The sequence below is a fragment of the Xenopus tropicalis genome, chromosome 6 (genome assembly GCF_000004195.4).
Source record: "Xenopus tropicalis strain Nigerian chromosome 6, UCB_Xtro_10.0, whole genome shotgun sequence".
Classification (NCBI taxonomy): domain Eukaryota; kingdom Metazoa; phylum Chordata; class Amphibia; order Anura; family Pipidae; genus Xenopus; species Xenopus tropicalis.
Window position 1 is genome coordinate 37,579,948 of NC_030682.2, and position 144,179 is coordinate 37,724,126.

Sequence of the window (144,179 nt, forward strand, 5' to 3'; positions counted from 1 at the left end):
ATTTTAGATGAAAAAGGAATATGTTTTTCAAGACAAGTTCAAAGGAAGCAAAAATCTTACAATAAGACACTAAAAGCAGCTCAAAAAGATTCTCAATAGTAATAATAACAGCTAATAAATAGCACTTCCAAAAGCTTTACAGAAACATTCACTATTCCTTTGATTAACAATGTGCTTTAAACTTAACAAAGCAAGAAAATATGAGCCATAAAAATGAGTGTTACCAAAATATGTGTTTTACTTTAATTCGTTGCCAATTAAAACTCAGATGTCACCATTATTTGTTGCAAAACTTCTTAGTAGCAGATATATTACATACATATTGAAGCCATAACATAATGAGGATAGGGTAAATACATTTTATGCTATTTATTTTTTATTTATGCTTTATTTCAGTAAACAGATAATTGAAATATATAAGCCACATGTATAGGAAATCTTCATTGATGCTATTTGCAGCATTTTTACATACTTATAGGGTTATGTAATAAAAAACACTTAGTTTGCCCAGGGGCAGTAACCTATAGCAACTAATCAACAGGAAGCATTTACTGGTCACTTGTTTAAAAGCAAACATCCTATTGGTTGCTACTGGTAACTGCCTGAGAAAACCTAGTGCCTTTTATTACATATGGGGGTAAGGCTACTAAAAGTTGTCTGAGAAGCAAAGGACACCAAAGGAAAGTGTGGTACAATTATTGGATGTGCAGTCACAATGAAAACTGTCTGATGCACTAGGGTAACTTCTGTAACTGTGTAATACACTGGGCACTGTACAGTACACTAAGAGCAATGGCGCTTAATCTCTTCCAGCACAGGCAACAAAATAAATCAGCAAACAAAAATGTAAAGCTGTACCATCTTCAATTGCTTGTAAGGGTTCTGGGAAACTAATAGTGCACCGGTGCATGTGATTAACTAGAAATCTAGATTAGAGCACAAGTCACATGGCTGTGGCAGCCTGGGAAATGAAGAATATGTCTAGCCCCATGTGAAATTTCAAAATTAAATATGAAAAAATATGTTTCTGATTTTAAAAAACAGATTTCAATGCAGGATTCTGCTGGAGAAGCTCTATTAACTGATGCATTTAGAAATAAACATGTTTTCCGATGACAGTATTCCTTTAAAGGACAAGAAAAGGTTAATATAAATTAAAAGTAAGTCTAAAGGCATTCTTTTTAAGTACTTACTGCATATCTAAATTCCCAGATCCCTACTTGCTTCTCTGAGATATGGTGCTGGCAGCCTACAGCAGTGTGAAGCCTACAGTGACATCACTGAAATCTCTCTCCCCTTCCTGTAGCCTTCAGTAGCAATGAACATGTGTGTAACTTGATCCTGTTCTGAGCTACACATGCCCACCAGCCAATCAGAAGCGGATCTGCCGGGGGGGGGGGGGGGGGAGGGAATGAAACACATGTGCAGTATGAAGCAAGGAGGGAAAGGAAGGGAGAATACCTTTTTAAAGATGGCTGCCTGTTCAAGAAAACAGATAGAAAATGTGAAGTTAGTGTGACTGAGTAAATATTTGATTAGGTGAGCCAACCGTGTGGTGTTTTTACTAAACAAAAGGAGGACTATTGGGCAGTATGCTTTTTAAATTTTGACTTTCATTCTCCTTTAAGCAATTTCTACTTTATCCATCAACTCACCAGTTAATTCATTCAACATTTTCATCAAGCACATCTATCAGTGTTCTTTAATTTAAAGGGGCAGTACACCCCTTGCTAAACATTTCAATGTCTATAGTTACATAGTTACATAGGGTTGAAAAAAGACCAGTGTCCATCAAGTTCAATCCATCCAAGTAAACCCAGCACACCCACCAATCTATACACTCACATACATAAACTATAAATACAACCACTAATACTAACTGTAGATATTAGTATCACAATAGCCTTGGATATTCTGATTGATCAAGAACTCATCCAGGCCCCTCTTAAAGGCATTAACAGAATCTGCCATTACCACATCACTAGGAAGGGCATTCCACAACCTCACTGCCCTCTATGTTTTAATCATGAAAAATCTATGTTTTCTGTTTCTTGAGCTAAACAAGGTAAAGAGGGGAACTAAAGCTACTCCATGTTTGTACATTGTGAGGTAGATATTAGATTACCAGCAATGATGAGCTACTTTCAATGCAGAATGGACCTACGCTTGTCTGAATACTAGGAATCTAATTGTCTATGTAGGGACCCATAGGGTTAAGCTCCCTATGGCTTTACTTCCCTACTTTTCCTTATCTGTACTGTTATAGGGCAGACCCCCTATACTCAGGTTACAGTTTCTTAAGCTATCCCTTATAGGTTTAGCCCATTTGACCACTCCCCTTGGCTGACTATATAGTGTCTTGCACAAGGAAGCGTTTTCCTCTTTGGCTGCTGATCTGCTACCTGAAGCAGAGCTCCATCGAGCCTGGGTACAGATCCGGCCCAGTAAGCCACTATCCATCCAAATTAAGTCGGGGACAGGGCCCCGTGAATGAGGAAAAGACAGTATAGCAGCATATTTCATAGCACCCTCTAGAAGTGGTGAGTTCAGACAGAATTATACAGAAAGAGCAGCCATTTGCTCCATCCAGGATAATAGCAAAGGAGTAGTCTTCCTAACAGGCATTACTGGCCTTAGATTAGGGACACAGAAGTGCTAGGGAATAGGTTAGCAAATATGCCTTGCCCTAACCTCCAAAAGAGCATGGGACTATGCCGGTGAGCTTTCCTACCTATCACTCTGTTGGTGTTCTACCTGCCCAACCTCTTGATGAGAAGGGATACACAGGGGAGCATCATATTTCTGCTATTTATCCGAATTACCTCAATTGTATAACTGCATACTGTGTACCATCTATTAAGTGAGTATTGATAACCCTGATTACCTTTGTCTTGGACAAATAAAGTATTACCCAGTTTCATTCATAAGAATCCTCTGGCGTCCATTTCTAACCATTGCACCACACTACTTCAGCTAGTTGTAGTTCAACAACCCCTCAGCTCCATTATATACCTCCCACGTAGCGGAGGCCCACTCCTGTGCATTAAGGTCGCATGTAACACATGCTCTACAGCACGCTACTAGCCTGGGTTGGCCATATTATAGCCAAATAGGTGTTACATCTACATTGCAGGGACCTTGCATAGTACATCTTGCAAATAACATTAGTCATCTAAGAAAAATTCAGTCAGGTGGTTTTGTTGTATTTATATTATTAAACTACTGGACAATATTTTAGAACAGCAATTCAGTTTCAGGTGGGTAGGAACTCCAGCTCATTAATATCCTTCTTAAGGACTGGAGCCCAAAACTGCACTAGCTTACTGTGAGGCCTTACCAGGTACCTATAAAGTGGCAAAATTATGTTTTCATCCCTTGAGAAAATGCCCTTGTTATCTTGTTATCTACAAAAATCCCTAGATCCTTCTCCATTAAGGATACCCCCAACACACTACCATTTAGTGTATAACTTGCCTTTATATTATTTCTACCAAAGAGCATAACTTTGCACTTGTCAATATTGAACCTCATTTTCCAGTTTGCTGCCCAGTTTTCCAATTTTATCAAATCGCTCTCAAAAGCGGCAGCATCCTGCATAGAACTTATAGTTTTTCACAATTTAGTACCATCAGCAAAAATAAAAAACAGTACTCTCTATGCCCACCTCCAGGTCATTAATAAACAAGTTAAAAAGCAAAGGACCAAGGACTGACACCTGCGGTACTCCACTAACCACACTGGCCCAATTAGAAAATGTTCCATTTACCACCACTCTTTGTACTCTATCCTTCAGGCAATTCTCTATCCAAGTACAAATATTATGTTCTAGGCCAATATATTTTGTGCCAACTATTATGTGACAAAACTGCAACAAATCTAAAAGAACAAAAAGTGCCATCTAAAAGCTGTGAAGATCATGTACATGTCAGTGGCTGGTGTTCTTTTTACAACTGGAAGATCTTTGCTTTATGGTTTCATAAGTTTTTGAAGCTGTCATTTGTGCGACTTTTTTTCGTTCGGGAACTAAAGGCACAATCCAGTGTTCCTGGCTCTAATCTATAGAAAATGTACTGCTGCAACTACCATAATAGTGATTTCGCCACATTATGTTCATACCAAAATGGTCATATTGAATTGCATCTATAGTAAACTATGCATATTCGTAGCTTACTCTAGGGGTATAAAGCCACCCCTGTATGATTCATTGCACATTATATTATTAAATTAATTGTTTCTTTTGTATATTACATGGTTTTTAAATTTGGATGCATGAAATGTTCAAGAATATATATTAACCAAAAATAGTGAAATTTGGTTTTCAGAGAGCAATAACACACACAGCACTGTATAAGCAAAACAGCAGATGTACTCTCTGTTGAGGAAAAATGAATAAGCTCTTTAATTGGCTTAATTTCCTAAAGCATTAAATGGTTTAGACTTCCAGGAACAATACTTTACTGTTACCAAGCAGACAGAAATTCTGAGTATTAGATTACTATTCCTGCATTTTAAATGATAGTTATTGTAAACCCTATCCACAAAATTCCTCAATACACTGTTAAATGTATTACAACAGAAATAAAAGTTCTTAGGAAACAAAAACATTTTATATTTTATTCTATAGCTTTTCTTTCTTTTAAAGGGCCCTTAACAGAGAAACCAGGGAGGTTAGGGTGAGGCAGACTAATCCAAGTGGAAAGCCATTTCACTGTGCAGTAAACTCAGTACAAATCTTTCTTTATTGAATGAGAGTTAAAACCCTGTTAGTCTTGGTTTAGGGTTATTATATGTGTGTAGCAAGAGGCTTGCAAATGCTTCCTGATGTATGTATTGCATTTAAAGGAACAGTTCAGTGTAAAAATGAAACTGGGTAAAATAGATTAGACTGCACAAAATAAAAAATATTTTCAATACAATTATTTACCTAAAATGTAATCTATAAAGACTGGAGTGAATGGATGTTGTTAAACTGGCCTTGGTGATTAAATTTTAAAGTTGCATTGATCAGTAATGAAAAGGGAGGATTGATAAAAGTCTTATATATGTGCTAGAATCGAATAAAGGAATAAAGTGGGTTCTGGTATACAACAAAAAAGGGCTGAGCATAAGAGATAACCATAATATTATGATAAACATTAGACTTTTCTGATAAAAACAGGTAACGACATGCTGGGAAAAAAACAAGAACATTAAGGCATCAAGAGCCAAAAGGAAAGTCAGAAAGAACAAAGAAAACAAAAGAAAAGTCAGGAGCAAGAATTAGGAACAAGCATTACTGGCAGAACACACATAAGGGAATGTAATAAAAGTTGTTAGCCAAAATAATATGTGTAATGGGAACAATATATCCTTTGTGCCAACAATTTCTTCATTTAATGTATGTTTGGTGAACTTTAAGTTTCTCAACTGTCAATGGAAAGAGACTGCATATTATGGAGTTTATGCTAGAGTGCAGTATATGTAGTACAGGTATGGGACCTGTTATCCAGAATGCTCGGGACCTGGGCAAAAATCCTTAGTATAAGCCCCCTGTTCTGCTGATCTGGTGACTACTTTAAGACTCCAAAAAAATGTAACAGTAGTCTATTGTCCTCAGCCTGCATCCTCCAAATCCCACAATTTTCTGCACATGTGAGAGAAAGGAACATCACAGCACAATGCATTGTGGGTCATGTAGTTCCTGCATGCTGTCTGTAAGCTGTGGAGAAGATGTCATTGTTTTAGTCCCTCCTCCCCTGCTAGGAATTCAAATGATGTAAAGAACTGTTTGCAGCTGGATTTCAGCTTATATAAATGATCTTTATTTATAACTTTTGTTGGAACAGATAACAGTGATAAGTACATTAGCGGTTTCTGTTTTGTTAGAAGCCAGATTTCCCCTTTAAGAACGCACCCAGGAACTGACAAAATAAGTTCTCTAATTGAGCATAAAATTCTGGCCCTTGGCATCCTTTTATTTTAAATTTGGCACCAAACTGCAATGTGATAACATCACTATGCCTGTGTAGACGTTCTGGCACACAGGATCCACATGGCGCCCACGAGCACTGCCATCTTGGATGTGCTGCCGTGGGGGAAGGAGCACTAGTTCGTGTTTGTGACACTGGCATATTGTTCCACAGTAAGCTACATGACATCATAACATACATTAGAAAAATGTAGACAAATTATAAATTTAAAATTTACACCAATATGTTTAATAGACTTTACACAATGTTTTATTAATTGGTTTATATAGCTTTAATGTGTATAATTGCTAGCCCTTTCGGCTATTTCACCCAAACTATAAATATTGCCTAATGCTAGCTCTGCTCTACAGATTCTTTTATTAGAGCTTAGGGTCAATTAAGGTTAGAGACCTGAAGACATCAATGTACCTGCAGTACTATTCTTCAGTTCTACAACAAAGGCCAATATATTTCATTCTAAATTCCAGTTTACACAAGCAATGAAAACATTGTAATAAGTGGAAATTAGAAAGCATGATTAAATAGCACAGAACAAAAAGCCACAATAATCAGTGTTTTGTTTGCTACCTCAGAGTAGAATGTTGTTAATTTACTTTGACTAGCAAGGCATTGTTGCCAAGTTGTCTTATAATATTAACAAAAGCTGTATTTTAGGGAGCTTAATGCAAGCTTTCAATTACTATATTCAACTCAGAGAGCAGGGGTTCCCTTTCTGTTCTTATTAGGAGCTAGTGTAATGGTGCACAGTAGGATTAATGAGAAAGAAAAATTATCTAAATTAGTAGTGACAAAGCAGCTTTTATGCCAAAATGACATTTTTGTACCAAGTCTAAGCTAATTTGCTTAATGATAGAGAAACAGGTGCACCATGAACTACCATAATTATGATTGCACAAAACAAGATACCAGTGATCTCTAAATATGGATTTCAGCTCATTTTCAATTAAAGATGGTAGATCAGAAAGACAAACAGATAGATAGACAGACAATAGATAGATAGATATTGTAGACATACAAATTATGCAGGACATATGCATTCATATTTCCATGTATTTCTGTGTGCTTCTTTTAAAGTAACAATGAAATGACAAAGCACTGGCTATTTATGGATATCGCAGCAATCCCCTTAGTTTCAGCCTGAGACATCTGGATGTGTGGAGCCTTGTAAAGTGCTGTGTAAGCTTTAAACATTATTATTCTATTTGGGATAAAAGGGGAGGGGGACAAAAAGGAGGATTGTGTCTCCTTCATAGTGTTGTAGCCGTTGTTTACTTTCAATCACGCAAGTCTGTGACTGAGTCTAGAATTGTTTTTACAAACTGTATTGGCAAATGGAAGGCATTTCTGGGTCCTTTTGCATTGCACTGCTCATGAGTGTCGTAAAATAATGGATCACACAGACAATATTCTTAACTGGCATTTTTTAGTACAGTTATGGGACCTGTTATCAAGAAGGCTTGGGACCTGGGATTTTCTGTAATGTAAGGGGTCTTTCTGTAATTTGAATCACTATACTTAACATCTACCAAAAAAAAATTTAAACATGAAATAAACCCAATATGACTCCAATTGTCTCCAATAGGGATTTATTATTGGCCTGTATATGGAGCAATCTAATGGGCCTACCCAAAAATTATCTGACTGAAAATTGCCCAGATGTTGATATGGCAGGTTTGATTTTCCCATTGGATTAAGAACCCTGATGGTCTGTATATCTTTTGTTGTATTTCAATCATTTGGTTCAGATTAGTCCTAAATCACCAACCTTATATGGGCATATCAGTGAAACATCTGCTTGTTTTGCAACCTAGCAGATCATATAATGTATGTCCAGCTTTAGAGCAGAAGAAATCTGTTAGTGACCCACAGCATTTGTGGTTTGGTTGCAGCCATAGGAAAACGGTTAGGCTGAAAAACTTCCAAACAAATTGTTGCATATTTACATTGTATAAAAAAGAACTCTAAGAAAAAAATCTTTGTGAATCAAATGTATTAAATATAGTGATGCAAATAATGATGTATCTGTTTTTTCAGATAATATCTTGTACCACTGTGGTTTAAATATTATTTTATAATGAGCAATATACTCTGAGCCACAAAGCACACAGAACCACTGATTTATTATGAGTGAAAGGAAGGAGAATAAATTATTAAGTCTCTTTCCTATTACAGCACAACCGACTATCATTTTTAGGAATTTTTACACTCCAAAATGACTCTGATTTATCCAGCATTGCAAATTGGTTTTAATAACATAGAAAGTCTAGTTTTAATAACAGTATCATTTTTTTTAAATGATTCTGTTTAGCTTGATGTGTATTTTAGTTTGTAGAAGCATAAAAAGTTATCTGAATATAATGAGACATTATAGCAGGTTTTTCCCAAAGTAATATAAGAGATAACATTATATAAGTAAATGCTGTCCACCGTGATTTTTTTTTTTTCTTTGCTTTGGAAATCATATTCCTAAACTACAAGATTAACATAAATCTATCCAGATGCACAAACCCATAGCTAATAACAATGCTAAGCTATATTTCACAATACACCAACAGGAAATACAGGTTTTCCAGTGCATAAACAGATATGGTACAAAAGAAAGCCCAATCTTCATTATATTCTGCTGCATAACAGCGATGAATGAACTGACTTTTACATGCCTGGAAGTGCTGAGTGATTAGAATTTTGCACTAGGACATTTTTGAACAGTGTGAAAATTCAATAGCTCAGATGACATGACATTGATAAGTACTGAACATTGCACACTACATTATAATAGCACATGGTATTAGTGGCTTGCATGAAAGCTGAGATTCAACAGCAACTTTGATTAATCTGATTTAAAGGAGAACTATACCCCCAGGCGCAAAAAGCACCCTTAACTTTTACTGGCTCAACCCCCCTCACCTCTTCCTTATCGCATTGTTTTTATGTCCCTATAGCCAACCGCTAGCTAAAAATGCAGTGAAGCGCAGCCGTTTACCTCACCAACATCTTCTTACCAACTGAAGACTCTTTGGGTCTCACTGCCGACACCTAACCTGCTTGTGCATGCGCAGTTGAAGCGGATTTCATGCTACCTCCAACTGCGTATGTGCAAGCAGGTTCATATCGGCGGAGAGACCCGAAGAGTCTTCAGTTGGTAAGAAAATGTTGGTGAGGTACACAGCTGCGCTTCTCTGCATTTTTAGCTAGCGGTTAGCGATAGGGACAGAGTTTAATAATGGGGGTTTAGTCATAGACAGTAAAGGGTGCTTTTTACCCCCAGGGGGTATAGTTCTCCTTTAAATATTATGGGCAAAAATGGTTATTATACATTTTATCCTAAGACTTACATTTAGGGGCATATTATTATGCTGTGTAAAATGGCATAAAAAGCTGTGTAAAATAAATGGAGAAGATCACTGACCGAACGCCAGATTTAACACTTTTACGTAAGTTTTGGCAGAAGAAAAAACTTGTAAAAAAATTATGCTGATTTTATGCCGGTGATGTGTGACAAATTTTCTCCAGAAACGGTGGCAACCCAGACTAGGTTTTAGTTAAATATCGAACAGAAGGCTGGATTCAGAGCATTCCTTTGTAAATCAATTCACATTCAGTGGCAGGGTGACTATAATGACCATGGGGGCAGTAGAAAGTAAAAATGTAACTCTTTCTTTATCCTTAACTTTTAATTCATTGTAAATAACCTATAATTATGTATAAATGTACACCTGTGTTTAACATGAGCAAAATAAATATGACTTGATAACATATTCAGCCTATTCAGAATTACAGAACACTAATAAATTATTGTTTTGTTTATCCCTTACTACCTCAACGCCAGCCTCTAGTAATCAAAAGCATTTGATAATGACCTCTGTATAAAAATGTCCCACTTTTTACAGTTTCCAACTTTTTGGTTTATTAGGGCAATTATGGAAAAATCATTTTTTGTGCCTGTTGTATAATGAACTTCTTTTCTATAAATCTGGGTCTCAGATTTATGCCAGATTTATCAAAATGTCAGTTTAAAGCTTAATACATAAAAAGTCACCCAAGTTCTATGCATTCCGATGGGATTTTTAGAAGCATATTTATATATCAAGTGGTAAGTTCTAAGTTTCTACCCTTTCACAAGTTAGGAATAAATAGAACATGGGTGAGTTATGTATTAAGTTCTAAACTCTCATTTTGATAAATCTGCCCCTAAATGTCTAGTGCAAGGATTAACAAAAATTGTACAAGCTTATTAAACAAAACAATAGGCAGAAATAGGTAAAGGTGAATGCAGGAGTACATTGCTTTGGTAACAAACTACACAGCAAACAAAAAGTGTGATTCAAATAGTTTCTCTATCCCAATGCTGCAGGTCAATATATGGCAAGAGTGTAATACTGTAATATTATAGTATAATATTATTATTAACATATTTCACAGCAGTATAATTATAAAAATACAGTTTACATATAAAAACTGGCCTGCCACTTTACCACTTGGTAACCATTGTGTAAAAGACATATGTTTATATTTCAAAGTGCTGGATCATAAAATAGCTTTTCATAGTGTTTTTCATAAAGAGTAAAGAGTAATTGGACAGACTAGATGTGATGGTTTCCTTCTGCTGTAATATATCTGTCCTTTTCTGTCCAGATTGTTTTACATCTCTAGAAACAGATGTGAAAAGACCACAGTACCATTACTTTCTAGAGATAGAACTCATTTCAGTTATTTTAGAATTTGCAAAGATAGGTTGCTGGGAAGGCTATATATGCTTACTGTACAGAACTGTTTAGAGGTTGGAGCATAGTTCATTTTAGGACAAGGAATAAAGCTGAACAGAATTGTTTAAAGGTCACAGCATAGTCCATTTCAGGAAAAGGAATTATTCCCTCCAATAGCCTCTCTATCTTTTAGGTTGTACAGTAAATAACCAAAAAGTGTCTACTTTGCTTCTAGTTTTCAGACATAACAACAAAAATAATGAAAACTGCCCAATTTTCATTTTTTAATGAGTTTTATTTGTTGTAAAAATTGCCAAAATCTGGAAATTATATCACTTTCATTTACCTATTCCTAAAAGCATATCCTAGTTATTAAAATGTGTTGATATGACCTTAACTTTGCTGTAAAGGTGACTGGGGCTGATTAGTTTCAGCCACAACTATTTAAAACAGCATAGTTACTGGACAAAGAAATGTTTTTTAATGTTAAAGCTAATGCCAGACATAAAGTTTTCTTAATCATGAGTTGTCCTGTGCCTCATGCCATGACTTTGGTGGCATTTGCTTGTCATTGTTCACACAGAAGAGATTTTTTTCCTGAAAATTCACACTTCAAGTCAGTAACAGGATGGCCATTTTCCTGTTGATGTTTTTATGAGATAATAGAACAAATATTTCTAAAATGCAAATATCAAAAAATATAAATATGTCTGTCCCAGAGAATAGAACAAACCTGTCACTACTTGCCACAGTCAGTGCGGTTGTTAAAGCTTGTCATTCCACCATACAGGTATTTAACTTAAAAACATTGTTTACATTGCTAGTTCCAGCCTCTATCGTTCAAAGAATTTCCGTTTGGAAAGAAGGACTGGCTTTCAGCTCATATATCAAACACTTGGAGACACTTGAAAACAGAAGTTGGTGTGTCACGCTTAGCAACCTCCAGTAGAATTCATATAATTTGCAAACAGTTCTATTTTTTTCATGCAGTAGAATCCATATAAATTGCAAATTTTTTTGTCCACTATCTTTTCTCCACTCTGCTGTGTGAAACAAATTAGGAAAGACTACTTTACTTTTAACAGCATTATAAGAAAATGAGTATTTTGATGCTGGCAATGAAGAAAGTGCCCACGATTTTAACAGGGGGTGGGGGTAAGTTACTTTGGGGGGCTTTTTATAAAAAATGGTAATGTTAAGCAAATATTGAGGGAATAGAGTGAGAAGAAACTGTACAGGAGTGGGGTTGGGATGAAAATCAGGGTTTATAATTGCTGAGAAATGTTATTTAAAAATGCTGTCATCTTTAGGTAGCCTGATAGCCATTGCAGTCTAGGCACATAACATTTATCTTCTTCATTTGCAATGTCTCTCTCTTAGGGCAGTGGCACATGGGGAGATTAGTCATCCGAGACAAATCTTTGTTACCATGGGCGTCTAATCTCCCCGCAATGCCATCCCACCGGCATGAATGTAAATCACCGGTGGGAAGGCATAAGCGTCGCTTCACAAAGTTCGCCGAAGTCTCAAGGAAAGTTCGGGTGACTTCGGGAAATCGTAGCGGCACGTATGCCATCCCACCAACGATTTATATTCTTGCCGGTGGGATGGCATTGCGGGGAGATTAGTCTCCTGCGGTAATGAAGGTTTGTTGCGGGGAGACTAATCTCCCGGTGTGCCACTGCCCTTATAGGTTGTAGTGTCCAGTGTCGGACTGGCCCACCAGGATACCAGGAAAACTCCCGGTGGGCCCAGGTGTCAGTGGGCCCTCCTGCTCCTGAGCATTTGGCCTGTTTCATGGTCATTCCCTATTTCTGAATAGGAACGAAGAGGAGAAATGGATGGAAACATAGATGCTAGCGTGTAAATAAAAGAGACTAGGAGAATAAAGTACAAGAGTACAGCCCTTAGTGCTCATGCAGAGAACATTGTGGCTGGGCCAGCCCTGTCCTGTTGCCACTCCTCGATTTCCACATCTAAATTTCACAAAAATCAGGGGACTCCCAAGGGCAGAAGGTGGAAACCTAACCCCCCCCCCACCTCATTAATACATCGCTGCTAAACACAGGCATGATACTTGGTCACAGGTCTCTGTGCTCCAAAATGGAGATATCAATGTTTTGGCTGATAGTTGATGTATAATTATTTTCAATAATAACATACAAATTCCATTTATTATGTTCATGCTGAACAAATGTTTACATAGGTGTATCTTGCCCCTTTAAGTGAATCTGTCATTTACTTTTTCTTTAAATATAAATAGCCAAACACATACATTTCCCTGCAGAATGGTGCTGAATACAAATGAATGCCTGTGCTAACATAGTTTTATGACATCACTTTGTACAGTCTATGAGTCATGCAGTAAAGAATAGAGGCTTACCCAAGGTTAAAATCATTTTAAAGGGACACTGTCTTCCCAGATGCTTACTTTATTTATACATGAAAACAATTTGTAATATTTACTTAATTGCATTAGTTCTACCTCCATCCAGCCATAAAATGTTAGTTGTTTTTATAGCATAACATTAAAGATGTTGAATGGTTTCAATCTAAATGACAAATTAATGATTTTCAGCCTGCGGATATGTGGAGATAAAAAAAAAAAAGTATGTTATTTTTTAAAAATAAAATCAGCTTGCAGGGTTGTGATATAAGAAAAGGCAGATCACTGACTTTGTTGTGTGAATAAGGTAGTTGCTGAACTATTGTTTCATCTTCATCCTTACTTGGGTTCTCTATGGATAAAATATGCAAGATAAGCAACACCCACGAATAAATACTATTTATTATGTGCTGTAACTCAACAACATTCTAGTAAGACTTCTGTGTTAGCAGTGTTTGAGGACTGTTAAACCATAAATCTCAATAGGGTTGATTCACTAAAGTGCGATAACGTAGAAATAATACTAACACATGATTCACAAACACTTAGATGCGCTAAATATCGCATTAGTCTATGCGAAAATTAACACCTACTTGGGGCAGGCGGTAATTATACAAAAGTACAGTTAATGAGCTTTTGGCAACACAATATGGACTTTGCAGTGTTATTTATTCAAGTATGTGTTGGCCCTAGAGTGATGCATCCTCCAGTTTGCAGGGAAATGGTCATTTAAAAAAAAAAAGGTTTTACGAACATAATGGTGTGTATGGCTAATATGGCAGTGTGCACGAAAAGTAGCGCACACTCGTTAATTAGTGCGCACGACAAGTAGCGCGCGTTCCGTCAAATACAGCACGAAAATAGTCTTCGCGACTTAAATAACGCAAACAGACCCACTTTCTTTAGATAAAGGGTACTTAGTCCTGCTCTGAAATATCACATGTAGATACCATGATGAAGCTGATTTTTTCTTGAAGGAGAAACAATTACATGAGACCCCTGTTTGTTAAAAAATAATGTAAAGCACTGCTAACTTTCTACCATAAATAAAAAATGTTATGGCTGCTAATGAAGTGTGCTTCTCAGCATTCGATATTTATACATTTTTTGGTTAACAACCCTTATCTGACAGTGTGCCTACATTATTTAAGGAGTAAAATCACGATACATTGGCAGTTCACTTGCAGCTGTCTCCAGAAGTAACATGATAACAACATGTAACTAATAGGCAATACACACAGAGATATATACTCTATATATATATAGAGTATATATCTCTCTGATATATATTGCATTCTTATATGCAACATATTTGTATGTGAAAATAATCTTGTAAGAAGCTGGACATTGTCCAAAAAACTATTATCAGAAGAAATTAATAAATGCTGAGCCTGATTTATGAAGGTGTCTATAGTATTTTGTTTAGCAATTCATGAAGCTTAGAATTTAAAGGAAAGGAAAGTCCCAAAAAGTTAGACACCCTTTATTGATTGTATTCACTAGCCTGATACCCTGGGACAGTGCTCCTGTTAGCAGAAAACTGCACTGGCAAAATATCTGCCATTTAAAAAATATGACTGGAGGTAAATAGTTAGGACCCCCATAGGTGGTTTACCTTGATATGGTTATGATGGTTTATCAATTTTATAATCATAATTCTGTGACTAAAAACCCATACACATTTGCAAGTCTATATTACTATATTATTAGTAAATGGGAATGTGCACTCATCACCTCTCTTTTGCATGTTATAATGACATTACTCAAATGCAGATCCATACACCACTGGTTTTCTGTAAACTCCTAACCATGCCATTTGGTCTTCTTCAAACTGTCTACGTCTTTACACTACTCTATCAGGCTTTGAAACCCTTTTCCCTAACTGCTCCTTATTTCTGGAATTTGGTCCTTTTATATCAGCTGTAAAAAGAAGTTCTTCCCCACATTGCACTTAAATACATACGTACAGACCTCATTGTTTTTTAAATGATTCCCTATATCATAAAGTCAAAATGGGAGGTTGGCTGTACTACTAATCAATATACTAGTTAGATAATAACTCTTGTATACATGTACATTTATTTTTATAGCATTAATAATGTACGCAGCACTGTACAGTAGAACAATAAATTTATAGAACAGACAGGAGTAATTACAAAAATAAATACAAATGTACAGTTACATTAAAGTGTGGGAGTTAAGCATCAAAAAGACAAGAGGAAGAGTTCACAATCTAAGTGGGTGGGTAACTTACAGACACAAATAGGAGGTTACGCTGTAGGTTATAGTGGTTGACACTGCAATATACAGTAAGTGTCAGAAATGGGCCAGGGGTATGTGAGTGCTCTAAGAGATAGTCTTTGAGTCTATTTCTGAAGAGACTGAGGGAGGATTTTCTCCTTCTCTTTGGGGCTGGGACCTTGTAATTTGTGTTGCAGTTTGGATTACACACACTGCTTCTTCATTCACAATGTAGCAGCATATAAAATTAATTTATAAGTACACAGATACTGTCAACAACATTTTTTATGTATGCAAATCCAGTAAATTTCTAAAGACTGCATGGTGCTGCCCTTGCATGGCTTCAGCAGTTTCTTTACAGGTTATATTATGGCCATTGGGGGTAAAATAAGGCCAAGCAGTATAGTACTCACTGAAGGGGTGCATTTTCTCTGCTAATTTTTCTGACACCCAAAGAGTCTACACACTGAGTTACTAGTAAATATATTTTCTTGTAAATTAGTGATTTCAACCTCTAGTACTAAAACCTTTTAAAAATTACAGTACGATACAAGAATTTAGTAACCAAGGGTTTCCACAGATATTTCTAAAGAGAGGCAGGCTTAGACATGCAGTCATTTCCTCTAATGAACATAGCTTAAAAGAGTACTACTTTGCAGTCAAGGGAGACAGCACTGATATATATATATATATATTGTATTTAAAAGAATATATTTTTGTTTACTTTGATTGATATCACTAGGAAGCAGTGACAAGTTTAAGCCTGAATTATAGCATAGAAAGTGGCACTTGTAGATTTGTACAAATTTTCTTTATTTATTTTAATGCTTATCCACCTTGTGTGTATTTTCTAAATTTTAAAATTGTAAAGTGCTACTTATCTAATTTTAAAATTTTTCTCTCGAATGTCAGTCTTGAAAAACGTTGTGACAAGCATTTCATGACAAGCAAAGACAGTGTGCAGTTCCCTATCAGGTCAGACTAGTTGCTGATTGGTTCCTATGCTACAATGCAGTATACCGAGTGCCGCTGGCTCCCCTGCACATCCACACTCAAATGTAAAATGAGTTGGGGAGCAACACAAGCATAAAAAATATTCAAGAGGGTGCCAAATAAGGGTTGTGATTGGCTATTTGGTAGCCCCTATGTGGACTGGCAGCCTAAATTAGGCCCTGTTTGGCAGTACAACTGGATTTTATGCAACCAAATCTTGCCTCCAAGTCAGGAATTCAAAAATAAGCAGCTGCTTTGAGACCACTGGGAGCAACATCCAAGGAGTTGAACTGGGGGAAGGATGCTAACCCTGTTAATTCAGCATGCTGCCTGGGAGTTATCTTTGACCAGTCCCTCTCCTTCTCTAACCATATTAATAACATTGCTAAAACCTACTGCTTTTTCCTCCGCAATATTTCCAAGATACGCCCCTTTCTTTCTCAATTAACAGCTAAAACATTAATACATGCCCTAATCCTATCCCCTGCAATTTTCCTCCTAAGAGGAAACCTGTTCAGCCCCAAGGAATATATTTAGCATGGCAGCCTGTTCAGAACATTATAATGTACAGAATACATTTTCTAACATTCAAAGCCCTTCACATCTCTGCTCCTCACTGGTCTCTCTGAAAATTCCTATTCATCTCTGCCACTCCTCTCAGAGCCTCCGTCTTTTTACACCATCTACACCCACTTCTCTCTCTTGTCTTAAACCTTTCTATCTAGCTCTGGAACTCTATCCCTGAATTCCTCTGTAGGGAACACTTTCTCACTCTCTTTAAGAAAAAACTAAGAATCTGGAGCACTAAAACATTATTTTGTCTAGTCATTTTGCTTAAGGGCCAATGCCCATACACTTACCTTCCAATTTGTGCCTGTATTTTACCCAGCCACTTAGATTGTAAGCCCTATGGGGCAGTGACCTTCTTCCTACTGCATCTCATACCACATGAAAGGCACCAGAGGCTTCAACACCACTAAGCAACAGGCATCACACCATGAAGACAAAGTTCTGCAAAGAAGTCGGGACAAAGTTGTTGAGAAGTACAAGTCAGGGTTAGGTTATAAAAAAATATCCAAATCTTTTAGGATCCCCCGGAGCACCATCAAATCCATCATCTTCAAATGGAAAGAACATGGTACCACAACAAACCTGCCAAGAGAGGGCCGCCCACTAAAACTCACAGACTGGCAAGGAGGGCATTAAACAGAGACCATAAGTAACTCTGAAGGAGTTGCAGAGCAGAGACTGGAGAATCTGTCCATATGACCACAATAAGCCGTACAACTCCATAGAGCTGGGCTTTATGGAAGAGTGGCCAGAAAAAAGCCATTACTTAACATTAAAAATAAGAAGGCACGATTTGAGTTTGCCAAAAAGCATGTGGGCGACTCCCCCAATGTATGCAGGAAGGTGCTCTGGTCAGATGAGACTAAAATTGAACTTTGGCCACCAAGGAAGATGCTATGTCTGGCACAAACCCAACACATCCCATCACCCCAAGAACACCATCGCCACAGTGAAACATGGTGGTCGAGGGAAAGATGGATGGTACTAAATACAGGGATATTCTAGGGCAAAACCTGTGTCAGTCTGCTTGTGATTTGATACTGGGACGGAGGTTGTGTATGCTAACGCAACAAATGAGTGGTTTAAGGGGAAACATTTAAATGTGTTGGAATGGCCCCGTCAAAAACCAGACCTCAATCCAGAGAATCAGTGGTCAGACCTGAAGATTGCTGTTCACAAGCGAAACCATCCAACATGAAAGAGCTGGAGCAGTTTTGCCTTGAAGAATGGGCAAAAATCCCAATGGCAAGATGTGGCAAGCTCATAGAGACTTATCTAAAGCGACTTACAGCTGTAATTGTCGCAAAAGGTGGCTCTACAAAGTACTGACTTTAAGGGGGTGAACAGTTATGCATGCTGAAGTTTTCTGTTATTTTATCCTATTTGTTGTTTGCTTTATAATAAAAAAAAAAAATACATCTTCAAAGTTGTAGGCATGTTCTGTAAATGAAATGGTGCAAATTCTCAAAACAATTCATTTTAATTCCAGGTTGCTTGGCAACGAAACATGAATACTTTTGCACTGTATGTATATTTGTACTTATTTATTGTGTGTATTATTTTACTTGTCCTCCCTGTGAGTCATTTTGTATATTGTAAGATTGTACAGTGCTGAGTATCCATGTAGTGCTTTATAAATAAAGTTACACATACATACAAAATAGTTGAGAATATTACAATTTTGTTCACAAATAAGCATCTTGACATCTAAAACAGCCCCATGAAAAATTTATCAAACCTCGTATTTGTGTAATTTATATATTTTTTTTCTACTTTGAATGAGCTTCAAAATTTAAAAAAGCAAATGTTATCTTATTAATTTAAAAATCTAAATTAAAAAAACACAATTGCATAAAGCTGTACAAAAAAAATATAAATACTGTGTATTAGTGGTTTATTCTTCAGTTTTAATGGGTCAACAAGTTCGAAAAAAATTAGAGGCTTATTTATAAAATTTAATATTTGTGTAATTTTCTTATTTTTCCCTACTTCGATTAACTTTAAATCTAAAAAAATAAGTGAAAGTTGCATTATTTATTACTAAACCTGAATTAAAAACCTTTAAAAACATAAATACCTCAAATTCATAATTTCTGCATAATTTTAATGGGTTTTTATGATTTTTAGAAAAAAAAACTGGCAGAAAAGTACAGTACAGTGATAAATAACCCCCTTAATGTAATGGCTTCTTAGCCATTTAAATGTTGTTTTATAAGTACTATTTTAACACTTTTCAGACAATCAGAAGAATTCTCCTGACAGCAGTGAAAGCATTTAATAAACTGACACATTTACCACAGCAGATCAATACAATTAGAATGTATTTAACTGCTTCAAGCAGTCAAACACCATTCTGTGCTATGGGGCATTTGAGAGCTGAGAGTAACCATGCAAGAATGAGACTACTGAAGCCAACAAGAAACCTATGACAAGTCTGAAGGAGGTAAAAGCCTAAGTGGCTGAGCATCCAACAAAAAGTGTTTCACCAGTTTTGCGAGAGGCTAAAAGCCACTGTTGCCAGAATCCAAAGATTGCTAGTCTGGGCCTGGGCAATGCAAGCTAATAAGATGGCTGAGAAGCAGTGTGGCATTATCCTAAGCATAACCCTACATACCTTCCTGCCCCTGTCATGCTACTCTGCAGTATTATCAGCCAATATGGAAATTATATAAGTTTCTACAAAAGTAAAGTTTTGTAAGTTCTGTAAATCGCATTTAGGGGCCACTGCTGAAGAGTTCATGTAGAAGATAGATCTCAATATAAATAGTTGTTACTCTGTAATAAGTACTTCATATTAATTCATGAATTAATAAATGTCCTAATGTCAGTAAATTCATTGGGTGGACAAGGAATTAAGCTTACATTTTTTAATTCATTGGGGGTCAGTGGAGATTGCCTTAAGTTTAAACTGACATTGCTTGATATGAAAGATATAAGTTTCTATGTAGATTTAATGTAAGATAATGTGTAAGTTATGCAATGTCTAGGACTTTGCACTATGCTGCTGCGCCCATCGTTTTAGAATCTGACAAAGCCTCAACTGCAGCCCTGTAGTACATTTATGCAACCACCCTATTGCATACTCCTTGTGTGTATATGCTGCCCCTTGTAGACCTGTACTCATATATGCTGTTCCCCTGCAGTCCTTTTGTTATATATATATCATCCCCCTCATAGTTCCCTTCTGCATATATGCTGTCCCTTTGCAAATATGCTGCCCCCTTGTTGTACCTAGTATTGTAGTACAAATATGCTGCCCCCTTGTTGTACCTAGTATTGTAGTACAAATATGCTGCCCCCTTGTTGTACCTAGTATTGTAGTACAAATATGCTGCCCCCTTGTTGTACCTAGTATTGTAGTACAAATATGCCGCCCGTGGTACCATTCTGCAAGTAGGCTGTCCCACTGCAGTCCCCTTGTGCATATGGAGGATGATTTGAATCCCTGTGATTTGGGCATGTCTGGACTGAAATCTTATATATTGTAATTTATTTACAAAAAACATATACATTTATTAACAGAAACAAACAGATTATTCACAAAGAATGATTGTCCCAACAAGGCTCTATGTATGTGGGTATACTTGCAACTCAAGACCGCCTCCTGTGCCAGGCACTCTTACCCAAAATTTCCTGCAACTGTGGGCATGTGATGGCTGAACAACCTGAACCCCTGCCTAACCCCACCAGTGACCCATCAATGGTCACCTTTTCAGATATATACAACCCCCTGTCCCACAACCTAGGGTGGATGGGAGGAATACTGCTCAGCAGAACGCCTGGGAAAATGTTCCCACAAGGAAAAGGGGCATGTAACCACCTAAACCTTCCTAATTACTGGCCTGATGCCACAGCCTATTTCCCTAGCTGCTTCCTAGCTGAGTCAAACACCCCCTACACTTATTGCTGCTTCTGCTCCTGGAGGCCCATGAAGTAGTACATGGAACATTAATACACAGCTATGGGTTGGGTGCAGGTTCTACAATCCAGCACAGGTTAAGATTTTGTGGGTCAGACTGGGGGGGGGGTGCAGGGCCACTGGGGCTGCTTACCCCACCACCTGTCTGACCCCCTCTAGAGAGTGCCCAGTGGGAATCAGGTCTTGGCTGGCATGGCTCATCGTTTTTTTCCCGGTGCCCCGGCAGCCCAGTCCAACCCTGGCCCTGCAGTCTCCTTGTGCATATATAATGTCCCCGATGCAATGCTGTAGTACATATATGCTGTCCCCGAAACAATGCTGTAGTACATATATGCTGTCCCCGATGCAATGCTGTAGTACAGTGCTGTCCGACTTCTGCAGTGCCGAGGGCCAGAATTTCTCTCGCATACATGGTGGAGGGCCGCTAATGGAAGCCACTTTTGACCACTCCCCTTTTTTAAGCCACACCCACTTCAAACCACACCTATTTTATCACAATGGTGGTAGTGCAGCAAAAACCCAATGCTTGGTCCTTACTGCGGGAATATCTACCGTCATTCATATGTAAAAGAATTATATTATGTAATATTAAGATATACCCTTAAATCCATATGCCTCCTCCTCCCCTGTGAATAGCACAGCAACCCCCAGCACATAATTACACACCTTAGGGACCATTTAATGGCTATTTCCAACTGCTAACAAACTCCCAGAACAAACCCCTGCCATGTTCACTTCCCACAGACAGCATAGGGCAGGCAGAGTATGGCACACACAGGCAGAACTCTGCCTGCCCTACCCTGCCTGTGTGTGCCATACTCTGCCTGCCCTACCCTGCCTGGGTGTGCTATACTTTACCTGCCCTATGCTGCCTGTGTGTGCCATACTCTGCCTGCCCTATCCTGCCTTTGTGTGCCATACCCTCCCTGCCCTATGCTGCCTGTGTGTGCCATACCCTCCCTGCCCTATGGTGCCTGTGTGTGCCATACTCTGCCTGTCCTATGCTGCCTGTGTGTGCCATACTCTGCCTGCCCTATGCTGCCTGAGTGTGCCATACCCTCCCTGCCCTATGCTGCCTGTGTGTGCCATACCCTCCCTGCCCTATGCGCCATAATCTGCCTACCCTATGCTCCCTGTGTGCCATACACACAGGCAGCATAGTCCAGGCAGTACCTACAATGTCTGAGGTGTGAACAATGGGGGTGATTACAGCCTGAGCCTGAGGTGTGAACAATGCAATGGTTGAACAATACAAGGATTAAAAGGTGTGAACAACACAGGGGATTACATTTTTAAACAATACAGTCTGATTACAGCCTGAATCTGAGGTGAGAACCATGCGGGGGGCCAGTTAATCTCAGTACTGATACCATTTAGATCTTACTCAAAGGTAACACATCAAAGCAGCCAGACAGGCGGGGGGCCACACAGAGGGGGGTCGCGGGCCGCCAGTTGGACAGCAATGCTGTAGTACATATATGCTGTCCCCGATGCAATGCTGTAGTACATATATGCTGTCCCCGATGCAATGCTGTAGTACATATATACTGTCCCCGATGCAATGCTGTAGTACAGTGCTGTCCAACTTCTGTTGTACCGAGGGCCGGAATTTTTCCGACCTACGTGGTGGAGGGCCGATAATGGAAGCCAGTTTTGACCACTCCCCTTTTTGAAACCGCACCCACTTGAAACCAAACCCATGTTATCACATGACCATACCCATTTTAATGGTTGTAGTACAGCAAAAACCTGCCATACTCTGCCTGCCCTACCCTGCCTGTGTGTGCCATACTCTGCCTGCCCTACCCTGCCTTTGTGTGTGCCATACTCTGCCTTCCCTACCCTGCCTGTGTGTGCCATACTCTGCCTGCCCTACCCTGCCTGCGTGCCATACTTTCACTGTGTGTGCCATACTTGGCCTGTGTGTGCCATACTCTGCCTGCCCTACTCTGCCTGTGTGTGCCATACTCTGCCTTCCCTACCCAGCCTGTGTGTGCCATTCTTGGCTGGTTTGTGCCAAACTTGGCCTGTGTGTGCCATGCTCTGCCTGCCCTACTCTGCCTGTGTGTGCCATACTCTGCCTTACCTACCCTGCCTGTGTGTGCCATACTCTGCTTGCCCTATGCGTATGGCACACACAGGCAGCATACAGTGACACAATGCTGGCACTGCTCCTACAGTCTGCACAATAACTATATATTAAAAAACTTTTTAATTGCAGTACCACCTCAGTATATGTTCTTTTTGTAGTATGCAGGGATTATTTGTGGGTTTCTACTGCTCCTGAGGTGTGAACAGGGGAACAATGTGAGTGATTACAGCCTGAGCCTGAGGTGTGAACACTGCAGGGGGAAAACAATGCAGGGATTAAAAGGTGTGAACAACAGAGGGGATTACATATTTAAACAATACAGGGGGATTACAGCCTGAATCTGAGGTGAGAACCATGCAGGGGGCAGTTAATCACAGTACTGATACCATTTAAAGCTTACACAAGAGTAAAGGTGGCCATACACGCACCGATATTATCGTACGAAACCTCGTTTCGTACGATAATCGGTGCGTGTATGGCATGTCGGTGAGTCGACCGATATCGCAGGAAGCTGCCGATATCGGACGACTCGCCGATCGGACAAGTTTGAAAATTTTGATCGGGCGCCATAGAAGGCGCCTGACCAAAATTCTCCCTTCAGAGCTGAATCGGCAGAAGGAGGTAGAAATCCTATTGTTTCTACCTCCTTACCTGCCGATTCAGCCCTGAATGGTGTGTGGCGGATCTTACGATGTTTCGTGCGACCGATGGTCGTACGAAACATCGTCGGATCGCCACGTGTATGGCCACCTTAAGCCATCAAAGCAGCCAGACAGGTGGGGTGCCACACAGAGGGGGGTCGCGGGCCGCATGCGGCCCGCGGGCCGCCAGTTGGACAGCACTGCTGTAGTACATATATGCTGTCCCCGATGCAATGCTGTAGTACATATATGCTGTCCCCGATGCAATGCTATAGTACATATATGCTGTCCTCGATGCAATGCTATAGCATACCGCCCAACTGTCCCGCTTTCCGCGGGACTGTCCCGGATAGTTCCATGAATGTCCTGCATTTCCGTAATGCGGGACATTCATGCAACTATCCCTGACAGCGGGACGCGCTGGCTTTAGTCAGGCGTTCGGTTCCTCTTCTTCAGCGTCTCCTCTATATGCGTCTCCTTGTTTGGCGGAGCCAGGCCCTTTTATAAGGTTGCGCCTGTGCGTATTGACGTCAGACGCACGCACGGGCGCAACCTTATAAAAGGGCCTGGCTCCGCCGAGCAAGGAGCTGCATATAGAGGAGACGATGAAGAAGAAGCTTCAGCAGCAGAATGTATGGAGGCACTGTGTGGGGGGGGGTGCTAATGTGTATGGGGGGCACTGTGTGTGGGGGGCTACTCTGTATGGGGGGTACATGTGTATAGGGGGGCTACTCTGTATGGGGGGCACCTGTGTATGGGGGGGCTACTCTGTATGGGGGGCACCTGTGTATGGGGGCTACTCTGTATAGGGGGGCACCTGTGTATGGGGGGCTACTCTGTATGGGGGGCACCTGTGTATGGGGGGCTACTCTGTATGGGGGGCACCTGTGTATGGGGGAGCTACTCTGTATGGGGGGCACCTGTATATGGGGGGGCTACTCTGTATGGGGGGTACCTGTGTATGGGGGGGCTACTCTGTATGGGGGGCACCTGTGTATGGGGGGCACCTGTGTATGGGGGGGCTACTCTGTATGGGGGCACCTGTGTATGGGGGGGCTACTCTGTATGGGGGGGCACCTGTGTATGGGGGGGCTAATGTGTGGGGGCACCTGTGTATGGGGGGGCAAAACTGGTACATAGTTATAACTCACTTATAACTGACTGCCTTCTCCCTATATTTGTATTTTATATGTAGGAGTTACTATATTGTTTTCCTTAGGTAGTACAGTATGAGGGTATAGCACATTTGCGTCTGATCCCACCATTTTATCTATATAAAAGGAGTATTTTTTTTTAAAATGGGGTGTGGTAATTGGGGCGTGGCCACAAAAGTGGGCGTGGTCAAAAAAATTGCAGCGCTGCGCGCACCAAATCTTTTTGTCCCTCTTTTCATTTTTCAAATGTTGGGAGGTATGCTATAGTACATATATGCTGTCCCCGATGCAATGCTATAGTACATATATGCTGTCCCCGATGCAATGCTGTAGTACATATATGCTGTCCCCGATGCAATGCTGTAGTACATATATGCTGTCCCCGATGCAATGCTGTAGTACATATATGCTGTCCCCGATGCAATGCTGTAGTACACATATGCTGTCCCCGATGCAATGCTGTAGTACATATATGCTGTCCCCGATGCAATGCTATAGTACATATATGCTGTCCCCGATGCAATGCTGTAGTACATATATATACTGTCCCCGATGCAATGCTGTAGTACATATATATGCTGTCCCCGATGCAATGCTGTAGTACATATATACTGTCCCCGATGCAATGCTGTAGTACATATATACTGTCCCCGATGCAATGCTATAGTACATATATGCTGTCCCCGATGCAATGCTATAGTACATATATGCTGTCCCCGATGCAATGCTATAGTACATATATGCTGTCCCCGATGCAATGCTGTAGTACATATATATACTGTCCCCGATGCAATGCTGTAGTACATATATATGCTGTCCCCGATGCAATGCTGTAGTACATATATGCTGTCCCCGATGCAATGCTGTAGTACATATATATGCTGTCCCCGATGCAATGCTGTAGTACATATATACTGTCCCCGATGCAATGCTGTAGTACATATATACTGTCCCCGATGCAATGCTGTAGTACATATATGCTGTCCCCCCTTCCAGAGTGCGTTACATGCATTTTTCCTGACCCTATTTTGTATTCAATGCAGTATACTCTTGGGGAAATATACAGTATAATTTTTTTAATGCAAAGAATGGCATCAAATCTGGCGTTCAGACGGTGTAAAACAAAACACACCTTGATAATCTTGCCATTATTTTACACAGCTTTTAAGCTGTTTTTTGATACATTTCGTTGTACACAGCATAACAAACAGGCCCCTAACTGTTCAGCAGTAGAAGTGTTTGCATAAGGCAGTACAGCCAGGGCGCCACAGTTCCTCCAATGTATCCGGCACATAAAGCAGCACAATGCCCTCAGCTATGAACAGTTTAGGACTGTAATTTTTTTCACTCAGAAATGCAGACAGGCGGGACAAAACACTCGCACTCGATGTTACTATTCTCCGCGCCTTTCTTCCTGAAACACCTCTTCCGGCAAGAACGCATTTTTTTACAACAGCAATCCCCAGATTCACTATTTTATTTTTTTAAATACAATTTAATAATTTTTTAATTCTTTAAAATACTGACTTGCTGTACGTCTATTTTACTGAATTGTATCTAGCATACACTTTATCAAGAAAGTGACGGGCGCTGTTTAACGCCGTCCCACCTAATAGATCTGTCAATACGCGCACACTTAGGCGCGCTCCAGTTAACGCGCATGCGCATCCCTACGTGGGCGTGCCTCAGTCAAGCAACGTCAGGCCCTGCTCTGCGCATGCGTGTGCTTGCATACGCTTCAAGTGACTTGAGGAAAAGTAGAATTCACGGAAACTCCCGTTTTTGCCTTCTTACCGGAACTTTGTAACTATTTACGGATACGGTGCCGGGCAGGCACAAGGGGGGAGGGTGAAAGGGAGGAAAGCCATTAAATATTTAGAATTTGGAAGTTGGATTCCTTGGCGTGTCTCCGCGGCGTAGAAGTGGACGGGATGAACGCCAACATCATGTACGCCAGCAGGAAAAGAAGAAAACCCGTCCAGAAAACGTAAGAAAGCACCCAAGTGCTGGGCCGGGGCGGGAGGGCAAAAATTGCGTCCCATCTCTTGGGGTAACTAGAAATCGCAGCCTTAGAGCGACGGCACTGACAGTGTTGGCTCAACAACTGCGAGCAATAGGGCAGCAAGGGCATTTGTCCTGCAGAGGGGCATACAGACAAGTGGAAAGAACTTGTTAGATACGTTCTGTATGTGCATCAGGCATACCCAGCTGAGGTTGGCCGGGGGAAGGGGCCATAGATTCAACGGCAGATGACTTGTTTGCTGTGTTGTGTATGTGCATCGGCAGTGCCCAGCTTGTGCTGCCCTGCGGAGTGCCCATAGATTTCAGTCGAAAGAACTTGTTAGATACGTTCTGTATGTGCATCAGCAATTCCCAACTGATGTTGGCCTGGGGCAGGGGCCATAGATTCAAGGGCAGATGATTTTGAAGTAGTGTGTTCTGTATGTGATCAGCAATGCCCAGCTTGTGCTGCCCTGCGGAGTGGCCATAGAATTGAGTGGAAAGAATTTAGATACGTTGGTTAGATACGTTCTGTATATGCATCAGGAATGCCCAGCTGATGTTGGCCTGGGGAAGGGGCCATAGGTTCAAGTGCAAATGATTTGTTAGGAATGTTCTGTATGTGCATCAGGTAATGCCCAACAGTCTTCCAGTTGATGTTGCCCTGCAGAGAGGGATATAGGTACAGTTGTAAAGGACTTGTTAGATTCATTCTGCGTATACGTCAGGCATGCCATCTTACAGTCTTCCAGTTGATGTTGCCCTGCAGAGAGGGATATAAGCTATAATTGTAAAGGACTTGTTAGATTCATTCTGCGTATACGTCAGGCATGCCATCTTACAGTCTTCCAGTTGAGCTTGCTGTGGGGATGGGGGCATAAATATAAGTAGAAAGGCCTTTTGAGATACTTTCTGTATATGCTTCAAGCATGCCCAGCTTGCAGGTTTCCAGATGATGTAGTACTGTGCTTATTGTTTGTTTGGGGGTGGGGGTCCCTGTCTTTCTGCCTATTTGGAAGATGCGCCTTAGTGATTACTACCATTGTATTTATTAGGGAAAGTGTACTATATATATATATATATATATATATATATATATATATATATATATATATATATATATATATATATATATATAACTATGTAATGAGTGTGGGTTCATTTCTGTATGGTGATATTTAGAGCCTTTTCCCGTAAGTGGTGGACATACTGCTGTCCAGGTCATAAATATTTTTCATAGACTCTGGTAAAACAGTGATAATCATAAAAAAAATAAGGAACTCTTGGATAGCTGGTGCATGGTGCAACTATAAATAGCTTTGTAATACTTTTTTGTTTTAACAGTATAAATTTATTTAATTTATTGAATTAATGGTCACCATAATTTAAACTGTTCAAAACATTACAGATCAGTGCATCACAATATAAGATATAATGTAATGCTTGGTATATACACTGTCAATGTCTGTGCAAGGTATTTAATCCACAGACTGTTTTTTGGGGGGGATCATTTTGTCTACATAATAGGTTTATCCAATTCCCTATTGCACACTGGGTAAGACCATCTATGTCGGAAGACTGTATAAAGGGGGATTCTCAACATGTGACCCTAAAACTGCTTTTGAGCTACACTTGGGCAGCTGAAGGCATTTGGCGGGGGGGGGGGGGGGGGGCTGCTGTATTGGAAGGATGATTGTTGTACCTTCCTGATTTTAGGTGTCTATGTAGTAACTTTGGCCCCAGTTATAGCATTTGTTGAAGTATAGATCTCAGCAGTGTTTCTTCAGATGCTGTATGTTATGCATTTTTAAGTATTGGCGATTCAGATGGTCAAAAAAACTCAGCTGTTATGTAACCATTGCACAAAACAACTGGTCTGTTCTGAAAGAAATTAGTGCCTGGTTGGCCAAATATGCATTTTCCAAAATTGTTTAGCAAAGGACAATATTCAAATATTGATTGTTGCTAAACTTTGATAAAGTGTTTTGAGAGACCTTAAGCTGATTGGTGTAAAAAGGTATGCTTGAAAAAAGTAGCAATAGAATATTATTTCTGTACTTCTAAAAATGACACACAGTATCCCAGATGGGTTTAAAGGGTAAAGTGTCCCATTTCAATTATGACTCTAGTCAATAAATTGATTGTAATGATATATTTTTGATGTTTCTAATTTTATTTTTTTGTCTGAGGGATCAGTGGCAGCAATGATATGTTTGGGAATGTGTTCATATAAAAAGGGTTTGCCATCAAAATTAAATACTCCTTTGACACTTTTAAAATTGTTCAGAGCCCTACCATGGCTTTATTTATTTACCTTTTTTGTATATGTGTACTGGAATCATTAGCGTAATATGTACTATGTGTAACTGGATTGGCTAACTAGATTAATACTGAGCTTTACAAATCCTGTTGCCAGAGAGGGTCTTAAAATGATCCTCCTGGCTCCCTGCTTTGTGGCATGGGATGTACTCTGTGTGTTCTTGTAAGTTCTAGCTCTTGGAGACCCATCTTTTACTCCTTCAGTGATGTGACTGGGCCAAATCTAATAATAGTTCTGTTCACAGTGGACTAAAGTGCCTCCAAATGCATTTGCAAATAAATATTTTTTTTTTAATGGATTTTTTTTTTTTTGAAGCTATTTTATCTGCTATTCTTCAATACTAATACAAATATTTTTTTTTAAACGTTTTAAGAACATTTTGTGTTCCAAAATAATTCCAAAACATTTCATATTTAATAAAGAACTACTTCGTGGACTTTAAACAATGAATTTAAGGATAAAAAAATGTTTTGTTTGTTTTTGGAGGTTTTCATTTTCAAGGGAGAGCTGTAACCAAATGGAGTTTTGTTATCTCCTCTTTCCATAGGCTACTACATAGCAGCAGTTGAACACAACAAAAACTGTATATGACAAGTAGAAACGGGACTGGGGCAAATTATTTTGTTTAGTTATGTAAGCGGTGTTTGGCTTGAATATGTCACTATAAATAATTATGTTGCTGCTTCTACAATACACCTTTGTATTTTGGATGGGAATGTGGATCCGCAACTGCCAGTGCTGTTTCTCATTTCTGTTTCCCATTACAAGAGTTTTGATTTCCTGTAATGTATAGTTTTTATTAGAGAACATTTTGTGTGCTTTTTGACAAAGCTCGCTCCACCCCTCATTGTCTCCTACCTTCTGCTTTTCTCTTGTATAATGGAATGTTTCTTCCTCTTAACTGGCTGTGTTTCTGATCACCTTCTTTGCATTATTTACTATGTTGTTTGCTGTTATTGCTGTTTGTGTTTAAACTCACAAGTAACTTATTTGTGTTTTATTACACACCTCAGCTTTCCTAGCACAATTTTTTTAATAGGTCTGCAGTCTTCATGAACGCCCTGGTTGAATAAGATAGTTATTCTGTGAAGCAATTGGAATCCCTGTTAATGACCTCAAAGCAAATGCACAGCAAAATCACATTTTGTGTATAGATGTTGTTTTATGTTCTGCTGGATGGAGTAATACAAATTAAAGCATTTGTTGCTGTCCATTGATTTGCAAATCCTAAATGTATAGGTTGACAGTAGAATGGCTTCAGTATCCATCTCTTTCTGGTTTTCTGCCTCTGATGAAGCTGTCTTACAAATCTACTGCTTTGCAAATCATTTTTGTTTGTGTCTAAAATGTTAGCCATTTATGTTATTAGACTTATTTTTGCTTCAGTGAAGCATGAGAACAACTATATTACAATTATGTCTTGCATTCTCATATAAGTAAGCAAAGGTGGAGTGGTAGCATATCTTTAAATTAACTCTTTTTGTAATACAGAGTGCAGCAATGTCCTAGCAAAATCTGGAATTTATATTTTAAACATTTGTACAGATGAATAAACTGACATTTTAGATGCTTTTTTCTAAAAACTGTCCCTGCCATCGCTCGGATACCCACACCGGGAGGGAGCTCATGATGCAGGCAGCCATGTTGGGGCACACGCATGCACATAATGAGCGAGTGCCACAACTTGAGTGATATCCACCACGCCTACTTCTGGCGCATAGTAAGTGAGCAGGCGAGATCCGCTCATTATGCGGATGCGTGCCAACCAACATGGCTGCCTGCACCGGGAGCTCCCTGCCTCTGTAGCCCAGCGGTGGGAGTTTTTTTTTTTTTTACTTAGAGTGTGGGCTCTATTAAACAATATTGGGATGATAAGTCCCCTTTAATACAAAGACTAGTAATAAGGCTTGCTGACCTCAAAAACTGTATTTTTATTGAGAGAGAATAGAAAGATAGCATAATAGTTAGTTGTTAAATTGCTTAGGATATCTCTGTCATCAATGTTAATGTCTACCTTTTTTGTGTGCATTCCTTTAAAATATAGCATTGTTTGGGCAATGTCTTAGCTTAGCAAGTACCCCTCATTTTAAAGGGGAATTTGGAATTTCAAAATTTTCCAGCTTGCAAAGTATTGGAAGGTTTGTCTGTTCCTCATGCCACAAACAATGTTTTCTAGGGTAGTTCACTGATCAGTAGAATAAAATATGTGTTTAGATCCTGTTGGCTATGTTGTCTGCTGTAATGGCCTTGAATCTCCTTGGGAGAGCTACCAAATGGTTAAGCCTAGGATGAACACATCAGCTGTAAATATTAAAGTGGGACTATTGTGTAGATTAAAATATAACATAAGCTTTACCTCATGGAAATGTAACACTTTCTAAATATAATCAATTGAAAATGTTCTGCTATTTATGAAATAATCAACTTTATGCTTATTATCCCCCTCTCAGCAATCTGTCTTTCTTCAATCTCTCTTTATGCAGAAGTTGGGGTCAGGTTTTGATTGACCGGTTGGTCTAATACATCTTTTAGGGGGGCTCCCGTTAGCAGAGGTGCTAGAGATAATTTTAAATAACCTGACTCCATCACAAACAATAAAACTGACTTTGGCACTAATCCTGCCTGTAGAGAAACAGAATTTCTGCTAAAGCAGTGGTTCTCAACCTTCCTAATGCCGTGACCCTGTAATACAGTTGCTTATGTTGTGGTGACCCCCAACCATAAAATTAATTCTAAGACCATAGGAAATATGTGTTTTTCCCGATGGTCTTTGGCGACCCCTGTGAAAGGGTCGTTTGACCCCCAAAGGGGTCCCGACCCACAGGTTGAGAACAGCTGTGCTAAAGCCATTTATTTTGCAAGAGTGAGCATTAATAGCTCCTCTAAACCTGACTCCACCTACTGCATGAACACAGAATCAAGATAGACAGATAATGAGAGGGGGAGAGTAAAGATTATCTTGGTTATTTAAAAAAACAGGGCAGAATTTTCAATTGATTATACTTCTTATTTCAGTCAGATGAAGTTTTTATAAAATTTTCCTTTCATGATAGAACCACTTTAAGGGATGCCTGTTCCTAAAATTCAGGGGTTTGTTGAACATTCTGGTAAGATTTCCCAGAATAAGCGGTTTTGAAAAATGTATTTTTTTCTAAATTATTGTGCAAATTGTAAATTAAACCTTTTTGTAAAAATTTAACAAAGGCCTTTTCGACTGAAGTTTTATGTATGTTTTGAAAATGTGTTTACCAAGCGTTACTCTTCAAGAAGAAGATGCAGTTTCATAACTAATGCATGTTAGAACAGTTTAGTAATGTAATAACCTTTTTTACTTTGTAAAATGGAAAAATCTTCTATCTGTACGGATGTGTTGTTTTTTTGTTTTTCTCATAGTTTACGTTTAAGGGTTAAGACACACGGAGCTACTTAGTAGCAGCTACTTGTCACGGCTGCTAAATACACTGCCATAGACAAGAATTGAGTCTGCTAAAACACAAAGAGAGACAGTTATAAGTAAATGATCAGCATTGTCTATTGTTGTAGCCATGACAAGTAGCTGCTACTAGTAGCTCTGTGTGTCTTCACCCTAAAGGGGAACTCCACCCATTAATGAAAAGTGCTAAGTGGAATAGAAACTTTCCTATATACATTACAAATTTATATTAATTTCTAAAGTTATTAACATTTTTATTACTCCTCAAAACAGTGTCTATGTGGCCATTTTTATTCACTTTATGACCTTTCCCGACTGTAAGTGTAGCAAACGTCTGCCCTCCTATAGGCAAGACTCCAATTCCCACAATATCTTGCTTGTTTATTCACAGGCCTGTTAATTACAGAACATGCAAGGCATTTTGAGAACTTGAATCTTGGCTGGGTAAGAGGTGGTTTTAGCTACATTGTTTCAAGAGTCATGAAAAGTAGTACATAGAATAGAAAGGGGCCGGTTATTTCAATATGCAGGATTTTTTTGCTTGGGATCTATTGAATTTGCAGAATAGTTATTTTATTCTGAGCAGTAAGTCTTGAGGCTGCTAAAATTTGAACATTTTAAAAATAAGCATAGCTTTATGTTAGTTTGGTCACTATAATGCAGTGTATTGTCTTATAAAGAGTCAACAAATTGGCTAAAAATTATAGCTTTGTTTAAATAGGATGTTGTAGGAAATGACATATTTCCCTAAGCAGTTCCTGATTGGCCAGTAAACCCATTACATGTAATTGAAGCTTGTCCAGTTTTTTGTTCATTAACACATGCAAATTGGTGTTTGGGGGCTCAATCATTAAACTGTAATTATACAGTCTTATATCTAAGCTGTTTTTATAAAACAGGCTGTCGGTATGAATGGTTTGTTGTATGAAGCACTATTACAGGCTTTGTATGAGTTTACATGAGATGAAAAAATTGGGAATTTATATTTTACCATGCCTTTACTAGTGTACTACTGTGTCTCTGTTTGCTCTCCTTCTCTAATAAGTTGGCAAAGGTGCTTTTACAAAATACAACCATGCAGGCTTATAATAGTCTCTGTAGTATTTTAGGGGTTAATTATTTTGAGTGAATGAAGAGTTGGCTTGCTGCCAAAGCATACGTGGGAGAGATTTGGTCTATTTCTTTTGGAACAGCAACTTTACAGTGATATATAGTACTAAAGTATACTGTGGCATGTTATATATTACCCTCCTCCATTTTAAGGAGGAGTTGTCTGAGTTCATTATCCAGCGTTTTTACTGTTTTTAAATCAGATGTTTTTGCCCCCCTGTTATCCTTTACCACAGCAGCTTCTGTTCTATACTGACCCGACATTGTTCATGACATCATTTCTCTGGTGGTGCCAAGGTCTTTTATTTATTCAATTAGCTGTACTTAACGTTGTAAGAGTGCATTCATCAGTGGGGAAAGCATCAGGGGATGTAGGAAGATGCATAGTTTCTCTGCAGGGAACGTAAGCGAAATAGTAAGAGCCTAATGTTGCTTTTCATCAGGTATTCATATTTGATGTTTTTATTTAAACATTTAAATTAAAAATATGAAATGTAAATGTTTTCATTTGTATGTATTTGCTATGCTTTAGTTTTCTCTGATAATGGAATTCAGCTTTTGTGACCAAGGCCCTCTGATCCTATTTTTTCTTTAAGTCTTGTTTGTTAAACCCTTATTTGTTCTAAATTATTATATACCACAGCATACCATGTTAGTGGCATATAAATAAATGATGATAATTGATAAAGCTGATGGAATATGCTTTATAGCAGTTTTAATAAACAATTTTGTGCTTTACATTCTTTTTCTGTTTTACGTATTTTAGATATATTGGCAGTTATAGACAGTTTCAGCTCAACAGTTCTTTTTGAAGGCCAGAGCTACTCTTACTGTCTCTGCACTTTCTGTGTACTTTCTGGATTCAGTTAACCCTAGGGTTTCTCTTTTTAAAACTGGAAACAAGCAACTAACTTCCTGTAACAGCATGTTACAGACAAATGAATGCATCCTTTAATACCCTGTAACAGTTTTCCACATTAGATATTTGGAATACCAAAATTATTAAGAAAAGGCAGATAAACCTGCTTAAAGGAGCAGTTGAGTGTAAATATGAAAATGGGTGAAATAGACTAAAAAATATTTGTAATATAGTTAGGCAAAAAAAAAATATATATAAAGCCTGGAGTGGGCAGATGTCTAACATAATAGCCAGACCTCTACTTCCTCCTTTACAGCTCTCTAAGCTGTTAGCAGTCAGTAACCAACTTGAGGGGAGGGGGGGTGGCACATGGGACATAACTATTTGGTTAGTTTGCTTTTGAATCTGACCTGCATACTCACAAATTAACTGAACAGTTATGTCCCATGCCCCCCCCCCCCTCAAGTCACTGATTGGCTACTGACTGCTAACAGCTTAGAGAGCTGTAAAGGAGGAAGTAGTGTTATGTTCGACAGCCCGCTCCAGCCTTTATAGATTACATTTTTGCCCAACTAACTATATTACAAATATTTTGTATTTTGCACAGTCTATCCATTTTAACCAGTTTCATTTTTACACTGAACTGTTCCTTTAATAGCTATAAAAATGACACCAAAAAAGGAAACAGGAAACAAAAGACTAAGGTTCAGAGACAAATAGTAGAAAAGATGGTCCAGCCAGAGATCCTTAGCATAGTGAGCGACAAATTGCTAATTCTATAACATACTAAAAGTTAATTTAAAGATGAGCTACCCCTTTAAGTATTTATTTAAAAACAAATTGGAATGCCCATGAAAAGAGGCTGTATTTGGAGGAATTGTGTGCAGCTCATAGCTTATCATTCTGGCATGATTTACCTTTAAGAACGTACTGTAGTTTTATCTGTTTCATACCAGCTTTTTGCTCTTTGTCTGTTCAGTTATGTCAGTTAAACCCTGCCCAGTGTTTTGTTACCTCTGCCTGTACATGAAAGGCACTCCCACCGTGGGCAAGAGTAAATAGTAGTACTTCTGGTGTTGCAACGCTAAACAGATTCATTAAAAAAAAAAAAGTCTTGAATGTTTTAGCTTTTTTTGCTGATCTTATTTGAGATTTCACCGTAAAAATGTTGTATCTCCAGGCACAATTTATTGTTTTGAATCGAAAATAGCAACTGAAACAAATGTGTGAAAATATGTTTCCAGAAGCATTTTTAGGCATAAATTTACATACTGGGGTGCTGCAGCACAGCAATATGGCAGCGCTTTTGTTTGTTTCTTTTTCTTTTCTTTAATAGCTTTTTTTGGATTCTTGTTTCCAGTGTTATTTTTGTAGGCCAAATTCAGCAGAAAGAAGATTGAATGTGACTTTTCCATAATACGTGCATGGAATCTATTATCCAAAATGCTTGGGACCTAGGGTTTCCTGAATTAGTTTATTTTCTTAAAGGAATATTGATATACTAATTCCCACACTTAACCAATTTTCTGATTTTACTGGGTAAAAAGTTGTACACTCTTTGTTTTGTGACTTTTTTCTCTTAAGTACTGAAACTCAATTATATTTTATTGTGATAATTTAAGTCTTTTGGTGTATGTACCAGCTGTACCATGTTCATATCATTTGGGCCTATTCTTCCGGGTAGGTTTGCACCAGGAAGTTGCATATGCATTTTCCATATATTATAAGTGTGACTAAAACGTGTTTTTTGGTTGAGCCTTTTTTTATGTTTGCGTCACTCCAATGTTACTTTGGGATTGTGTTTAGGTTTGAGGCAAACTTTGGCCCAAGCTTTAGTTTTTAGCCAATCAAAACACTTTCTTCCATAGTAATTACCTGTGTTTTACACCATCTATTCTATTTATTTATTCTTTATTCTGTTTCAACAAGATGCTCAGATGTTGCTTATGTAAAGCAGCCCCTACAGCATGATGCTACCGTCACCATACTTCACTTTATTAAAGTGCTTTTGGAAGTGAAAGCAGTATTCGATTTGAGCTGTATGTACTACTTTTAACGTTGAATATGAAGTTTAATCTTGCTCTCAGCTGAGCACAACATTTTCCCACATTGCAACTGGGTCACACCATGGCTTTTTGACAAAGCCAGTGCTTTCACATGGTTCTTATTGAACAATTACTTTTGTTCCACTCTCTCATACAGTCCACTGTTATTCGGAGCTCTTAATATGGATAACCGGCGCACCTTTAAGCTGCAGCCACACAGGGCTCATCGGATAAATGCAGGCCAAGATTTAGCCTTGGATTTTGGCACTGAAATGCATATTCGCATATTTTGACATCAAAATCCAATCCGTTTGTCTGCACCCAGGCCAACATGGCAGCTCTGGGTGCAGGCACAGTCGAAAGCTGATTAATCGTTTATCCAGCGGTCGAGAATCAGCCCTGGTTGGATTAAGCCTTACTTTGGTTGCTGAACTCCTTCACAGTGATTGTTGGCTTCTCTGTGGCTTTTTTATATGTACAATTTTCTAGCCATTAAAATGACTTTCACTTTGAAGGGCTCTTAGATATTGACATTTGAGTAGCTTTTTATTTTAATACATTTTGTATGCCTGTCAAACTTATAACTAAAAATGCTGAATGTTGTGTTAAAATGAAATGCAAGTCTCAGAGGCTGTGATAAAAACCAGTGCAATACAGTGTTAGCTAGCCAGAAATTGTTTATTCACCCTTTACTTATCTTTTCTAATTCACAACCTGCTAATGGGACATATTTTCCACTGATGTTTTAATATGCAAATTGGCCAATGCCAACTTATTTTTGAGAAAAAATCAAAGCCAGGTAGCAGAAATGGACTCCTACACTTCTGCACCTGAAAAGAATAAACTATGTGTGCCATCAGGCATATTATCCTTTTAAATGTGATGTTTTTATCTTGACATTATGACAGTTATTTTAATGAATGACTGACTGATGGAGATGTGTCCTTGTTTAGTTGTTTTTACCTGCTTACTGAAAACTGACAATGTAGAATAAAGCACATTATTATTACTATTATTATCTTGTGTTTTTAAAGGTTTACCATATTCCACAGCGTTGTGCAACAGAAGGGTGGATACATCAAACATACAAGTTACATACAAATATTGACCAATACAGGATGTAAAGAGAGCCCTGCACATTAAACATTATTTGCCTTACAGGTACCTTATGGGCCAGCTCTCAATTATAAAAATAATATGCAGATAAAGTATAAGGACACAATCACTTCTTTTTTTGTTTTTTAACTTTTTTTTTTGTAGTGTAAATTTTATTGAGTTAAATATTTTTTGCCTAACCCATACGTATAGACTTTTTGGTTGTGTTAAATATTAGAATAAGCTCCACAGGCTATAGCACATATCTTGATCAGTAATACTGACTTTTTCCAGAGAAAGAAAAATGTGACTTACAAGTCAAAAATATTTAATACTTTAAGTTAAGTGCTTCAAATATAATGGGTAGAAGACCCTTCCACATAACTTCTCTGCATTTATTACCATCTTGCTACATTTTAAATGACCTAGTTTACACAAATCTTACTTGACTATTTTATACCCAATGTGTTAATCCTTGATTCTAGAAATAATAGGCCTTTTGTGGAATTACAAAAAAAAAGTCATGTTGTTTCTCGTCCCATGAAACTCTGACTTGCCCTAATCTGTTCTAATGTAACGTTAAAGACACAGAAGTAGTTTCATTATCCTTCTAAGAATGTAGTGTGTGTTTAAGAATGTCTGTGATTTTCTGTCAAGGTTAAGCAATTAACTTGATAGATTTGGCAAAATTTGTTGTTCTCATAACTTATATCAGTGCTGTCCAACTTCTGTTGTACCGAGGGCCGGAATTTTTCCGACCTACGTGGTGGAGGGCCGATAATGGAAGCCAGTTTTGACCACTCCCCTTTTTGAAACCGCACCCACTTGAAACCACACCCATGTTATCACATGACCATACCCATATTAATGGTTGTAGTACAGCAAAAACCTGCTCTACCCTGCCTGTGTGTGCCATACTCTGCCTGCCCTACCCTGCCTGTGTGTGCCATACTCTGCCTGCCCTACCCTGCCTGTGTGTGCCATACTCTGCCTGCCCTACCCTGCCTGTGTGTGCCATACTCTGCCTGCCCTACCCTGCCTGTGTGTGCCATACTCTGCCTGCCCTACCCTGCCTGTGTGTGCCATACTCTGCCTGCCCTACCCTGCCTGTGTGTGCCATACTCTGCCTGCCCTATGATGCCTGTGTGTATGGCACACACAGGCAGCCTACAGTGACACAATGCTGGCACTGCTCCTACAGTCTGCACAATAACTATATATTAAAAAACTTTTTAATTGCAGTACAACCTCAGTATATGTTCTTTTTGTAGTATGCAGGGATTATTTGTGGGTTTCTACTGCTCCTGAGGTGTGAACAGGGGAACAATATGAGTGATTACAGCCTGAGCCTGAGGTGTGAACACTGCAGGGGGTGAACAATACAGAGATTAAAAGGTGTGAACAACACAGGGAATTACATATTTAAACAATACAGCCTGATTACAGCCTGAATCTGAGGTGAGAACCATGCAGGGGGGGCAGTTAATCACAGTTCTGATACCATTTAAAGCTTACACAAGAGTAAGCCATCAAAGCAGCCAGACAGGTGGGGGGCCACACAGAGGGGGGTCGCAGTTGGACAGCACTGACTTATATCATTGTATAATGCCCTCGTTCGGCATTACTGTTGTCTTTAGCCATACCTCAAGGTGACAATTTCACAATTGACAAAAGTTTCAAATACCAGTGCCACTGTCTGGCACATGAATGGGGAATCAGCAGATGCAGAAGAGGTGCAGTGCCTTCTCAGTTTTACCCAGATCCAGTTGTTCAGGTCATAGACTCAAATAACAGTTTCCCACCATTCATGTGGTTGAAAGTTTTGTGGCTTTAAAGGGGAAGGAAAGGCTAAGTCACTTGGGGGTGGTAAAATGTTAAGCACCCCCAAGTGACTTGAATCGCTTACCTCGTGCCCCGGGCTGGTGCCCCTGTTAGGAGAAAACCGCACCAGCCCGGGGCACCTGGGGCGATGCGCTTCCTCCTTCCGCCTTCGTTTCCCTGAGACTTCAAGTCCGGCGCATGCGCAGTAGAGTGAAAAAGCCGACTTCTCTGTTAAAGTTCGGCTTTTCACTCTACTGCGCATGCGCGCGCAGCGAACCAGGAAGAAGGAAGCGATCGCTGCTACCCCGGGCTGGTGCTGTTTTCTCCGTACAGGGGCACCAGCCTGGGGTAGAAGGTAAGCGATTCAAGTCACTTGGGGGTGCCTAACATTTTGGCACCCCCAAGTGACTTAGCTTTTCCTTTCCCTTTAATAATGTTTTCTGTACAGGTTGTAGCCACACCACCCTCAATTCTCTACATTGTTGGTGCAGAACCTCCTTTCACAAAAGTTGGGTTGCTCTCCCACCTGAAACATTGATGCACGTGGGGTCACAATAAATGGGGTAAGCTCATTAAAGGCTCCTTTAAGGCCCCAAGTATTCTGGATAACACGTCCCATACCTGTACTTAAATAGAGAATTGGCTGTAGGATAGGTAAGTGAAATGTTTTATTGTCAGACCAGTGTTCCTGGACCAGGAGTCTGTCCTTGGCTCTCTGCTTTTTGATCTGTCTAAAGGTGGCCATACACGTGGCGATCTGACGATGTTTCGTGCGACCATTGGTCGCACGAAACATCATCAGATGTGCCACACACCATTCAGGGCTGAATCGGCAGGTAAGGAGGTAGAAACAATAGGATTTCTACCTCCTTCTGCCGATTCAGCTCTGAAGGGAGATTTTGATCAGGCGCCTTCTATGGCGCCCGATCAAAATTTTCCAACTGGTCCGATCGGCGAGTCGGCCGATATCAGCAGGTTCCTGCGATATCGGTCGACTCGCCGACATACCATACACGCACCGAATATTGTACGAAACGAGGTTTCGTACGATATTATCGGTGCGTGTATGGCCACTTTAATAAAGAACCTTAAAGGGGCATTGAAAATGCAGTCTCTCTTTTTTGTGAATGATTCTAAATTGTGCAAAACTATACATTCAAAACTATACTATGCGTTTTGGCTGAAATAACATAAATGCGAGTTATGCACTAATAATAGTATTTTGTGGGTATCCTTAATTGACTTGTTAATTGGCTACCAAACTTTGTAATTCTAGGCTGTGCCATTCTGTGGCTGCTATAGCAAAAAGAGTACTGTACTATCTTGCATCAAAAAGGGCCTTAATTTAAAAGAGACAAAAACATAACTTTGCCTCTTTATAGGTCCCTAAGCCTCACTTTGAGTATGCAGTGCAGTTTTGGGCTCCAGTCCTTAATGGATCTAATGAGCTGGGATGAGTGCAGAGATGTTCGTCAACACTGGTAACATGATACCTCTTTGCAATATTAGTATTAGTTTATTAAAGGATTTTATTGACAGACAGGGACCAGCAGGCACCCCTTTAGATTAGAGCAAACTTTTTAAACAGGGGGCCAGTTCATGGTCACTCAAACTTTTGGGGGGCCGGACTATTGTGCTCAAACTAGTCCCCCCCCTCTAGCTCCCTGCTGTGTCCTCAAACTATGGTCCACTCTTGCTGCCTGCTCCTTGCTGCAGGGTCAAACTACTGCCTGCTCCTGGGTCCTCCCTCTCCCAGCTCCCCCCTCCCGCTCCCCAATGCCAGGGGTGAGGACGCACTGAAGGCCGGGTAAATTACATTGGGGGGGGCCAGATCTGGCCCGTGGGCTGTAGTTTGAGGATTCTTGGATTAGAGGAGGTTCTTCATTGGGTGGGAAGTTTGGGGAATGCTCTGTCAGGTGATGGATGTTGTGATGCCAAATTTTGTTAATAACTTTAAGAGAGGCTTTGATGAGTTCTTGAATAAGATAATATCCAAGGCTATTGTGATCTTATACAGTGAAACCTCATTTTTACATCCCCTGATATTGAGTTTTCCTGCATTTTACACCATTGTTTTGTGGTCCCACTAATATATAACACATAATGAACTTCCCTGATTTTACATTTTCCCGGATTTTGCATCATTTTTTTCAGATCATCTGAAAAACTTTAAAATGGGGGTTCTACTGTATTGTTAGTATTGATATTGTTGTTTGTTGCTGCTTATTAATGATGAAAGACTACCGAGGGATTGATCAGTATTATGACATATATGTTGGCAGTCACAAGTGCTTAATGTAAGTTCTTTTTACCCCTGCTTCCTTTATTTGAGTACATTTTAGTATACCTCCTAAGGATATGTACTAGACAAAAGATAGTGTTTTCTTCTAGGAAAAGTACAGAGGGTGGCAAAACACTTGTTTTGCAAACGAAAAAAAAAGTAGAAGTAAAATAAAATATAACATCTAATCTGTTTCTCCATATATGAGAATGCGTGTACACCCATTGATGGAATGAGCATAATGCAGGTTGGGGGATGAACAATTCTTATCACTTTTTGCTGTACTGCCATTCTAGATTACATTCTTCTAAAATGTACAGAGGGGTGGGGGAGCAGTATTGAGTTCTGTGCCTTCCTGTTAGAAAACTGCACATGCAACATCTTTTCTATCTCTGCACTATCTGCATATAACTATGTCTTTTTCAAGCTCATTATCTTTCATAAGATGAAAAAAAAATATCTTATTTGCATTATAATCTTTTGTGTCCTAAATTTTAAATAGCTTTACGGAGCTGGGGAACTCCAGTGTGTATAGTACTTTATTCACATGTTCTACTTTATTAGTGATCTATTAAAAGGCAGTATGGGGGATTCCAATGTAATAATATATCAAATTTAATTAACACTGCCAGTTGTATGAATAAGCATAATTCCACACATTCAACACATGAAATCGGAGTTGCAGAAATAAGTTATAATGGCTACTATTTAGCTTTTTTAAGGTTGGGGGGGGCTGTAAAGTTTTGCTATATATATGTATGGCACACACAGGCAGCACAGGGCAGGCAGAGTATGGCATACACATCTTAGGTGTGAATAATGCAGGGGACGTGCAATTAATCTCGCTGGGCAGCCCTGACCTAGTAAATATGCATAATGTGTTTTGTTTGCAGTGGTAAAGGGTAAGCCATAAACATTTTTATGCACTGATCATAGCATTGTGTGCAAATTTCATTATAGTTTAAATGATTTAATCCATATGTGGTGTCAGAGTACTCAGAAGATTGGTGTTGCTCATATTTCACAAACAGTTTCTGTTCTTTTCTCCAAGAGGATTTGTCAGTTTCATCCTGAGAATATGATGATGATTTTCTGGGGATTTGTCAATAACAAAAATATTGGTATGGGTATAGGGAAACCTGTCATCCTGAAAGCTCAGCATTATGGGAAGCCATTTCCCATAGAGAGGTTACTTTAAAGGACATGTGAACCCCACACACAAAAATCTAATCAGTGAACGGCCTCTTTGAAATCTTTCAATACCTGCCACACTGGTTGTCCAGAGGTTAATAGTAAGGCTGCAGCATCCCCTTAATCACTTAAATGTACTTCTCCTCCTGTAACTCACTCAGCCCCCTCCCTCAGGAATTTGCTTTGGCTGTTGGATTGTGGGCATGCTCAGTTGTTCTAAGCTCAGATACTGAACATGCCCTCCAGTCTAGCAGCCAGTGAAAAGATGGCATAGAAATTCAGCTCCAACTGTCTGCTTCACCTTTTTTCTCCTAACCTCCTCTCCTGAGCTCAGCTTAAACAAAGCAGAACTTTTATCAAAAACAGTTGTGCCTGTGTGAGCCTGCATTCTTGATGAAACGTATGCTGAATAAAGATCTTTGTGCTTTTATGCTGTTTACAGATTTAAGTGTATCTGATTATGTATCAGAGGAAAAATGGCCACTGGCTGAAAGCTGCTATTTGCTTTAGGAAAATGTGATGGTGCTGGCAAGCGGAAGGGATATATGCAGTACAAATGATGCCATTTGGGTGGGGGAGACGTGCCCAACTGATATACATTGTAGGCAAATGTAGGCTTTACATGTCCTTTAAGCAAATAAGTGAGATTTTTTAAAATTCCTTTTTTTTATAATAACTGTACATTGTACTTGATCATAGATAAGCTGCATGAATCCATATTGGTGGCAAAACAAAATACTTCAAAATACCTTGCAGTTTTGCAGAAATGTTTGCTTATGCATCTTCAAGGGATTCAAATGATTTTAAGGAGACGATTTTTGTCCTGTACCATCTAATGATATGTTCCAGTCTCAATGTTGCTGCCCCTTAATGTTTTATAATGGATAGCCCTCCTTGCTTGGAGACAAATAGCTTTCACAGCAGACATTGGGAAATGCCATCTGTTTTTTATGTTACTTCGAAATCAACTGCTACATGTTCACTGGCTTCAGAAGAAATATATTTTTATCCTGTTGGGTAATACTGCTCCTTATAACTTTTTAATCTCATCCTAATAAATTGTTAGTATAAAGGTTAGCAGTTAGTATAAAGGTACAACACTGCTAAACATTTACCAGCAGTGCCATTTTGTTATTATCTTTATCCAGTATGTTCTATTTCCTTTCTGTTAATAAATAAATATTCTTTGGGTAGTGCCAAACTGATTATTGGGCTCAGACTCTGCTAGTGTGGCACTCCGAGTGGATATTTTGGAGAGCTCTTTCAGGTGATTTCACAAGGGTCATCCAGTTTATTGCTGATTACATATTTTAATAGGTTTGTACCATATATTATTATTAGTTGCTATACCATTTATTTCACCATGGAAATAGTTTCCACTGGGCTGCAGTAAAACCGCACTTAAGTGTGCATATGCAGAAGCACACTTGTTACTTAAAATGTTTTTAACAGACATCTCATTTTTAAACAGTTGCAATAATTTAAAATTAAATTGTTTCATCAGGCATTTCAGTAACTTTGACAGCCTCTTTTATATGTTTTATTTTTGTTTGCCAATTATAAGATACGCAAAGTATTGGCTGTCTAAATTCATAAGAACAGATTGTGTTGTGCTGCCTATAGTAGTTAGTGATAAATACCCACCATATACTGTTGCAGCCATCGACTGTCTGCATGTCCCATGAGTGGTTTCTCTGTCAGACTGACATACTTATTTGTGACTTATAAGGATTGTTAATAGGGATGCGCTGAATCCATTATTTTTGGCAGAATCATCCCCAACTGAAGTTCATCCCTAATTGTAAGCTACAATGATTCAGGGACTGATGTGAAAATGGTCTCTGTAAAGCACTCTGTAAACATGTCAATACGGTGTTAACGTTGTAGAAGGTTAATGCCAGACTTGACTGTTTCTCTATCTTTGTTTAAATGCAGATAGAGAAACAGCCGTTCTGCTGTCATCTGCTTCTTGCTGTATCTTCACTGACAGGCACGATGTAGGGCTGTGTGCAGAAATATGGAGCGGATTTTGCCATGGTAATTTATTAATATACATTTGCACCCTGAAAACCACTGATCTCATGCCTGTCTGTGAAGATACAGCAAGGAGCGGATTGGCTCTTTGAGAAACTGCCAGTCTGGACAATAAATAACATAACTTCATTTCAAGGCAGGTGATATGACTATAGCTGTTAGTGCACTTGTATCGAATTTGATTGCAAATTTTAATCAATTGTCTTAGTCATGAGTTAAAATTTAATGAAAAATTCCATACTAGTGTGTATGTTTAGCTGAAGTATGGTGGATACAGGTTTGGATTTTGCTTCTGAGAAAGAAACTAGATAAGCATACAGAGAAGGGACAGCAATCACTGGTGCACTCTGTATAACTCTTTAATTCCTTTCTCTATAGTTTCTTTCTCATTGAGCAACCTTTCACAGCATGCCCTGTCTGTGGGTATATTATTCTGTGTTGTGATTTATGTTTTCAGTTGTGTTGTGGGTGGTTGGCCCTGTTTGTGAGTTGGGAGCAGGTATCGCTTTGAACATTCTAATTTAGACACGTTCAGTATAAATTGCTGAGGTGAGTTATGGTATTATGCTCTATTTATGGAGGCAGACGTTAGGAGGCTGTGTCTAAATAATTTGTGTACAGGTTTAAGTCTGAGCTTGTTGCGTGCATGTCAGATGCATGGCCCTCAGACCTTCCTATGTGAACAGAGTTATTACATTTCCACAAAAAGTAAAGACTGGTAAAGATCAGTAGAATGGATAATATTGTTTACAGTTGCAGGGGCACTTTTTTTGTTTTCTGATAGTTGCGTCAAAAATTCTATTGAAACCTTGAACCAATTAGCAGTTTGCTATTTTTTAATTTTATTTAATTCAGCCTATTTATTTAGTGTTCCTATTTGTTATAATTTTTTAAAGTAAGCCACTTGGTTGATTGTGAGCTTAAGGTGTTGCAAGTTCTTGTATCTTGCTCGAGACAAATGATTCCAAAAATAGTGTTTGTTACCACAAAGATCTAAGAAAACATGTCTGGGTTTTTAGCTGTCAGGAGGAAGAGGTTAAGTGGTTCCTGTCAGGTCGGGGGCAGCTTCCACAAAACCAAAATTGATCTTAAGTGTTCTGTATGCTTTTGTTGTCCCTTATAGCTTGTACTTTTAGATAGCACACTTTTACATATAGGGTTGCTAGGTAATTTCTGCAGAGGGATTATGTATTTCAAAGCTGTCAGGGGACAAATAGCTCCTAGGATACTGCAGTTGCTAAGTTTTATCTAATTATAGATGGCATTAATTTCCTATGGTCCAGCTTCCATGGATATGATGACTTTGCATTTTTCCTGTGTATGTCATTATGTCTTTAGGACAACACATAATATTGTTTGGAAACCATTTTTGTAAGAATAAATTTGTTCATTTGGGCTTATGTGGAAAAAGTGAATAATCACTAAATTAACTTCAAGAAATTTTTGTTTTTTACACAAACACATCTAGTTCCACAGATTAAAAGAGTATCATGTCAAACAATGTTTCCCAACAGCCTATGTTCTTCTGTAAAGCAATGAATTTTTGGACTTAATGTTCCCCCTGCTGCATAATCAGTGGGTCATAGATTTTCTGGAAAGCAGAAAGACTGGAAGTCTCAGAATTTATCACTTCATGTTGTAAAACGGTGAGGAAGGGGTTTGATTACACTGAGCTAAGGTGTATGGGAAACTTTCCCTGCAGCACAGATGGACTATCATGGCCTCCTTTGTTTAGGTTTATTCAACTGTTCTATATAAACCAGGTTGGCTGGATTTCTCTAATTATGCCTTTTGAGAATAAATAAAAAGTCTGAATTTTGGACTTTAAAAAATACGAGTGGGAAAAAATCGTATTAGATGCGAAAATTTCGGATCACATCATGGTTGTATGAAACTATCGTGGTACAATCCAAAAATTCCAAAATTTTCTCAACGAATGGAAACGGCACAAAAAACTTTCTGACTTTGATCCTTCAGTGCATGATTTTGGAAGCCTACCATAGTACTCAATGGCAGTTCCAACGTGGCCAAAGGAAAGTCACGATACTGAAGTTTGAATGAATTCCAGAACTTTTGTACTTTTTGCAACAAATATGATTTTGTCACACAAATTGTTGCAAAGTACGAAGAAGTTGCGCAAATTAATGAAAATATCGTAGAAAATATGCAAAGTTCTAAAACTTAGAAAAAAAGACTAATTTTTAGTACTCTGACTCAATTGTACATTGATGAATGGGCCCCTAAGTCTTCTTGCCAATTATTTTGTGGCTATAATGGCACATGGGTATTTTGTCTGGCACAGCCATTCAGCAGAAAACTGTGTCAAACAAATTATCTTACAAAGTAAACTCAGTAGAGACTAATGCTAGTGCAGTACCCTTCATTGGAGAACAGCTGTGGTCAATACACCCCTCTTAGCCTGTCACTGCATCTAATGATCTTTACTGACTAATGGGCTTGTCATTAAAGAATATTAAAAACAGAGCCAGGTGTTTTGGCCGCTGCTTTTCTGCAATGGAGGCCAGTGGTAGTCAGAACTCCATGAGTGGCACAAACCTTAGACCCCACTGAGTTTGTTTTACAGATTTTAGAAAGTTCCAAATAGAACTTGCATTCTTTCAGTATTGGTACAGCAGTTGCATTGTATGGGTTTGCATCTCACTTCAGTAGAAGTCAGCAGATTCTAATAAATTTAAACCGTTTCTGACCCTTGGGCTGAACCACATCACCTATGTGAAATATTTTTTAGATATAAAAATATTTTTATTTACTAAATTTGAAAAGTTACAGGTCCTTCTACTACAGTTATGTGTTTTAAATAAAACTGTGACAGCAGTTTAAACTGTCAGAGAGAGCGATGCATAACAACCATTGAATACCCTCCACCCCCTCTTTTTTTTTCTTTTTTTTTTTTGTTAACATTTACATCTTGTGAGCAGTGACACAGCAATATACTTTGTTTGAACAAAAGATTACAGTTCTTTATATACAAACATATCAGCCTTCCCAGTTTTTGTTGACAAGGCAGAAATACTGAGAAAATGCTTTCCTTTTAAAGGAAAGGGTGAAAAAAATGCTATTTGTGCTTTAGAAATACGTGATAATATTCTCTCTCTCTCTCTCTCTCTCTCTCTCTCTCTCTCTCTCTCTCTCTCTCTCTCTCTCTCTCTCTCTCTCTCTCTCTCTCTCTCTCTCTCTCTCTCTCTCTCTCTCTCTCTCTCTCTCTCTCTCTCTCTCTCTCTCTCTCTCTCTCTCCCTCTCTCTCTCTCCCTCTCTCCCTCTCTCTCTCTCTCTCTCTCTCCCTCTCTCCCTCTCTCCCTCTCTCCCTCTCTCCCTCTCTCCCTCTCTCCCTCTCTCTCTCTCTCTCTCCCTCTCTCTCTCTCTCTCTCTCTCTCTCTCTCTCTCTCTCTCTCTCTCTCTCTCTCTCTCTCTCTCTCCCTCTCTCTCTCTCTCTCTCTCTCTCTCGTGTATGTATATATATATATATGCACTCGCCCATATCAGTATATTTAAGACATTCATACATTGACATGTCAACCCCAAAAATACTTTTTGCCTAATAAAAGAAAACATGACTCTAAGCAACTTTGCAATATACATTCATTACATATTTGTAATGCTTTTTCCAGTTACTTGTATATATACCTGCTAATAAAAGCAGCGGCTGCCTGTCCTTTCTATTCTCTGCCCTGGTGGCTCTGGCGTTTAAAATCTGCTGCCTTGTGTTACATTGTTTCACAGACCTGCCTCGCTGGAGGAGCCTGGCGCTTGCAACATTGTTTAAAAAGTAACAACCAAGAGTTCAGCAAATGCTGCTTTCTATAGCAATTATATTTACAAATAACTTTTAAAGCACTAATAATTTGTAATAAATTCATATTGGAAAGTTGCTTAGAATTATGTTTTCTTTTATTAGGCAAAAAATGATTTGTTGGGGTTAACATGTCCTTTAAGCTACTAAAATATGCCTTCCCCTTCAAACAAAACAAGGTTTGTGTATATAATGCACTGTGTTGGTTAACTAGGTCAATGTCATCCCTGATCTGGGCTACTCACTTTCATGTGATTAATTACCAATTCTTCTGTTTCTTATAGGGACACCTGAGGGATCACCTTTTATTTTACCATTATTATTATTATTAATAATATATATATATATATATATATATAATTTATTTATTTATTTTTTTTTTTAGATATTTTTAAGCTAATTATTAGGCTGCAGTCACACAGAGTGTTTGAAAACCACACAAAGAGAGAAGCAGAGCAGTCACATGGAGAAAAGCTGATCTGCTCAAACACACATCTCCTTGTAGGTGTATTGACAATGATAGCTTATGCCTCCATGCAACTATGTGGAGTGGAAGTGAAGGTCGATCCAAAAGCAGGCATTTTCATGCCAATCTCTGCACCGTGTAGTTGCATGCAGGAGAAAGCTGTGATTGTAAGTACAGCTACAGGGAGATAGGAATTAAAGGAGATCCGCTTCTCTCCGCCTGATTAAAAATTGAGAGCCTAGAGCAGAGAATACTGATCTACTACTTTAATGTTGAATGATAAGGTTACATATTAAATCCATTCAGGTATGCAAAGATAATGCAGTATTGGACCATTGTTGGCAGTGGTACCTAAGGACTTGCTAGCTGCAGGGAAGTTTGAAGATGCTGATGTTCAGTTTTGACCTAAGGCTATCCCAATAGCTACATACACTGGATAGTTTCCGATTGGCTTAGGTGAGCGTGTGACCTTAACTTTATGCAATGCAACATAATATTTTGGGCTCCTGGAAAAAAAGCTGCAGTGCCTAAAATTGATCAGTTGATAAACACAGTCCCCTGCTAGCTTGTTATGATCCCCATCAATCAAATACCTGGTTGCTGCTTGTCTATTACCTCCTCTCTGCAGGTTACACAATAAAATAGCCAATTGGTAGAGAAGCCTACTATATGGTACTATTGTGCAGTACCATTTACTAATTCTTTTCCAACAATTATCATATCACTGTATGTAAAGTGTTTTACATTCAGAGATTCCCATACATTCAAATGTATAGATATTTTCTGTCATCCGGAGGACTGGTGATTTCTTGTGGCCAACAGATCGCTGTTTGTGCCATTTACCCTTTGGATATTTACCTTTGTGACTCCAAAAAATGCACCTCATTGGTAAATCAACTTATTTGTCTTAAACAGACAATATGTGCATTTTAGGCCAGTAGTGGGACTTATTGGGCATATTTTATTCTTTCTGATTGGAACAGTGAGTCATGTGCCTGTCCACATACCACTTAGCATTGGTACATTCTGTTAAGGAACCACAAGATTTTACAGCAGACATCGGTTCAACCTAAATTGAAAGTAAAAGTGTGGCTTAACATAGGTTTTACTTCAGTTAAATTGTTGTAGCAACAGTTTGCCTAAAGTTCTTGGTTGTTGTGTAAATGATAGGCGTCAGGAAATTTTAGTTGAGAGCTTTTGAATTGTGCAGTAATGTAGAACTGTGGAGCAGCCGATTATGCCAACATACTGTTGTAGTATAGAGACTTCAAATTCTTCAGTGCTCTGGTTTTTATAAACCTAAATGAAACTAGAATTTTTATTACACCCTAACAGTGCACAATAGGAACTACATTTGCAGTTTTGGCAGCAAAACTGATCTCCAATACTGTCTTTAAATAATGTTTTTAAAAAGGTGAAACAAATGAATCACAAGAGCTTACTATCCAGAGGAAGAGGTTTTACTGTGCTTTTTATGCATACCCTATTCATACTTGGACAGGGCTCCAATGTATCTGTGCTGCATTCCCCTTGTGAACTCAGCCTAGGCTCCATTGTGTCTGTGCTGCACACCCTATTGCATAACGGCACTGAAATATCTGTGCCCCTGATTCTGCTGACTTAAACCAAAGCAATGATGTAGCAGTAGGGAAAGTATTAGGTGGCTATGTTTCAATTTGCATGTGATCATTCTGCTGCATGTGATCATTCTTTTCTGTTGAAACAGTTGCACTCTTTAAAGGATATTATCTGTATGTATGTATTTCTTTATTTATAAAGCGCTACTTATGTACGCAGCGCTGTACAGTAAATACATTAATACAAACGGGGTTATTAAGATAATAGGTAAATACAAAGTATAACAATAAATACAAGATACAGTTGCAATAAATTAAGAGTCAAAGACACAAGAGGATGGAGCTCCCTGCCCCGTAGAGCTTACAAACTATATGGGAGGGTAACTTACAGACACAAATAGGCAAATATAAGTGCTGTAGGTCACAGTGGGTGACAATATATGTGCCAGTTCCCAGATCAGATGCTGCATGCCCACATTAATGGTGGTAGAGCACCATAAACCCAAATAGTTGGTGCTTACTGTGGGGATATCACCCGTCATTCATATGTGAAAGAATTATATTATGACACACCCTTAAATCCATATGGCTCCTTCCCTGTGGGTAGCAAAGCAACACCCAGCACATAATTACACACCTTAGGGGCCATTTAATTACTATTTCCAACTGTTAACAAACTCCGAGAACAAACCCCTGCCAGGTTTACCTCCCACAGGCAGCATAGGGCAGGCAGAGTATGGCGCACACAGGCAGCATAGGGCAGGCAGAGTATGGCACACACAGGTAGCATAGGGCCGGGAGAGTACTCTGCCTGCCCTACTGTGCCTGTGTGTGCCATACTCTGCCTGCCCTTAAGTGTATGTGTATGTGCCATCACAGGCAGCATAGGGCAGGTTGTTCATACAGTGACACATTCTTGGCACTGCTCCTACAGTCTGAGGTGTGAAGAGGAGAACAATGTGGGTGATTACAGTCTGAGCCTGAAGTGTGAACACTGCAGGGGGTGAACTATGCAGAATCTAAAAGGTGTGAACAACACAGGGGATTACAGCCTGATACTGTGGTGTGCACAATGCAGGGGATACCATTTAAAGCTTACACAAAGGTAAACCATCAAAGCAGCCAGACAGGTGGGGGGGCACACAGAGGGTGGCCCGCGGGCCGCCAGTTGGACAGCACTGCCCTAAAATAACGTGAAAAAAGTATGTTCAGCAGAAACCCTTTTCATTGAACTTATGTTGAACAAGAGGGTATACTGCTTATTTAAACTTTTAAAGGTAATGTAGTAAAGTTACGGACCATTCTTTTATTTAATCTTTATTTCATAGAGCAGTGTTAGGAGACTTCAGTAGTTTAACTGTAGTGCTTTATTTTTTAAAAAAAAAATATATATTTATTCAACATTAGAAAACTTTTAGGGCAATGACACATGGGTCATTGTATAAATGCAATTATTGCTGGCAATGTAAATCACAGCAAATGAATACTGAAATGGCATAATTGTGTGAAATTTTTGCTTGGTGCTCTGTGTATGTACCCAGAAAGTACTGCAGCTGGGGCCAGTCAAGAAAGGGTAACCGTTTTATTGTAGAACTGTTAATGTGGACACATTTATTATTTTTTTCTTTATAATAATACCATATATTTATAAAAATTAATTCATCAGAAAACTCTACAACACAATAAGTAACTGATGAAAAATGCCCTGCCTGTGCTAATTTATTATTTTTTTCTTTTTTTACAGAATTAAACCAACACAGGTTGAAGGTGTCAAGTCCAACCCATCAAAAAGGCACAGAGATCGCCTTAACACTGAGTTGGACAGATTGGCAAGCCTGCTTCCATTCCCAGATGACATTATATCAAAACTTGACAAGCTTTCAGTGCTTAGACTCAGTGTTAGCTATTTGAGGGCTAAGGGCTTCTTTGAAGGTAAGAAATGTAAATGTATTCTTATCTTGCCGACTCCCATGTCTTATTACATTGTGTATAAACATTTTAAGGATCAAGAATAAAACTCACATAAGAACCATTTTGGTTTGCAGTGTCATAGGTTCATGAAAGTGTCTTGGAACCATTTTATTTTTTTAAATAAGGAATGTACTTTTTAATAAAGAAGTATTTCTTACGATCCATAACTTTTGAAGTAATTTTAAAGCAATAGCCAGCAAATTGTTTGCTATTGTGGTGTTAGTCATACTATACAGGGAAGTTTTGGAAGCCATGCAAATTCATTCTTACAGAATATACTCTTAGAGAGAAACACTGCCAGGAAACACTGCCTCTATCTCAGTAGAGTTCATTATAACTAGACTCAACATTTCTAGAAAATGATGTGAAAACGCGTGCATACCGGTCTTTATAAGCCATATGCATGGTTTAACTGGCAAAACATGGAAAACTTACCTATAAAACAGCTCTTTGGGTAGCTGAATATTGTAACCGTTGCAAAAAATTTCTTCCCCTGTTTTGACCTGTGGGTGGTAGTGCAACGAAGCCCACAGAGTGAAGGTTGGAAAATGTAAATGCCTAATGTAGCAAAGCAACAGCTCAGAGACCAATTTAGGCTTAATCATGCTATAATAGACAACAGACAAGTGAAAGTCCGGAAAATATTCTGGAAGGGGGAGTATTTTGTAAGGGCTGTGGCACACAGGGAGATTAGTCGCCCGCGACAAAACTCCCTGTTCGCGGGCGACTAATCTCCCCGAGTTGCCTTCCCCTGCCATCCCACCGGCAAAATGTAAGTCGCCGGTGGGATGGCACACACGGCGGCGCGATTTCGCGCAAATCGCCGAAAAAGCTTTGCGAGTCTTTTTCGGCGATCTCCCGAAATCACGCCGCCGCGTGTGCCATCCCACCGGCGACTTACATTTTCACCGGTGGCAGGGGAAGGCAACTCGGGGAGATTAGTCGCCCGCGAACAGGGAGATTTGTCGCGGGCGACTAATCTCCCCGTGTGCCAGAGCCCTAAGAAGTCCTGAAGTGCCCAAGGATGTGTTTTGACATTTTAGTTATAGGTCATTGTTGTTTTATGACATGTCCCATATTGGTTTATGGAGTGAAAATTTGTCTCTGCATATGTATCCAAAAGGTGAAGGCAATTTACTATATTTGATTGAGCCAATATATGTGATAACTCTTTCATTAGCAGGCGTTCACAAGAATTTTGTGGGCATACACTATTAAGTGACAGCCTACCTCCCATAAACCAGTGGATTCTACATTTCTTGTCTAAGGGAATGTGCTGCTTAGTATGATGCTTGCTGTGGCTGACACTAAAGGCTAAATAAGTGTCTGCGTTGATGTGGGTTGTAAAAGTGTTTGTTTTTTTTTCTGCTGGTGGTCAATTCAATATTTATTTTATGTATTTAGTATGTGGAGATGCTCCATTACTATTGGCTCCATCATGGCTTCTTATTTTAAAAGTATGTTTTTCTTTTTGTTTAGTCCAAGAGCTAAGAAATGCAAACATAACTCATAATATATCAACACAGAACAAAAAAATAAAATCCCGCTGCACCACTTGCGACAAGGCAGATTAGATAAATAGGCCGTGCGTGGCAGCATAAAAACAGCATAGGCTGCATCATTAATTAGATCTGATTAGTAAATATTCCTGTGGCATCAGGATGTGCTTGGATTTATAGATTTTATCTGCTAAAAGGATGAAGAAGCAGCTGTAGTGGTATGTTAGAGCAGTCCATAGGCATAGCATAATATTTTTAGCTTAGGCCCTTACTGGCCTTTAGTTCTGCTTTAAAGAGACACTGGCACCAGAAATTAAATATTTTTCACATCTATCATAACATTGTCTTTGCTTTTACATTACCTACATTATCTGATCCCCACATTCTTCTATAAGGGGGCTGCCATATATGTGTAACAGGAGTCCGTTAGCATAAGAAGCTATAGCTGTCAGGTTGGGATGGGACAGTCAGGTTAAGAACCTTAAGAAAGTGTATCACCAATGGAATAGAAAGGAGATTTGTGTCATGCTGAAAAATAAATCTTTGTAATTTTTTCATTTTCCCATGAGGTACTTCCCATTTCAGGGTCCCCGGACCTTGTCCGATACCTATTCAGAAAGGCTTATACCCCCATTTGTAAGATGATTGTTTTTAAACAAGTGACCAGTACATTTTTTTTTATTTACCAGCTGATTGGTTGCTATAGGTTAGTGATCCTGTGCAAACATAGTGCTTTTTATTACATAACCCCATAGTGTTTGGCTACTGATGTGCCAGCCTATCATGCTTTTAGCCCACAGACACATCAGCACCATTGCATAACATTTACAGAACCTGCTGGTATGTGCTGGTCCTCCAGATGCACACAAACCTGGGTACCTCATGACTGCTGTTCCCACAGGCTAGTGGAGAAAGGACATGCTTTACTTACCATTTAGATTAATCAGTAACTAGCACAGAAACTAAAGAGCAAATATCAGCTTGTAACTTTTTGTAGGTGTTGCTGGAGTTTCCTTTGATAAGAACACAGAGTAAAATTATCAGGGTTCTCTATTAATGATTTGTACTATGGGTTAACTGTTTTAGCTACTAGGCCAAGACTGAATCATCACTGTTTGTTACTAAGGCTAGTTTGAACTAAATGAAGCACTCTGAATAACAGGATGCAAAGGGGGTGTGGATTCCTGAGGAAAGTCAGATCTAAATGTGCAATCATATCATCTGGCTTGGAATGAAGCCTATGTCTCTCTCAGCAACAATAGATTTATTTTAAAGAAAAACATTTAATCTGAGTTGAAGTGAGTTAAAGGGCATCATTTAACTCCTTCCATATATAACGGAATATATAATTGCATATGCATTTACATGTGTTCTTCTGGCCTCTAGTTTTCCTTTTTTTCTGCATTTACAAGATTTTATGGTGTTCTATAAAAAAAAATTGATAGGAAAGCTTTACTGTTTTTTTTAATTTGAAATTAGCAAACCTGGCACAGTCTTTACCCATGTCTTTGTTTAATTTTAACCTTCTTACAGCTAAAACTGGCTCTGCCATGCCTTGCCAGATCATGTCCAGATACACCATATCCAGATACAAGCCGGGTGCACCTCCTGTTGCCACCAGGCTAGTACTGGACTGGCAAGTAAAAATGATACTGGGGTAGAAAGATAATATAGGAAGGCCAGTATTTTTTTCCACAATGGTAGCAACCCTTGGTGCACTGTTTAGTCTGTTTAGTCTTCTAAAAGGGATAAAAATATGGACATATTTGAGTGGGTTGATTCTCTAAAAACAGTTTTGCTGATGTGAACAGGTTATGAATCTGATCTTTAACCATTTGCTGTCTGTTGGCGAACTGCTTTTCCAGCATCCTAATAACACAAATTGGTTGTTATAACCATGGCAGATATTGTAGTACAGTAATTTTTATAAGTCACTAAACTATGAATTATTTGCATTTGTACTTATTTTTACCCTCTCTGTCAAGTAATCAACGCAGAAACTTTATAATGCAAAATGATTTGGTATGCTACTGTGTCCATTCAAAAAAGGAATTTCTTTTATGAGCCACGCAGTTAATGTTATTTTATACTTTTCACTTTTGCTTCAGGAAAATTGCAATACAATAAATACTGTGGATTGCTGAAATCTGATTGGTCTAATAGAATGGATGGTCATTGTGGGCAAGTGAATGGGGTTGGGGCGGGCAAAGTCTTGCAAACAAAAAAGCAGTAATGTGCCTTCTGCAGGAAGTTAGGAGGGTCCCTGAAATGTTTTATCACATTCTGATTTGTGATAACATGAAATAACACGAGAGGGTCCCAGAGATATTCTGTGTCACTGTACACAGATGCCCCATGTTTTTGAAGTACACATACCTGTTGGCATCTTCGTTTATGGCTCCTAAGAAGTTTTGTTCTATTCGCTCATGCAGTGTCTAAGCCCATAAAGAACACCCAAACCAACAAACAGTCAAATTTCTTTATATAAAAGATATCTTCACTGAAATTCTGCCACTCGCAAACAAGGAGCCGGGTTTTCAAACTCTAAAATCTCTCGCCGAGAGATGCCTGAAAAGGTTTATTGCACAGTTCAACAGTTCAACATTTCAACTACAAGTGAGATTTGGATTTGTAGGTAATAGAGAATCCTTTTAAATGAAAGGCAGGACCCAGAGAGCAATTTTCTGTTTTAAGTCAAACTAAATATTTGTTCTAAATAAATTTTATTCTGATTTACCATTTTACTTTGTGAGGGCCCTTTAACAGCTGGACAAACAAGACAGTTTGATTTGACATATGTATTTTAGGATACCCACCCTATCTATATTGGATGCTGGGTGCATTTAGGAAGGGCTGAACCTTGCTTTTTATTATGACTCCTTCAACCTGGGATCATACTTAGGACTTTGGGCCATTTTATTAAAGGGTTTGTTTACCTTAATGTTAACTTATAATATAAACACAAAAGTAATGCTCTGTAAACAAAAAAGTAATGCTATGTGAGGCTACAATTTTATTGGTATTGCCACTTTTCATTATTTATCTTTGCCTGCCCTCCCCTCTTCATCTTACAGTCTATAATTTAAAGCACTGACTGTTTGGTAGGGTTAACTAGACCATAGAACCAGATACCTGAACCACCCCTTCAATTAAAAAAATAGTAATTAAACTTTAAAATTCACCTATCTGCACCCCGTAATGCTAAAGAGTCTAAAATATGCGATCTGTGGCAGTCTGACATGTCAATCCCAAAAATAATTTTTGCCTAATAAAAGAAAACATAATTCCAATCAACTTTCAAATGTGAATTTATTGAACATTTTTAGTGCTTAAAAAGTTATTTGTAAATGTAATTTCTGTTGAAAGCAGTATTTGCTAAACTCCAGGTTGTTATTTTATTAAACAATGTTGCAACGGTCAGTCTCCTCCAGCAAGGCAGGTCTGTCAATCTCCTGGCTTGTGTTACATTGTTTCAGATGCCAGAGCCACCAGGGCAGAGAATAGAACATAACTGGCAAAGTCTACATCTAATAGCAATCATATACACAAATAAGTAAAAAAAACATTGCAAATTTCTAATGAATGTGTATTGCAAAGTTGCTTAGAATTAATTTTTTTTTTTATTGGGCAAAAATTATATTTTGGTTTGACTTGTTCTTTAATGTACAAATCTGTCATTCTGCGATATGTGGCAGTCAGTTGGTTAATATTGCTGTGACTTTGTCATTGTTTTGATAAGATCAAGCATAGTTGCTCACCTATTCCCAGTAGACAACAGGATTACATAATTCCAGCTAAACTCGCCTATGTCACGTCCCTTGTTTTCTACATGATAATATGAACTCTCTGTAAAAGAGACAGGGCAGAAACTAAGGAAAAGAACAAACCACGAGACGATAAACCAAAGGAAATAAAAACTTCTGAGATTTGGATCATTGTATCTCAGACAAAAGTGTTTGATACTGAGACCTTAGATCTGTGATCCCCAACCAGTGTGGTTGCTCACCACCTCCTTGGATGTTGCTCCCAGTGGCCTCAAAGCAGGTGTTTATTTTTAAATTTCTGGCTTGGAGGCAAGTTGTTTTTGCACAAAAACCCAGTGTACTGGCAAACAGAGCCTCCTGTAGGCTGCCAGTCTACATAGGGGCTACCAAATAGCCAATCCTAGCTCTTATTTGGCATCCCCAGGTATATTTTTTATATCTGTGTTGCTCCCTAACACTTTTTCCATTTGAATGTAGCTTGCAAGTAAAAAAACGTTGGGGATCCCTGCCTTAGATAGACAGATATATAGATAGATTCACACATGAATTCATATTGGTGGCAAAACAATCCTTTAGGGTTTATTTAATTTTTTAGGAGACATAAGTTATGCAGATTCAAATTTTGGAAAGAGCACTTATCTGAGAAACTCCTGGTCACAAGCATCCTAGATAATACATCTTATATCTGCTTTATTTTTTTTTTTTTTTGCATAATATAAATAATGATAAACATATATAGGTTTCTGTATATACATAAATGCCCATTTTGTAAAATGTGAACCTGAAGTTTGGATCTCAAACTTACTATAATATTCCTATATAGTAAGCCAATAACCTGCCAGTACACCCCCTTGTTCAATATGATTTCAATGAATAGAGCTGGTCCTGAACATACTTTTGCCTATTGTTCTAACTATGAATTTTTTTTTTTTTTTTTAATATCTTGAGCAAAACAGGACAGACAGGGATACTTAAACTACTCCATGTTTGTTAATTGTGAGGTAGATGATTACCAGTATACATCTTTATACGTCTTTATTCAGGGGGATCTGCACTGGTAACTAATTATTTGATGCCAGAACCATGGAGTGTCTGATATAACTGATCAGGAAGACTGAAAATCTTGTTAGGCCAAGACTTAATTTGCATTAATGCCATCCTCTCCTAAAGGTTCTGTACAGAGCCCTGATATAATCCATGTGGATTGCCGAAATCATGTATCATGCGTATGTATGTATGTATGTATATATATATATATCTATATATATATATATATATATATATAATCTATATACAGTGGCTTGCAAAAGTATTCGGCCCCCTTGAACTTTTCCACATTTTGTCACATTACAGCCACAAACATGAATCAATTTTATTGGAATTCCACGTGAAAGAACAATACAAAGTGGTGTACACGTGAGAAGTGGAACGAAAATCATACATGATTCCAAACATTTTTTACAAATAAATAACTGCAAAGTGGGGTGTGCGTAATTATTCAGCCCCCTGAGTCAATACTTTGTAGAACCATCTTTTGCTGCAATTACAGCTGCCAGTCTTTTAGGGTATGTCTCTACCAGCTTTGCACATCTAGAGACTGAAATCCTTGCCCATTCTTCTTTGCAAAACAGCTCCAGCTCAGTCAGATTAGATGGACAGCGTTTGTGAACAGCAGTTTTCAGATCTTGCCACAGATTCTCGATTGGATTTAGATCTGGACTTTGACTGGGCCATTCTAACACATGGATATGTTTTGTTTTAAACCATTCCATTGTTGCCCTGGCTTTATGTTTAGGGTCGTTGTCCTGCTGGAAGGTGAACCTCCGCCCCAGTCTCAAGTCTTTTGCAGACTCCAAGAGGTTTTCTTCCAAGATTGCCCTGTATTTGGCTCCATCCATCTTCCCATCAACTCTGACCAGCTTCCCTGTCCCTGCTGAAGAGAAGCACCCCCAGAGCATGATGTTGCCACCACCATATGTGACAGTGGGGATGGTGTGTTCAGAGTGATGTGCAGTGTTAGTTTTCCGCCACACATAGCGTTTTGCATTTTGGCCAAAAAGTTTCATTTTGGTCTCATCTGACCAGAGCACCTTCTTCCACATGTTTGCTGTGTCCCCCACATGGCTTGTGGCAAACTGCAAACGGGACTTCTTATGGTTTTCTGTTAACAATGGCTTTCTTCTTGCCACTCTTCCATAAAGGCCAACTTTGTGCAGTGCACGACTAATAGTTGTCCTATGGACAGATTCCCCCACCTGAGCTGTCGATCTCTGCAGCTCGTCCAGAGTCACCATGGGCCTCTTGGCTGCATTTCTGATCAGCGCTCTCCTTGTTCGGCCTGTAAGTTTAGGTGGATGGCCTTGTCTTGGTAGGGTTACAGTTGTGCCATACTCCTTCCATTTCTGAATGATCGCTTGAACAGTGCTCCGTTGGATGTTCAAGGCTTTGGAAATCTTTTTGTAGCTTAAGCCTGCTTTAAATTTCTCAATAACTTTATCCCTGACCTGTCTGGTGTGTTCTTTGGACTTCATGGTGTTGTTGCTCCCAATATTCTCTTAGACAACCTCTGAGGCCGTCACAGAGCAGCTGTATTTGTACTGACATTCGATTACACACAGGCACACTCTATTTAGTCATTAGCACTCATCAGGCAATGTCTATGGGCAACTGACTGCACTCAGACCAAAGGGGGCTGAATAATTACGCACACCCCACTTTGCAGTTATTTATTTGTAAAAAATGTTTGTAATCATGTATGATTTTCGTTCCACTTCTCACGTGTACACCACTTTGTATTGGTCTTTCACGTGGAATTCCAATAGAATTGATTCATGTTTGTGGCTGTAATGTGGAAAAGTTCAAGGGGGCCGAATACTTTTGCAAGCCACTGTATATATCTATCATAGTATTTGAATGGAGAAATTTGTATGTGTTAACTTAATCTGAAGAAAGACAGTTCAGCAATTGTTGTTTTTTTACTGTCAAGGAATGTTGTTTGTTTCATTTTTTTTTTTTTTTAACCCGATTGAAAAAAAGATTCAGTTCCTAGAAAATAAGCACAAAATGTAAATTGTCTTTGAATATCACTGTACCTTATACTAATAGTTAACTCTAAGATAAACACTTCTTATCTTTCAGTAAAGTATAGCATAGTTGAGCTTTTAACATTGAATGTTGCTTTTGTCAGTTTTTCAACATTCTTTCTGTGCACCTTACGTGAGGCAAAAATGCTGGCGTTTGTTGAATTATTATAGCATCATAAGTGATCTGTATGAAGGACCATTCCCACCCCAATTTTATTATTTTATATTTATTTATTTGGAAGGGTGAATGTCATTCAAAGAGGTTAAAGTTTCCTACCCATCACTAGAGCATATAGAGTGGTTAACATTGTTGTGTTGCAGCACTTGTGTCTTATGTTCTATTTCAGTCAGGACACTGTCTCTAAGGGCCTGCATAGGAAACACAGACTGAGAAAAGCCAATTATCTGTTCTGTGTCACTGGCCTAAAGAGTTTGTATGGTCTCCCACTGCTTACATGGGTTTCCTCTTTGACAGTTAAGTTAACTGGCAATATATGTGGTTTTATAGGAACCTTACACTAAAAGCTTCATTGGGCCAGGGACCAATGTGAATGGTGTATAATTTCAGTAAAGTGCTGCTTGAATATGTTGGCTTTATATAAATAAAGGATAATAATACACCATATGTGCATGTCATTTTTTACCCTGTATGGACCATTAGTGCTTTGTAAGTTACAGGGGGATGTATTTTCTTCATTTCTGCTTGCAGCTCTCCCATTTATTTCTGCTTTAATTGATTTAAAAATGGTCTTTTTCTTTCTTGCATTTGGAATCAGGGCAAATAATATATGGAAAGACTTGGCTTTAAGAAATATTCTTTAAATGCATAGCTAGAGCAGCACTTTATGCAGCGAACCGGAAACACTGAGTGATTGTGTCTAGGGAATGCTTTTAGTAGAAGGGAGGAAGAGTATGCTGTTATTGGCCTCAGTGCACAATACACTTTCTTCACAATCGGCCTAGTGTTCATTGAGCATATTCTCACAGACTCGTCATAGAATATGAAAAATTTAGGCAAACAAAAATGAGTTGTTTTACACTGGTAGTTAGATGAGGAGATTATACCCACCCCTTCCCCCAGCTCACTAAGGGTAGAAGTCATAACAGAGAATACTTTGTTTAGCATTCTTTTTCATAAAGCAATGCAAGTTGTGGCATGTCATACACATGACACTGAGCACAGGATTTAAGTTACATCTCAAAGATTCATAATATACTGGCTATATATATATATATATATATGTGTGTGTGTGTGTATATATAATATACATGCACATACATACATATATACATACATACATACATAAAGGATTCCGCACACTACAGGGTTTATATTATCATAAAGAAAATTTACTTGGGGCGACTGACGTTTCAGCCCCTCCAAAATGTATATAAAATCTGGGTGTGAATGTAATATGTGTTGTGTGTTTGTACCTGTCTGGGCATCAGCATGCTGCATATTCCATTAATTATAATACGTCTCCTATCCATTTTGGACTTTACAATTTATATCTGGTTCCAGTTTATATCTGGAAGAAGCTTAGAAATGCAAGACTGTATATACTGCATGCTTCTACCCCTGGATACTGGCTATGAAGATTTTCTTTTGACTTAATTAAAAATCACATTATTTAATTCATGTCTTGAAGCATCATCAATACTCATTTTTAAGGGCTCTGGCACACGGGGAGATTAGTCGCCCGCGACAAATTTCCCTGTTCCTGGGCGACTAATTATCCCGAAATTCCATCCCACCGGCGAAAATGTAAAACGCTGGTGGGATGGCATATGCGGGCGTCGCGATTTCAGTGAAATTGAAGAAGTTTCCTCTCGAGGCCGCTGCGTATGCCATCCCACTGGCGATTTACATTTTCGCCGGTGGGATGGCATTTTGGGGAGATTAGTCGCCCGCGAACAGGGGGATTTGTGGGGGCGACTAATCTCCCCGTGTGCCAGAGCCCTAATTGTTCCAATGTCCAATGATAAAGCAGCCCCACACACATAAGAACTCATATTCTTCATAAAAATAAATCACCCCCCTCTAGACATTAGATTAGTCGCCCGCGAACAGGGGGATTTGTGGGGGCGACTAATCTCCCCGTGTGCCAGAGCCCTAATTGTTCCAATGTCCAATGATAAAGCAGCCCCACACACATAAGAACTCATATTCTTCATAAAAATAAATCACCCCCCTCTAGACATTAACGCTTGCACCTCCAGCACACAAAGATCTCAAAGGAGCCTTAATGCAAGGGTTTTATTAAAGATGGGTTTATTTTGCTATGGTACCTTGCTGTTTTTCTCTTTTTGCTATCTAACTTCTTTCTCTGTCTTATACCAGTGTAACGCTTGTAAAAAGTTGTTACACCAGTTATTGTTGTAATAACTGGTATTCCTCACATTAAACTATAAGCCTTGATTCCATTTCCTTAGTGTTATCTCCTTCATCATACACTGCTTTCTGCACAGTAGTGAGTGAGGTATTAGTTCAGTTTTAACCAGTTTGGGTTCTTCCTTTCTAAGTTCTTATAAAATGTTGCAAGGCAATGTTAGTAGCTGGTGTTTGCTGCTGCAGCCAGCACATACAGTGTTAAAGGGATGCTCTACTGACCATTAAAGTGTTTTGGAAAAAAAAAAATCTGTTTCACAGGGCTTCTCTTGAACCAGACAAGAATTTCCACTATTTATTCCTTTTTGTTTTGTTAAGGCTGCTCCCACTCATGAGTACACACAAACATTGCAGTCAAACAGGACTCCCTCTGCAGAGTAACTGCTGCTAATGTGTTTTACTGAACATCAGTAGAATTTAATGTGATAGTAAACCCTGTTTATGCGTTGGAAAAGTGCTCAAGCCTCTGGCCTTTTGCTGTTATGTTTTCTGCAATATTTTTATTTTAAAGTTCTGATGTTTAAAATAATATCTTTTAGTGCAACTGACATCTGGTCTGAAATCGGGCAGATCTCGATCAGGCAGGTTTGTTTTTTTCTGTCAGATTGGGGACTGAATCGGGTCGTCAATGTGGTCCCTGAAACAACGGCGCCTATACCCGCCATTTTAATTCAACTGTTCGGCCCTAGGGCCAAATGACCAAGTTAGCTCCATTACGCCCACCTGTGTATGGCCAGATTAAAAGATGGCACATGCAGTGCTTTCTCATCTGTGGGATATCATGCTTCCTGCAAAAGACAAAGTGCCTGAAAATACCTTTTCATTGGGTTGAATGTGCATTTCTACAGGTAAAAAGTTAATGTTGCGTAATCACACTATAATGCATTTATGAAAATCATGTAATTGGGTGAAAATGCCTCAAGGCGGATGTTTTTCACCTGTGCATCAAAAAATGTCGTTTGTGCCATCACCTCTATCTATTTTACCCAGTTTCATTTGTACACAGAACTCTTCCTTTAATGTTTTCCTTGACAGACCCAAACATATGGTAATATATTAGTTAAAAAGTTATTTATGCATCTTCATTAATATTGCCTACTATAGCAGAACATTAAACTTTAATCAAAGTAGTCATGGAGACCCACCCTAACAGGATGGCGTGAGAAATTTGGGTCCAGGCTGATTGTTAAAGCGGTAGTTCACCTTAAAGACAGCGGTCCCCAACCTCTTTTGCACCAGGGACCACTTTTCAATTAAGAAAATTTTCCACAGACCGGTGGGGGGTAATGCATTTCAATTACCAGGGGGCAGCACTTGGCAGACCACGCAGATAATCACAGTATGACGCCCCATCACAGCACATTATATGTAGCGTTATGCGCATAGACGCATCATACGCAGAGTTATTTGCGTCTTCCATGGGCCACTGTGTAACAGCTGCAGGGATCAGAGATGGCCCATTGCAACACACCCCACGGCCCAGTGGTTGGGGACCCCTGCCTTAAAGGGGTTGCTGTTTGAGGCTGCATTATTATTATTTTATTACTTTTATATATATATATATATATATATAAGTAGTTCAATAAGTTATAAGTATATACTAGGATATCGGAACCTGTTGGGGACGTGCACCACGTTTTGTTCTATTGCAGGGTGCTGTACTATTGCATTAAACAAGTGTGTGTGTGTGTGTGTATATATATATAAGTCCAAGCAACAGGCACTCACGTCTGATGGAATCACAGATCGCCTGGGTGCAGAATTAGAGCTGTAGTTTAGAGAGCAAAAAATGGAAGAATGCCGCACTCACAGGGCTTAGTGTAGAAAAATAGAGTAGTTTATTCAAACAAAAACTGTCTTGAGATTTTTGCTAGTCATCTTAAAGGGGCTGCTAGAACTATTTTTTTTTGGGGGGGGGGGCAGTGGTTATTAGTGCTGAAACTGCATTTGAGGGCAATTCAATTACCAGTTCTTAGGTTGTGTTTGGAGGGAATTGGATAATTATCCATGCTGGTACTGTTTATTGTAGGAACTTTGGATTACCACTGGGACTGCGTTTTGGGCCTTTGTATTATCTCTGCTGGTATTGTTTGCTTATTACATTATATAAAGTGTTCCCCTGTTACCATGGCGTCCTTTGTTAGCCTTGCAAAGAAATAACAGTATTATTTTTTTATCTGCCAGTCTCACTTAATGTTGACTTTAAGCTATTTCACAGGTTTATTTGGGGCACTAATGGGTCAGGAGACTCAAAGTGAATTTCCAACATGAAAAGCTACTTAGCAAGCTTGGGAACTGCCTCCAGTAGCCTTTGCAGTTAACAAAGAAGGATTATCCTTCATGTCTGTTGGCTGTACGAAAGCTATGTGCTAAGCTGCTTTTTATTTTTTTTTATAAGACATGAAAATATTATATTTAAAAATTGTAAAGGCTGTTAAATGAAAATAAGCATTATCTGATTTATTTAACCCTTGGCATTTCATTTTTTTTTTTTTTAATTGTCCTTATTCATTTTTATTGCAGAAATCGCTTTTTTAGAACAGTTCATTAGTAGAATCAGATGTTTTAAAGTCTTCAGAGCAGAGGAGGACTCAAACACACAATGTTAGGGTTGTGTAGCTGAGAACCATTAGCAATAGCAATTGAATTGTAAAAATAGCTGAATTTATCTGCAGAATAGATATAGTATTCTAGCTTGCACTGTTGTGACTAATCTATTGGCAGTAAAATGCCAAAATGCCTTCTCCTTTTAATGGTGTGACTTAGTACCCCATAGTGCTTTTGCACTTGAAACGTGGTAAAAGTGGTAAAAGACCCCGTCTTATGTTACCCATAATATCTCATATCATTCTAGAGCCACCACCAAAGTTTGCTACAGACATTTGGGGGCCTATTTATTATAGTGTGTAAGCCAGAATCACCAGTTATGTTGCGTTAACTGCAATGGTAACCAATTGCAAGACTTAATTATGTTGCACATAGCAACCATTCAGCAATAAGATTTGAATGGTCGCCTACAAGTTTAAAAACAAACGCAAAGATCTAGTTAATTAGTTGCTATAAGTAATATCACTGCTGATGTTGACTTACACAATATAATAATTATGCCCCTTGGTGTTAGTTATTACTTGGCTTTCTCCAGAACCTTACATTTTAATTGGTTTAAAGTGTGGCCTTTACCAGTAAAGTGTATTGACACAGGTATGCTAGTATTGCACTAATTGATCTTTGTTGAGAAATAAATTCTGTTCCTTGTAAGTTGCATAAATAACCTGCTGTTTCCTACCAGCAAGTATAGGGTGTGCTGTAAAGTCTGTAATAGATGGATGCTTTTACCCAGTGCTATTATACTGGAGATTGTTGTCATGGAAGTGCATTTACAGTGTGCTACAGACTCATAAGGGAGAGTGGATTCACACTTTTTTCACAAATCTTCAACTCTGAAATGCTTTTCTTAAGAAAGCAGTTTCTTGCTGCCATGGAATATTCTGTATGCAGGATGGCAAGCTGTGATACTATAGGTTATCATGTAACCTTGGCAAGGTTAGTTGCTTGCTCATAATGTAGGTCGAATGAAAGCAGTGGAGTAGAAGAGAGCATTTATTATTTATAGAGCATCACCAATGAAATATCCGATGTACCACCATACAGCACTCAACACATGCCAAGTTGTATTTGTCACAAATGAAGAACATTTCTACTCTTAAAAAGCACTGTTTCCCTGACTTTAATATGTTGAATTTATCAACATATTCCTAACTCTGTTTCATGCATACTTTCCCACTCTATCCCCTTATTATGATTTTTTCCATGTGAGAAGTGGACATTTCAACATCTTCCAATGTCAAGAGATTGCACAAACCCTATTTATGGGAGCATTCTGTTTAAGAGACTGTAAAAAAGCAAATTGTTTTTTAAAAACTACAAAGAAAACCAATTACTTAATATCAAGCTCTTTTGGAAAGCAGTATCTAATGTAGGAATTTCGTACTGAAATTTATTATGGGAAAATTGTCAGCATTGTAAATAAGTGATTCTATATAATTTAATAAAAAGTTTTTGTGTTTGTAAAATACCCCCAAAGTGGTATAAAAAACATATTTATGAAGCTCTGAACGAATTTTGTGTTGCAATCACCAAAGTAATCATGATAAAGATCTGTTCAATGTATATTGATAGTACCAGAATAACACCTACATTTATACAGTTATATTGCTGGCTTAACCTATTACTAATGTTGGGGAAATTGTAAAAATAAATCAGAGTTTATTTCCTGTTTGGGGATTGGTCAGCATTTAGTAGGACTTTTTGTTGTAAATATTTACAGTTTGAGAAACAGAGATTACATTTGTCTTTTGCTAAAGGCCAACTGGCAAACAGAAGCATAGCACCCTTAAAAAGGAGGATATTGGTGCTAAATATAGACATTACTCATACATTTCTACAAACCCAAAGGTTGAACTTCTCGTCATTTGTATATTATACTACATGTCTGCATTTTATTTAAAGCGGATGTTGCACGTATATATGAGATAAAAGAAAAGATATTGTTTCCTGACTGATAAAAGGAAGCAATAAAATGGTGATTTTACCTTTCCTTCTCAGTTAACTTAGTTCCGGTTCATTCTTTTTTTGTCTTAGTCAATTAAGAAATATTAGGACCTAATATTATGTTTCTTGTGCTTTCCATAAATTTTTTTTTTTCTTTTTAGTACTGATGCATTTTGCTAAAAAAAGGTAAGTACACCCCCTTTTCAGCATGAGTGGAAAGAGTAGGGCTAGTGCATTTTGACTATTGTTTATTTCTTGATCTAAGGGCTCTGGCACATGAGGGAGTCTAGTTGTTTTCAAAACACATCAGTTAATAGAGCTTCTCCAGCAGAACCCTGCTTTGAAATCTGTTTTTCAAAAGAGCAAACAGATTTATTTATTTTTTTATTTAATTTTGAAATTTCACATGGGACTAGCCATATTCTTCATTTCTCAGGGTGCCACCGCCAAGTGACTTGTGCTCTGATAAACTTCAGTCACATTTTACTGCTGAGCTGCAAGTTGGAGCGATATAACCCCCTCCCAGCAGCCGATCAGTAGAACAATGGGAAAGGGAGCAAGATAGCAGCTCCCAGTAGATATCAGAATAGCACTCAATAGTAAGAAATCAAAGTCCGACTTGGGACTCCTCCAGTTACATAGGGGTAGGAGCAACAATAGGTTACCTGAAAGCAGTTCTAATGTATAGCCCTGGCTCTCTCAGACTCCGGCACAATGCAGATGTAGCCTACACACCAATATTACAACTAAAAAAAAAATACATTTGTTGGTTCAAGAATACAATTTTAAATGGTAAAGTAAATTATTTGCTATGTAAGCAGTGTCATTAAGAAATAAAAAGTACACTATAAAAATTATAACAGTATCCCTTTAATCTACTTAACTACCTTGCAAGGCTAAAAGCTGTCCATACATGCACTCATATAATTGTCTCATACGATTTTTGGATTGTGTGTGGCCTCCAAAATATTGTCCCTATAATTTTCATAGCATGGAAATCTGTCATTTAGTTGATTGGGCAGGTTAGAAAATTTTGGTTGGATAGCGATAAAATCTGCAAATGTATTGTGTATCTGACGATATCCTTGGGTGACCTGCAATGCATTTCCGGGATGTCACTCTCATACAATTGTTGTCTGCCAATTTTGTCATGTTCAGAACCTCCTTCGATTTGTTATGTTTAGGACTTTATCCTACAGTTTCAATCTGAATGTTAGCTTTGGATCGTTGCATTTAAATGTACGATCAATATCTGAACGTTTGTGTTAGGACTAAAATCTTAACATGTATGACCGCCCTAAACATGGTGTTTTCATGTTTAGTTTTTGAGATAAACAGGGCATACATTTTTTTGAGATCAAAACAGGCACAACAGGCATATTGAGCATAAGCCCCTTTTTTGTTGAATTATTAGGTGGCATACTGTCCCCTTTAAATATGCATATTATACTCATGATTTACAAAGTTCTTTTTCTGTTTATGTTCCTTTATTCTACTTCTCAAATATGCTTAAAGAAACCAGTTGCTAGGCACAATTGTACTTTGCTATAGTTGTCAACATCATTGACTTGTTTTGCCCTCAACCCCTGCAATAGCCTCATGTTACACGCAACATGTCATATCAAATAACATTAGTAATAGTGACCAGCAGAATGTTATATGGAATGAATAAAGGGAATTTGTTGAAAATAAAAACCTTGGGCATTCCAATATTGTAATAGAACACATGCCCTGTCATTTCATATTTAATATAGCATTGAATATATCATAAACAAGTGCTTGGAGTCATTCAGCAAAGTCAGGTATTAATTCACATGCTTGCTACTATTTAGACTGGTGTCTGACTAGCTGCTGCGTTCCTGATTTGTTTTAGTTTTACATTTTAACTCTTTGAAATCCTGATATTTCAAAATAGCAGTTTTAAAAAATATTCATAAACTAAATATGAATCCAGCAGGGAGCCAGGCAAGGGCACACATGCTATCTGTTGTTACTCAAGCCGGTTACTCTGACAGGACACGTCACTAAATCCCCTGTCCAGTTGAGCAGTACCTAAATAAGAAATGCTCCATGTTTAATAATTGGGATCAGTTATATAAGTTTTATTGCAATGCACCCATCCAGCTTACTGTACAGGTATTGGATCCATTATCCAGAAACCTGTTATCCAAAAAGCTTAAATTACGGTAAGGCCTGTAGGCTCTATTTTAATCAAGTGATTACATTTTTCTTAATTGATTTCCTTTTTCTCTGTAGTAATAATAATAAGTAATACAAGTAATAAACCTTGTACTTGATCCCAACTAAGATATAATTAATTCTTATTGGAGGCAAAACAATCCTATTGAGTTTATTTAAGGTTTAAATTTATTTTTTTTGTAGACTTTAGGCATGGAGATCCAAATTATGGAATAGCCATTATCTGGATAACTGGTCCCATACCTGTACTAAGTTAAAGTATAATAAAAGCAATGGTGCCACCGAATAAGGTGGTTGGGAATTCCTGATCTCCACTTCTGACCTGTGACATCACCTTTTTTTTTTGACAATGGGGCTTGCAGATACTTCATTGACTTAAAAAAAGGCTGAAAATTACACAATGCTCACTTGCTCAATGAAGAGCTGGCAAAATGTATGTAAGCAGCACAAAGCACATTCTACCATGTGCCCTTCACAGATCAGCATAAGTATATATCGCTGTGTAATGGGCAGAAAGTTGACACTGGCCAGTAGAAACATGGGGCCTGGAGTACATGTCCTAGACCTACAGCTCAAGGTGGTAATTCATTCTCAAAATGATATATGGCAGGAACTCTCAGATCCAATCAAAAACCTACAAAAGTAACACGCATTTGGTTGAAATGTGGAAAGCTTTTTGTACCTGATGTTTTAAAGTATTATATTCTTCACACCTCTTCGTGGGATATGTGAGTGACTGCGAGCAAAGCCTAACACCTGATAGTAAGTCTGAGTGTTTTTGCTCACAACCCATATCTCTGAGCCTATTTGTCTGATGTCCTGAGGGCTTGTCTGTCTGCCTCTGCCCACACAAACAGGTAGCATGCTGCTTACAGGGAGGTCACAGCATGGAGCAACAAACAGTATGGAAATATTGCTTAATTATAAACATTTAAGGGCCATGGTAGATGGGGAGATTAGTCGCCCGTGGGAAATTGCCGGTTGGATGGCATATGCAGCGCCGCGATTTCCCGAAATCGCGGAAGTTGCCTTGAGAGGAAACTTCAAATCGCGCCGTTGCATATGCCATCCCACCAGCGATTTACATTCAAGCCAGTCTGATGGCATATTGGGGAGATTAGTCACCCACAACAAAGGAGATTTGTCACGGGCGACTAATCTCCCCGTCTGCCACGGCCCTTAAAGTGTGGTTCACCTTTGAGTTATCTTTTAGTATGTTGTAGAATGGACAATTCTTAGCAACTTTTCAATTGGTCTTCATTATTTATTTTGTATAGGTTTTGAATTATTTGCCTTCTTATGACCCTTCCAGTTTTCACATAGGGGTCACTGACCCCAGCAGCCAGAAAACAATTACTCTCTGAGGTTACAATTGTATTGTTACTTTTAATCTCTTAAATTTCTATTCAGGTCCTCTCCTATAAATATTTCAGTCTCTCATTTAAACCATTGCCTGGTTGCTAAGATAATTTGAACCCCTAGCAACCACATAACTGCTGCAATTCCAAATAAAAAGTAAAATAAATACAACACCACACATAACAAAAAACGAAGACCAATTGCAAATTCAAATTCAGAATATTACTCTCTGCATCATAATAAAAGTTAGCTTAAAGAATAAGTTCACCTTTTTTTTTTCTATTAATAAAATAACTCTAAACAGCTTCCCAGATTGCCTGCCTTTGTCCCTCTGTTCTTTCTTACCTGGTTGCTGAGTTACATTCTGCTCTATTCCACTCCTTCCTTGTTCAGAGTGAAGCTCCGCCCCCACTTCCTGTTCAGGTCTCTCACTGCACCGACAACTTGTCGGCAGGGGAGAGTCCCTTCTGGGCATGCCTGGAGGCAGCAGGAGCCAGCCTGTGCATGAGCAGGCTTTTTTTTTTCCAGGAGGGTGGGGGCTTCTGCTCTCTCTGAAGACTTTCAAACATGGCACATGTGACTGCAAAGCACCAGGGGGAAGTGCTGGACACAGTGGATTAAGGTAGTCTTATTTTAAAAATTAAGGTAGTGTAAAGTGTAGAGAATAGTAGTCTAAGGCTAAATATATGATTTGTTTTTTTAACATTTACATCTCCTTTAAAGGTGAACAACCTCTTTAAAAATCATAGAACTCTGCAGTCTACATCCTACCACTTTCCAAGCAGGCCTAGTTACACCCAGAAATCTTTCATTTACCTTTCAGAAGAGTTTCTTTGTGCCTCACCACCTTGTGCTTGTCTACCTCTGAATTGTATTTGAACAGCTGTCACGGTTCTGTAAGTTTTTCCTCCTTTCCGGTTTTCACCATTTTTCTAGCTTTTAGTTATTAGATATGATAAATTATTTCGTCCAGTTCAAGCAGAATGTGAAGGAAGTCTGAGGAAGTACTTTTTTCATGTAATTTCCGTGGTGTGGAAGATAACGATGATAACTTATTTGCCCTTCGCAGTTATAGGTGGCGCAACCAGTTATTTCTCTTTTTTAATGTAAAATGTTCCCGCATCTCCTATAGCTAAAGAGCGGGGAAGTCTCATATTGCTACAGATGAAATCTGACCTGCTTACTGCGTGAACACCTGTTTTAGCTCAACAACATTTGCAAATTTTTAAAAATAAAGCTAATGGCACAAAGGGGCCTGGAATGTGCAGGGACACTTAAAGCCATGCTATCCCTCCCGCTAATGTTAGGCTAATCACTGACTGAATTATTAATACAAATGAAAAGGGTTCATTTTTGCTACGTTCATGTATATGGAAAAGTGCTTTTCCTACAACAATGGTTGGACTTTGCAAAAAGATGGACTTTTCCTTTAAAGGAACAGTAACATTAAAAAATGAAAGAGCTTTAAAGTAATAGATATATACTGCGCTGTTGCCCTGCACTGGTAAAACTGGTGTGTTTGCTACAGTAACACTACTATAATTTATATAATAAGCTGCTGTGTAGCCACAGGGGCAGCCATTCAAGCTGGAAAAAAGCAGAAAAGGCACAGGTTACATAGCAGATAACAGATAAGTTCTGTAGAATACAATAGTGTTTTATCTGTTATCTGCTATGTGCCTGTGCCTTTTCTCCTTTGAATGGCTGCCCCCATGGCTACACAGCAGCTTATTTATATAAATTATAGTAGACTTTCTGAAGTAAACACACAACTTTTACCAGTGCAGGGCAGCAGCAGATTATATTTGTTACTTTTATACACTTTCATTTTTTGGTGTTACTGTTCCTTTAAGCTTTATTAACGTTTTTCTGATTAAAATCATAAGATCTTGGTCTTTGAATATTTAGGGGTGAAGCAGCCACCAAACCATATTCTGTGATGGGTGCATATGTAGCAAAAACTCTTTTTTGCCAAAGGTAAACCAATACATTGGAAATTAAAACCTGCAGCGTTTAGCCCTCTCTTGTCCTTTCTCAATCCTGGTTCCTTTAGTAATATTCACAGTAAAAGTTATTAAATACTGTGGCAAAAAATCTCCTCTTTAGTTAACTGTACAGCTGGGACATGAATGTGAAACGCTGTCCAAAATAAAAGCATCTGACATATCCTGATGGAGTGGTATGCTGTATCTCTATGCATCTCTCTTTCAGACTTCAATTTTGCCTGCTATGCTCCCAAGCAGTTCTTGGGAGAGTTCCCTTTAATGCAAGATATGATTCATATGCTGATTTGTACTTACAACAAAACAAGTAGGTAGTGTGATTATCCTTGAAGAGATCCGTTGAACTTTTGACTTTGTATTTGAGAAGCGGTTTGAGAAATGGAACAATCGCATTTTAACCTGTAGGAAATGTATCCGCATTATGTCTAATGTTAATAAAGAAAAACTTGTTTCAAATGGGGTTTTGAAAATTGGGGAGCAAATAGGGCTTAAACAGTGTCAGCTTTGTTCTAGTTTTTAGTAACCAGTTGCTTTTGAACGTAATGTTTTCATGCCCATGCTCTCTTTTTACAAGAATCTGCCATTGTTCTGACTGATTTCTCTTTTTTTTAGGACATTATTATTATTTATATAGTACCAATGTATTCAGCTCTTGGTTTCCATTTGCTGCTGCCATAGACACATGCCCCCTCTTCAACCCGATTGGTGGGTGTGACTATTGCTCATGCGCCAGTCACAGACCTCGGCTACACTGCTGGATTTTACCGTATCTGGTGGCAGGGTTGAGGCCTTTAGAAATGTTTTAAATAAATGTTCTTCCACAATATCACTGTCATATATAAATGCTATGGTCAGTTTTATCAGCCAGTTGGGCCCTGGGCACACAGAGCAGTTTGTCTGCTTATCTCGGCCTGCATTTTTCCGCCTCAGTGCAGGGATGTGGAGCAGAAGCTGTAGTTTTCAGTGCAAACACATGGAGCAGAGTATGGTAGGGGTTTTGTGAAAAAATGCAGGCTGAACAAGTGTACAAACCGCTCTGTGTACCTAGGGCCATACACACGCTGATATTATCGTACAAAATGAGGTTTCGTATGATATTCAGTGCATGTATGGCAGATTGACGAGACAACCGATATTGCCAAAGCCTTGGATATTGGTCGTCTCGTCAATTGGGCGCCATTGAAAGTGTGGGAGCAAAAGCTGGGTTAAGGACTGAATCGTCAGATAAGGGTAGAATTCCTATTGTTTCTACCTCAATATCTGATGATTCAGCCCTGAACGGCAGTGAAGGGTACGAGCAAACTTTTCTGTAACCAATGGAGTGTAGAAGGAGACTGGAATACATGGAGAAAACCCACATAAGCAAATAGTGCCCTGGTTGGAATAGAAACAAGGACTCAAAAAATCTCCAAGGGTCTTAGAACATTTCAAGGTTTTGTTTTTTTTTGCAGTCTTACAAATGTTATAAAATATACATGAACATATATATATATATATAACAAATATATATATATATATATATATATATATATATATATATATATACTTCCAAGTAAATGCCGGCACTCACGTATAGATAAGTTGCTGTTGCCTGGGTGCAGGTCCAAATAATGTTGAAGGTGCTTGAGAGAGGGTCAGCACTCACAGGACTTATACAAACAAATTATTTTATTAAAGAGGAGACTATCTAGTCTCCTCTTTAATAAAATAATTTGTTTGTATAAGTCCTGTGAGTGCTGACCCTCTCTCAAGCACCTATATATATATATATATATTGTGACATGCTGAATGCCTGTACACGCAATTTTGGGGGAATTAGCAATGGTAGGCAGGCAGGCATGCAGAGGATCTGGAGCATAGAGACAGGGACACCAAGTCTTCAGGCAAAACTCAGGTTTATTTAGGGCCAGTTCTTCCCAACAGAAACATAAAGACATAAGTTCATAAACAGTTCAGGGTTTTGATATGTCCCTTCTTCAGGGTTCTCACCTTCCAGGGTTACTTCCACACTCTGGAACACACAGGCTTCACAGTAAGCCTTGCTGAGCCCTCCCAGCACTTATCCACCTGGTCAGAACTCCCTCTGCTTCCTGGCAGTGGCAGGTGGCACCCCCAGCTCCTCTGGGAGTTCCTAACACAGGCAGCCCTCCTGCTCTGTGCCCTGCTCTGAGAGTGACCTTCACTCAGTCACGGTCCAATTCCCACTCCAACTCTGTGTAACTCACACAACCCTTTTTATTGGCTGCTCACCTGCAGCCTAATCAGGCAGCTCCCTACAGCTGGCCAAATCAAACCTTAAAGGAGATTTACTCCAAAACAGCATTACCTGCTGTAAAACCAGGCATTTTACCTTGGGCCATTTGTATCCCACCTTAAATACTGGTGGAAATACACCAAATAATGACCTTTTCCATTGCATCTCTCACAATATATATATATATATATATATATATAATATAAATCCTGTTTTTGCTTTAAAGCTCAGTTGTTCCCAGAGCAGGGCAATGCCTGTGCTGGAATATTTGCTCTGGCAACAATGATCAAAGGATCATATTTTGGCAGCATTTTCAAGTGATAATCACCTGACCAGCAGAGTCAGTGCAATTCCTTAGTATTACTGTATTAGTATCTCCTATATGAGGCCTGTACATGTAATAATGTATTCATGGTAAATTAAAGGGGTGGTTCATGTTAAAATTAAACTTCACTAAATACACTAAAGACAACTGGGTTTCCTCCTTGGTTTTCCTTTCTCTCTCTCTCTCTCTCTCTTAGAGGATGTTAAAAGAATGTAAAATGTAAAAAGAATTGTAAAACTGAAATTAGTAATCTTAAAGGAGGGTATGAAAGATAAGATAGAATGGGATGGGTTAATGTTTTTATAATGATACATTTAGACTGTATGATGAATGGGACATGCTAGTGATTTCCCTCAGCTAGAAGACTTGTAAGGAGGGATTAAAGCCTACTAAGTACAATAGCCAAAGACATGCTGGAGCAGGCAGAGAGAAACCAAATCACACAGAGCTACAGACAGAATGACACTCTGAGTCACAGCCAGAGAGGTTGGACTGAATGCACAGGGAAACAGTCAGGGAAGACACATGGGTGAGAATCATCTATACAAACAGAGAGACACAGACCAGGCGGCAACATGGAGATATAAACCGAGAGAACATGGATAGGGGTTAAAATGAAAGCCAGAACACAGGCACAGAATTAGGAGCATGGGGCAAGGGCCGCAAACAGGCCAAGGTCAGACCCAAAACTGACGTAACAGCAAAAATACTCATGCACAAAATTAGCAAGCATCTGAGGTAAGGCATCACACATTTGGTCTATGCAAACAGACAAGAGAAAGCTGGAACAGAACAGGGAGGCATGCCAGTAAAGGGGGTGGGGGTGCCATAAAAACAATTATGGAGGAATGTTGTCTAGCAGTTTCCTATTTAAATGAGTGGCAGGGACAGTTTGACCTCCTCTAACTGGAATATGCTGCCATCATGTGCCATCAACCTAATGGCAATGTGAATTCACAAGCTGCTCCGGGTAACTCTTAAAGTTACAGTTTATGGCAAAGTTCTTACCGTGCCCGATGTCTGAAGCACCCCTGGGCTTAAGCTGAAGGAAATCAGTGTTGCACAATATCCTTTATTGGGCTTAGTTAAAAGATATTTTGGGCAAGTTCTGCTCAAGTAAGTTGTTTAAACAAAGCCATTCTGTTGTCATCTTGCTAGAAATCAAGAGGAAGTATGAGCTGAAGGGCTGAAGGAAATATCTGTCATGTATATTATGTGTCTGCCACATTTGGAGAAAATGTGCAGAGTTAAAATCGGAACTCGGAAATGTGAGTTTACCTTGATAACTGTAAAGCTAGTGTATCTTTGCCGATTGTTTCACACGGCAGGAAGTGGACTCCTTTAGAGTGCAAAAGTGCAACAATTAACTCAATCCTTGCTTTTCAAGCATATTCTTTAATTAACCTTTGCTTGACAATATGGTCATATTCTGTATGGTTTCGTTGAAATTAAATATGCCGACCTTTTCACACAAATTGCACAGGTCACTTACTGGCTGATAATAGAATTTTGTGAGGATTCACCACATGATTTGTGAGATGCTGTTTTAATAATTTTTGTCCTCAAAACATATTTTAATGTATGAAGTGACATTCCTTGAGACTTCAATTCATTATATTTTGGGGCATGTGTATGTTCCAACTTCAGTGCCCCAGTCACTCTGTAGTCTGATTCCTGTTTTGACTGTAAAGCTGCTGTGCTATATACAGCAGTACACTTTGTGCAGTCATGTTGGGGTTGTTGGCCTGCTACAGTTGATACATTGTTGATTTCAGTTGTCTGCAACTTATTTTATATTAAGGGCCTATTTTATTTCTCATAATTATGTTTAAGGGCCGGATTATATCAATATAATTATTTTATATAGTGAAGTGGAGCCCTTAAGAATACTGGGGACAATAAAAACCCTTTGAAGGGCCACATCAAGCCCACGTTCAGCCCTGGATTAGAAACAAATTGCCATCACATGGATGCTGAGGATGGCACTGAACAAATGAAAACTGTGGCATATAATAATGAATAATAGCAATTTGCTCAAAAGTGCTGTTATAAGCACTTTTGCAATTTATATTCATTATTTCTCACTTAATTTTCATTTTCAGTTTTGGGCTGCTCCTACCAGACTTTTAGCTCAAAGCTCTTGATCCCCAAAGTGTGAAAAATTGTTTAAACCGCTAATATCTCTACTACTAAAAATTATACATTTGTGTAAATAGCAAGTGTGTTCAGATGGTCACTGTGAGTTTACATCATTTCATTTTTCTATGTTCATATGTCCTTTAACATAGGCTTCAAAAGTGTTCAGAAGAGCTCTCCAGCACTGTTATTGTTGTCAGAAGGTATATGTGCCATTTAAAATGGTTTCAGTATTACTTTAAAAGATCTCTGCAAGGCATGCAGGGCATTTTAAACCTATTAGAGATATTAGTACATTAATGGCAGCCACCTTCAGAAGAGTAACAATGTCATTGGTCTTTCTGAACTTCTGCTTTTGCCAGTCTCTTATATGCATATACACGTATTCATCATGTTTTGAAGCTTCTGCTGCTTTTCCAATTATGACGTTCTCTTGGGGTTTTTTTGGGGTTTTTTTGTATTCGTGAAGTTCACTCTTTATGTTTTATACTTTTTGAGCCAGGCCATTTTTAGGGGTTTTCTTCTTATCCAGGTGGATTTCTGGCAGACTAGCACTAGTTCCATTATCTTGCAACTGCAGGATTATTTGTCCGAGAACGTTTTTGTTCTGTATAACCAGCATTAAGGGACCATTTACTAACCTCCGGATTTATTTTCCCCCAAAAAGTTGCATATTTTTTGAGATTTACTTTGCATCCAAACAGCTAAAAATCTGTGTCTAACAATTTGCCAGCTACAGCCGAGATCATGTAGAATTCAATTGCAGATGTTCCTTCCTTTTCCTGAAAGATCCTTTTACCTCAAAACTTTAGAAGTTTTGGATTTTTTTCGAAATAGTCAGTTTCTGCAACTTTTTCACAAGCAAACTTTTTCAGTTTGAATTTTTTAGTAAATTTCAGACATTTGTGGAAATGAGTATAGTCGAATTTTTAAAAGAAGAGTTTTTGTAAATCTGCCAATAAGTGTTCATAGAGATCAGAAAGACCTCATCATGTTTTTTTTATCCCAAGACTCTTATCTCAAGAAACTACCGAGTTTCCAAGTACAACCATACTATTTTCTACAATCTTTTTAATCACCTGCTCAAGCTATCACACCCACATTATTTAATTACAAAAACAGCCTTTAGAACCTTTGTAACTTGGCACAAAGCTTTGGCAGTGCAATGACTGCACTACACTTATAAACACAGTGTGCTGGGAAGTACATAATACTGAGTGCATTCATTGGGGATTATAAGTGGGCAGAACTAAACCTTTCTTCTCGGCCTAGCTTGAATCCCAGCTGTATGCACTTTTTTAAAAGTTTTCTTGCCATTTCTCAAGTAAAGGGGAGACCTACTGACATTTACATGGTAATTTTATTTGCTCTGTACAACATGTTTATCCATAAAAACTGAGTGCCTCTGGAACTTTTTTTTTTTTTTTTTTTGCTGCTTTCTGAAAAGATGTGTTCTTTCCTGTACATAATTATTTCACATAGTCTAGCTGATATGCAAGGCACAGTGTGTGGTCTTTTCTAACAAAGCATTTCCCCCTAAAATTCACTGAGCATGGTTGTCGGCTTATTCATGATTCAGTATTTTGTTGCATGGAAAAATTATATTTGTTATGCTAATCTTGAAAGAAAATTAATTTTTAAGCATATAACTTTTCTTGGTAGATGTTTATATAAATATTATAACTGTGGAACTCAATGTTGTAATTGTATTTTTACAGTTTCAAAAAAAGTAAATTGAAAATATTTTTTTTACATTTTAACAGTTGTTTAAACAAAAGGCAGTGTAACACTTTAGGAACTGAGATTTTGATTACTGAACTTGCTGTACTGTGCTTTTTATTTCATTATATTTTAGTAATTTTATTGCATTCTGCATTGATTGTGGTTACTTGTTTCTTTTTTGTGCATGGTTTTCATTTTGGGGCCTCTAAATACACACAGTTTTATCACAAATTATGCACACCATAGCGATTTTGATATCTTTACATGATTGCACGGGGTGGTGCTACCATTAGCAGAAAATTGCACTGGCCTGGGATATATCTGAAGAACTTCTTCGGCACCGGTCTGCGCATGCGCACTAGAGCTAAAAAAATCTAGCCTTTCATTTCTAAGTTCGGCTTTTACTCTACTGCACATGCGCCGGATGGACCAGAATGAAAAAGAAGACAGAGGAATCCGAAGATGATGTCAGCAAGGGTCTTCTGCAGAAACACCATGGGCCAGTGCAGTTTTTAGCGAACGGGAGTACCAGCCCGGGGTATCAGGTAACCGATAGTGCGAATGTTAGAAAAACAGAAAAAATTAAAACCAAATAAAAAGTACTTTAAAAAATAAATTACCTTGCTATCCTAATTGAAAACAGTTGGAGGAATATAACGAAAGTAAACAGAAATACTATGTGAAATGAACAGTCTACAGGCCCTGTATGAGCACCAACAGGGGGATGGGATGCTGTGACTGTCAGTGTTGGCACATTGGGTGTATAGCAGAAAATTGGTGTTTTTATACATCAGAGGCTATTAACAGAGACTACAGACAGGTTATTACAAATTTCCCTGCTTTTCCTTTTCCAGTGGCGCTTCAGAAGGGCAAGGCAGATGGAAACAGCAGAACACAAAAGCAAACAGACCTACGAACACTGGAAGGTGAACTCCTGTTGCAGGTTAGTGTCAAAGTTTCTGGACCATCTACAGTCTAATATGTATCTATCATAAAGTTAGAAATTAAATATAAACAAAATCTATTTCCGCTTGAAAATGGATTTCAATGTGGATTTTCAATTTCTGCTGGTAAAGCTTCATTAACTGGTGTGTTTTGAAAACACGTTTTCCCATGACAGTATTCCTTTAAGTCAATCAGGAATATGCAGAAATATTCAATCATAGAAGAAGGTTAAAACAGCCGTAACTGCTTTTACTACAAGTGCATCCTGACTGTTTGTCCTTAAATCATATCACCTGTAAGACTGCAAGCTTCATAATTGTACTTGCACCTCCACAGGTCTACATGTTGCCCTGTGTGCATGGCTGCATGATTGCATTTCATAAATAACGGTGGGGAGTAAAGCAAATGGCATTGGACCTTTTATTGCTGCTCGGAACTTGCACCACCATTTTAATTCTAAATACTGCATGTATGATAGTGGTAACTTAGCTGTGGTATATAGGACACTCAAAAAAACTTTTTATGCTAGGGTAATAGTGGTTTGTTGACAAAAGCAGCTGAAACAAAAGTCACTAAGACAAATTCCTACAAATAGTCTCAAAGAGCAAATAGCGTTAAAGTAATGGTTATGACCCATGCAAATAATTATTGCTATAGCACTTTCGCCTACATGCAACATAATCTAACTGCATTCTTATATAACCTGCAGATGCAAGATTGAGCCATTTTAAAAATGGGAGAGAATAAATAATGTATTTTCTGAGTGAGAGTTGTGAGCCTTAGGCTGCTGCCCCATGGGGCAGATTCTCGTCCTGCAGATAAACACAGGCCAAGAATCTGCCCCTGTGCTTCAAAAACCTGATTATTGTGCCTGCACCTGGAGCTATTGTGTTGGCCTGGGTGCAGGCACACTAAGGGAAATCCAGCAAAAAAACTGCATATGTAAGCATTTCTGTGCCAACTTCCGTTGTGTGTGCCTGTACATCAATCTGATTTTTGAAGTGTAGGTACAGATTTTCGGCCTGCAATCATTCGTAGGCCAAAAATCCGACCCTTGTGGAATTAGCCTGAGGGTGAAGACCACAGGCAAATTAGTCACAGCGACTTTTAAAAAATCAATACCAATACAACCTGACCACCTGAAGCCTGGACTTCCCAGTAGCTTGTGAACTATTAGGATGAAGACACGTGGGGTGATTAGTGGCCTTGACTTTTTTAAAAATATATTTGGTGCATGGACATGGAGCTACTAGTAGCAGCTACTTCTTGTGGCTACTGAAATAGACAATGCTGATCATTTACTGATAACTGTCTCTGTGTGTTTTAGCAGAGGCAATTCTCAGTATTGTCTATGGCAGGGTATTTTCTGGAGTTTAGTAGCCATGAAAAGTAGATGCTACTAGTTGCTCAGTGTTTCTTCACCCCACCAGCAAGAATGTAAATAGCCGGTGGGATGGCATACACGTCTCTTCAGTTTTCCGAAGCCACCCAAAGTTTCCTTGCGAGGCAGCTTTGGGCGACTGAAGCGATGCGTATACCATCCCACCGCCGAGTTACATTCTTGCTGGTTGGATGGGATGTTGGGGAGATTAGTCACCCGCAATAGTGAAGATTTATCGTTGGCAACTAATCTTCCCGTGTGCCACTGCCCTTAATTAACCAAGCTATTACCTGTACTTTGAACATGTCACTTTTTAGACATGACTTTATAAAAGATAGGATTTAGGAAATATATAGAACAAATTTCCTATTGGAAATTTCCAATTGGTCTAGTCAAGAAAAATGTTATCACATTAAAACTTTCTTGACTGTTAGGATTTTTTTGTGCAGTATGAGTAGTTTGATAAAGTGGAACTTTTAACAATGATTGCCCTGCAGACTAAATAAATGGATACTGTATAATTTGTCCTCATATGTACCATCGTTAATTGTTTCATTTATTTACCTGGACAGCCAAAACTATCATAGCTTTTTAATGTTATTTGTACATGTACAAGTGCAATCGAAAGTAGTAATTGTTTGTCCCTGTCTGTACTGCTCATTCTGAAATTATAAATAAAGCAGGAAAAGTAAGTTGTCCTCTAGCCAGAACTCCAGTGTCCACAATGCCTTGCATGCCTTTTTACAGATCTGTTAATAAGCTGGCTTCTGTTAAATTCTCTTAGGGCTCTGGCACATGGGGAGATTAGTCGCCCGCGACAAATCTCCCCGAAATGCCATCCCACCGGTGAAAATGTAAATTGCCGGTGGGATGGCATACGCGGCGCACAATTTCACTGAAATCGCGGAAGTTTCCTTGAGAGGCGCAATCTCCCCGTGTGCCAGAGCCCTTAATAATGACAACTAGCAGTGCAGATAATAGAGAGGGACATACAGGTATCTGTTATCTAGAAAGCTAAAGATAGCCAACTCCTATAGAGTCCATTTGAAGCACACACAATTTTTTTTTTTTAAAAAGTTTTAAAAATGATTTCTTTTTTCTCTGTAAAAATCAAACAGCACCTTGTACTTAATGGTATCTAAGCTGTATGAATTCATATTGGTGGCAACATTTCCTTTTATTATGCAAATTATATTTTTGATTAGACTTTCACTTTGAAGTGGTAAAATGATCTGTCCTTGAGTGTCTAATGTATTATTTCCTTTGTACAGTAAATGAGGCAAATATTTTAGCCACTCTCAGCCAGGTGCTCCTATTACTTGCACATTTGTAATGTATTCTGGGTTGTTAACTATGTCTAGATTTAAAATAGCATTTCTGCTTGGGTCTTTAGAAGACTGTGACATAAAATTATCATGGAACAGTTTTACAACCTTCTATTAAGCAACAGGAGCGGAGTCTCTTCCTCTTTGTTTACTTGTGGGAGTCTGTAGTGTAATCCTAAATTCATAGGAAAAACATACTTCCGTTTTTTGACATATTTGTTTGGACTTATTTACAACATGTGCATAAAAACTATCTGAACTGATAAGCCCAACTGAACAAGCTCATGTCAAATATGGAGTGGTGCTAGAAGAACTATACTCCTGGTTGGTGCTATACTGATCAAACAGGAGCACTGGCCTGGGGTTTAAAGCTGGCCATACACAGGCAAATTTAAGCTGTCGATTTGGCCCCTTCAGACTGATTGGGGGAGGAGGGGGGCCCTTCAGGCTGGCCGGGGGTTTAAGGTAAGCTATTACAATCATTGGGGGCTGCCTAACATTTGGCACCCCCAGTGATTTAGCCTTTCCTTTTCCTTTTGTCTTACATGCAAATAATACTTTAACACACAAGGAAACACCTCTTTATCATTTCCTATTTAAAATTTAGGCTACAACTCAACAAATGGTATGGGTTACTGAGTTTAAAGACAGCAATTTATGGCTTAATGGCATTGTTTCATGGATTTTTGCATTTTTTTAATTTGTTTTTGAAAGAAGGAAATTAGCAAACTTGTAAAAATTGGTATGTATTTTACTTCTACATTTCTAACATGCTTTGTTTCACAAGTTGTTATACAGGTTCCTGTATAGGAACAGGGTTTCCTCACAGTTTCCATATTGTTTTCACAGTTTCTATAGTGTCATATTAGGTTAGATTAGAAAATGCGTCAGAATAAACTTCACTTGTTGCAGTGTGGTTCCCACTGCTAGGGATAGCATGCAGTGTAGTAAATCCAATCCAGCAGAACACAGAAATGCGAAAAAGCAATGTTTTATTGGGCCTGCGCTGGTGTTTGCCTGAAATGTTGCCTATTTTTTGTAGTAATAAGTTAGGTTCTTCTTACACCCCTTTGTCATAATTTAGATATCTTGTGTATGTTTTACAGAGTTGTTTGGTGTCTGTGCTCTGAAGAGTAGTATTCTCTTGTATTTAGAAACACATTCACGTTTACATTTTTATTCTTTGTGTTAATCCCACTATCCTGTTTGACTATTGCTGAATGCTGTCCATCAACTTTTCTTTTGAAATACCTCATGGGAGTACTGTCCCAGATGGCAAACTCACAAGTCATTTGAGGTCTAATAAAGGGCTAGTAAGAGTAAGGCCCAAACTATTGATTTTCTGTGTATGTTACATTTAAGCAAATAAATCACAATTTGCATATTAACATGTTTGTAGCAACACTTTCCTGCACTGCTGCCCTTGGGGCTGCTAACACACAGTGTCTTTACTGCCCTGCAGCCTGTAGACAGACAAAAATGTTTTCTATCATCAGTATAAACTCTTCAGGATCAGTAATTAGGCATGCTTTCTGTGTGTAATGCACGCATTACCCTGCTAACTGCAACAGCAAGTAGTGTGGAAGCAAAAGGCAGAACTGCCCAATAATTGGCTGATGGGGCCCAGCATGTATGTGTGCCTTGGCTTGTTTGTGTGCACTGTGAATTCTATGCTCTCAGGAGGCGGCCCTTAATTCTTAAAATGGCAATTTTCGATTTAGGATTACCCAATAGCACATACTACTAAAAAGTATATTTTTATGAAAATGTTTTATTTAGATGAAGCAGGGTTTTACATATGAGCTAAAAAAGCAAACTGCGTCCAAAGAGAGCATCAGAATTATAGGCATTTCTCCTTGAGAATTGGTTCAACTACACACATTTTAGCATTGCAAGAAGATTTGCAGTTCTAAAGAAAAAGGGTGGCAGTACTACAGAGGCGGTACTAATATACTAGGTGGTGTTGCCAAGTTATACTGCTTTTTTTTTTTTTTTGTTGCCAACAAGTCAAAGGCCATGTAGATCCCAAGTTCAGACAAAAAGAATTTTCATAGACTGTAGAAAAGGAGCTGCTTTATCTGAATTCATCATGGTAATATGTGTTTGTTATATGGTATGTGAACTCCAAAATTACTTTTAATTTTATTTTTATGTAACAAAAGGTATATTCGAGGTGTATTATTTCCAATATAACAACAGACTCTGTTTATTTGGTATTTTACCTGGGGAATATTGTCAGTGCATTAAAGGTCACCTAATTTGCATTTGGTCTTAATTTTTAATAATCGTTTTTTAATTATTTCACTTTTTGTTCAGCAACTCAGTTTGGAATTTTAGCATTTATCTGGTGGCTAGGGTTCAACTTACCTTAGCAACCAGGTAGTTATTTGAATGAGAGTCTAGTATATAAATAGGAGAGGACCTGAATAGAAAAATAAGTAATAAAAAGTAACAATAACTGTAAAATTGTGACCTCATGGAGCAATAGTGTTTTGGCTGCTGGGGTCAATGACCCCGGTTTGAAAGTTGGAAGATGTCGGATGAAGAAAGCAAATAAAAAAAATAAATAATGAAGACCAGTTGAAAAGTTGATTAGAATTGGCCATTCTATAACATACTAAAGGTTAACTGAAAGGTGAACCACCCCTTTCACAAAACGTTACAAAGCACATGTTCCTTTTTTTCCCCCATTAACTGTTTTTTTCCATAGACCCTAATTAATGAAGAGCCAAGAGAATGTTTTCAGCCTAATTTTTTCTGAAAGAAAACTCACAATCAAGAATTACACTGTTTACCATTTATTTTCAATGAGGCTGAAAATCTCAAATGTTTTGGAAAATAAAGTTGTTAGAGACAATTCCTATTGAATTCTCCGTGCGACACATGCTGACTCCATGCCATATACAGCGGCTTTTCTTTACCTGTGTCGAAACCACATGCAGAGAAAAGCTGGCAATCAGGCCTACGTGCCACTAACCTTGGAGCAGCGGTTCTCAACCTGTGGGTCGGGACCCCTTTGGGGGTCGAACGACCCTTTCACAGGGGTCGCCTAAGACCATCGGAAAACACCTATTTGGTCTTAGGAATCATTTTATGGTTGGGGGGTCACCACAACATGAGGAACTGGATAAAAGGGTCGCGGCATTAGGAAGGTTGAGAACCACTGCCTTAGAGAGAGGTTTTTTTTTTTTAGAATTTTGTGATGGACACCTTTGGTGTTATTACATTGTGATCATATTAGTTACATTGTAAACAGTCTCACCTTGACCAGCCTGTCTTGGCTTTTAATGTTTCCATTTTAATATAAAATGGGAAGCTGCCACTCAGAAGCTGTTCTTAGTAGGAAAGAGGTCACCTTCTGATAACTGGTATCTGTTAAATGGTACTAACTTTTTGAAATTTGCACAACCTAAATAAGAACTATCACAAAAATATAATTCATATATACAATTCCTCACAAGCTAAGCTTGGCATACTTGCAAAGAAGATCTGATTGTTTGGCAGGGTCAAATCTTTCACCTATAAATCCACCTTGAAAGGGGCAGATGGTGACAATTGTAAAATATTGACAACCCAAATATGTAATGTATGTAACTGTTGTATGTCATGTTCAAAACCTGTATTATTGTATTTTTATTTACTGTGGCTGGTAAAAAAAAAAAATCTAGATTAAATTAATGCTACATTTGCTTATAATATATAATTATTTATAGTCCTTATTTTCTCATGCAGGCTCTTAATGGATTTGTCCTGGTGGTTGCCTCTGATGGCTTGGTCTTTTTTTCGTCTTCCACTATTCAGGACTATCTGGGTTTTCAGCAAGTAAGTACAAATGTTTTTAAAACATTTTTTTTATTTTCCTACAGCATTGTTTATTTTTGTATTAATTTGACATACTTATATGGTTTTTTGCATTTCAATTTCAAAGGGAGGTTTGAAATTAACTGCAAAGTTTAAGGACCCTAGGGTTAATAGTTAAAGAATGACAGCATTTCTAATTTAAGCCAATAAAAGTGAATAGGTGAATTGTGGTTGGTGGGTGTACCCACTTTCTCTCACCTTGAGCCGAAGTCACCCAGTGACAAACTACAAAGTTTGAGCACCCTGGCATAAATAGTGTGAGACAGCATTTTATATTTAAGCCAATTAAATTCAATGGATGAAATCTGGTTGGCTGTTAGTGGCCCAACCCACTTTTCCTATTTGTGAACTGCAGTTACTTGGTGACTAGCTCTGCAAAGTTTGGGGACCTTAGTATTAATATTAAAAGAATGGCAGCATTTTAAATTTTAATGTATGAAGTCTATAGGTGAAATCTGATTGGCTGTTGTTGGCCCTGCCCACTTTTCTAAACTTGGAACATAGTCACCCAGTGACAAACTGTGCAAAGTTTGGGGACCCTGACATTAAACGTGAGAATGGCAGCAGTTACATAATTTTCAGTGGGGAAATTGTAAGAAATGTGATTGGCTTTTGGCGGCCCGCCCACTATTTCTAACCATCAGTACGTAGTCACCCAGTGGCTGACTGCAATGTTTGTGAACCCTGGCATCAAACCAGTAAAATTCAGTGGGTGAAATGTGGAGAGTTTGGGTGTTGTACCCCTAAAAATGTAGGAGGAGTAGCGTTTAGAAAATGGGGGGGCGCGAAGAAGAAGAAGAAGAAAAAGCGAAATAATTAGCTGTCAAAGAACGGTTTGTTGGGTTTTTCAACCCAACATAATGATAAACTGAGTGAATGACTTCGCCACTTTGCTCTGTATCAGGGTGCTCAGTCTTTACTGGTGCTACCAGGGTCTACTTTACTGTTCTTTCATCATGGCCTTCCTGCTTGCATCAGGACCTAGTACATTATGGGGTGTGTTTATTAACATTGGAGACAAACATCTCTGGTGATGTTGCCCATAGCAACCAATCAGCAATTAGATTTGAACGGTCACCTACAAATACTTAAACGTGTGATATCTAGTGATGAGTGAAATTTTTTTACCGGGCATGCACTTACGGCGGATTTCCGCACTTCACCATTGGCAGATTGTATTGCGAAACAGGTGCAAAAATTCACCGAGCAACAAAAAATAAGTTGCGTGCGACAAAAAAAAAATGATGCGTATCAAAAAAATTGGTTGTCCGTGTAATTTTTACAATGAGCGGAATTTTCCGTGTTTCACAAATCTTTTCAAAGTTTTGCGAGATTTTCGGTGAAGCAAAACGGGACAGATTTGCTCATCACTACTGATATCATGCCGCTTTTTGCAGACAATGTTGAGCTGCTCTGATCTGTATATAGCAAAATTAATCTGTGGCACTTTGTTGTTGTAAAAACAAAGCAATTTCTAGTCACTTTGTAGTTTAGTGTGCAGGGACAAAGCTCAGAACTGGGGCTGTTACCAGTTTTAAGCAATAGAGTACACACACAAATAACAGTGTAAGTTGCTCAGAGTTCTCTTCTGAGACCTTTACAATTTGCATGTATTGGTTTTTTCATGATTTTAGCAGTTTGTGCACCTGCACTGCTAATATCCTGAATGAAGAGTGTAACACAATCGCTTCCGACTCTTTTGTGTGGGTGGCTGACAGTTCTGCAGAACATTTAATTATTTATGCTTCTCTCCTTAGTTCTGTTACTCAATGTGACAGGAGCAAATTAAAGGAGAACTAAAGCTTATCTAAAGAAGTAGGGCAGAAAAGTTGTTTTGGTTTTCTGTACCAGCCCAAGGCAACCACAGTGAAGATCTTCTGCAGATTCACTGCACATTGCACATATTTTTGCTGCTGTTCGTTACTAAGTTTAGGGACTGGCCTACAATATACTGCATATATAGAATATAAATGTTACACTATAAGGCTAGTTAGTGATTCATTCAAATTCACCTTACATGACCGCTTAGAAACCAGTGAAATTAGCCTAAGAATTAAATAACCAGTCCTGTAGCATCAGCTTGTATGACAATGATAGTTTCTTTATGGGAAAAAGAACATCCCATATGCCTATAATCCTCTCTAATGTACAGAGTAATCATGTCCCCTCACAAGCGCCTTTTTCCAGAGAAAACACAAAGCCAACCGTGACAGTCTAACCTCATAGTTTATCTCCATCCCCTTTACCAGTTTAGTTGCACGTCTCTGCACTGTCGCCAGCTCATTAATATCCTTCTTAAGGACTGGAGCCCAAAACTGTACTGCATACTCAAGGTGAGGCCTTACCAGAGACCTATAAAGGGGCAAAATTATTAATCCCTTGAGTCAATGCCCTTTTTTTATACAAGACAGCACTTTATTTGCTTTAGTAGCCACAGAAGGACACTGCCTGGAATTAGACAAATTGTTATTTAAAAAAAAAAAACAGATCCTTCTCAATTAAGGATAGCCCCAACTTGCATTTATATTATTCCTACCAAAGTGCATAACTTTGCGCTTTTCAACATCGAACCTCATTTTCCATTTTGCAATTTTGTCTAACGCAAAGTGTCCACATCCTGCATGGAACTTATAGCTTTGCATAATACAGTGTCATCAGCAAAAAGAGAAACATTACTTTCTATTCCCATCTCCAGGTCATTAATAAACAAGTTAAAAAGAGCAAAGGACCAAGGACTGACCCCTGCAGTACTCCACTAACACTGGTCCAATTAGAATATGTTCTATTTTCCACCAATCTTTGTAATCTATCCTTCAGCCAGTTCTTTATCTAATTACAAATATTATTATTATAGTTAGTCACTAATAATAACTTGTCCTAGTTGTGGGGCCTTCTCCATTTGCAAAAGCAGCTGGGCCTCATCCTCCTCACTTATACAGGGTGGTTTATAGCATACACCAATGATATAATTTTCTTTGTAACCTTTTAGCCCTCTACCCAAAGGGATTCCACACCCTCTCCGTTGCTGTCTCTGGCAATTTCTTTAGCACATTAAGACAAACCCTTGCACCCTTTTTAATCACTCCTTCCATCCTAAAAAGGGTGTAACCATTTAAATTCATAGCCCAGTCGCATGTTTCATCCCACCAGGTTTCAGTGATACCAGTTAGATCTTCATTTTTAGTACATGCAATATACTCCAGCTCTCCTATTGTGCCTGACAAGCTCCATGCATTAGCCAGCATGCAGTGGAGATTACTACTTTTCCCTAGAGTTAAATCTAAGTTTACTATTAGGCTGTTTCCTTTCTAACGGAGGAATCTCCTTAGCTATACTTACTATATGCCCCCCTCACTCCCCACCCACCACCATCCCTTCTTACAATAAGTTGTTGGAAAGATTTATGTCACCTTCAAGAGTTTTCCGATATCACACTGAGGATTATTTCTGGGCTATATAAAGAATTATAAGATTTAGTTATTGTATATGTTTTCATGTGACATGTGTACAACATCATATTCAGTGTAGCCTCTACTGAGCTCCAGTATTCCTCCAATAGTGACTGCGAAGAGCAGTGCAGAATGACTGTTTAGTAAGGAAATTAGTACAACGGATAATCCACATCACTAAAAGGGTTAATGTTCCATATCATTTTTCAGGCATTTTGTCCAAACTATAAAAAGTTGCGTGTTAATATCTAATTAAGTCCTTTGACTTTGATTGCTTTGGTATTTCCTTAGTATCAGCTGGCACAAATTGTGCTTTTAGATGCCAAGTAAAACATTTTTTCCCATCTATTCTTTTCTACAATGTCAAAAGCCGGAAAAAAAATTAAGAAAAACTGCAGGTAGTCTTGCAAACTATTTTATTTTCTACATGATAACAAAAATAGTTGAAATGGTTGTCCAAGCACAGTCTCTCGTGATCTAAAAAAAAGTTTGGTTAATGAAAAACATCTTAATAAATTCAACTTGATGTTCTGCGCCTGCATGTGAAAAGGAAATGCCTGAAATGAAGCTTGTGCTATTAGTTTCAAATGGGACCTATTGCACTGACTGCTTTCCAAAGAATATTCAGATTAGTGGAGATGATAGGAACATATGCAGCTGTTGTGTTTGCCGTACAGGTACATCTTGCTCATCTGCGATGACTGATGAAAAGCACAATCAGTTCAACGCACCTTTCTTTGCAGTACCTTTTTGTTTTTGTTTTATACCCCATATTCAGGGAGCTAGTTTCACTAATGAATTGGCATCCATGGTTCCATTCCAGCCAAGGCACCATCTGCAAGGAGTAAATATGTTCTCTCATGCATGCATGAGTTTTCTCCATATACTCTGATTTCCTTATACACATACAGGCAGGTTATTTGGCTCCTGATAAGATTGATCCTAGTGTTTGTGTGATAAGGACAGGTGCGACAAACTGAAATATTCTTTGTAAAGTGCTGCCAAAAATGTTGCCGCTGTATAAATAGTTATATATAATAAAAAAATATATTTTTTTTCACCTAAACTAATCCCTGCTACGTTTGTTTTTTCCGACTTTAAGAATTAAAGAATTCATCTTGCTCTGCATTTTGGACAGAGATGCAAATGTCTGTCCTGCATTCTCTTCTTTTAGTAAGTGTATCTGTAAAAATGAGCCTTTTTTGGACAGGTATATTTACAGAGATCAGCTTCATTGGCAGCAGTGATGTTATTCTTTATCCTACAAAATTTAGCCAGTTTATATGTTTCAAATGCAATGTCTGGGTTTGTGTTAGTTCAGGGGTCCCCAGCCACCGGGCCGTGGACCGGTGCTGGCTTGCAGGCTGTGCTGAACCTGGGCGCATCTTGTTGCAGAGAAACAAGTTCAGGGTACTTACATGGGGCCATTAAGTAGAGATTTGTTTACTCTGTACATTTGTCCAATAGACAGAAAGAGAATACCAGTAATTGGGAGGCCTACATTGTTACTGCTGTATTAAGTTAATATATCTGAAAATCAAATTAGTAAAGGTTTCTGTAGAGATCAAAACACTTTCTATCAAATCTTTCCATGAAATTACTATTTCCTTGGTCTTTAAAACTTTGCAGTGGTCCTTTTTGATATGTTAATGTGACATGGTCATAGGTGTGCAGTCAGTCACATTACTCCATATTCAAAAAATTGATCTGCCACCTCAGTAACCAAAGTGCAGTTTGGCCTGTTTCATGGGGATGTCACCTTTCTGTTGTATGGTGCATTTTGTGGTCATGCTACATAAATAGCACATATGAGCTGGCCATTCAATTAACTGCACATAGATCAGTTACTGCTTTGAAGCTTTACAGAACCATATCTACCTCATTCCCATATTTTTATATATATTATGTATTCAATACCATCGCTATCCATATAACTGAAAGGCTAGTTGATGTGTTAGTAAAAAAAAGAGCAATACAGAAAGATGTAGGCTAATGTTGCATATAGTGCGCCTAAAAATGCTTCATTTTAATCAATGAAGTAGGTACCCGGGGTCATGGACCATTATAGGCTTTTTTACACCAACAATGTTAAAATCGGGATTTGACTGTTTGGATTTTAAAGAGAATAATAATACATTATGCTTGACAAATGCCATTTAATTTTATGATTCAATTATCAATATTTAATACTAATATATTTTGTCTTTTTTCTGCAATATTAGTCTGATGTAATTCACCAAAGTGTGTATGAGTTAATACATACCGAGGATCGAGTTGAGTTCCAGCGCCAGCTTCACTGGGCTTTTGACCCATCTCATCCCTCAAACTCAGTACAGAGATCCCCAGGCAAGTACCCATGTTTTGATTACAATTTAGTTTTGCTTATGTTGTGAAGCCCTTAAAGTGATACTGACATGAAAAAATGACTTTTCAAATTATGAATCTACATAAAAAGTTACCTATAGGTCATGTTGATCTTTTTTCACTGTTAGGGCTGGTTTTGTATGTAATTGTTACTTGAAGTTCCTAAACCTGACTGTTTTGCCAACCTGACTGTCCCTTCTCAGCCTGTCAGTTATAGCTTCTAATGCTAACGGCCTCCTGCTGCACAAATATGGCAGCCCCCTCACAGAAGAACATGGGGGATCAGATAAGGAATGTAAAAGCATCAGCAAATACTTTTATGGCAAAATTATAAAGCTCATGCAAAGACAATGTTATGATTGATGTAAAAAAGGTTTCATTTCTGGTGTCAGTAACTCTTTAATGAATCTGGATGTTTTTTCATTATTTGGTCTTTGCACTGCTTTGCTCAGGTAATACAAATATAAAACTGTTAGTACATTTACTTATTTACATTTAACAACAATATCATTTTAAGCCCACAAGAAGTGCCATTATGAAGTAGTTTCTGAAGAAAGGCCTTTAGGGTGAAGACACACGGGGCGATAAGTTGCAGCGGCTAATCTGTGCGCCATTTGACGCAGTGACGCAAGTATACTCTACAGACGAAAAGTCTCTGCGATTAGTCGCAGCGTCCGGGTAACAGTCGTGCCGACTAATCGCCCAGTGTGTCTTTCCCCAGGGCCAAACGATTGGATTATTTTTTTTTAAGTTTCTTGCTACCCGATATCGCCCACCCGTAGGTGGGGATATCGGTGAAGATCCAAGCGAGCGGATCTTATAGTGTATCGGCACCTTTAGGGAGTACTGGGGAAATCAGAACCTCGCTTCCACTAAAATCAATTGGAAACACTTTTCTTATTGCAAATACTGCATTACCTGCTCAATAAATATAATTTCCAAGCACTCACCCTTTTTATATCTGTATCTACCATAGCCAGATTTTTTCTTTTTCTTTTAAAAAAAGGGGGGGGGGGGGCAATGATAGGTAGTAAAACATTCCCTTGTTTCTCCCTGAGAACACTGTTGTGGTTAAAATGCCAAATGTGCCATGAGAACTGTTAGTATAGGATCCCTTATCTGGGAATCCATTTTCCAGAAAGCTCTGAACTAATAATATGTTTTTCTTTATTTCCCTTTTCTCTGTAAAATTAAAACTTTACATGATAATGTGTGTGTATATGTATATATATGTCATAACAGGATTCTGTGAAGAAATTCCTTAAGGCTCCTAGAAAAGTCCATTTACATGGGCTTTGTCCCATTTACATGGCTTTATCCTATAGGCTAAAGCTCACCCACTGGGTTTAAAGCAGAAGCCAGGATAATAGCTGATCAGATTCCCAACTACAGACCGGTTTCGCCCTTTTTTTATATATATATATATATATATATATATATATATATATATATATATATATATATATATATATATATATATATATATATATATATATATATGGGTTACATGTTACTTGATGAAACCCTTATTGGTGGCAAAACAATCCATATTGGATTCATGTTTTAATGTTTTTACTAGACTTAAGATATTCCAGATAATACATCCCATACCAGTAGAAAAATTCATAAGAAAGATGATTCCTCTCTCTAGGTTGATACATTTTGAATTTATCTCCAAGCACAATTTATTTAAATTAATTTACTGTGGATGTTATGGGAAATCAACCCCTTTTTCATGGCTGGTCTAGTGCCATAATTTTTGCTAACCACATACAAAAACACCTTTTAAATGCAATGGTACACACACAACATTAATTTTCTGGGTAGATGAATTAGAATTTGTATATTTATACAGTGCTTTCATTGCTGTTTATTCGTTAATCAAATTAAAATATCTTATTGTAGACATCATTGCAATTTCCTATATTTTCAATATATATGTAATAATCCTTTATAAATTGGTTTATATCCTTATAAATTGTTTCTTGCTGCGTAGTTAACTTCTTAATGTTTAAAAATGATGCACAGCTTTAGCGTCATATATTTATATAGGCCAGGAAATTATGCTATGATTTACAATTATTTTATAACAGGGGTCTTTAAAATGAAAAAACAAGGGTTGCAGAATGAAATGTTAGGATTAGTGGGCCCTTGCAAGAGCTTCCAGTATAAAGTTTGTGGTGCCGTTTAGGTATTCCTGGTAAAATGTATGGGTTTTTTTAGCAATATACTTGCTAGATTGTGTTTCGTTAAAATGAGTAGCACAGACACATACTGTTTAATCCACATTGGATCAATTTTCACAGGCCAGCTGAAATGTTGGTCTCCTGCATAACTCACAGCTTAGTGACTGGCCTTGCAAACAGCTGTTATGAAAGGCAAGTTTGCAAGGCTTGCATGCCAGGATGGAAAAGTGTACCGCAGTTTTTAGCAACTATGAGTGAAAAAAAGTCCATAGAAATAAATTTATTAACAAAAGGATACTGTCACGGGAAAACATGTTTTTTTTTTTTCCTTTAATTTTATTGAGTAGCACTGCGTAACCATAAAGAAAAAAGTAAAATATTTTGAATACTTTACCATGTAAGTATACTTATACTCCAAAAGTAAGAGTTTTAGAAAAATCTACTTCTTGTACTTCAAGCATGGGCAAACCCCTCTACATGTTGGTGCCCTAATAGTTATATTTTAGCAGTACAGGTATGGGATCCCTTATCCGGAAACCCGATATCCAGAAAGCTCCGAATTACGGAAAGCCTGTCTTCCATAGACCCCATTTTAATCAAATAATTCAGATTTTTAAAATTGATTTCCTTTTTCTCTGAAACAATAAAAAACTGCTTTGTATTTGATCCCAACTAAGATGTAATTAATCGTTACTGGATGTAAAATAATCCTATTGGGTTAAATTAATGTTTTATTGATGTCTTAGTAGACTTAAGGTGTGAAGATCCAAATAACTGAAAGACCCCTTATCCGGAAAACCCTTGATCCTGAGCATTCTGGATAACAGGTCCTATAACTGTATCTGCAGGGTCAGCATTGCCTGTCACAGTTGAGCAGTACATGGCAAAAACATATTACTTTTAAGCAGTCTGTGAGAGAGTTGGAAGAGCTGGGAGATTTAGTTATATCTGATATTATTTCAATGATTTTCTACCTCCTGGTTTTTTCTTGGATTTATGCAGCTTGGCTACCATTAAGTACAACGTCATGTTTTATTACTATAGAAAAAAAATGAAATCATTACAAATATAGATTTTTTCCTATTATTCACAATAAAAAGTATTTTAATACTTTAATCATTTAAAGGGGTGGTTCATCTTTAAGTTTTAGTAAGTTATAGAACGGCCAATTCTAAACAGCTTTTCTTTTGGTCTTGATATTTTATTTTTTAATAACCTTTGAATTATCTGCCTCTTTACAGTTTTCAAATGGGGGTCACTGACACCTGTATCCTAAAACCTATTGCTCTGTAAAGCTACAGTTTAATTGCTGTTGTTACTTTTTATTACATATTATTTTTTTTCAGGTTATCTCCTATTTATATAAAAATTGGAATTATGGAGGGCACTCCAGGCTAAGATATACTTATGGGTATCTCCTATTCATATACAAGTCTTTCATTCAAACCACTTCCTGGTTGCTAAGTTAATTTAGACCCTAGCAACCAGATAACTGCTTAACTCCAAATTGGAGAGCTCCTCAACAAAAAATAACCAATTGCAAATTTTTAGAATATTACTTTCTAAATCATACTAAAAGTTAATTCTAAGGTACACAACCCCTTTAAAATTCTGTTCTTTTAAGTTGCGGAGTTTTTGGGGGGGTTTTTTGTGTGTTTTTTAAAATTTTGTATTTATTGTCAAATGTAGATTGGTAGCAAAAATGTCTCTACAATAATCACTATTTTGTGACATTTAAGTCCTGTGAATGGGGATCCCCTATCTGTATGCGTCTGTCCATCTCTTTATCTAATGTGACATTTAGGTGAAACCAGTGGAAATGACAACATTTTCACTTATTTTTCAACATTTCACTTATTTTTGCTCATTGTCGGAGACAAAATGTTTTTCTATTTACAGAAGATCTATTTAAACATTTAAAGGAAGTGCTTGTAAATCACTAATCTGTCTTGCAAGTGCATGTGTGCTTAGCTTTATGGTATGTCTAATTCATGTCGTGTATATTTTCTACACAGATGAAAATGAGTTCTCAGCAATACCTTGCTATAAACCAGAACACCTCCCCCCTGAAAATTCTTCCTTCATGGAAAGGAATTTTGTCTGCAGGTTAAGATGTCTTCTGGATAATTCTTCTGGATTTTTGGTATGTGATTATTTTTGTAATATTAAAATATAATTTCCTTGCTTACATAAGTCTTAAGAATCCTTTGATCTCAAATAAGGGCCATTAGAGTATAAGGGAATAAAAAATGAAATCATTGGTGGTGTCACTAATTGTGTTTGTTTAAAGGAACAGTAACACCAAAAAATGAAAGTGTATAAAACTAGTTACAGTATAATGCACTGTTGCCCCACACTCGTACAACTAGTGTGTTTGCCTCACAAAGGCTACTATAGTTTGTATCAGGACTGTCCAACTGGCCCCCCCTCTGTGTGGCGCCCCACCTGTATGGCTGAAAAAGGCACAGGTTACTTTGCATATAAAAGATAAAGCCCTATTGTATTCTACAGAGCTTTCCATTCATTCAGATATGCTTTGGGTCTCACTGCTGACACGGACCCTGCTTGAGCATGCGCAGTTGTGGCTACCTGGAAATCGGCTTCTAAGGTTTCCCAAATCTTTGCAGGCGGCAAATACTTTTTGGTTGATTTGCTTAGCATTGGGGCACATGTATAAATATTACTTTCAGGGCTCTGACTCCCTTGTGCCTCCTGGCAGCCCTGCCTTTTAGAACATAGACACTTTTTTCTAGCAAATGGCATGCTTGCCTTTCAATGGCGTTACAACAGCGCTGTAAATAGATTTTAATTGTAAATAGTGACATGTAAAATATGCAAGAAACAATTGTTCATCTTGGTTTTTTTTTAGGCAAAAAGAGTTTAGCAACTGATGGGCATGGATTTTCTGCTTTATCATCCATTAATTTTTATTGCTTAGCCTTAGCTGCCCATCCCTAATTCCTGCATGTAAAATTCTTTTCTGTAGACCTCATACGTACAGACATTAGTGCCAGTGTTTTTGCTCATTCGGAAATGTAATCTGGCTCAAATATAGTTGGTCACATGTCCGCTTTCATTGGATTCTGATAGCCTGCTACCATTTTTTTTAAATAACTCTTAAAAGTCTAATTTAAGAAATCACATTATTTGTGTGTAGTTCTATAGAGAGGATTTTCCTTGCTATTGAGAGAGGAAGGTCAAATAAAATGCTTTATGTTGCCAAATCAGAATAAATCTAGTTTGATCACATAGGCCGAATCCAAACCCTAATTTGTATATTCAACATTTTTTTTTTCAATGCATCAATAAAGTAACATAATTTAAGCATTCGGATGAACACTTAAGCATTTGGCCAGATCCTGCAAAAAGTGCTTGAATTTGCCCAAACCAAATCCTGCATTTATTGCATGCCTACATATTAAAGCAGGGACTCCTGTCTCATTTAAAGAGATACTGACACCAGAAAGTAAACCTTTTTTCACATCTATAATAACATTGTCTTTGCATGACCTTCATTTTTGCCATAAAAGTATTTGCCCAATGCTTTTATATTACCTGTCTGATCCCACATGTTCCCCTATAAGGGGGCTGCCATATTTGTCCAGCAGGAGGCCATTAACATTAGAAGCTATAACTGACAGGCTGAGAAGGGACAGTCAGGTTTGCAAAACAAATCTCTCAGCGAAAATCAACATGACCTATAGGCAACTTTTTATGTACATTCAATGTACATACATTCCAAAAAAGTTGGGACACTAAACAAATTGTGAATAAAAACTGAATGCAATGATGTGGAGCTGCCAACTTCTAATATTTTATTCAGAATAGAACATAAATCACAGAACAAAAGTTTAAACTTTGAAAATGTACCATTTTAAGGGAAAAATATGTTGATTCAGAATTTCATGGTGTCAACAAATCCCCAAAAAGTTGGGACAAGTAGCAATAAGAGGCTGGAAAAAGTAAATTTGAGCATAACGAAGAGCTGGAAGACCAAATAACACTAATTAGGTCAATTGGCAACATGATTGGGTATAAAAAGAGCTTCTCAGAGTTGCAGTGTCTCTCAGAAGCCAAGATGGGTAGAGGATCATCCAATTCCCACAATGTTGCGCAGAAAGATAGTGGAGCAATATCATAAAGGTGTTACCCAGCGAAAAATTGCAAAGATTTTGCATCTATCATCATCAACTGTGCATAACATCATCCGAAGATTCAGAGAATCTGGAACAATCTCTGTGCGTAAGGGTCAAGGCCGTAAAACCATACTGGATGCCGGGCCCTGATCTCCGGGCCCTTAAACGACACTGCACCACAAACAGGAATGCTACTGTAAAGGAAATCACAGAATGGGCTCAGGGATACTTCCAGAAACCATTGTCAGTGAACACAATCCACCGTGCCATCCGCCGTTGCCAGCTGAAACTCTACAGTGCAAAGAAGAAGCCATTTCTAAGCAAGATCCACAAGCTCAGGTGTTTTCACTGGGCCAGGGATCATTTAAAATGGAGTGTGGCAAAATGGAAGACTGTTCTGTGGTCAGACGAGTCACAATTCGAAGTTCTTTTTGGAAATCTGGGACGCCATGTCATCCGGACCAAAGAGGACAAGGACAACCCAAGTTGTTATCAATGCTCAGTTCAGAAGCCTGCATCTCTGATGGTATGGGGTTGCATGAGTGCGTGTGGCATGGGCAGCTTGCATGTCTGGAAAGGCAGCATCAATGCAGAAAAATATATTCAGGTTCTAGAACAACATATGCTCCCATCCAGACATCATCTCTTTCAGGGAAGACCCTGCATTTTTCAACAAGATAATGCCAGACCACATTCTGCATCAATCACAACATCATGGCTGCGTGGGAGAAGGATCCGGGTACTGAAATGGCCAGTCTGCAGTCCAGATCTTTCACCTATAGAGAACATTTGGCACATCATAAAGAGGAAGGTGCGACAAAGAAGGCCCAAGACGATTGAACAGTTAGAGGCCTGTATTAGACAAGAATGGGAGAGCATTCCTATTCCTAAACTTGAGAAACTGGTCTCCTCGGTCCCCAGACGTCTGTTGAGTGTTGTAAGAAGAAGGGGAGATGCCACACAGTGGTGAAAATTGTCTTGTCCCAACTTTTTTGGGATTTGTTGACACCATGAAATTCTGAATCAACATATTTTTCCCTTAAAATGGTACATTTTCTCAGTTTAAACTTTTGTTCCGTGATTTAGGTTCTATTCTGAATAAAATATTAGAAGTTGGCACCTCCACATCATTGCGTTCAGTTTTTATTCACAATTTGTTTAGTGTCCCAACTTTTTTGGAATCCGGTTTGTATTTTGAGGAGTCATTTTTTAGTGTCAGTATCACTTTAATGTGTGTGTGTCTATAATGCCTTTGGGCCTAAAATAGAGGTGTTTTTCTTATAATTCTTTTATTTCCCTTTCTAATATCTTACTTTCCAGGCAATGAACTTTCAAGGTCGGCTGAAGTTTCTGCATGGTCAGAATAAGAAAGGGAAAGACGGGGCAATAATTCCCCCTCAGCTAGCCCTTTTCACTTTGGCTACTCCATTACAGTCTCCTTCAATCCTGGAGATCCGAACCAAAAACTTCATTTTCAGAACCAAGCACAAATTAGACTTTACGCCAATTGGTTGTGATACCAAGTAAGAGCTAATACTTTTACCATTACTGGCCATATGCCGACTATTTTTATGCTCCCTGTTGCTAATATAACATGAAAGCACCAGATTCATTCATTGTTATCTTCATTGATTTTTTTTGTGTGTTTTTAGAGGCAGTGTGGTGTTGGGATATACAGAAGCTGAGCTATGTGTGAGAGGAACTGGATACCAATTTATTCATGCTGCAGATATGCTGTATTGTGCTGATAATCATATCCGAAGTATGTAACTTTATGTAACTTAAAAAAAAATGTTATAAGAAGATCTAAAAGATATTATATCTGAAATGCATAAAACACAGGTCTCTTGTTTACATAGTTACAGATTTACTCATATATAATAATCTATAGCAACAAGTCTGCAGATTTTTAAATAACTTTATAACAAGTATGGATATAAAAAAAGAATTTGGGTTCCATGTTTAATTTGCAAAGGACTTTATATATACAGCTTTTATGTGTGGGTTACAGGTCTTTTTAAGGTATGGGGATCCAGATTATATTACCCCAGGTCCCCAAGCATTACGGATAATAGATCCTATTCCTTTATTTAATTACTTCCTGTACTGGTAAACATGTATGATAATAAATGATCCTTTTTTTCTTTCTTGTGTAAAAAAAAATGTTTATTGTCTTTGCAAAGTCTAAAAAGACACTGTTAGCTATATCTAACTGAAAGGGTTGCACTGATTAGTTGTATCATAGAGGATTTTTAGTTACCAGTTTATTAATTTCCCAGTTTCTTTATACACTGAATTGCCACATTGGCCGCTCACAGACACTATTATTACCTGATGCAGTGAACTGTCTATATAGTGAAAAGAAAGCAAGCGGCCTCCAAAAACCTAGACTTTTATAACATACAGTCCATGTAAAGTTTTTTTCTTTTTTAATTGACCGTGCAATCATTTATTCAACAAAAAATGATTAGATATGCCATTTAATTGGCTTGTGATAAAGATAAGCATATCCTTGTGCAACATCCACTCTCAGTTGAGCTTCAGTCTTCTGATAGATGGTTTCATATTATCCTCAAGCAACTCTTTGGTGCAATGAGGACTTGCTATTGGATACTATGATGCTGAGCTGCCCAGGCCCTGATACAGCAAAGCTGACCCAAACCATAACATTCCCCTATCATGGACTACAAAAGGCAAATGGTACATGATATGTTATATTTTACTACTTTTATCAATCTCTAACACATTGATAGTTAACCAATCTTGACTTCAGTGCAATTAATAAGTTAATAGATTTAACAATTGCATTTAGATTATTAGCTAGCTACACTTATGGGTAATACAAACAACAGTAAATGCCACAGTACATCTTGCCCTATTAAATGTTCTCTATTTTAAGGGGATGTTTTTGGATACTTATGTTTAGTCCTCATTTTATTTATTCATCTAAGCTTCTTACTCCTTGTCTTTAAAACTAGTGATTAAGACGGGGGAAAGTGGCATGACAGTGTTCAGGCTCCTTACTAAAGAGGCTGGATGGGTTTGGGTTCAAGCAAATGCTCGCCTCGTTTACAAAAATGGAAGACCAGATTATATAATTGCAACGCAAAGAGCACTAACGTAAGTAGTGATGTTTTACACAACTCTTTCTATTATAATGCACTGAATCATTTCTCTGTGTAAGATGTAAGTGTTCGTTGCCCTTTATGTGTTTGGTTTTGAAACCAGGGACATTTTCTTGTCTTATTGCTAGGAAAAATGTTTTAAAGGAATACTGTCATGGCAAAACATGTTTTTTTCAATATGCATCTGTTAATAGAGCTTCTCCAGCAGAATCCTGCTTTGAAATCTGTTGAAATGCAAACAGATTTGTTTATATTTAATTTTGAAATATTATATGGGGCTAGCCATATTCTTTATTTCCCAGGGTGCTACAGCCATATGACCTGTGCTCTGATAAACTTCAGTCAAACTTTACTGCTGCGCTGCAAGTTGGAGTGATATCACCCCCAGCAGCTGATCAGCAGAACAATGGGAAGGGAGCAAGATAGTAGTTCCCAGTAGATATCAGAATAGCACTCAATAGTAAGAAATCCTAGTCCAGCTTTGGACTCCTCCAGTTACATGGGAGTAACAATAGATTATCTGATAGCAGTTCTAATGTGTAGCGCTGGCTACTTCTGAAAGCTCAGACTCAGGCACAATGCACTGAGATGGCGCCTACACACCCAATATTACAACTAAAGCAAAAATTCATTTGTTGGTTCAAGAATAAAATTCTAAATGGTAAAGTGAATTATTTGCAGTGTAATTTAGAAATAAAAAGTATAAGCTAAAAATCATGACAGAATCCCTTTAAAACAGGTTATGGTTATATACTCTACATATTCATTCTATGGGAACAGTGGAAAAATACAAGGCAGGTGTTGTGTTCCCTAGTTCTACAAAATCATGTATGTTTTGGGTTGAACATACAGATATGTAATCGCTTCTTTGCAAACTTAATATACCAAAAGCTCCAAATTACAGAAACACTGTATCTCAGAGAGTCAATTTTAAGCTAATATTTATCTCCTTTTTCTCTGTAATAAAAAAAACAAAACAGCGCCTTTTAAATGTTGGTCACTAAGATGCATTCATCCATATCCTTGGAAAAACAATCCTCTTGCAGGGCCGGAACTAGGGGTAGGCAGAACAGGCAGCTGTCTAGGGCGCAACAATTGGGGGGCACCAGACAGGAGCCTCTTCTGCCTACCTCTCTAGTCTGTGCTCCGTTGCGCTATCGCACCCCACCTCCCCCAGCTCGGACCGCCCCTGTCCTCTTGGATTTATTTAATGTTTAATTAACCTTTTAAGGTATGGTGATCCAGTTTAAGCATAACCTTATCCAGAAAACCCCAAGTCCCCAGAATTCCACATAATAGGTCTGATACATGTAACGTCAAAAATATAAATGCTAAACTATGGTATCTAAAATGTGTGACATACTTAAGGGTACAGTCAGGGTACACCTTTAATAAAAAAAAGTTTAATATGAAAAGGCTGAATTTTGCATATTTTTTGCATAATCATAAAATTACATTTTTTTTTTTTTTCATCAAGATGTGCAGTTGGAGCCAGTTCCAAATTGGCTTTACCTCAAATTCTTCTGTACGATGCGGGAAGAAGGCCAAGACCTTGGGGTTGTAGGTAGAATGGGTAGGCAACATGTATAGTGTCACCTGATTACTTTATGTGTTTCATGTTTCATTTTAGGGAGGAAGAAGGAGCGGAACATTTGCGGAAGAGAAGTTCAAAACTGCCCTTCCTTTTTACAACTGGAGAGGCAGTTCTTTATGAAGCTTCATTTCCTCTGCAAACCATTATGGAGGTTACACCAACAAAAGCAAAGACAACAGCGGTCAAAGCCAGTTCTTCCAAAAGTGAAGGACCAGTAAATCCTGCCTCACTCTTGGGGGCTATGATGAGACAGGATGAGACTGTATACATTTGTCCACCAGCATCAAACACATTTTCTTTTGAAAACTTTTTACCAGATCTCAGAAGTGAAGTCAGCAATAACTTTCCCGGTAGTTGGCAAGAGAGTTGTTTGCCAGCAATAAATAACAATTTAAAGCTTGAGGGAGGAGCTTGTTCCCAGGGAAACTTGGCTCATACTTCTGATCGCCCAGAAGTGTTTCCTGAAAGCAAAAATAATGAACTTTATAATATTATGAATAGTCTTGGCATTGATTTTGACGACTTGGAAATGATCCAGCAGGATGAAGCATTTTTTAGGAATGAATTTGATTTTCCAGAACTTAGCGATATTGATGTAGCTGATGAAATCCTGACTTATGTACAAGAGACTCTAAACAAAAAAGCAGACTGTATGTATATGAACAATGTTCAGCAAATGCCTTGTGTACAAGAGCCGTCCAGTATGACACAGGATTCTGTGAAGCCACCACAAATACAGCAGCACCCAAGCAAAATGATGCCCCAACAACTGTGTCAAAAAATCAAACACATGCATGTCAATGGCATGCTCACAAACTGGAATTCTTTGAGCAATGTCCCTCCATCTTTTCAAGAGCAGCAGTGCGAGCAATACAATGTTTCCAGTATAAACAACATGACTCATGAACTTTACAAATCTGAACTTAGCAGTGCTCCCTATCCTTGCAAGCAGGAGTATATGCCTTATCAGGAGTCAGTGCCCATAGTGCCACTACCTTCAAACCTTACCCAGATGGACTTTGATCTTGGAAATGTGGAAAGATCAGTTTATCCTAATCCTTCAAATGTGGAGGGTTTTCTGGATTGTTTACCACAGAACTCTGGAATCCAAGAATGTGGCTTAGACTCACAGACAATAATGGTGACTCCTCAGTCTTGCTATTCTGGCGCTGTATCAATGTATCAGTGTGTACCTGAATCATCCCCGGCAACGTGCCTAAATCAGATGCCATATAATGCAGTAATGGCAGCTCAGCAGCCAATATTACATGAAGTAAGTTTCAATCTAAAGAAAGCTTTTTTATATACCTGACTGGATTTTGAACTATTAAAAATGGGTCTGTGTTAACATTTTGGTAAAAAAAAAAAATGGGCCATAAATTAAACATCTCAGGGGTCATTTAGAAACAGAGCCAAAATTGAGGTGAATGTTACATATTTCATTATAGGACAACTCAAGCTCATTTTCTGAGTCCCACAATCCATGCTTTACATATTAAATAGAATATCAGTACTGGTTAATACTTCACTCTGCTTGTATGTGGTGATGTTCCTTTGCGGCTACATGTAATGAAGTAACCTCGGTTTCCAAATTCCTTAATGGTAAATGTGCCATCATGTTAAATGCATATAGCAAAAGTACATATTTATGTTCTCAGAGGGAAAGCACTTGAAGAGATAATTAACCTGGGTCTGGATTAGCAGACGTATTGAGCAGATGAAATTGGACTTTTCCCAGCCATGAGAGTAATAGTTAATGGTATCTACGATAGGTGCCTAATTATCAATTGCAAATAGATCTTTTTTCAATTACTAGACCGGTGTATAGATGTACTAAATGATGAACGGTTTTAAAGTCTGCACTCCGGGTGCATTGTAAATGTGACTGGGTCAACCTTTAATTGGCAGAGAATAATAATGTGTCTGGGCACAAATAATGCTCCCATGGGTGGACATCGATGCTGTTTTTTTCCCCCAGATTATGTTCAGCAGCATGGATTGATATTAGATTGTGCATTTGCGCAGCAAGTACAGTTTCTGTTGGTAAAATGCGTCTGTGCTTTAATTTTTTAATATTCCTTAGCTAGCCTGACACCTGTGGTCAATATGCAGCTCTGGAAGGATTTTAGCAAGCCAGGTGATTAGTCGGCTGCAATAAATCTTCGCTAAGGAGAAATCTTCTATATTTGGTTACTCAATGGCAATAAAGTGAATCCCTGATAAGGAAAACATCCAAACACTTCCAAGGCAACCTTGGGTGACTTCAGAAAAACAGCATGCCACATATGTTTTCCCACCGGCTATTCACGTTATTAAAATAAATGACAGCTGGGAAAGCATTTAGGGGAGATTTGTCACCCGCAGTAGCCCATATTCAACTGAAAAGCATATGCCGCACTTTGTTTTCCGAAGTTTCCTTGAGAACTTTGGAAAATGAAGTGCCATTTACTTATTTCTTTTAATTTAATAATGCATTTTGGCTAATATGTTTTTTCTTCCAACAGTTCCACAATGGATTTAACGGAGTCAATGTAAATGAAACGTACGCTGCACCCATGGATATTGTAAACAGTGCCCCAGCTGCCAACCATCTTCCACCTCATAACCTTCACCATCACCAAACGGATTCCAAACATTTCCCTGATCTACAATCAAGTGGATTTATGTAAATAAATGTGAGGAGAGCAGCATTTTTTGCACGCTCAGATAAGTTTTTCTGCTGGCCTGAATAAACAGACTTCATACTAAAAATGCTTTAAAAGCTTGATCACATCCTGCAAAAAAGTTTATTTAGGCTAAATGCACTTTGTAAGCCACAGAAGCTGATGGCTAACGTGATGAGCGAGGGCTGGCCAGGCCGGAGCTGGATTCGGAGAGCGCTTATTTTGCAAAAACATAAAGAGCTGTTGTTTTCCCATACTCCTTACTTTCAGTGGAGTTAAAGTATGTGTATTTTTTTCAATATATGTGTGTAATATATTCTATCCAGTTCAAAACATAAGATAAGGCAAATGTTTTTTTAACCCTTCACCGCTGTATAATCAGTTTGCTCAACTCTAAAGCACTTAGGGCCAAATATCTAAATGCTTGGTACACTTTTATTTATGTAAAGAGACCATGCTTTTGAAATATGCATGGAATTTCCAAGAAATGGAATGATTGCTGTAATATGGTGTAACTACAGCACTTACTTCAAGCAGCAGTCTCATACCGTGCATTATTTTAAACTGGCAGGTCAGTTTACTATGCATCTTAAATTGCACTAACTGATGCACTCTATTAGAATAAATACAGTAGAATGCTTTTTATCCACTGCCTTCTGTGCTGGTATCCGATGCATTGTAATGCTGCAGTGTCTTCTTTACCATAATGTGTGTCCCTTTAGGAGCACTTGTTTTTTAGGGTTTAGAGAAAAGGCCAAAGATTTAGCTCTGATTTTGAAAGCTGACATCAACACATTGCAAGATGTTCCATATACATATATAGATATATATGTGTATTCATATTCATTAAGATTATTTTTTTCTCTTTCCAGAAATATCTAAACAGCTTCCATAACTTGCAAGACCTGAGCTCCTATTCTACAAGGGGCAAAATTTAAAGGGTAAAAATAAGTTTTTCAAATGCTTAAAAATTTAATTTGCAATATCATATCAAATAATTGAATGTTAAGATAAAAACTACTAAAATGAACAGTGTACAGTCCTGGGTTTTCTGTCTCCTCCAAGCCACTCAAAACCCTTCTCAGGCCAATGGAAGAGGCCACAATAAGCCATTAGTGTAAGACCATACTAGGGCAGTGCTTGTAAGTGAATGTCAAGTCCAGCAGGAATTTGCAGATAGGAAATGCTTTCCTTTTTTAAAAATACATCTGCCTTAGCAGTATAGGGTTAGGTACCAGTAGATGGGCTGGACAGACTTGAAACTTAGAGACTAAAAACCCTTCATTAATTTTCTTTTCCTTCCATTAGGCAACATATGGGAAAGGATTTTTGCATGAACACTTGCCTGTGTACCTCATGCTTACCCATGTTTGCCAACCTAAATGTTTGCCTAAATTCATGAGCTTATGATTATGCACATAGAGTAATCACTCCAGTAGATCAGTGGGCTCAGATGTGTGGCCCAGTCATTCAGGCAGCAGTATCAATTAAAGTAATTAACAGTGCTACACCATAGCCATTTCACCTTTTGAAACTAATTATATTAATTGAAATTTAAATAAAGGATTTTGTAATTTTAAAGCATTATTTTTAATAAACTTGTTTTTATATGAGCTTGCTAAAAGCATTCCCAATAGAAGGCCTAACCCTTCGCCTTTCTGGCAAAGGATTGTAGGTCTGCCTTGTAGAACAGTATAGTTGGTAGGTGTGCTTGCTGCTTAATAATAATGCCTCTCTCATCACCATTATTGTCTCTGCCCTTGAATTACTGAATAGTAATTGCATCATTTAGTCTCTATATATTGGCCCCAAAATTTTTAGCATCTTGTCATTGGCATGACTTTTAAGCTCTTAGTATTCTGGGTTTTTTTTGTTTTTTTTTGAGTCTCCTTTAATGATTTGTAGACATTTTTATGGCACACTTTATTTAAATTGCACATTTTGACCCTGTTTATTCAGAGAAAGACAGCTTTATAGTAAGATACATGTAAATAATTTGTTTTCTGCAAGAAAACAGAGTCAATTCTCTCCAGATTTCCTTTATTCTTGTATAAATATATATATTAATATTGATATATACTAAGTCACTAATCTTTTAGTAACAATTTACGCCTTGTGCTTAAGATTTAGTGACTTGCCCAAGGCCTATGCTCCTCCCTAAAACGAACTGCAAACCTTTTGTAATGTATCCTACTCAGCCTATGATGAAGGGCGGAGTTGTGAAACTATGTTCTGTGATTACTATATCCCTCAATTCATTGCCATGCAGACATTTAGAGCTACACATCAGGCAAAATGGTAACCAGAGGTTAAACAGATGTATAATGAATAAGCAAATGGGCCAATTAAGCAGAGATAGAGATGTATAGATAATAGACTTATAGGCTAACATATGTATACGGTAATAGATATGATCCAGATACATTCAGAGCACAGAGATTTAGATATGGACAAATAGCTACAAATTTACAGGGAAGTACATCTTCAGCGGGTAGTAGATGCTGAACCTTCTACATACGAGTGAACAATAATGTAGCAAAACTGTGTTTTTTTACGTGAGTCTATAACAGCCCGGCTGAATTAGGAGTACAGCTATAGCTGTGAGCAACAGGGTAGCTATAATAACAAGGAGAAAGGGTACATATACCCTTGTTCATGTTTTGATATTTGTCCATATTTATTATACTTCCAACACCATCCATTGTAAAGCACTTGGGCATAACCCTCACACTGTACAGCAGAAACCATCCAACCTATATATCCTTTATAGTTGGCTTGTTATGCTGCCAATATCTTCACATTCAGCAACAGGCTGAAGTGCTATATATATATATTTATATGTTCAGTAATTGCAGGTCTAGTGTTTAGTCTTGCAATGAAAATTCATGTATACTCACCGCCTTTCTGATAAGCACTAGCTTCCAGTTGCTATGAATTGCTTTGAAACACAAGTGTGCCGATATAGTAGTGTGAGCGCAGACTGATCGCATTTTATAATATTGTGTGAAATGTTGTCTCACTTTAGTCTACAAGCAAATTTTATATTGCAATGCCTGTTTTTATTTGGATTTTAAGTATGAAAGAAGAGTCTTATTCATTTAGCAGCTTGTAATGAATTCACTGTTGCAGGTTGTCCACACACTCTTTACTTTTCAGTTGCTCGACAAATAGAATTTATAACAATTCCATTTTCAGTTTTGAGCAAGAGCTGCCGTGTTGCTTGCTTTGTTTGAGCTGAACAGCCCTCCGTAGAAAAAAACATGGATTCATTTTAAGGGAATTGCTCCAAATGAATTAAAAAAATCATATATTGCATTACTTCTATGCATTGCTGTAAATATAATATGCAGAGCATGAATGTTCCTTGTTGTGCCCCCATCCTATATAAATTCTTACAAACTAGGTATGTTTTCCCTTTATTGGATTTCAGACTGCTTATATTTCAGCATCTAATAATGAAACTTTTAAAATCATCTGTATTTCCTTCCAGCTTAATGTGATTATTTTTAGTTCCTTTATCTGCATTTTGTATGTACAGGATTTAGTGTTTGTGCTGAGGTGACTGATATATTGTCATGTATGGAATATACTTTGGCTTTTGTGATTGTCATCGTAGCGACGGAAAGGCAAACACCATGTTATTATGGTGACTGCCTCTCTGTGCCTCAGCCTATTAGTAGTAACAGGGGAAATCAACCTGTGCCTTATCTTGTGTTCTTATGTTTGTTTCATATCTGGCTCTATGCAACGTCTCTCAACAATGTCCACCCGTCCACTCATCACGGATGGGATTTGCATTAGGGTTTTGTGTGTATAGTAGATGAACGCAGTATTCTTTTGTTTAATGTATCCGCAATGAAATGGATGTTTTGTTAAAGCAGCAGTTTAATATGATGTACAGAAATAAATTTCCCTGAAACTTGCACTTACATGGAGTCCTAGATTTTCTGTAATGAAGGATTCCCTGCTTGCATTTAGTTTGTGAATTAATACAGTTGCATTAAAGGATTTCATTAGTTGATCCTTGTTTACTTCTGTCTCCATGTATGATGCTTATGACCGACATTGCAGTTTTGCTGTACTAGGCCTGTTACAAGTGGAAGAGCTACATGGGTGACTTTCTTGCTGCAAGGGAGCCGTTTCTTTGCATTGCACCTTCATCTTTAAACCCCATTTTTAACAGGATTTGTCTGACATATATATTCATTTTCTGCCTATTTGAATGTATAAATGGAGTAGAAACTACAATATTGCCTTTATTGTTGTTTGTACCCACCTAATCATTGAGTAGAATATGGTTGTTTCCACTCTTACGATGTATGCATTGAATGTGACCATAGCCTAGGCTTTATTTCTATTGCCTGATAGAGAGTAAGTATAAACTCTGAAACACTTTACACTTTCCTTTTAATTTCAGATTTTTCCCTATATTTATTAATTAAAACAATAGGCAAAAAGTATGTTTAGTGCATGCCCTATCCATTGAACTCATGTTGAAAAAGGGGGTGCACTGCTACTGCAACATGGGCAAAGTGTTCCCTGATCCACCATTCTAAAGCAATTACTGCATGGTTTTACTGGGGCACACTGTATACCCTTTAGCAATGACTTTAAAATGTTTATATGAGATTTTATCAACTCTATAGAGGCTGCAGTAACCACTGTGCAACTATTGCCAAGAGAGTCGCCTGTGTAGCACAACCCTAAACATGCCCAAAAACCACATATGTGATCCCGAATCAGTTCTGTTCATGTTAAGTAAAGGAAAAGGTCAATGACGAATAAAACACAAATCAGGTTAGAACTGATAAAGTCGCATTCTTTTTTTAGTAGCTATATTGTCCCATTTCCAACAGATTTTCCTACTTGTCATACCCACTGCTATCCACATTATAGAGAACAAACTGATTATTCACAGTCAATGTTGCTGCTTTCACTTTAAACCATAACAAGTGTGTTAATTGTTACATGTTATATTATACCTGCTGAATTATAGCTTGTATTTTTTTTTTATATAAGTACAAATATTTTGTTCCACAAAAACTTTGTAACATTAAGTGCTATATTTTCTTTTGTTTTTCATCTTGTCATTCACTAAAGTAGGTTAAAAAGCCAAACTGCAAAATGAAATATGTTGTTTTTTTCCCCTAATCCTTAATAGATTTTGTGCAGTTGCACCATTTTGGATTCGGGGAAAACTGTTTAAGAAAAAAATGTACATGTTTAAAATAAAAATGTGTGTGCAGTGTAATTTATATTCATTGAACAAAAGTATCTTTTTATGTAAAATGTATAATTCTGAAACTTCTCTTTTTTTGCCGATTTAAGGCAAACAAAACTATTACAGACTAAGAATTTGTGTTCTGTGTAATTTAAAATGAAGCAGAAAACAAAGAAATTGTTGAGTTATGTTTTTTCTTTTCTTTTTGTATATTGTTTAATAAAAAGACAATCATATGGACTGGAATGGATTCACTTTGGAATAACGATACCGTGTGCAACATAGGATTTCATTTATTGCAAAAATAAAGGCATTCACTCATAAAAAAAATAGATTGTTTAATCAGCTTTGCTTTAACAAATCCCTCTGTGACACAAATGTGGCATTACATGAAATAACATAGTGTAATTGTAGCATTTAATGATTCTATGAACATGTTGAGCATTTACATTCAGCAATATTTGAAACATATTAATGAAGGGTTCACTGGAATAAATGCTTGTGCAATGTCTCATATACACGTAGCTAGAGTCAAACAGACCTCTGCTGATATGTTTGGCCATCGGGCAAGCAACTTACATTTTGCCTATATCACCAAGTGCCAAGCGTTCAGAGCTGTTAAATGTACTGCTGTGCTCCTGTAAAGTCATGCTTGGTAGTCTTTGCTCTAGCTGAGCCTTTAATGGCCATTTCTAAAGATTCCTTTTAAAACATTTAAAATCTAACTTCTTTCCACACACCATCATTTTTCTCTCTCCTAATTCCTTCCTTCAAGGTATGCTCTGTACTACTTTTCTTGGCCTTTAGATATAATCTGTAAGACCTAAAATATGGTAATAAAATCATCACAGAATGGAACTGGTTGGTTTTGTTTAAACAGCACACATATTGCCACTAATTGGGTATTTGTGTATAGGTATAGGACCTGTTATCCAGAATGCTCGGGACCTGGGGCTTTCCGGATAAGGGATCTTTCAGTAATTTGGATCTCCATGCCTTAAGTATACTACAAAAATCATTTCATAATATTTTAAACCCAATAGGATTGTTTTGCCTCCAATAAGGATTAATTATATCTTAGTTGGGATCAAGTACAAGGTACGGAGAAAAAGGAAGTCTTTAAAACTAGAATTATTTGCTTATAATGTAGTCTATGGCAGATGGCCTTTCCGTAGTTCGGAATTTTCTGGATAACGGGTTTCCGGCTAAGGGATCCTATAGTGTTCCTGTATTTGTTATGCAGTTTTGTTTGTGTTTTTGACAAAATACATGTTTTGTATGACTTTTTGTGAGCTGATGCTTTTGTGCCATTTGTTTTTTGAACATTTGGCAAAGGGATGGGTCACCTTTAAATTCTACATTGCATATTTGGCCTTCATTTTTTTTTTTTTTATAGTTTTCAAATTATTTCCCTTTCAATTCTTTCTGAATCACTGACCCCAACAGCCAAAAAACAATTGCTTAATAGTTTGTAAACAATTTTATTGGGATAGTTACTTTTTAATTTATCTTTCTATTCATTCCCTCTCCTATTCATATTCCAGACTCTCATTCAAACCACTGGTTACCAAAGTAAATAAGACCCTAGCAATCAGGTAGCTGCTGAAATTTCAAACTGGACAGCCGCTGAACAAAAAGCTAAATAAACTGCATAATATAAAAAAGATAACCAATTGCAAATTGTCTCCGAATATCATTGTCTGTCATGCTAAAAGTTAATTTAAAGGTGAACAACCCCTTTAGTGTGTGTGTGTGTGTGTATATATATACACATATATATATATATATATATATATATATATATATTGTGGGGGTTCACTCGCTGGTAGGCTGCAAATGAGGCAACTGCACACACCAAGACCGGTGTAAGGGCTTCCTGCCCGCGTTTATTTTTCAGCGGTTGCAGAAGTTTCCCCTCGCAGGGGGTATAAAACAAGAATTGGAACAGAAATATCAAGCCTCCTGGCTAACACAAAAATAAATGCTTCTCTTTCTCCTGAAGCTGAGCAAATCCAGCAGCGTGTCTCTCTCTCACACACACAGGCTCATCAGCTCCCCTGCACAGCTTCAGGTGTACTACAAATAGGCCTAGGGCCTCCTGAAAACCTGGCCTATGGATTTGGGAATCCACCCACCCTGCTCTTGCGGATTCCCCGTAAGACCAGCCCCGGATCAACAATTTAAAAAACTGCAGAGAAACAAAGTGTTTCTATGCCCCAAAACACTGCTGGTCTCACCTCAGTAAAAATGTCTGAGAATCCGTGGCCCAACATACCTGTTGTCAATCACTTTTCCCCAGGAAACCAGGGACCTTTTTGTCACCATACCACAATATATATATATATATATATATATATATATATATAAGCTGACTTTGTACAAACCATGTTACTAAACATGTCTCTTTTCACTAAAATGCAGACATTTTTCCTTAAGTGTGTGCAAAATTGTGCTGGGGTAATGTGTATAGTATACAATACAAGTCACTCACCTACGTGCACCCAATTAGTTTTGATTGATTCATGGGATGAGCTGTATTTTTTGTATATATAATAATATATGTATACACAGGTTATGCTGAATGCTCGGGACCAAGGGTATTCCGGATAAGGGGTCTTTCAGTAATTTGGATCTCCATACCTTAAGTCTGCTAAAAAATCAATAAAACAGTAGTTAAACCCAATAGGACTGTTCTGCCCCCAATAAGGGCTAATTATATCTTAGTTTGGATCAATTACAAGGTACTGTTTTATTACTACAAAGAAAAAGGAAATCAGTTTTAAAATTCTGAATTATTTGATTAAAATAGTCAATGGGAGACAGGCTTTCCGTAATTCGAAGCTTTCTGGATAATGGGTTTCCGGATAAGAGATCCCATACCTGTATATGTATGTATGTGTATATATATATATATATATATATATATATATATATATAATATATATATATAATAGGTTTGGTTTGTTTTTTCCACTGAGGAAGAGCACAGTTAGTGCTCGAAATGTTGGATTTCTTTGCTTAAATAAACTTATCATTTTTTTGCCAAGTCCTGGTGTGTGCAGCTCACTGTCTTGCTTTATATATTTTTGCTAGCACCCTGGGTATTTGAACTTTAATAGGGTGTGCTCCGTTTGTTCCTGTATATATATATATATATATATATATATATATATATATATATATATATATATATATATATATATATAGCAATATGGATTGTGGAATAAGTGAAATCGTCATAATATTTTATTATTAATCAAAAAAAGTACATTTAAAAATAGCATAAAAATTTCCCATATGTAAAATAAAATAGAAAATTATTCTCTCCCTCCAACTGCAATGGATTCTATCATGTTCTTTGGTAACATATATGAGACAAGTAAATCCCCAGAGGATTTTTTTCTGTTCCATAAATATATTATATACAAATATGCCTAGTTTCCTCTCAGGAAATGGGACAATTCCTAATTTTGTAGGGGTAGCTCACATTTGTAACCGTAAGGTGGGTGAACTATTGCATTACAGTATATTATCAAAACTTAGTTATAGACCTTCCCTGGATTAATGTCTTGCATCGTAAACATGGAAATCATCTATTACAAAAGGTAATTAAGGAATTGATGAAGGTGTGTATCTCTATTAACACTGCGAATTATACCATTTACATAAACCTTTAACCTATTGAAATCCATGGGGTAGGTTAAAAAATCCTTTACAAGTGAATAGAGAGTTGGGGTTTAAATTGCTAATTACAGGTTACCATTGGTATATATGGTAGGGTAGTTAAAGGAGATGGAAAGTTACAATTTCTGGGGGGCGTCAAATTGTTAGGCACCCCCAAGCGATTGTTATCACTTACCTGAAACCTCCGCCCATTGCTCCTGTTAAAAGAAAACTGCACTGGCCTGGGTGTATGCGAGTGCTTCTCTTGCTCCTTTGGTCTTCGCGCATGCACAGTAGAATAAAAATCCAAACTGCAAATAAAAAGCCGGCTTTTTGTGCGGCCCCAGGATCACTACGAAAGGAGAAGGAAGGAAGAGGATTGCTCAACTGCATTTATCCCGGCCAGTGCAGTTTTCTCCTGACAGGAACACTAATATTTTTATATATTCAATTCAACTATTCAGTCCCTGTGTTTTATAGAACTATGGTTTGTAACAATAACAGCTTTATGTATTTTAGGGTAATTATGCACCAGCTTATGGAGTGAATTGGGCCCTTCCCTCTAGGTGACTATGCTCCAGGCATTTCAGGTTAGTTAGATGATGCTTACGCAGCTCAGTTTTAAAATACTACCACCAATTATTTGATCAAGCTCAGTGATTTAAATTGGGCTTATCTGTTTAGATTCCTTGACCTGCTAAAGGATCAATGCCTTATAGTCTGATGCCTTCTGCCGTACCTTACTGTAGGAATAGGCCAATCAGATAAAGACATTTACCTCGGCCTCTGGGGGGGCTGGAACAAAAAAATCATTATTCATAAAGAACCATGTCTTGAGTTTGTCAAGAAGCCCAAGAGTGAGCAAGTTAAGATATAAGGTTTAACAGTCAGACGAGACTGTAATGACAATTTTTGACCAAAGTGCATAGCAATCTGTGTAGCAAATGTAACACGGATGGTAGCATTATGCTGTAGGGCTGCTTGCTCATGAAAAGTTTTTTTTTTTTTTAATATCAGTGCATATATAGATATATTTTACTGCTTACTCGTGGCTTATATTTTATGAATTCCACTATTTCTTTCAAATTAAGCATTTTATTGACATTAAAATAAGAACTCGTTTTCCGTGTTCAAGTTTTAAATGCTATATTAATGCCTTTAATGTATTCATACACTATTATTACACTTGTATTTATATGACACCAGTATGTTAATGTAGCACTTTACAGTGATATGGCTATGTGCTTGTGGGGGTGTTTGTGTAGGGATAGTTTCCTTCTATAAAAGTAGAAATGTGGTCAGATGCATTTGCATCCATTCCATCACTCATTCAATGTGATAATCACTGGTTACTTTAATGGGTCCCTTGGTGTCAGCTTCCTAAATTACAAGATCCTAAATGATCCTGAAACCATTTTGATGCATATTTTGTTCTTTTCTATTTGTAGCTCAGAACTTGCTTATGCACTGCTGACAACAAACTGGGCCTTTTTTAATATACAAGAAAATATGGTTTCCTCTCAAACCCAGATTTTAAGAGGAAAACAATTGCATGCATTGTATATTACAGGTCCATTCCACTGATCAAATGCTTGTGTAACCAAAGCATAAAGTAGCCCGGTCTGTCTACAATGAAGGGCTTATAAGCAATTCTGAGGTCCCACAAACCCTCATTCCAGTACAATATGTGCCATTTACAGGAAGCAGAAAGCGAATGCCAGCAATAGTGCGGTGTTTGCATTCAGTATTTTTTTTTTATTTTAATAAGCAGTGTCTGTAGGCAAGGGATGATGGAAAATGGCAGTTCTGCAAAGCAAACACAGAATAACTAGTGCTAAGCTGCTTTCACTTGGTGGGCTTTAATGTGTGATGTTCTTCCCTTGCACCAGCAACATAACATTCCACTTTAAAGAGAGAGAAATAAACACTTTGAAAGGAAAGAGGGAAATCTTGGTGTTTAGTCTTATTTCATTTTGCCTCCAGCTGCATTCACTTCTTATGATTTTTTTTAAAGCAAGAAGTGACTTGCTTGAGTAACTAATAGGAAACTGCATGCATCACAGCTTAGAGAATAAAGGGGTATTTGGCAGGGTCAGCATTAGAGAAAAGTAGGCAATAGAGGAGGGTTGATTATTGCTTTTTATTATTCTTCCCAACATCCCCAACTCATTTCATTGTGGAACTTCCTGAAGCTGAAGTCTCAATATGGAGACCTCCAGATACTAGGTGCTGGAGTAACCAAAATGTGCAGTACTTCTATGGAGATGTGTAAATCTAAATCATGTAATATTAGGTGCAAAGTTTGTGCCAGTAGTAAACCACAGCATCTAATTAGCAGACAGAATTTATTAGTTAGCTGTTTAAGGTCCATGACAGATGGGGAGATTAGTCTCCCTTGTTGCAGGCGACTAATCTCCCCGAAATGCCATCCCATCGGCTAGAATAAAAATCGCGGTGGGATGGCAAAAGCGATGTTGCCTTGAGAGGAAACTTTGGCGATTTCGTCGCCACATATGCCATCCCACCGGCGATTTACATTCTAGCCAGTGGGATGGCATATCGGGGAGGTTAGTCGTCTGCCACGGCCCTAAGAGCAAAGGTCTAATTGAAAGCTTACATGTATATTATACTAGATGTCTAGTGATTACCACCCCCTCCCCCCCAAAAAAAGTGTTAGTTCCCCTGGCCCAAGTATGGGGACCTTTGAAGGGCTTAGCCTAAAGGCCAGATAGGGTGATGGCACATAATTGTGTTTTGTTGCCCATAGAAAATTGCTTCTCCCACATGCCACATAGCAGCTACCTCTTGCCGTTGGAAACCACAGCAGGAATTTCCATGGTTGAAGCAAATGAATTGCTTAATCACAAAAAAATGGAGCATTCTGTAATTTATGCAGTCCCCAATGGCAAGGTATTTTGGGTGCTTTTCACCCTGGGATGAAAAGTGATTTCCCATGACCAAAAGCGCTCTGTGGGCCAACACCCTAAGGTTGGACCTCCAAGGGGGCTGAAACGGAAAAAAAAAAGACACCTTGGAACCTACAATTCCCTCTGTTGCTTATAAGGCCTTAGGTTTTTTTCCTGCTGTTCCCCTGATAAAGAACGGTGACTGATATCCCAGTTGTATAACTTATAACAGGCTACAACATGTTCATCAAATGAAGGTGATTGCTCATACCCTTTAGAAGTAGTTAGCAAATGGACATCCTTTGTCTTCAGCAGCCTTGAAAACATGTACCTCTCCAAGTTTTCTTGAACTGCAAATCCCTGAATTCTGATGACAGCTGACTGTTTTTGCAGGGTGCTGGGAGTAGCAGTACAGCAGCTTCTGGAGGCTAGAGACACAGGCAGGCCTTTAGTACAACGCTTACATTGGGAAATGATATGCTGGTTGTAATGAGTATAAATTTAGGGAAGCATTTGGCAGCAAAGCCTACAATGTACAGTGTAAAGCTGGCAATGTATGTTAAGTGCTAGAATAGGAAGATTTCACAGCTCTGTTCCCTTAGGGCCTTTGCTGTCAAGTGGCTGCCTTCCAAATTCTTTAATATAATGGTCTCTGCGAAATAGCTGCTCAAGGGGAACACAGCACAAAATCATTTTGACTATATTTTTCTCGTCCAACAGGGCTTTTTGCACAGACTTTTGTGTTAGTTTTTGCTTCCTATCTCGGCTGTTTGTATTAAGGCTGCAGTTCTGAGTAAAGGTAGCTTTCAGTATCCTAAAGATTGTTAGATAGTGTCTTTATTGTAATTTTGATGTATTGTTCTGCATTTCTTCCTCCTGAAATGTTGAATGTGATGTAGTGGGTTAGTGTCACTGGCCCCACAATAGAGATGAATCCAAAGAACCGCTATCATACCCATAGTGGTATTCATGAAGAATGGCTCATAAAATGGTTGTAAAGGAGAGGATGGTAAAGAAAGAATTGACTGTAGAAAGACCGCTTAAAAGAGATTCTGTCATGATTTTTATGGTATCCTTTTTATTTCTAAATTACACTATTTATATTGCCAATATTTCACTTTACTGTTTAAAATGTTATTCTTAAACCAAAAAAATGTCTCTTTTTAGGTAAAATATTGGTGTGTAGGTGCCATCTTAGTGCATTGTTCCTGATTCTGAGCTTTCAGAAGGAGCCAGCACTACACATTAGAACTGCTTTCAGATAAGGTACTGTTCTAGCCAATGCACTGTCAATTGGACCCAAGTGACGTAATAACAAAGTAGGGTTTCTCCTGCTTGTGTGCTATTCTCCTGTCTACATTTAGCAGTGCAAACGATTGCAGAATTAATTGGATCTCTATAATGCTGAAATCTTCTCCAGCCTCTAGAAAACCTGCTTGTTGGAAGGTTAAGGGGTCTTGGGTGTAAGAAATCATAGCCTCTTATTGCATACATTATGTAATTAATGTATTTGGGGGTAAAGTTTCCACTGCCTCCATCTGTATTTGATGTATTTGGGGCTATAATTCTCACCAATTAGATGAATGGAAATTGGCTGAATTTAGATGCTTGATTTGTGGTTCTCCATAACAGAGCAGTGCATATAGGAAAGACCTGTGTGTTTGTGTAGCTTTATAGCACCTGGGTGATAACACGTGTGATGATCAGTCACTTCAACTTTACTTTTCATGGGGAAACTCAGACATTTGGGAAGCCTGTAGATTTTCTAGCAGCAATCAATGAGAACAGCACAGTCAGGATACAAAAATGAACTGGTATGGTTTTTAGGCAATGAGAGGGGCCACATACCTCTGAAAAAGTTTTGCAATCAAGCTGTCTTTCACTTTTAAACTAATACATTCTAAGAATGAAAGTGGCCATAATTCCAGCCTTAGAGCATCTTGTCCTTTTCCCAGTACTGTGAGGGTTTCATGTAAAGCAGGCTGACCTTTCCTGCTAAACCACAAGATTGCACAGCATGCACATATATAATCTTTCTGTGATCTGGAGGTGGAAAGCTATTAACATTTTTAGAAGTGAATAAAATGCTAACATGAGTCTCCACGAGAAATGTATCTTTATGGAAACTGTTCTCTGCTACAGTTTAGATTTAGATCTGCCTGAGCCTAGGGGCAGGACCGCAAAATACCCAATGATATAGTGCTTTGTTCTCCACTTTATAGAACACTGCTAAGGCCCCATCTAGAACATGCAGTTTTGGTCTCCAGTGCTTAAGGGGGGATATGATAACTGTATAAAAGTATAAGGGGTACATATAATAACCTTTATAATGCTTTATTTACCAGTAGGTTCTTCTAACAGACCAAGGGCACCCATTCCAGTTAATATTTCACCCCCCACGTGGCAAATTAAAGAGGATTTAGATTTTTTTTTTCCTTCCTCCGGATCAACTAGCAGTTAGGCAGGTTATATATAGGCATTAAGGTTGCACTTGATGGAAAATTGTCTCTTTTTCTACCTAATTCAGTATGTTTTAACTACAAATTTAAAACTCAGGTATTTAGGGTAAGGGTATGGCAGCACAGGGCACACTGGCACCTCTGCTGCTTGGTTGCAGTGCAATCTGTGAACCAGGGCCCTGTTTAAATAAATCTTGTGGTTAAATATCAGTCACAGCTTGGCATTTCTCCCCATCCCTATGATACTGTGTTTATACAATCCACACCGACTAACGAGAAAACAAATCTAAAAGACATTGAACAAGGATAATGAAGAAAAAGAAACAATAGTGAATGAGCAATTCTGTAAATAAAACAACACAAGCCATAAGTATAGACAGGATTTAGACACAATTAAGTGAGGCTGAGATTGTATAATCATTACATTGAAAAATGACAGAATGAAATCCTCGGCTTCAAGTAATCACCCAGCAGTGATGTGTATATACACTTTGTTACACGGCCTTTGATGTTACGTGATTTATGTCTCCGGATACAAGAAATGCCTCAAGGTGAAGCACTGCTAGCTTATTCTTGGAAGCTGACAAGAGGAGACATGCCTCACGTGTCTCAATTTGAGGTCTTGAATTTTGTGCAAGAACCCTTTTTTTTCCATACAGTTCCTATAAATATATTTTCATTTATGCTTCAGGTACGCTTGCCTTGCAAAGTTTCCGAAGATCTGTAATCCACCTATAAGCCTTATAGTGTGCCGCCATCAAACATTCTGGGCAGGCTGCCATTGTTAAAGGGTGCCTACAGAATACCATAAATCCGCTTATCCCTGTAACCTAAAGTGCGTGGGCTGAGGAAAAAATGGTATTAAACTTCAGTTTCTTGAATTAGTATACCAATGGCAGTGTGAGTGCTTAGAAGGGTATTTGATCACAATGTAGCATACATAATGGTAGCTGTTCCCAATAGAATTACAATAAATTATGTTTTTTTTCTTCCCTAGCTGGTCAATATGCCCTTTACTCAAATCTTTATGACTATTGCCAGTCTCTTGGTATAGAATCATCCAGGTGTTTTGTGAAAAACACTAAGAGATGCTTAATTACATTGCCATCACTAGGATAACAATGACGCAGATACATGCATAATAGACTCACAAGGCAGGAAAAAGTTCTGCACGCAGAAAGTTAACATGAAGTTAACAAAGTAACAGAATTTTCACATGCGCAGCCCGGCCTCCTTAGTTTACAATGGTGCCCTAGTAAGGGAGACAGCACTCCCAAATACTTAATAGGTGTAGAACGTTCCAAGCGCACAAAGTTATTCTAAATGGTGTTGTGTTATGTATAAACAATTCCCTATGTTTTATTATGCCAAGTGAACATCCCTATGTCCCCTAGACATTGTGTGTTCTGTTTGCATAGTAACCAGGCAAGGGCCAATACCAGGAACATAAATATATACTGTACAGTTTAGTGTCAGTGGGCCCTTTAACCTTGAATTTTGTGCCAATGAGCTACTCACTTCCCCAGGAGCCTGATGCCTAGTGTGGCACAGATGGTCCAACACAGGTGTGATAACAATTCCCAGTGGCACCCATAACAAAAAAAGTTGTTCTCACTGCTTTGGAAAATTCACCCGTCTTTGGTTTGCCAAGCCTGCCATTGATGTAATGCCCATCTATTGAACCGCTCGACCTGGTCCCTTTCTGTCTCAGGAGCTCAGGAGGTGATAAGGAAACTAATGGTTCAGCCTAAGAGAAAGAAAGAAAATGCTTATGGCTCCTCACCAGTGCCCAGGCAAGTTAAGTGAGAAAATACTGTCAATGATACTGCCATTTTTGTATTTTAGAAACAATCTCAAGATAACTGTACTGAGCCATCAAAGTGTTAAATTAATGTTTTTTTTTCTTGGCGGCAACTTAACATTTTATGCAGCTTAAATAAGCTACTTTGTGCATGGCCAAGAGTCCACTTACAGATATTCTCTCAATGGCGAAGGAATGTGATGAAATCAGAATGATTCCCTTTGTTAGCACAATAAAAAGCATGTGTTTTTTCAAGTCAGAGAATAAGAAACATCCAAGATGAAGTGAAATTTATGCTGTGTTTATGGATTAATAATCTAAAATGTCAGTTCGGGTACTTGGCACTGGCGCATTTTTTTTGGTTCTGCTGTCTGTGGGTTTAACATCATCGGCGTTTATTATCCATTCAAATCTTGGCTATCATTTTACTGTACCCCTTGTGGGAAGTGTTTCCATGAAATGCCAAATCCATTTGCTTTCATATCACGAATGTGCAATCCATTAAAATCAAGTTCTAGGGAATATACTTTCAGATTGTTTATAGACAGATTATCTTCCCAGGTCTGCATTACTGGCAGCATGACGTTCGTGTGGATATTCTAAGGGACACCTACGTGGATAATGGTCCCTTTTATATGCCTTGTTTCATTCAACACCAAAATCTACTGGGTTTATCCATCTTTCCATAAAAATATTTCATCATGAGGCCCAACAGCAGTGCTGTTCCACCTGTAATCTTCTCATTTCCCAGCTACACGTACATTATATGTGACTATTTATTGTTTATATATATGACTATATATTGTTTATATATGTGAGTATATAGCTAGGTCTGCATGAGTATGTATATAAATGTGCACTGGGGGGTCTTTTATAGGGGTTGAACTTGATGGATTATTGTGTTTTATCAACCTCTTTGCAATTGGTTTTTGCTTACAATGCGCCTCACCCTCTGGGAGTTTCGCCTGCCACACTCAGGCGTAATTTGTACTTTCATCATGGAGAACATAAAGTTATCCCTAACAGTAAATTGTGCCTGCCAGGTAAATAGTATGAATGCAAGTAACCTATGGGCATTCCAATGTAACTGGAGGAGTCATGAGCATTTTTAGTAGGGATGCACAAAATTTTAGGATACGGCCTAACCCCAAATCCTTTGCAAAAGATTTGGCCGAACACTGAACCAAATCCGAATCCCCAACTTGCAGCGCAGCAGTAAAGTGTGACTGAAGATTAGCAGAGCACAAGTTACATGGATGAAGGCACCCTGGAAACTAAAAACATGTCTAGCCACCACATCAAATTTTAAAATTAAATATAGAAAAACTGTTTGTTAGTGTAGAATGGATTTCATAAAATAACAAGTTATGCAGAAATTAATGTTTCCCCATTAGTTATATTGTGCCATTGTGTTTGTTATTATTGCTTCTCTGACGTTGTTTGGTTTGCAAAAGAGCAAACAACTGCTTTACATTGTGTGCCTTTATAATTCCCAGCATCTGAAAACACACTGCTATGTAAATAAAGGATAATATTACTATTTACAGCGCACTTAATTTGCTTTATTGGCTCACAAGCTGTGCACCAAATTAAAGAATTGTGTGAAATGTCAGTTAATATCAAAATACATGAACCTTCCAGATTAACTGTTAAAACATAGCATTTTGGAATACTCTAGGGGCAAATGTATTCATATTTTAGTTTTAAGTTTTCATTCAAGTTTTTAATTTCAAGTTTTTTAAGTTTTTAATTCATAATTAAGTTTTACACATTTTTCCTGGTTTATGTGATTTCTCCTGCTTCCAGTTCTAATGCCAATGATACATACCATGCTGTCTTTCCTTTGCACTTGAACCTTTAATGGCACCCATATTAGAACTTTACTTCTCTTTCCTTATTCTTTCCTGCTCTATTTCCCTTACTTTCCTCAATGGCTTTACACTACCATTCTCCTCAAGCACAAATATAAATCTTGCAACCATCTCAGGCAACCCAACTAAACACCTATGGGGTTCCAAACTCAGTAATGCCGTTGTGGGCGGCTGAATGGAAGAAAATCCCACCAAGAGTAGAGTGGAAAGCCTTCCCTTGGGTAACGAATAAGTTGTTAGAAAGATGGGTTGTTGTTTTGATTCTTGTATTTTCATAGATTACACAGGCTCTACAAGTTATTCCTATCCCCAAATCTCTGTGCTTCTAAATTAACAGCAGATGCTAATGGAATGTGCATTTATGGATCGTACTAGGCCAAATCTAAGGGGGCCCTAGGCAAGCCCCACCCCAGATCAACCCAGCCACAGTTAGGTGACAAGTGAGAGGAGTGGGTTGAGGAAGTGTTTGGTTTAACAGCATGACTGGTGTTGCTATGTGCAGTGGTGCATTGTGCTTTTTTTTTTGCATTTTCAAACAAACAAAAATAAAACAAAGGAAAAATAGATAAAATAAAGTAAATTGGCACTTACATCATCATTAAGTACAATCATTTGCGTTATATACTTTGTGACAGTTTTGAGATAAAACTCCATGTGGTATCAACTTGTCAAGGTACACCAGGGGTTATGTGTGAATTAATCGTCCGGTAGAGATATACTGGGGTTGGCATCTAGCCAGGGTTCCCATATTTTCTCAAATTTCCCAGGTGCGCCCCGGGCATTGTATTTGAGTGTGCTTTAGAGGTGCCCAGAAACCACAGAGACTTGGCCAGGGCCCCCCTCCCAGCAAATTGATTGCAGCAGGCGGGCACATTTTTAGGCAGTAGAGTGGCTACAGAGAAAGCACTCTGCGGACTGGGTCCCCCCTGTTGCCCAAACCACCCCCCATTACCATGAGGTCGGCTTCATCTATAGATATTCCACAGTGTGCTGCCCCTTACTGGAACAGTATTAGAGCAGATATATCTATAGCAGCTGAGTCAGTCAATGCAGGAGTTTCCACTTGTATGCATACTTCATACTTCAGTTATACAGGGAGGAAATGTGTTCTGTAGCCAAGACACTTTAGTCATTTGTTTTCAGTCTACGTAAAGGAAATTATGATTATTATCACATATTTTCCCTGTGAGGTCAAAAAAAGAATATCCGAAATGTTTAAAATGGCCTTATAAAAGAAATGAACTCCCTCTGAAGCAACTCCCGGCAGGTTGGGGATAGTCTTGTACTCAGTACTTTGCTAATTGCCATAGTTCTCATGTATCTTAGTTACGGGCTGGCCAGCCCCAAGCTTTGTATTTGTGTCATTATATTTGTAAGGTCCCAAGTCTTTCTGCCACTCCTCCTATTGTTTTACTAATTATTCCCAATATTGTGTTCTAATTGTTCACTGTCGTTTACACATGCTGTGATTACTTTCCTTCTTGCAATTATTCCAAATCCATGTGTGCTTTCTGTCCAGCAGTTCTGTACTTTCTGTGCTGTAATTGTATAGGCCGGTAATCGGATCCTCTTGTGCGAGACAGTTATGCACCTGAGATCCAGTCTGAATTTGTACCAGATCTCTTGCAACTGCTTTGCTGCTCTCTTACCTAGATGTGTCTCTTACATAGATGTGTCTCTTACATAGATGTGTCTCTTGTGCTTTTGTGCTACCTGCTATTTGGTTGCTAAGGGTTACTGCACCTGGGCAAACAAAATGCCTTTTATTACATATGGGGGTTAGTAGATGTTGCTTAATTTCTGGCACTAGAACATATCCAGGTCCCAGCTAAACATAATACTCATACACACAGTATTGTGACATTAGTAAAATGATCTGGAAACTGAGGCAATTCCTGATTACGCATACACATACAGTATCAGCTGCATGACAAATAGTGGGCCTACTTTCCTCCTACACTGCTACTATGTAAGTGAGTCAGTTTGTATAATCATTCAGTGCAGTACAGTTTGGACAATAAATACTCCAAAACCCATGATTTTTACTTTTAAGAAACATCTCTTCCAACCTCCATCACCTTTCTTTATTGTGACTAATATACAGTGCTGTATTTAGGTTCAGTGCCACCCTAGGCACCAGGCATCAATCATCGCATGCAGCATACATTGGACATCACTTCTGGGAACCCTTTAGTAAGGCAATAAATATTGCAGATATATAAATACCAATAATCCCATAGACAACATTATTTGTGAATAATGTAATTCATTTATATTTAAAGGGAACTACATTTAATGTACACTTTTTTTAGGTAATATGTTTTCACTTTTCTAATAAGCAATAAGACAAATGGAAACTGTTTTTTGCTAGCACATGAATAAGTGTTTGGCCAGATTATCTGTGACACTGCAGATGTCAGGCATATTAATGTCAGCAATATGCTGGCCTGAATAGTGAAATAGGGCGAGTATGCAGGAAACGCTGTACAATAACTGCCTCCTGTAGTTATGGGAAATAATCATTGCTTTGAAGTAAGATTTATCTCCCTATACTGTAAGATATAAGGGCAGAAATTATCAAGAAGATTTCGTCTCAGCCTTTTGTATTGACACTTTGTAGGGGATAGTGTGTATGTACAGGCAATAGTTCAGTATATAATATGTGTGTGTATCACATGTAATTATGATAAATCTATATTCGCTTTCTCTCTACATAAGACAGTACCTCTCCTTTAATATAGCAAACAGCTGCATTTACACATATATCTCATCTCTAAGAGGAGCTGTGGAATTTTCAAGTAATTTGGCGAAAAAATTAAGTTATTTTTAGCATAAATCACTCTTGGAATCATCAAAAATGCATATACAGCTGAGTCAACACAGCAAAAGTCAAATATTAATTCCAGATGGGAATCTTGAGTTACATATTGCTCTGCTGGTGAGAGGTTCTGTTCCCTTAGAGAGCTGCACAGGCGCTATTTAGCTTAATAATGTTGTTATTTTCTGTATAGCTATAGCTAGTTACGTATTAACTTCTGTTAGCTCCTATTTCTTTTCACTGATTACTGTATCATTACATATCATTATACACGTTAAAAGTAAACATATAGTTAATTCAGCTTGGGTGTATTCGTTTTCAGCTTTTTCTTATATTTAGTCACTTTTGGTCCAGTTTCCTGTGACAGGCTCCATATTTGTTTATTTTGTTTGTCTTCAAAGGAAGCCATATGTGTTTTATTAGAGCTTTGATGTCACAGCACTCCATCAATTACAATGAAGTCATATATGTAATTTTCAGATTTTCTCCTCTCCTGTACGTGATTGAGTAACATAGAGCTGAAACCTCTAATTACCTTGCTGGCCTGGAGAGAATATTGGTGTACATGGGAATCGATCAATGGTATGTTGCTGGAATGGGTGAGCTATGGTGGTAATGCTATGGGGATAGTGGAAATGGTTCATAAGCAATGTTAACTCTGTTTTTTGTAAACTATCCTTTTCTATGCACTTGTGTTATAACTTGTGCCTGTAGATCAGCACATGTTGCAGTGAACAGTTATTGGGAGGTACTCGGGAGGTGAAAGCAACATTTTTGACAGCTGACTGTTCTTTTCTTTACTACACATAGTGATAGATACCAGATCTTTTAAAGGAAAACTAAAGCCCCAGAATGAATACTTAACCAACAGCGTATATCATATTAAGTGGCCTATTAAATAATCTTACCAAACTGGAATATATATATCAGTAAATATTGCCATTTTACATCTTTTACCGTTAGCCACCATTTTTTGATGGTCTGTGTGCCCTCAGAGATCACATGATAGGAAATAATGCAGCTCTAACTGTAACAGGAAGTAGTGTGGGAACTTTGTCCTTTCACTGACTGATGTGACTTAACATGTATGTGTGCCTTTGTTTTGTTTGTGTGCTCCGTAATTCGGATGATCCCAGGGGTGACCCTTAGTACTTAACTATACTATTTAGGGTTACCCAATGGCACATACTACTAAAAAAAGTATATTTTTATGAGAATGGTTTATTAAGATGGAGCAGGGTTTTACATATGAGCTGTATGATATACATTTGTATAGAGGCCTACATTATACGGGGGTATCGTTTTTCTCTAAGAAGCAGTGTTACAGAAAGCTGTGTTGTATGTGGCAGGACATGGGTGAGCTTACCTTTTGTTTCCGTTATATCCAAGATATCATTATATTTTTTACTGCCAGATTTACTCTAATAGTGGTTTATCTGGTGTCTTTTTATTTTTTGGCCCTTGCAATTCGGTGTTTGTGGTCTCTCTTGAAGTCTCTCCAGCTTCCAAAGGGAGCCTCTTGCAATATATGTCAGTTTAATTTATTAGATCTATACACACTGCCAGACTAGAGGGATGTGGCTTGTCCTCTTCATGATTATTTATTAGTTGATTTCATCAAGATCCTAGCATGGTTTAGAGACATAATTTGACTAAGTGCAAAAGACTTCTTGAGTTTTGACATAACAGTAGGTGCAAGTTGTTCATTCATGTATTTTATCACTTTAGAATTTACATTTTTTTAGGTCTGCCTTTTGATTTTCACTTTGGTTCAGTCTCTGGTGGGATTGGTGATCACTCCTGGGATTTGGCCTAAATCTCTATGGTACTGTGAAATGTCTCTAAAGAGCCCAAAATGGCACCATGAAGAGTAGTCAAATAGTTGTAGGATTTGAGTTAAGAAAGTTATGTATAACGTTTTCTGGCTAGCAGTGTAATACAAGTACATATTGTGTAGTGCTAAACCACCTCTATCACAGGATGCCGTCAGAGTTTGCCTTGATATTTTTGTTGATTTTTTTGGCCCAAGTGAAAAAAATACTTTAGCCTATTAAAACGTTTAGTTGAAATGAATGCCAGAGAGTTTAGCATTGGATGAAGAAATGTTGGAAATCAATCCTCTTAAATAGATTGACCCTGCCCCATACAGTCAGAGTAACTGCACTTTTTTATTTTATTAAGGATGGGATCTAGATTTTCCGTACATTACTGTTTACTTGTGTATTTTTATCCCCATGTATCCAAATTTGGGAACCTATGTGAAATATTGCCATGGCTGGGCTCATTGAAGAGAGTGGATTTGTCACTGTGAGGCCACTGTACTGGGCAAGCCTGAATGTGTGCAAGCGGCTCCTTATACAGAAGTTGAACTCATGAGATAAATCTGTTTAATAATAAATTGCCAGCTAGCCAAGTAAAAGATCTCAGTAATATCTAGCACTTCTATTAGAATTTATGATTGAATCGTTTGAGAGAACTGGACGATTGAGGCCTCTTCTTAAATTAATAGATGTAGTTTTATTTGGCACAAAGCCAGACTGGTCAATATGTATTGGGTCTAAGACAACCTTACCTAATTCACATATGTTACCATGTTTGTGACTCTATTACATCATACTTACTGAATTTGTATTTCTTCATTCTAATAGACGTGGTTCTCTCTTTTTATCAACTTTTCCCTTCTGGCCCCTTATACAAGAAGATGCAATCATATAAGACCAAATGGTTTAGTAGACAAGCATGTCTCCTTATGCCTGGGCCCACCAATAGTTTTTCTGATACCCAAGTGGGCAACGCTATTGAGCTAGCTGCTTTTTATACATACTGATGTTAATTCTCTTGCAAGACTTATACCGAATATTATGTCCAAGTACAGGTATATATAAATAAAATGTGAAAAACTTTACAGAATTATAAATAGTTTTGGTTTATAGAATGATGGCAATTTAATGTTTTTTCTAAATGTTCTTCCTATCCATAGCTTGCAGGACTAGATATTATATTGTTCTATCACAAAGTGAGTGCTTTGCATGTTACAGCAAGAGCATATAGGCTAGGGTTAGACACTGGAGTCTTTGTTTTCATCACTTTTTCTCATTTAATAACTGATAACTTTAGCACTAGGCAGATGTCAATAATAAAACCAATGCACAATTTAATAACACAACTCATCTGATAATACAAAAAGAAAAAAAAAGTTTAAAAAAAACAAAATTTGGATAGATTTCAGTTTCTGATTATTTCTATCTAGTTTCCAGTATGATAAAGAGTACATATGCAGACATATGACTTGAGGGAAAACATATGGAACTATTTCCATTACATTGGAGCCCAATTATGTTAAAATGAACCATATGCTTACCTAAAAATGTGTGCTTTCTGTTTACTCTTTTTTTTTCACTTTCTATTACTTGAAATACTGTACAACATTATAAAGTATTATAGAGACATTTGTAGCGCTAATTTGTTGTTGAGATATAGTGCCTGCATTATTACATAAATCTTTTGCATTTAAATTCAAGATAACACCCCTCCCTTACCTATTAAATACTACAAGGACAAGATGGGGCCCAGGAAACTCTTGGTTGGTTGCTCCTTCTCCCAATAACACACAGGGCGGTTGATCCCACCCAGATGGAATGGCCATGCCATGACCTCATCTAATGGAAGCACCAATCTTTTCTTAAAATGACTGTACACTGAAATAAACACAAGATAAAGTCTAGGGGATAAAGATCCAGAACTGTTAGGGATTTGAAGTTCTTTGTAGTGGGATACCATCTAACAGTTAACCCTTCTGGCGTTGATCAGTTGCCAGATATGGTTAGGGTTTTTTTTTCCAAGCATAAAAAGGTCCTACACGGGAGAAGCAAAATGATTCACCAAGCTCTAAATACAAAGAATACAGAAATAATAGGAAAATGACCAGCTGCACAATCATTCAATGTGACATTAGCTTCCCTTGAGATAACCAAAACAAAAGAAGAAAAAAACTCCCAAAGCTAAACTAGCCCCTTCTAAAGTCATAACTGGGGCTTTTCATTTATGCTGTAATTTCACAGACCTGTCTTTTTATAAATCCATTCTGTAGCCATTTTGTTTGAAGTACTACATTTGTGTCAAATAATAATTTTATACCAAAAAAGGGGGTTTTGTCCATAAGGGCTGTCATCAGGGGCATAAGGGCTCTCCCCGGGTTGCCTTCCCCCTGCCATCCCACCGGCGACTTACATGTTCACCGGTGGGATGGCAGGGGGAAGGCAACTCGGGGAGATTAGTTGCCCGCGAGCAGGGAGTTTTGCCGCGGGCGACTAATCTCCCCGTGTACCAGAGCCCTAAAGGAGAAATTTAAAATTGTAAAATAACTATTTCACCAGCAATGTAGTGATCAAAGCTAATTGCTAACTGGTGACTGTGGCTTAAGCTGGCCATAAATGTACCAATAATATCATATAATCGCATGATTTAAGTACATGTATGGTAGCTCACTGATTCTGTAACCATGCACTATCTGTCTTCCCAAAGATGGAAACAATAGAAAGGCAGCTATAATTTGTATGGCCCCTTGTACATTATCTGTTATCTGCAGTTAATGGAGCGGATTGGCCCATGTATGCACTGCATGCACTTTGCTCATTGTTAGTAATGAAAATCAGAGCAAAAAACTAAAAACTAAATAAAATAAATAAATAAATAACAACAGTAGTACTTTGAGGGGTCATTTATTAACACACTGCAAATTTGAACGTAGGCAGTAACCCATGACAACCAGTTACAGTACATTTTTGCTTTGATTGATCTACCTGCAGCTGGCTAAACAAACTGATCACTGATTGGTTACTGCCCATGGTGCACATTTGCCCAGTGCTGATAAACAAGCCCTAGTAAAGGTATTCAGCACAATACTGTCTTGTATAAAAAAGGGCATTGACTCAAGGGATGAGAACATAATTTTGCCCCTTTATAGGTCCCTGGTAAGGCCTCACCTTGAGTACGCAGTGCAGTTTTGGGCTCCAGTCTTTAAGAAGGATATTAATGAGCTGGAGAGAGTGCAGAGACTGCAACTAAACTGGTAAAGGGGATGGAAGATTTAAACTATGAGGTGAGACTGTCGAGGTTGGGGCTGTTTTCTCTGGAAAAGAGGCGCTTGCGAGGGGACATGATTACTCTGTACAAGTACATTAGAGGGGATTATAGGCAGTTGGGGGATGTTCTTTTTTCCCATAAAAACAATCAACGCACCAGAGGTCACCCCTTTAGATTAGAGGAACGGAGCTTCCATTTGAAGCAGCGTAGGGGGTTTTTCACGGTGAGGGCAGTGAGGTTGGGGAATGCCCTTCCTAGTGATGTGGTAATGGCAGATTCTGTTAATGCCTATAAGAGGGGCCTGGATGAGTTCTTGAACAAGCAGAATATCCAAGGCTATTGTGATACTAACATCTACAGTTAGTATTAGTGGTTGTATTTATAGTTTATGTATGTGAGTGTATAGATTGGTAGGTGTGGGTTATGTGTGCTGGGTTTACTTGGATGGGTTGAACTTGATGGACTCTGGTCTTTTTTCAACCCTATGTAACTATGTAACTATGTAACAGTACACTGGATCATTTAAATATCTCTATATTTTAGGAATGCAGAACAGGCCTCATAAAAAATACAATAATAATTATAATTGAGGAAGAATTTGTATAAAATTGCATTAAATGACTTGACACCCCTGTGTATGATATGGCAAAGGATATTCCAGTACCACTACAGCTCAACATGTATATTGGTGCACTATTCTTCTTTCCTATTGGTTGTACTGCTAAATATACACAGGTTGCCCCAGTTTGAATGGGAAAAAGGATGGCATTGCTGCAGATGCTTGTCATAAAGACTTTGTCATATACAAACAGAACAATATCATATAGCTCCTTAATAAAATATAGCTAATGTCTCTGTAGGATTTCTTGATATACTGTATAATTATTAACAGGAAAAGCCTTAGGGGATCAAAGCCTATTTTTTGCCGATTTGTAAATCTCTTGCAGGATGACACTGCAAATTTGCAGATCAGATTCGGGTGCCAGCCTGCAATAGAAAATGACATATTGATGGGAAAAAATGTTAACTGTGCAGACTGGGGATTTTAGTCAGGAGGGAATGTACAATAGTAAGATGTGGAGTATCTGAAAGAAGACGAGACCTCACTCTTACTCTGTAATTACATGTGGTAGGCAAAATAATGATAATAGCTGGTATTTGTGCTTATAATTGTGTTTATGTTCTTCTTCATGAAACAGTTTAGTAAGGGCAAAAAGAAATTACACAAGTCCCTCATTATATTCTATGCTTGGTGGTGAGTTATAGTAGGGGCACCTTGGAGACTCCATTATGATTTGCACTATGCCATGGCAGGATGGATAGCTGAGTAGTGATCTCTCTCTCCCCCTGCACTCGCCAGGTGATTCTGTCTCCTGTCTCTTACACAGTGCTCAGCCCCAGCCTCCGACCCAGTGCTCAGCCCCAGCCTCCGTCCCAGTGCTCAGCCCCAGCCTCCGACCCAGTGCTCAGCCCCAGCCTCGATCCAACCCCTGCAGGGTAGGAAATCTTCTCTTTACTATGGGGAGATCTTGCTTCCCCTTACTGTACATAGTTTATGTGGAGAATCACAATGTATAGTCTGTATATAATTATATGGGGCACCAGAACCTACTTCCTGACCCACTGCCTCATACTGTACAGGGTGCTGTCGAGACTCTGGGGTCATTTATAAACACTGGGCAAATTTGCACCTGGGCAGTAACTCATAGAAAAACCTAATCACTGATTGGTTGCTACGGGTTACTGCCCAATTCAAATTTGCCCAATGTTTATAAATGATCCATAGTGCCTCTTACTGTTTATAGTAATGTGATTTTAGTCACCAAAATTCACTGCCTATTCCTGTATGTATATACAGGTGTGGGATCTATTATTCAGAATGATCGAGACCTGGGGTTTTCCAGAAAAAGGGTCTTTCTCTAATCTGAATCTCCATCCAAGTCTTCTAAAAAATAATTGAAACAATATTTAAACCCAACTGGAGTGTTTGCCCCCAGTAACGATTAATTGTATTTTAATTGGGATTAAGTACAAAGCATTGTTTGATTACAGAAAAAAAAAATTATTTTAAAAAATTTCAATTGTTTGATTAAAATGGAGTTTATGGAAGATGGCCTTTATGTAATTCGGAACCTTCCGAGTAACAGGTTTCTGGATAAATGATCCCATACCTGTATATATAATGCACAAGAGCCATGAATATACTGTAAATTCTTAGCATATAATAGGTGCTTAGTGATGTCATATGTTATGATTTCACTTAGTGATGTCATTTCTGTCACATGACTCACTGAAACTTATGTATTATACCAACACATTTCAGTATACTATATACAGTGTACTTTGTGTGCCAGTGTCTATTGCGTCATTATATAGTATGCTTGAGGTGCCAGGACCCAAATGCCTCAGGGAGTAGTGTTTTCTCTTTTGTAACAATGTTTGTTCTAGCTGCTATTATTTACACTTTAGCTTCTGAACTTCCCTTGCACGTCTCCTGATTGCTTCTGAACAGGTTTCTGCCATGGAAAGTCTCTCAAATGCATGCGTAGCCTGGCTGGTGTGACCAAACTGGACTTCATTTGATTGGTCGGCCCATGTGCTTGCCAAGTGGAACATTGGGCCTGTGTGTGGCCAGCTTTAGGCTTTGTCACAACATTTAATATATTACTAACAATTTCCAAGCAAATATTTTTTCAACAGCCAGAAAGGAGCTTTATAAAGACAATTAATAACCCAGGCTTTGATGTCATTTTAAGGCATTAGCGCTTGGTCTTGGCTAGAAGCCAAAAACATAAATAAGGAAGGATTCTTTTTTAAAGAAAACACTGCATTCCTTGCATTCTGTATGAGGCCGCTAACATAGGAGGTCAGAGAGTCTGGGAAGCCAGTTGCTGCTCTCATAGTGGATTGGTAAAGGATTCCACTGCTAAATGCATTAGTGACACATATGTTGTATTCCTAGAATCAAAAGGCTAAGTTAAGTCTCATAGGATAGCCCACTGTGTGAGGCCTCTGCATTCCTCTAACCCAGCACAGCTTTCACTATAGGTCCAGCAGAGCCAGCAACTGCCAGGGGCCCAGTAAGCACAGCTCCATTGTTAGTGTTCAGGGTAGAACTGTATTGTTCTATTAAAGGTCTTATGGTTTAAATATCTATTTGTATAGCCATCTACAGTATACTGTATGTTTGTGTATATTTACAAAAGTCGATGGGCTATTTATGTGAATGCAAACCTTTTATATAATGCTGCTATATATTCAGTGATGTACAATATAGAAATAGTGCCAATGGGGGACAGCTTTGCCATCAATTAAATATATATACCCAGTAGTGAAGATTACGTGGCATGTGTGAAGAGATTCAGCATACAGAATGCTATATAAATGTAAACAGACGTTAACTGGACCTGGAATTTTGCCAGCATAACTACTTTTAATTGATCAATAAACCTTTATTAGGATTGTTCAAGCTTTAGACTCTTTAAACATAGATTTCCTTACCCAGACTCTGCTCCAGTCTTTCCCAGGTTACACATTCACATTGGGAGCAAATAAATCACCTTCCCTAATGTGTGACACCCCCAGGAGAAAACAGTGCTAAAAGCTGAACTCTAGGGGAGCGGAGTGTTAGCAAGGCCTGCCAGCTTCACACAGCCAGATGGAATATTTCCAGTCATTGTAATACTGTTCTGTCTATAGCTGAATAAATACACACCAAAAAATATCCTGTGTCAAGGAAGGTAACCCCAGGCAGAATATATTTCACATAAAATAATTACCACTTTACAGTTTGTCATATTTATTTTGGACAAAGCTGCACATACAGTATCTCACCTCAAAATGGTTCTACTGCACAACAGTGTCTTTCTTATTTCTTGTGGATCCTGGATTTTAATTGCAGTTGGTTATGAATGTATGTAAAACGCATTAGCAAGCTTCCATGTATGAAATAGCTTGTATTTACTATAACAAAGCTTTGAATGAAACAGATCAGTAAAGCTCTCCCTTACAGCACTATAACTAAGAAAATGGTTTGAAAAGACAGTGAGGGTCCTTTACTATGTGCAGGGCAGGGTGAAAAGTGCAAAAATGGGTGCAATTCAGCAGGTATTTTTTACACATTGTGCCTTGCTCAAAAATGCAGCACCCCCTCCATGAATCCAGTGCTGCCTGCATTCCGCAGCAAAGTATTCACAATGGGTAGACAAGGGTGGAGGCACAGCAGGAGCATGGTACGAGCAGGCTTTAATAAAGCCTTGTACTTACCGTCTACAGCAATCCAGTGCTAAGTGTAACGCACGGCCAAGCCCGAGATGCAAGTGGTTTTTATTTGAGCTCCCCTTTGTGCACTAACAGTCCAGGGGTCTGTTAGTCCAGGGGCCTCTTACACAATTTGATGTAAAGGAACATTGTCCCCCACTATATATAAAGCAGTATTTTGGTACAATACAAACAGTGTTACGTTACATTTGTGATTGGGACTGGGTTGGAGCGAGTAAAGGAAGTTAGGGACTGCAATATCAAGTGCAAAGTTTGAGCAGGTTTGATTTTGGGTTTTTTTTTTTTATTTCAATACATTTTTATTTGACTTCAAAAGAATAAATATAGTATATCAAAAATAAGCTAGCTGATTGTTAATCAGTGATAATTATGTGTTATTAGATAAGCAAATATTAGTGTGTATACAATAATTTTACAATAATAAACAAATAAACACTAATAATAATAATAATAACAAAATAGACAATAGGCAGGCCATGTTGTCATAGCTTAAATCTAGTACTGTTAGTTCTGATACAACTTAGATGTGATCTAAATCATAAGTCCCTGAGAAAGTTTACTGTGAGAGAAGAGCATTAGGGTAGTCCATACCTTGTAGATTTGATCCTTTTATTACATGACCCTACTAAAATGAATGGAAATTTGCTTCCAAATTCTATAATCCTTTACTTGTGTACAAGTTACCCATGTGTGAGTCCCAACCTCACCATCTTTACAGTGATATATACTGTATATATATATATATATATGTATGTATGTATGTATGTATGTAGCAAAAATGGGGGGAGTTCTGCTCACCACTAAATATTAAACCATTAGGCGGGGGTGCAATAAGGCTATAGACAGAAATAAGAGGTCCCATTATTCCCAGCAGCAGTCAGGTAATCCCAGTGGCAACCATTTGGGAGTTTTTAAAAGTAAGCAAATTGCAGGTAAAAGTCACTACCTGTGTAAAATATATATTGAAGCAGTAGAATTCTTAATGAATCAGATGGAAGTGAGTGTACGATTGGCCAGACTGGGAAGGACTTTGACATAATTGGCCAGCTTGAAGTATATTGCAATATAAGGACAAACAACCCCTGTTTTATTTATTAGGGAGGGTATCTCCTAGTAGCTTAATGCACAGAATGTCTTAATGTCCTATATATATTATATTGATAATAGATGAGTACAGAGGATCTCTTGTATGTAAGTATGTATGTATCTATAACATACCTTAAGATTTGTCATAGGAGTATTTAGCTCTAATCTCTAGGCCAGGTTATCTATGTCTGACATCATTATTTCTCTGTAAGGTGACAGCTGTTGCATCTTTGTACCAAGGTTGTGATCTGTAAAAGATAGAGTTAAAGCGTTGGATGTTGCATGACTCCATCCCGTCACTGTTCATTCCAAGAAGAAAACAAGTTTGGCATTTGTATATGCAAAGGGAGATAAATAACAAAGTCTGTACACCAGATCTTTTGGTAGAGCCCAAGTTGCCGAAACCTCTCTGGACTTTCCAAACCATAAATTATAGAAGCACAGCTTAGTAAAAAGGCAAAGACCACACATGGAGGTAAATCATTCTTGGTTGGTTCATTTATTCAGTATCATGCATGCACAGTATAATAGTAAATAAAATATCCATTCAGAATGTCAGCCTCCATGTGTGTGGTCCTTTCTTTCTACAGCTTTTAGGATGCATTTTTTTTCTTCCAACAATTAAAGGTGTATAAGCTGTTGTCAGAATTTAAATTGTGCCCATCAGTATAGCATGGCTTCCAAAAGTAGGTCTAGGAAGTGCAATACAAAGGTACTTGTGGTAAAGACTGGCTTGATGCAGGTGAACTTTAATTTACAGCTAATTGTTGGAACCATACCTTCAGGGTACTGTATTGTAATGGCCATCACTAGCCTACAAGTTACTGCATATCATGACAACCATCAGCACACAGATTCAGGGTCTATAGACCCTATAAAGCATTGTATTTGTATTTATAACCATGTATAATGCATATCTCTGTATCTTTTATATGAAATTTGTATTGAATTTGTTGTTTATAATGTTTATTGGAAATAATTCATTTTCTTGGGGACTAACAGTGTCACTGCGTGCCATACACATCACATCCTGCTGCTTCATGAATATATTTTTTTTGGCTAATACCAAGCTATTGGGAAAGTATTTGCTTAAGGGTATAATAGAAAACCTTTAGTTTTTCCCCCTAATATTAAAGAAGACCTGCTTGATGGACTATTGGTTTTTTTTCAGCTCAAATTATTTACACTAGAAACCTCAATTTACAATTTTTAGGGGACAATAAAAAATGGTGTAAAATCTGGTAAATTGTAAAAAATCAGGGAAACGACTTTAGTCAACTGCTTCTTCAAATATTTAAAGGATATAAGCACATGGGTCGGTTGGGCAGAAGAAAGTGGAAGGGGCCGGAAAATGGGCAGGGAATGGGCAGACTGGGCAGGGAAATCAGCAGAGCAGGGGTGGGCTTGTGGTTATAAGGGCTGATCAGCAGGGGCAGGACTGGATTTGTGGCGAGGCCACAAAGGCCCGGGCCTAGGGCGGCACAAACTTTGGGGCAGCATTGCTCCCAAATTTCAAATACCGGGCAGGTGGCAACCCTAGGTGCCAACTAATTGAATTTACTGTTTGCAGACAGAATCAGGGCAAATTACGCTTTGGGTGTTATTTTCTGCCTCTTTGTTTCACTAAAAATAACATTTACAGAAGACAAACAGCCATTTTTGTGAAAACCAGGATACAATTTAGGTGTAAAATCCAGGAAAACATTATATAAACTCCAGAAAAAGCTCCTATTGGAATGAAAACAGCATAAAATACAGGAAAACATGAAATCAGGAAATGTAGAATTGATGTTTAACTGTATATAACTATCTATGTTTCTAACTCAGGGGTGGGCAAACTTTTTGGCTCACGGGCCACATTTACTTACCCCCGGGCCAGACCGGGCCAGGGCGGGCAGTGCCAGGCCAGCATTAAGCCCCCTTAGTCTGTTTAATTCCGGCCCGCCAATGACACCAAGTCTCGCGTGATGAGACTTGGCGTAGTCGGTGGGCCGGATTAAAAAGGCCAAGGGGCCGGATGTGGCCCGCGGGCCGTAGTTTGCCCACCCCTGTTCTAACTGGTCCAAAGCTAGAGGTGCTGCCCAGGAAGTTTTAACAAAAGGCCTCAAAAGCATGAACTGGTAAACAAAGAGAAAATCCAGGGAAAACAGCTCTTTTTACAGTTAATTTACTCCAAGATTTTTTTTCCTTTTGTTTGGAGATGCTATTCCTTTGATCATTATAGTTCTTCTAATATGATGAGCACAATATGTTGAAAAAACACAGGTTATTATCTAAACTCTGTCTCTATTGCATTCCATTTTCAATAAAATAAAAATATTTTTTTCATCATGTGCCTCTTGCCAGTTACTAACAGCAGAACATTGTTCTTATTCTAAAGCTGCCATCTGGAAAACGAACACAACTTTGCACAGAAACCTTTGAATTCAGCCAACACCAGAATAACCCTATGTACTCTGAGACATTAAGAAAAGCCTGTTGCCAATTACAAATGAAAATTTGCATTCATTCGGGCTACCAAACCCAAATGTAGTCAATTACATGCCAGATCTCTAATGTTTATGATTACAGTCTGTAAACATGAAAGTAAAACCAACTTTTACACCCCAGAGATTAATGGCGACTTCATTACATACTGGCCACTGGCACAACTGCAGTTTTACACTTATTACTGTGCCCTTTGAGGTTCAGATCATAATAGAAGAAATGTTACAACAGATAAATTGCATAGGACATTACTAATGCTCCTCCCACACATGGGGGGGGGGGAAGAATCACAGGAGTGTGACCAAAATTGTCTTGAAAATTTGGGTAAAAATGTTGTAATTGCCCCCAACAAAAAAAAAAATTCCAATATTTTTCTGCCGATACTGCCATTTTTGCAAAAATTATTGTAATAGGGGCAGGGTTATTTTTGTGTCATGAATTATTATTTTTGGAATTATGACACTTCTGCAATTTGGCAACCAACACTTTTGGAACTGTGTTCTTAATAGCACACTGTGAATTCCCACCTTTAAGTTTATTATATCTATATATTGCTCCTAGACATTGAGCAGACAAGGAATGATCAGCCCTGCTCTTCAGCAAAGGGTTAGATGGTAGAGGCCCCATGGAATGCCACTGCAGTGACACCTTATCTGTTAGGGATGTTAGTGTAGGTAGGGTTGAATGAGTTCCTCTGCAGCTCTTTGCCTGATATCCATGTACTACATCCCCATTCATGATTAACTCTAATTAACTGTTTGCACCAAAGAGCTTTCCAAGAAACCCAGACAGCCAGTTTTTATATGTAAGTGAGATTGTTTGACCTGCCTACTTGCTTTTTACACCTTACTGAGTCTGGAGCCATGTCTGAAGTTCCAGTACTATCAATTATTCATATGTTTTGATGATTAAAATCATTGCAGTTAATTTCAGAATACATTAAAGGGAAAATACACTGTTATAAAGATGAGGGAATTTCATATTCAAGCTTAAATGTATATGACTAGTTTTTAAGCTACACACACTATGCCCATATTATCACAAGATCTTTTATATCCATGTCCACATTAGTGGTGGTAGCACACCAAAAAAACCCAGTGGTTGGTGCTCACTGCAGAGATATCACCTCTCCCAAGTCATATTAAGACATACCCATATTCTTCCTCCTCCCTTGTGGTTGGAACAGCAAACCCCAGCGCATAATTTAACACCTAAGGGGCCTCCTGACAACTATTTCCAAATGCTAACAAACCCCCACTAGGCTTACCTCCTACAGGCAGCATAGGGCAAGAAAAGTATGGCACACACTAGTAGCATAGGGCACACACAGGCAGAGTATGGCACACATAGGTGGGGTAGGGCAGGCAGAGTATTGCACACACAGGCAACAAAGAGCAGGACAGGTGGAGTATGGCACACGCTGGCAGCGAAGGGCAGGCAGAGTATGGCACACACAGGCAGCGTAGGGCAGGCAGAGTATGGCACACACAGGCAGTGTAGGGCAGGCAGAGTATGGCACACAAAGGCAGTGTAGGGCAGGCAGAGTATGGCACACACTGACAGGGTAGAACAGGCAGAGTATGGCACACACAGGCAACAAAGAGCAGGCGGAGTATGGCACACACAGGTGGCAAAGTGCAGGGCAGGCAGACTATGGCACACACAGGCAGCACAGGGCAGGCAGAGTATGGCACACACAGGTAGCATAAGGCAGGCAGAGTATGGCACATATAGGTAGCATAGGGCAGGCAGAGTATTGCACACACAGGCAGCATAAGGCAGGCAGAGTATGGCACACACAGGTAGCATAGGGCAGGCAGAGTATGGCATACACAGGCAGCACAGGGCAGGCAAAGTATGGCACACACAGGTAGCATACGGCAGGCAAAGCATGGCACACACAGGCAGGGAACAATGCAGGAGCTTACAATCTGAGTGTGAAGTTGAACAATGCAGGGCCTTACAGATGTGAACAATGTAGGGGACAGTTAATCTTGCTACTGATACATTTTAAAGCTTACACAAGGTAAGCAGTCAAAGCAACCAAACTTTAATATGGGGTCCACAAAAGGTAGACCCACAGGCTGGATTTTGGACAGAACTGGTTTAGATGCTGGTTCTTGGCCAGTAAGAACTAGTTCAAACTTTGCAAAGTAAAATGATACAACTTAATTGCTTCCTCTATGGGATTTAATAGATTTCCCAGTAAGGTATAGTACAAATATGTTGTGAGGTGATAATATAGCATTGAGGTACATCAAGCAGCATTTGGGTGAGTAAGCTTTCATACTGGAAAGACAAAACAACTTGTATCTCCAAAGAGTAGGGGGTATTGAGAATAATGTATTGAGATGGCAGGGTAGAATGTGTCTCTCTGGGATTGTGGTTGATGACAGGAAGTGTGAAAAATGGAGATTATTAAGCCAGGGTCATACAATAATGTAAAATACTTCTTGTTCCATCTGAATTAGACACGTGAAACTTGACACTGTCTGCAGAGCCTGATATTTTCCCTCATTCTTTAAGCTTGTTATAGGAAGCAGGTTGAATGAATATTATCAGTGTATTCTCCAGAGATTGGATTTAGACACACTTGCATTTAGATGAACTCAAATATTTTCCTGGGGTTCGGCCTGGAAAGGTAAATCATTTCTGTTTTCTTTTAAATGGAGCTGCTAAGAAATGTTTGGATGGGTGAAATATCACTCCTAACAGGGAAACCTCTAAAACAAATGCAGCTTTTTATGTCTCTATGTTTATATGCCCTTCAAAGGAAAATAAATGGAAGAAAACTAATACATCAATTAAATAGCATAAAAATTTTGAAAAAAAACATTAACATCTTCATTGTGCTCTTGTTGGACCCTTTTTTTATAATATTATAATATTTTCTACATATACAGATCCTATATGTTCAGGCCCGGATTTGTGGCAAGGCTACAAAGGCCCGGGCCTAGGGCAGCACAAGTTTAGGGGCGACATGCTGCCCCACCGCAACTAAATTTTAACATTTAGTGGCCATACGGAGCAATGGAGACTTCTCCCCACTGCTCCGTATGGGAGTTTAAATGGCCGCGCATGCGCGCTTGCATCTTACTTAATCAGAATACTCTCTTTTTATATTGAGAACCACTAAACCTACACACATATCTGTTCTCTTCTATTGGTTGGACCGCAGGGATACTGGGAGCTGTAGTTCTCAACAGCTAGGGAACAGCAAGGTTGGCATTCCTGCTTCAGAGCATTTGTTTGTCTGCCAATAGAAATTTGACATACTGTATTCTGAGTTTTCCAGCCAAATCAGTGGTAAGCTTGACAAATATATATATGAAATATAATATATATTTTCATAAAATGGTAAGTCATATCACCCAGTACATGGTGATGAAAAGGCTAAAAATTACTGAGGGATATTTAATGCTATTGTAGAAAAAAAAAGCCAAAAAGTGCAAAAATTACCCCTCTCCAGTCACTGATTGGTTACTGACTGCTAACAGCTTAG

General features: G+C 38.3%; 1 protein-coding gene across 2 annotated transcripts; it reads left to right on the forward strand.

Moving 5' to 3' along the window:
• Nucleotides 1–26,338: 26,338 nt before the first annotated feature.
• ahr (aryl hydrocarbon receptor) lies at nt 26,339–112,466 on the forward strand. 2 transcript variants are annotated; one of them, XM_002933302.5, is made up of 11 exons: nt 26,339–26,658; nt 52,460–52,647; nt 80,825–80,913; nt 87,354–87,443; nt 93,154–93,277; nt 97,497–97,624; nt 100,938–101,140; nt 101,270–101,379; nt 102,596–102,737; nt 104,373–105,609; nt 106,841–112,466. In XM_002933302.5, the coding sequence occupies exons 1-11, from the start codon at nt 26,603–26,605 to the stop codon at nt 107,003–107,005; spliced, it is 2,532 nt and encodes an 843-aa protein (XP_002933348.2). In that variant the 5' UTR covers nt 26,339–26,602; the 3' UTR covers nt 107,006–112,466. The 2 variants fall into 2 exon arrangements, with proteins under 2 accessions (XP_002933348.2, XP_031759385.1); XM_031903525.1 differs by lacking the exon at nt 26,339–26,658 and adding an exon at nt 33,875–33,978.
• The last annotated feature ends 31,713 nt before the right edge of the window (nt 112,467–144,179 follow it).

Coding starts and splice junctions, on each gene's coding strand:
- ahr (XM_002933302.5), top strand. CDS start 26,603: ATGAACGCCAACATCATGTACGCCAGCAGGAAAAGAAGAAAACCCGTC. Junction 87,444..93,153: donor ACTATCTGGGTTTTCAGCAA/GTAAGTACAAAT, acceptor CTGCAATATTAG/TCTGATGTAATTCACCAAAG. Junction 97,625..100,937: donor ATAATTCTTCTGGATTTTTG/GTATGTGATTAT, acceptor CTTACTTTCCAG/GCAATGAACTTTCAAGGTCG.